The sequence below is a fragment of the Rana temporaria genome, chromosome 12 (assembly GCF_905171775.1).
Source record: "Rana temporaria chromosome 12, aRanTem1.1, whole genome shotgun sequence".
NCBI lineage: Eukaryota > Metazoa > Chordata > Amphibia > Anura > Ranidae > Rana > Rana temporaria.
Window position 1 is genome coordinate 23,960,812 of NC_053500.1, and position 122,200 is coordinate 24,083,011.

Below are 122,200 nucleotides of genomic sequence, written 5' to 3' on the forward strand. Positions count from 1 at the left end.
TGTGACGTCATTTTTTAGAACGGCGACGTGCATAGCGTCCATTCGTATTCCCGGACGTCTTACGCGAAAACAAAAACATTTTTAAATTCGACCCGGGAACGACGGCCATACTTTAACATGGCTCGACTAAAGTTAAGCCATGTTAAAGTAGGTGTAAATTTGTGACGGGGAAAAAATTACTAGCGATGACGTAACGACGGGAAAAACCTTTGTGGATCGCCGTAAATCCTCATTTGCATACCCAACGCTGGAATATGACGCAAACTCCCCCCAACGGCGGCCGAAGTATTGCATCCTAAGATTCCACGGTGTAAGTCAATTACACCTGTCGGATCTTAGGGCTATCTATGCGGAACTGATTCTATGAATCAGCCGCATAGATAGGACAGTATCTCCTCTGTGAATCTGGCCCCTTGTCTCTGAGGATTTGGGGTTCTGCTTGTTAAGTATAAAGCAATTGTATCCAGCAAAGAATCTGTACTGGCCACATTTGTCTGTGGGGAGCTCATTTGGAAGTAACCATTACAATTTGGCTGTGATCACCTGAAGGTAGCAAGAGTAGGGGATAGCTGGACAGGTTGAGGTAGCGAGTTCCTGAGGATGGGTGAGGCTCTGGAGAAATCCTGAAGACGAGCATGGGAGGAGGAGATGAAGGAGCTTGAGAGTAGGAGGTCTTGAGAAGAGGACGGTTTGGGTGATATTTGGAGACAAGATTGGTGATGTAGCTCGGGGCAGAGTTGTGAATGGCTTTGTATGTTGTGATTAGTATTTTGAATTTAATTCGCTGGGCGACTGGGAGCCAGGTTGCAGGAGAGGGTTGGCAGATACTAAGCGGTTAGTAAGGTGGATAAGTCTGGCAGCAGCATTCATGATAGACTGAAGAGGGGATAGCCTATGGAGAGGTAGGCCAATGAGAAGGGAGAAGGGAGTTGCAATAGTCAAGGCGAGAAATAAGGGAGTGAATGAGGAGTTTGGTGGTTTCATTTCTTAAAAAGGGGCGAATTTTAGAGATGTTACTGAGGCGAATTCTACAAACTTTTGACAATGATTGGATTTGAGGCTGAAATGACAAGTCAGAGTCTAGGATTACACCTAGTACCCTGGCGTGAGGGGAGAGACTGATGGTTGCATTGTTGATTTTGATGGAAAAGTCATGGAGGGGGGCACGGGCGGTGGGAATATTAATAGCTCAGTTTTAGGGAGATTTCGTTTAAGGAAGTGGTGCGACATTCATGCTAATATGTCAGTTAGTAAATTAGTAATGCGAGAGGAGACTGAAGGAGTGAGGTGAGGACTCGGAGTAGACAAGGTTTATATTTTAACATTATAACTGGAAGTGCCTAAACATGGGCCTAAGCGGCAGGATCACTAGGTATTATTTTATTGAAAGCTGCAGATTTGAAAAGATTAAAATGACTTTTGAAAAACATTAACATGTTAAAGCTTATATAATAGATATTATTGACTGGGTTTACATATTCTTTAACAATTCATTCTGACACTTTTTAATACAGTTTACTATAACTCACCCACGTCTCTGATTTATGTCAGGATAAGAAGAAGAGATGGCTTAAAACAAACAATTTCTGGAAATCATTTCTTCTCTCACATTTCACCATGTAGTATCTACAGAGGTCACAGAATGCCCCCCAACATATCTACCAGAACAAGCATTGATCTCCTAATTACCTACAGATATGAGATACCAACTGCTCCATTCAGCTGAATTGGGAAACCATCTTATGAATATGGGAAGCTCACAATTGGGTCAGTCTGCCCACTGAGAAAGTCTTTTACTACAGTTTCCCCTGAGCTAAGAGAGCAATGTTCCAGGATATTGGCCCACTGTGACTACATCACAGGTTTACAGAACACTTTTAGTCTGTCTACTATTAATAAAACAATTTGTACATCTGCAAACATAGACATGCATTGGGAAGAGGAGACCACAGTCCTTTAGCAAAGGCATGTCAACAGAGGTTTCCAACTTCATACCTTGTAATAAACACAGCTGCCAGTAAGTCAATGAATTCTCTGCTAAACATAAAACTGAACAAGTCTCCTCTCTTCTCTGAACTTAGAACATTCTAACTCAATATTAATACAGTTTAGGTTTAAAGGGAACCGATCAGCCATTTTTAACTTTTAAAATGTAAAACTCCTGCATGGTAAATAGCACCCTTTTGATCCATGCTTCCCTTTGCCACTAAAATATTGACTTCCACACCTTCAGTACTGATCCTCACCCCCAGAGCTCTGACCACCCTTGTGATCCAATACAATTGCAGTGACCTCTTTGGCCACTGAGGAGCACTCACTGGAGAGGGGGTGATAAGTGGGTGGGGTTTAGCTTCAAAGCTCCTACTTGGAAAGTGACAACAATATAAAAAAAAAATCTCTATGTTTTATATTATTACTTTGTAATGGTGCTCTGATGCAGGACAAACTTTCTGATAAGCAATTTTTAACTTAGTGTGGGGCAGCACATTCCCAGTAGAGGGATGTTTAATTATTATCACCTTACGCCCGGGACATGCAATTCCAGGCACTGGGCAAGAAGTTTTTTTTTACATTAAGCTGTACAGGGTTTAGAGCCGACGGTCCACTATCTTGAAGAAATAACCCGATTGGCTTACTAGCCGCTGGAACGCTTTTACAAGCAGCGGAGGGGAAAGTCTCTCCTCCCTCCACCGACACCCAATTGACCAGCTGGTGCTTCCTCCAGCTAAATATAGAGGCAGACAAAGACCAAAACCGCTCTGTCCGCCTCTATGATATAGGAAACAGGAAGCAATGAGCATACATCACTTGCTCTTGATATGATCAAATGCTTTTAGGGCAGAGGAGGTGAATAAGACTCCAGATCTCTCCATAAAGTGTACCTGTCACTGCTTATTGCTGTCAGCGTTTGGAGGTAGGAAAAAAAATCCTTCTGGTTTGCGTTTCGGATTGGAGCTTTCTGGCTTAAAAAAGCTAAACTTTCCTAAGGGAGCACTCCATTCCGGCAAGTTTCGGCACGATACGCCGGACCATTGCCAGACCTTCCTTGCACATGCTCTGCTGACGTCAGCAACTCCATGCAAGGTGAATATCTCCTAAATCGTACTTGCATATAGCAAAAAAAAAAGATACAATGCTCTCCCAAAAAGCAGCAGGCTGTGTGGATTCACCAAACTTTCACGCTGGTCAGCAATCTTGCGTGATGACAAATACCATTGGCTTCCGCTGCTGTCAATCAAACTCAGTTAGCCAATTGAGAAAGAGAGGGAGGGGCAGGGTTGAACTGCAGCTCTGTGTCTAAATGGATACATGGAGCTGCAGCTCAGCTCGGGTGCCCCCATAGCAAGCTGCTTGCTGTGAGGGAACTCAACAGGAGGGAGGGGCCAGGGGCTCCAGCCAGGGACCAGAGAAGAGGAGGATCCAGGCTGCTCTGTTCAAAACCACAGCACAGAGCAAGTAAGCATAACATGTTTGTTATTTTAATAGAAAAAAATAAATGAGACTTTACAATCACTTTAAGGCAAGATGATCCCAGAGTGAAGCCAACCCTACATGACAGCAGACAAAAGGAAACAAGGGAAAAGCGCCTCTAAGTGTAGTATGTAAAACAATCGATTGTGCATTTCAAATTGGAAACTCACGTGGAATAAAACTAAATAGGCTCAACTGTTTAGGTCATCTGCTCTGTGCCCATCAAGCTGTCAATGTAACAGCCACTGTATGAGGAGAGGGTGCCAGTAGGTACTGTCTGATCCGCGGTGGAACCAGCGAAGCAGCAGAGGAGGAAGTGAAGCTGGAATGCAGTGTGAGTCACTGTGGCAGCGGGATGACATCACTGTACAGCATATTTGAGTAGTTTCACTCATACGTTATTTATTACGGAAATTCGGCTTTATATGTATACCAATTTTAAGTGGTGTTTTTCTGTTATGAATTTTGTTTATTTTTGCCTTTGTGCTTATACTTTATACAAATTGCCAAAATTGATATAAAAAAAAACGTACCTGTTGAAAAAAAATAATCAAACACCGTGAACCTGGAGAGTTTTAAGAACAGTCTTTGGAAACCAACCAGCAAGCATTATGGCCCTAAAAATTTGAGAAGAAAACAAAATTGGAGAAAGTGCGAAACACCAATGAGATTAAAAAGAATTTGTTACTGAGATGAGTAGAATTAAGAATAACTTTCCAGGCAAGTCACCCTGGCATAGGATTGACTTTCCCTCCAAAGAACACAGTGTAAAATTACCTTACAATTACTAGCTTCTGGCATGTACAAAATAACAGATTAAATAACCGCAGTGCTACAATTTTCTTGTAATTTATAAGAAATTCTTCTAGCACTGAACTTATAAGTTATACTGTACAGTCATTGGCTGACGACTGCTTGTATTGCTGTACACTTGCCAATGAAAAAGTCCGGTGTTGACCTACAACCTTACCTACTGTCAGGGTATGTGCGGCTGCTTGTTTTTTTTATGACATTGAGCTGAAACAGTGACTTCTCCAAGGTTGAAAAAAAATAAAATCCACAAAAGGTGAAAGCAACTACCTCTGAAAATCAAGGAAAATGGTCCTGGAGGAGTTGTGGTTGAAGCAAACTACATAGTGTAATCTGGGTATTGGGGTGTCTTGTTCCCACAAAAAGCATAGCAGCGCATGACTTAATTTCCCATTGAATGTCTAAAACATAAAGGAATGTTTTTTTTCTTCATAACGATAAAGTACAAAAAACATAACTCAGGCACAAATATTTTTTTACATCACAATTATTGCACTGACATTTTCTCTGTACTAGATCAAAAACTTTATGTGCAAACATTGAATAAAAAGAGATGTTCGAGTTGAGGTCAGAATGCTCAGTACTGGTAAAAACAATGGGGGGGATGTTAGATCTTCTGTCACATCCAAAAATATAACCTCATGGCTGGTAATAATTACAGCTTTGCAAATAAAATTGGGCAATAAAATTTAGGTAATTATAATAATCATTCAACATGCTCAGTGACAACGGGATGAAAGTTTGTAATATTATATCTATTATATTACTAAACACAACAGGTTCTCTTAATTGCAACTTTATTGTTTTCCTGCACATATTGTTCTTCACAGAAGTGTTTAAAGGAAGGAATTCCATTTTTAGGGATCGGCTGGACATGTTATAAAGGGGCTTAATGAAAACCACTCCATTTGCTAACGGCACAGTCTGAAAGACACTGTCTCTGTGGGTGACGGCATCATAGGCACCATGGTTTGTCCAATAGCTCGACATTTGGGGCTCCTTGAAGTGTGTATCAAAGAAGCACGAAGTACCCAACCCTGTTCTCAGGCAAATGACCCCAGGAGCTTTCCCACAATGATTCATTGAATGTGGTGAAAGCATTGCTTTGTATGGAAGTTATTCTCCAACATGAAATGCTGAGCACATAATTAAATAATAATAATAGTCATTTGGTCTGTTTGGTGGGGTTCGGATACCATTATTGGCCCAATGGTAGGAAACTGTAAACACTGAAGACCCGAGACAGTGGTAGATGTTCCAACACAAACTGAATTATACAATGAAAGTGGCTGTGCTTTATTTTTCTTTATAGAACGTTTCAACTCGTTTACATCTAAGCAGGATGTAAAGAAAAGATGCAGCAATTTATTATACTTATTGTATGTCTAGGTACCTATGAGAAGGAAATGTCACCAGCACACCAGGATCTCCAAAATTGGGTCCAAAACTTTAATCACATAGTATCAAAAAATAAAAGCGACGTTTCGGAGCCAGGCAGGACCCCTTCATCACATGCCTGATGAAGGGGTCATGTGTGGCTTCGAAAACATCGCTTTTATTTTTTGATACTATGTGATTAAAGTTTTGGACCCAATTTTGGAGATCCTGGTGTGCTGGTTACACTTCCTTCTCATGATTGCAGTTGGTTCCAGCCATTGGTCATTTCAGCACCCAATCTAAGATACAGCCGTTTCTGCAGGAATGTGTGCGTTGGGAGTATTTCATTGGAGATGGGGGACCTTCTGGGGGCTCGTTCACACCAACTGCGTTGAGTTGTGTTGATCTACATAGATGAATAGGGCAAAATAGGATTTTCGCTATGTGCCCTGTTCACACCACAATGCTGCAGAGAGGTGCTGTGCATAAAAAATCAAACATGCTGCATTTGTACGTAGCTTAACTTACCACACCGCATGCCACTGCACCACCTCACAACTGTGTCATTTTGTGATGCTTCAATAAAGTTAGAGGGAAAAAAAAGGACATGGTGTGATGTACTGCAACAGTGCATCGCATCACCCCTTACTGTCCCTACACAATGGACATCAGCAATGTTTTACTGTGGGGGCTGGTGTGAATGAGGCCTAACTTACCAACACACTGGGATATTCATAAAGAATGTCTACAAAACTCTTTAGAATTCCCTTATGCCTCTGCATGACAAATGTTTGATGAAGGTGACAAATTCATGTACCTGTTGGAAGTACAGTCCATAAATTTGGGGCAAGCACCGCATCCTCAGTGCAACTGAGCTCTCTCCCCTGTAATTCTTTTTGAACATAGTGCAGCCATTGAACTATTAAGTACTACCTGAATTTGCTACATGGGTTGGTAAAGCTACCAAAACAGGTGGCAAGGCTTTTTGGATCTTTCGAAGGCTTTTTTTTAAAGTGGCCATTGTAGAAGAAAAGTGTTGATAGTATTTGACTGAATTCCCCCTATAACCCTCCCCTGTGTGTAGCAGCTCCACTCCTCAGGACCTCATACTGCAAGCTTATGAGTGGAAAGGAATTCCTAAAATGAAGGGAGGGCTGGAAACCTGTGACCTGGGAGGCAGATATAGCCAGTTGGCTCTTTCACTGAAGGGAAAAACTTCTGTGAGCTAAAGGAAGTGTACTAAAGTGTGCATGGTGCCACATTAATTGGTGGGCAGGTGAAAGGCTGATTTTCCTATGGCATGGTGAAAGGTGGCTTTTACATCTTACAGCATCAGCTTCCTTTGTAGCCCACGTAATTAGGTCCCATGTATCTCACAGCTGCATATCAAGTTGCTGCTGGAAGATTCCTTTCTCACAGACACTGGTTGTAGGTCTGACCAGGGAGCAGCTAACTATATAATGGCTCACATAGGTCACTGACTATGAGGCACTGGTATACCTGGGGGAAGGCCGTCTGCACTGCAGCCTGCATGTTCCCAACACTGTCTCTGCTTAGTGCCAGCAGCTTGGTCTCTGTTGTGACTAAGCAGCCTTGAAAAGGATATCCATATGCACGATGTGCAGGTTCTCGGTCACTGTAACCTGCAGTCTACAAAAAGGGAGGCAGCCTTTACGCAGGTATGGTTTACATAAAGCGAGGTAGTAGCACACATCTAAAAAATCAAGACATGGTTGCTAATGCTGCAGCTAAGCTGAGTCAGCACAATAAGAAAAAGAGATATGTCAGTGGTAAAGGGTGTTTCTCCCCATAATACCTGCTAATGGGCCTCAGGGCTCAGTCACAAATGCCAGTCAACACAAGGGCACATAAAAAACAGCTGTTTTCCATGTGCCCAGTTCACACTGCAACACAGCTGGGATGTGTGGTGAGATGTGGTAAATTGCAAACATTTTTAATGCAGCAATGTATTGTAGTGCACAGGAAGACACCGCATGTCACCGCAGGCAGTGCAGCTCAGCGTGCTGCTGCTCAGAGACTTGAATAAAATGCCACTTTCTGACACTTTAATAATGTTAAAGCAGAACTCCAGGCCAATTGTTGTTTTCCCCTTGCAGTGGGGCTGTGCCCGCACTGCACAGGTTAACTGTTCGCTTTGTTCTAGGGGAGAGGACAGTGGAGATCTACTTACCTGTCCCAATCCTTCCCACACAGGACTGGTCCGGCACCCCCGTGCTCCCCTGGTCTTGAAAATGGACTGTTCCTGGTGTCAGAATGGACAGTAACAGTACACCACTGAAATGTAAGGGAGTGTGTTTTTTTTGGAGGATTGACTCACCACTAGAAAAAAACAGGCAGTAGGCTGTGCCTGCAGTGCATGGGGAGAAAAAAAATGTTGCCCAAAGTTATGCTTAAAAAAAAAAAGAGATTCGAGCTCCAAAACAGTCAGGTGTGAATGGTGCCGCAATGTCTAAATGGTGAAGTATCTCCACTTCCCAACATATCTAAGGCCCCGTACACACGGTCGGTTTGGTCCGATGAGAATGAACCGAAGTTCATTTTCATCGGACCAAACCAACCGTGTGTATAGGCTATCGGTCTGTTTTCCTTCGGTCCAAAATTTTAAAACATGCTTCAAAACTGAACCGATGGACCGCTGCCAAATCGGACCAAACCGATGGTTAGTACAGAAAAGCATCGGTTCAAAACCCGTGCATGCTCAGCATCAAGTCGACGCATGCTTGGAAGCATTGAACTTCGTTTTATTCAGCACCTCGTGTGTTTGACGTCACCGCGTTCTGACCCGATCGGATTTTGGACTGACGGTGTGTACACATATCAGGTCGTACGGCCACTTCAGAGGTGAACCGATGAAAACGGTCCGTCGGATCATTCTCATCGGTTTTGTCCGACCGTGTGTACGGGGCCTTACTGGTAGTAGGGACAACATAAAGCAAGACCACATTATAGAGACCCAACTTGGAAGCCTTAAAATTCTTTGAAACACAAGAAGAAATCTATTCATTTAACATTTTTAGGTACAGGCAAAAAAGATTAGACAAGATGTTTAATGAAAAATGAAATCTGTTCTTCTGTAATCTAAGGGTGCCTTGTTTGACCCAGTGTAGTCATTATACAGAATTTAAACCTAGTACAAACAGCTGTCTATAAATTCAGAATTTCTACATACATGCTCAAAGATGTCAACAACCCAGCATGAAAAGAGGACAAAAAATGAGAATCATCTATTGTACATTATGTTTTTAATTATAATTCCTTTTTCATTTAGGACAGACCATTCGCTTGCTATATCTGGCAAAACACACAGGAGGGCTGCAAGATAGCACGGCACACTCAACAGACAACGTCCCAATGTGAAATGGCAGAAAACTTTTGCAGATTGTCAAAAGTTACAAATCCCTGATTGTGAATTGGCCTAATTCAGGTCAGTTCTTAAACTTGAAGAATTAATTCTGTCTTCTCTATTCATAATTCCGATGTTGTATAAATGAACTTTTTGTCAACTCAAGAGAATGAATATTACTTACAGTAACATAGTGTTCCAAGTAATATAAAATATAAGCATCAAAACAACTGTTTTATGTTATTTAAATAATTTTGAGTTTCAGAATGAATTTTAGTGAAACAGTAAATCACATCTATGTAAACTAAAGCTGCTTACAAATCTAAGCATATGTTAATGAGCTGTAGAGTAGACCTGAAAAATGAAGTGCATTGTGGGAATCCATCTTGTTGGGTGTCTAATGATATCAGGAGTAAGCCATAGCAGGACACTTTGTATATTTGTGCAGTAAGCACTGATATTGTGTATGGTAACAGGCCTCTTTTGTATACGTATATAAACATACTGTTTAAATTAGGCCCATCTCACAAATGGATCTCCAGCGGGCGGCAAGGCCTCCTGGGAAATGACACAATTTGCATATAGGATGGCAGCCCTCTGTGTGAAGTGCTATCTGATACGGGCGTTTCAAACACAAATAACGTGATGCAGGACACAAAACAGAGAATGGCTGCCGTGACTGTGTTTTGTCCCATAGATGAGAAAAGACATTATTTAGCCTTAATGCTAATGCTGGCGGTATAGGGAATTTGCATGCAAGACAGAATTGATCCTAAATAATTTCACCTCTGACCTCACCGAGTACCTTCAAGATCTGTAACGCATCACCCTTCTTGTACTGTATATTTTTTCCAGAACAAAGTTTACTGTTCGGTTTCAGAAAATAAAGTACCATGAAGTTAAAGTTCATGTTTGACCAAAAGAATTAAGGCAGATATCTTTCATTTGAATATATGCAATATCAAGCACATAGATCTCACCTCCAGAATATATGGGAGAGAGAGTGAGTGTGCCAAAGCAGAAAAATGGCGGCTCCATGGCTAATGTAGTTCTAATGGAGAGGGTTGCAGGACTGGCTTCACTGCCTAGTAAATCCCTGACTTGATTAAGCTTGCAAACAGTGAAGTCTGAATTTCCATCCTAAATAAATGTCAATGACAGGCTAGGTATGGATCATTCAGTTTTAAATTCTGGTGCTGGACTGTTGACTTTGTGCCCTACAGTAAGGTAAGTATTAGAGCAATATTTGAGACAATATGTTAATGTCTGGGGTTGTAAACCTTAGGAAGAAGGTTAAAGACCGAGTTAGAGTTGGGGATAGGTTTTCTTAACAGTTGGGTTAAGGTTTAAGGTCGGAGGGAAGGAAAGTTAAAGGTGCTAGTATTAGGGAAACCTAAAGCAGTACAGATGGTACTACATCCCCTACTTATGCACACAAAGCTGTAGTGGGCATGATACTTTTGGAATGGGCAACTGGTCACCAACATGGATTCAGGGCTTTGACTTGGACTAAATAGGATTATGTGGTTCCTACAGAGGCAAGGTGGAGTCAGAATAAGTAAAATGATCATTATATATTAAGTAGGTTACCTTTGCTTAGCATGTGTGTAGTAGACTCATAACCCGGAAAACCTTAAGCACTGTTTAATTGTGCTGTGTTGCTAAGCTTGCTAAGTGAACTTTCTGCTTGTGTGTCCACTCTCAGAGCATGGACAGTGCAGGTTCCTGGAAATATCCTGGCAATGTGCTATATATGTGATCTATCTTTCTGATGTTTGACAGAGTGGCAGTTTTGCTTAATGTCACGTCGTATGCATTCTTGCTTCAGCCTAATAGATGCTTGGTGACAATAGAATTGCAAACTGCCACGTTTCTGAAGAGACCTCCTACAGAGCAATGAATAGAAGAGTCACAGTCATTTTGACATGTATCAATCTCACAATTGAAACACTTCAATGATAAGCGTCTTATTTTGGATTCCTGCGGGACCTTTGCTGTCCTGAATGCACTTATCTTCCAGGGGGCCCTTTGTCTTCTTGTCCTGCTACCAACCCTCCAGAGATTACAAGCCCAGCCAGGTCCTCTGTTTACTGCTCAATCTTTTTCTCTGACAGGCTGTGGTCAGCAAGATCAAGGCACAGCAAGAGATGGCACCTGCCAGCTGTCATCAAACATCCATACCTCTTGTTGTTTTCTAGGAACATTCCACCAAGGGCAACTACAGGCAACTAATAAAACCAGTCAGGGAATTGCCAATAGTTCTAGCTAACCTATACTAAGATGGCAGCCTAACTATTTTAGAGGAGCAGGATTGAAAAATAAAGGTATTTGGTCTTATAAACTCTGTTTGAGGCAAGGATCAATGTTTAGATTGATTGATACTTCCCATCAGCAAAGATCTTGTTTTACCTGAAGAAGTCACTAAGGAAAGCCTAGTATTTATTGTCCTTTTGGCCTACCCATTCACAATTACCTGCTGCAGCCATAGAGCCCTCTGTCCCCAGGATGTTCAAGAAAGCCCATCCCGATGGTTGGGTTTAGCCTTCTAAGGCTGAGTTCACACTGATGCGGCCACGGTTTCCAGTAGGGGGTCCGGTGCATTCCAGTTTACCAACTCAGGTACGAATTAGGTCTGAATTTTTTATTTATTTTTTCAATATCTTTTTATTAATTTTAAAAACAATGATACACAATACAAATACATCTACTTTCTCAATATCTATACAAATTATCCTATTCAACTGATAGGGAACCATGTTTTATAGTATATAGACTATTATCCCTCTCTTTCCACTTCATTCTTTCCTTTATAAGTTTGCCAGGATCTCTTTAATATTCCTTTATTTTTCATTCATTCACATAAACATTTAACTAAGAGAGAAAAAAAATAGGTCTGAATTCACACCTGAAAAGGAGCCAAAGACACACAGGACCCTTTTCCAATGTGGACTGCGGCTGCCTTAGAGCTGTGTGGACCGACTCCATTGAGAGCCGGTCACAGTCTCCTGTCATGCAAATTAGATGTGGGGAAATCCACATCCAATTTGCATAAGTGTGAACACAGCCTGAGGCACCGTACACACGAGGAGACATGTCCGATGAAATCGGTCCACGGACCGTTTTCATCGGACATGTCTCCTGGGATATTTTGGTCTGATGTGTGTACACACCATCAGACCAAAATCCCAGCGGACAGAGAACGCGGTGACGTGGCGGTGACGGTGACACGGCGACGTGCACAAACCAGGAAGTTCAATGCTTCCACACATGCGCCGAATCAATTCGACGCATGCACGGGATTTCGGTCCGCTGGTTAGACGTAATAACCAGCGGACATGTCCGATTAGGCGTAATAACCATCGGACATGTCCGACGGACATGTTTCCAGCGGACAAGTTTCTAAGCATGCTTAGAAACTTTTATCCGCTGGAAAACTGTCCGCTAGGCGGTACACACGGTCGGACATGTCCGCGGAAACTGGTCTGCGGACCAGTTTCAGCGGACATGTCCTCGTGTGTACGGGGCCTAAGGGTTCAAAAATTACTGGTCCTTCCACTTTTACTGTAACATGGCTCCAACAAGCCAGGCTAGTGCAACTGAAGATACCAGACAAACAAAGCAGAAAGAGGAAAACACAACGGTCTCTACAAACTGCTCTGGACCAAAGAGATGTAATTATATTTTACCAGTATATGTTATGTTTTTGCATATACTTGGAGTTCCTCTTAAAATAATATGTATATTAGCCAAGGTACCTAAACATCCTCACATGTGATGATTATTTAAATCTCTCTGGGATGTAATAAGCACTTCATTCTGGGTAATTGTTCTCGGAAATGGCTGTCTTCAACTGCAAGTTTAGCCACACTAACCACAGTATTTATGTTACATGGTGTTATAATTTATCACAAAGGTACTAGAATATTGTACGGCAACACAAAACAATTTATATTGGGTTATGTGTAACTGTGTTTTAATCACAAACATGTGTGTTGACTTTGGGATATCGCTCATGTCTACAAACACTGTGGTGTTACATGACTGCTGTAAAAGTATCTGGAGATAGATTGTGGAAGCTTTTTTTCTCATACCTCCGATTTCAACAGGTTTCATACTGTATTGAAAGTGTGGCTGGTCACTCTGCTGGTGGGTGACCCAGGAGCAGGACCATGTTTAGTGTAACGGAACCTACCTAGCTTTTATTTATACATGTGATAACCAGTCTGTGTCCCTTCAGATAAAGGAGAATGGGATATTGGGCAAGCTATGATTCTAAAAAGGGCAGTCAGAAACCAAAAGTCCATGGCATGGAAGCCAAAAACAAAAGTGTGATAAAGGGTACAATGTAACAGCCATGAGGGTTCAGGAGCTTTATCCTTCTGGGTGGTAGTCATGGTAGTGAATCCTGAAGAATATTAAGCGGCCTTTACACATGCAGATCATTGTGTCCAGTACTGCTTTTGGTGGCTCAATCTGCCACAGATTTGCCTATCCCTCTCCAGGACCCTTTGTTGATATCTGTTCTTCTATGCTTCCTTTTTAATGGTAGCAGCAGGTGTACAGACATGGTACTTCAAGCACACAGATCTTACCATCACAGCCCCTGACAAGCATAGGAATTAATTATATTTTGCTCTGCATGGCAGCATGCATTGCAACTTCACATTACACTCTTTTCCTCTGTGTGCCCGTATGATAAGGAGAATTAGGGTTTTATTTCTAGACTGAATTTGGGTACTGTCCTAGAGTCAAGTCTGGATGGCTACCTGTTGTATTTGGCTTTTGCCGCTTCAAATAAGAATGTACAATTGTGCACACAGAGTCCCAATAGAAGAAGGAACTACCCAAAATAAACAGAAATAAAATCATGGTATAAAAGAGGTTAAACTATTTTCTTCATGCTTTGGCAGCTGATTGCACGGCTGTGTTTTCCTTCTATTGGCATGCAAGGTACTGTATAATGGATTGTGCCATGCTTGCTCAGAAAGGGCTAGCTGCTAAGGTGGACCTTAACACTCTGCAAAATCAATCCTTTCCCATTAAAAACAGCTCCATCCAAAACGGAAAAAAGAAAATCCATTCTGTGTGGATGTCTGAGGGCTTGATTTTCCCCAGAATGAAATCAACTAAAGGTTCTTACAGGATGGTCCCTTTTACTTTGACTCATGTTTTATACTGTGTCATGATGGTGTTTTATACTTTGTTTTTTGTTTTGTTTTTATAAAGTTTGACTTTTGAATAAAAAAAATACATGCAAAGGAAAATGTATACGAACAGCGATTGCTGACTTATATTTTGAAGCCAAACTCCAGCCAACAATAACATCATAAAATGAATAACCCATTAAAATTCACAATAACCAAACAAGATTTGGCTGCAATGTTCACCTTTAATCCAGAGATTTTCTCGCAGTACTTTTTTCTTTCACTAAATGTCCTGATTGTCAGCATCATTCATGATGGTTCAAGTAGAAATCTTCTCACCAGTGATGTTAAGACCTCTTTACAGTGATGAACGTCCAGTCCTGCGAGGGTAATGGCTAGCATTGCTGTACATTAGGGTGACCAGATTTTTTAAATGAAATCCGGGGACATATTTTTATTTTACTAGTAATGACAGCAATCAGCAACTCTCTGCCCGTCGCCGCCGCCGGCCTCACAGCCTGTCAAGTCTTACTCTCTGGGCCCCAGCTACTACTGGGTGGAGAGCAGAAGAAGATCACTCTGCCTGGGAAGGCAAGGAGATAAGCAGGCAGGCGGCTTGGCGGGACTTGAGCCAAGGCAGAAGAACAGAGAGCAGAGCTGAATGGGCATGCACCCGAAACTGAAGAAATATTCCCTCCGCTCCGACCAGCACATGATCATCAGAAAGGGGAATAGATAATGTAAAAAAAAAATACACCCCCCAAGCTAGGAGGAGCTTTTTATTCTGCACTGTCTTTGAAATTGCCCGAGCCCCTGTTCAAATCCAATCCGTCGACAGACTTGGTCCGGGGACAGTGTCCCCAATCCGGGGACTGTTCCTGGAAACCGGAGATGTCTGGTCATCCTACTGTACACTGACCCTCCTAACATTGTTGAATTGAATCTAACTTACCGTATTTATCGGGGTATTGCGCGCTCCGGCGTATAGCACGCACCCCTAAAGTAGACCCGCATTCCTGTAAAAAAAAGATTTTAGTACTTACAGTTTTGGTGTCTTGCGCGGCGTCCATCGGCGGCCTCGTCGGGTCCGGCGTCGTCTGCGGCTTCGGTGGTGTCCTCCTCGTCGGGTCCGGCATATACCGAGCGCAGGACACTTGTGTATAGTCGGGCAGGCTCTGCTCCTCTCGCGGTCACGTCTTGTGCGTCCTGTACGTCCAGGACGTGACTGCGAGAGAACCCGAGCCTGCCCGACTATACACGAGTGTACTGCGCTCGGGAAAACTGCGCCGGCATATACCGAGCGCAGTACACTCGTGTATAGTCGGGCAGGCTCGGCTCCTCTCGCGGTCACGTCCTGTACGTCCAGGACGTGACTGCGAGAGAACCCGAGCCTGCCCGACTATACACGAGTGTACTGCGCTCGGTATATGCCGGCGCGGTAGTTCAAACTCTGCGCGGGAAGCGGGTATCGGCGTATATCGCGCACCAACGATTTTGCCCTGAAATTCAGGGCAAAAAAGTGCGCGGTATACGCCGATAAATACGGTAATTATTTAAAGTGCTGTGCAAACTGTTGGTACAATATACATCCTGTATAAGAATATTTAAAGAAGGTATCGACAGGCTCCTGCCCTCTCCTCCGTTATCAAAAGTCTATGCATAGTATTAACATAATGCAACACGTTCTCTGAACTGGGGGAGAGAATTCTGTCATTCATATGCCTCTCCTCCATTCACAGAATGTGTGCCATTCTGTGAAAATAATACACAGGCTTGTCAATAAGGGAGAGGACAGAAAGGGGTTAGTGGCTCTCGAGACCTTCTTTAATGCACTGCAATGTTAGATGGAAAACACTGGAAGTTCAGCACTATGTAGAGGACTGGACATCAGTGGAGTGAAGATTTCTACAGGAACCATCAGCCTGCAGGTACCACCAAAATAAACAATCAAGCGATGCCACAGTTGCTAATGACTAATGAACATGTAACTTGTTTATGAAATCAGATTGACCTACTTGTTTAAATGCTCATGAGTTCCCATTGAGAAATGAGTAATCCTTTTCCTGTCATAAAACATGGTTCAATGCAAAACCTCCAGCGTGTTCTTTCATACAACACGCCTTTCACCGTGCATATACAGAAGATTGCAGCACGTGGCGGTGGCATTCTAAAATATGACCTGGATAATGGTCACCACTCACTGATCTCTGTAAGGGATCTGCTCATCTGTGGTTACCTTTATCCAAACATAACTTGTTTAGTTAATGTTACTCATGTTTTCCCATGCTCTAACTTCTACATGGCCTTTAGCAAATCTCTGACCTTGGTGCCAATGACTTTGTATGTTACGCTAAACAAAAAAGTGACTCCATTTATCAACATATTCTGTCACAAGCTCCAAACAGTACATTCTCTGATCCCAGGAAAAAAACTGGCTGTATCTTTGATGCAATAAGTGAAGGTTAAAGTTGCTGCTCTTCTGTCTTACCTCCCCTTTCCTCCACATCTTCTTTACCCTTCCTCACCAGCGTTCATCTATCATCTGATAGAAATCTTTCACCTCTTTCTCATTTGGAATGTTCTGTGTTCTATAAGGCATGCACTGATGTCACCCTTTCCAAAAAAAAAAAAGCCTTTTCTCATCACAGAAGATATCTTATGACCTCTATTCTCTCTAGTCATAAAATACTTTCCTCCAGCCTTTGTTATGCAAGATATAGAGAGGACCCATAGATTCAAGCCATGTGATAGATTTCAGCAGTATGTTATAATATTGTGGAGACTCTCAGGTTGTGTGGGAGTTAAAGCAGTGGTCCACACAAAAATGGAAGCTCCAGAATCACAATCACTTTTCAGGAGGAAGGGGACAGACAGGTATTTGCACCCACTTCCGAGCATAGTTCCCTGCATTATTAGATGAAAGATATAACACCTACATGTCATAAAAAAATAAAAACAATACTTTTTCTCCTTCAGCCACTGTGTGGTAATTTTGCTGTGTGCTTTGGGTCATTGTCATGTTGGAAGGTAAACCTTCTTCCCATTGACAACTTTCTCGCAGCATATTTTCCTCAAGAATTTTCTTCTATCCTGACAAGTGCCCCAGTTCCTACTGCAGAGAAACGTCTCCATAACAGGATATTACCCCCTTCATGCTTTACTGTAGGAATGGTGTAGTTTTGATGGTGAGCTGTATTGGATTTCCACCAGATATTGTTTATTGTTGAGGTCAAAAAATAAAATTTTAGTCTCATCTGTCCATAACACCTTTTTCCATGTGGCTTCAGAATTTACTTGTTCCGTGTTTAAGGTGGTCAGATGACACCTTGTGCCTTCACAACCACTTTACCTGAACTTGAGCAGTTCTGTAAAGAAGAGTTGGCAAATATTGCAAAGTTAGTAGTGACATATCCCAACAGACTAAAGGCTGTAATTAAAGCAAAAGGTAGACCAACAAAATGCTGACATATGGGGGTGATCCTTTTTCCAACTCTGCGATTCTATTTTTGTTTTTTCTGCCATGTTGGTGTTATATCTTTCACTTGGATGTTATAAGTTGCAATAGTAAATACAGCTGGACAAAACAAAAACTGTGTCTGTCTTCCTTTCAAGCTTCAAAGCAACTAATGTGATTTTATAGGGGGTGATTCTTTTCTATACCCACTGTACATACAGTACATTTTGTCTATAAAGCAAAAACAAGGAAGTGTTCTGTTCAAAGGCATCTTAAATACATACGTTCCAATCCAAACACTTATCACCCACCTATCTATGGAAGACACAGACATGATCTGTTACTACATGTGTCATGTCCTGAGGTCTGCAGAGTTAGGATGAAAATTGTAGTGGGTCTTGGTGGTCAGAGGACACATTGAAGTTACATTTGTCTGCCTTCTTAACTCTTTATTTTGGCCAAAACACAGAAATTTTCTAGCAATTCCAACTACAAGGTACGGTGTATGGTGAAGAATGTGTCTATGTGACGCATGAAAAGGAGGTCTGGATTGTTCAGAAACCACTGAATATCTTTGTGTATGGTTACCATAACTAATTCTCCCTCTCTCATTAATAACACCAGTAAAGAATTTTTTAATCATGCGTTATTTCCTCCTTAACCCCGCTAATTGGTCTTCCACTAGCCAAACTGGCCCCACTTTAATCCATCTCAAATATAGAACTAGCTGCCAGTTTCTTAAAAAATACAATCCAAAATTCTTTCTCATTGTTAAACCTTCTTATTGCTCTTTGATGTGCTGTGACCTACGACCCTTATGTCCGGCTCCCACCCCATTTCCTAAGAGTTCTCCCATGCTACACCTACAGTCTGGAATGTAATGCTTCAGACGCTCAGACTTTTACGCTACCCTCCAAAGGTTTGCACCAGACTCTTTGGGTATGTTTATTCTATTTACTTAGCACCTTGCTATCATAGCCATTAGTTTGGCATTAGATAACCCCATCCCATAGCACCCTCACCAGCTCTCTTCATTTTTTTTTCTGGCTGGCTTCCTTGTATACTGAACCTCATATACCGTATAAAGATGTCTGAAAGAAAAACTGCATGGACCCATTAAAGTGGTGCCTACTTTCCAAAAAGGGCTAATTTGGGGGATAACTGTACTATCCTAAATAATATACACTGATATGGATTATTTTCACCAAAGAAATGTAGCAGAATACATTTGGCCTAAATTTATGAAGAAAGATTATTTATTTGCAAACTGTTATTACAGTTTGCAAAATGTTCTGTGGGCCAAATCCTCAGCCAGCGGGCGTAACGTAATTTTTCCTATTTAAGTTACACCGCCGCAAAATTTCTACCTAAGTGCCCGATCCACAAAGCACTTACCTAGAAATTTTGAGCGGTGTAACTTAAATCCGGCCGGCGCAAGGCGTTCCTCTTCTCCAGGGGGCGATTCCCAATTAAATGAGGCGCGTTCCCGCGCCGGCCGTACTGCGCATGACGTCATTTTCCCGACGTGCATAGCGCAAAATTACGTTACGTCGGGCTTTGTGGATTGCGACGGGACAATAAAGTTGCGTCGGGTAAAAAAAAAAGATACGGCGCCAAAAAAAAAATTTCAATTAAAAAAAAAATCGCGTCGCTAGCAAGAAAGGTCTGTTTTTACAAGGTGTAAACAGTTTACACTTTGTAAAAGCAGCCCTAATTTTGCGTTTGTAAAATAAAACTTACGGACAAAAAACGAAGCGTAAAAGCTTCCATAGTTAGGACCAGGGATACGACGGAGTAACAGCAGTTACTCCGTCATATCTCTTTTGAGGATTAGGCCCTGTATTTTTTCATTTACTTAGCAAAAAATGTAAAACCCAGTGGCAATTAAATACCACTGAAAGAAAGCTCCATTTGTGTGAAAAAAAATGCTAAACATTTTATATGGGTACAGTACTTCATGACTGCGCAATTGTCATTCAAAGTGTGACAGCGCTGAAAATTGGCATAGGCAGGAAGGGGGTAAATGTGCCCGGTATCGAATAAGTGGACCTTCCATCTCTGTTTCTAACTATATATCCTTTGCCAAAGGATAAAGAGTACTTTACATGTGGGAGAGACTCAACACGGATCATGATCTGGCATTAACTATATCTCTGATACTAATATGTAACTGCCTTTGAAGGTAAACTATCTACCTGCTTCATATGTACTGATTATTTATCAATGTGCTCTCATACTGCTTCATTCTCTGTATCTAAGTTTATATACTTGTATTTTTAAAGTGGTTATAAAGGAAAACGGTTTGTTACCTTAATGCACTCTCTGAATTAGACAGCACCCCCCAGCCCCCTCTTCCTTAAACACTTACCTGAGTCCTATATCGATCCAGCAATCTGCCTGTCTGCAGCCCTTGTCTCCTTTCTCCTCAGACGTAAGCAGTGCAAGCCATTGGCTCCTGATGCTGCTAGTCCAATCATGTCAGGAGGGAGCAGGGGCAGAGCCAAGTGGCACTGTGTGTGTCTATACACACACACAGCCCAGCTGGGGGGGGGTCCACATATCTGCCCCCATATCAAGCCGCTTGCTATGGTGGCAGACAAAGAAGAGGAGGAACAGACAGCACCAGCAGGGACCCGACAAGAGGAGGTTTGGGGATACTCTCTGCAATACTTTATGCATGTGTGCATAAGGCTCTAAGTGTATCTTAACCCAAGAACAAGAATGGAATATACATCAGCTCCAGCGTAGCTTCTCCTTTCGGCCAATCTTCTTGCGATGCATACTAGCACATTATGCCACTGCCTTGCAGGTTTTGTTTTGTTTTTTGAAACATCTGCAGTTCACAACCACTTTAAGGTTTAAGTGTGTACTTTCAGTGCACCATGTCAACATAGCACTTCCACTCATCCTCCACTAGAGGGAAGCAAGTCAATTGTTTTGTTTTTAAAAACAACTCATTCTGTCATGTGTATCTTCTTATTCTTAAATTTCTCTAAATAATTAAATAATGTACAGTATTTGTTTTTATTTTAAAAAGCAAATGTAGGATACTGATTGAAAATGAAGATCCATCAAACATGCTGTAATAAAAGTGAAAGAAATGCTAGACTGTGATTCTGCATAAAGTAAAACCTTGGTTTGAGAGTAACTTGGTTTGAGAGCGTTTTTCAAGACAAGCAAAATGTTTTAATAAATGTTGCCTTGGTATACAAGCGATGTCTTGATAAAAGAGTAGGGTCATGTAACAACTCAGTATAAAAAAGAAGAGAGGAGCCTCTAAGTGTAGCAATATGGTTACATTTAATGAAGGTACAACATTTAGCAACCTATTGCTACACTTAGAGGTGCCTCAATGTTTCCAGACATTACAGAGAGAAACAATGGCAAACAGGTAAAGAAGTGCTTCCCATTGGTCTATGAATGAATTGCATCTTGGAAAACTTTTAAAAAGACTCATGAGAGAAGTCATCCCAGTGTGTATGTAATGTGTATGATAACATCACTAGGTTTTATTTTAGCTGTGATTAGGGTTGCCACCTGTCTGGGATTCACCCGGACAATCTGGGTTTTGAATCATGTGTCTGGGTTTCAGGCTCCCCAAGTAACAAAGATAGTCACACACAAATCTGTTGCCGTACGAGAGCTGTGGGCAGCTGTCTGGGAGCTTTACGTGTGGTCCTTTGATTCTTCCCTCTTCTGTACAGAATTGGGCCCTGTATTCAAGATTATCCAGAACTCTGAAAAACATTCTTATCCTATAATGAACACCTCTGATGGCCAGCAGATTTGCTATGACCAACTGTGGACGATCATATGCCGCATACACACGATCATTTTTCGGCATGTAAAGAAAGGTTTTTCAGCATCTAGAAAAAAAATAGTTTTTTCCAACTTCATCATTAAAACGACGTTGCCCACACACGATCGTTTTAAAAAAATGCTCTAGTAAAGGGTGGTCACGTACAACACGTACGACGGCACTATAAAGGGGAAGTTCCATGCGGATGACGCCACTCCTGGGGCTGCTTTAGCTGATTTTGTGTTAGTAAAAGACGATTCGCGCTTTTCTGTCTGTTACAGCGTGATGAATGTGTTTACTCCATTACGAACACTAGTTTTACCAGAACGAGCGCTCTCGTCTCATAACTTGCTTCTGAGCATGCGCGGGTTTTTAACGTCATTTTAGCCCACACATGATAATTTTTTACAACCCGTAAAACGACAAAGTTTAAAACGTCGTTAAAAAATGCAGCATGTTCGAATTTTTTTTGCTAGAACCCGAAAAATGATGTGAAGCCCACACAAGATCATTTTAAATGACATTTTTTTAAAACGTTGTTTTTTTCATGCCGAAAAATGATCGTGTGTACGCGGCATTACTATTTGATTATCAGAAGTGTGCACTGATCTGTGGATCCTGAACTCTCCTATGGCCACTCTTATCACAGAGCAAGGAAAAACCTTCACAAATGTCCACACAGCTCCAGTAACTATCAAACAGTAAGAAATAAGGGCCAAATCCACAAAGATCCGGCGTAACTTATTTTTTTCCATTTAAGTTACACTGCCTTAAAATTTCTACCTAAGTGCCCGATCCACAAAGCACTTACCTAGAAATTTTGGGCTGTGTAACCTAAATTCCGCCGGCGCAAGGCGTTCCTATTTTCATGGGGGCGATTCCCATTTAAATTAGGCGCGCTTCCGCGCCGGCCGTACTGCGCATGCTCGTGACGTCATTTTCCCGACGTGCATAGCACGAAATTACGTTACGCCGAGCTTTGTGGATTTCGACGGGTCAATAAAGTTGCGTCGGGAAAAAAAAAAGATACGGCGGGAAAAAAAAATTTTAAAATTAAAAAAAAATCGCGTCGCTGGATAGAAAGATCTGCTTTTACATGGTGTACTAACTTTACACCTTGTAAAAGCAGCCCTAATTTTGCGTATGCAAACTAAAACTTACGGAGAAAAAACGAAGCTGAAAAGCTTCGTGGATCTCCGTAAGTGCTAATTTGCATACCCGAGGCGGCATTTCGACATAAAATGCCCCCAGCGGCGGATGCGGTACTGCATCCTAAGATCCGGCAGTGTAAGTCCCTTACACATGCCGGATCTTCTGCCTAACTATGGAAAACGGATTCTGTGGATCAGTTCCATAGTTAGGAACAGGGATACGACGGCGTAACAGCAGTTACGCCGTCGTATCCCTTTTGTGGATTTGGCCCTAAGTCATTAGGCTACAATATTACTTACTTTCACACACACATATTTTAGAGTTGCTAAATGACTTAAAAAAAAAATATATATACTTTTTATGATTATTATATAATCACACAATTTTTCTCAAAATAACAAAAAGCAAGGAATGGAAGTGTGCCCGAGACACAAGACTGATGATATTTTAACAGGTTTCCTTCCTATTTTCTGTTACTCTGAAGCAGATTATAAATTGTGTGATCAATTTAAAATAGTATGTGTGCAATATGCTTTCTATTCAGGTAACACTTATTTAAAGAAAATAAAAGCTCCATTTATACAAGCTAGGCATTGAATAAAATATTCTAACTACACAATCAGGTCCATAAATATTGGGGCATCGACACAATTCTAATCTTTTTGGCTCTATACACCACCACAATAGATTTGAAATGAAACAAACAAGATGGGCTTTAACTGCAGACTTTCAGCTTTAATTTGAGGGTATTTACATTCAAATGAGGTGAACGGTGTAGGAATAGTTTGTATATGTGTTTCCCACAATTGGCTGCTCAGCTGTTCCATGGCCAGGTGTGTGTTATTCCCTCATTATACCATTTACAAGGATCAGAAAAAAGGTCCAGAGTTCATTTCAAGTGTGCTATTTGCATTTGGAATCTGTTGCTGTCAACTCTCAATATGAGATCCAAAGAGCTGTCACTATCAGTGAAGCAAGCCATCATAAGGCTGAAAAAACAAAACAAACCCATCAGAGAGACAGCAAAAACATTAGGTGTGGCCAAATCAACTGTTTGGAACATCCTTAAAAAGAAAGAACGCATCGGTGAGACCCGGAAGACCACGGAAAACAACAAGAACACTCTTCAGGAGGTAGGTGTATGTGTGTCAAAGTCAACAATCAAGAGAAGACTTCACCAGAGTGAATACAGAGGGTTCACCACAAGATGTAAACCATTGGTGAGCCTCAAAAACAGGTTAGGGTTTGCCAAACAACATCTAAAAAAGCCTTCACAGTTCTGGAATAACATCATATGGACAGATGAGACCAAGATCAACTTGTACCAGAGTGATGGGAAGAGAAGAGTATGGAGAAGGAAAGGAACTGCTCATGATCCAAAGCATACCACCTCATCAGTGAAGCATGGTGGTGGTAGTGTCATGGCATGGGCATGTATGGCTGCCAATGGAACTGGTTCTCTTGTATTTATTGATGACGTGACTGCTGAAAGAAGTGTAATGTTATGCAATGGCCAAGTCAATCACCTGACCTGAATCCAATTGAGCATGCATTTCACTTGCTGAAGACAAACCTGAAGGGAAAATGCCCCAAGAACAAGCAGGAACTGAAGACAGTTGCAGGAGAGGCCTGGCAGAGCATCACCGGGGATGAAACCCAGCGTCTGGTGATGTCATTGCGTTCCACACTTCAGGCTGTAATTGACTGCAAAGGATTTGCAACCAGGTATTAAAAAGTCAAAGTTTGATTCATGATTGTTAATCTGTCCCATTACTTTTGGTCCCTTAAAAAGCGGGAGGCACATATACAAACTGTTGTAATTCCTACACCGTTCACCTGATTTGGATGTAGATACCCTCAAATTAAAGCTGAACGTCTGCAGTTAAAGCATATCTTGTTTGTTCCATTTCAAATCCATTGTGGTGGTGTAGAGCCAAAAATATTAGAATTGTGTCGATGCCCCAATATTTATGGACCTGACTGTAGTTAGAAATACCTAAATCTGTCATTATATTAGTATTATAATGTCATTCTCTGCTCAATGAGTATGTAATTAGTACTCACTGAGAGAGGGGAGGCCAGCACAACCAGAGATCGGCTACCAAAGCACAGACTATTAAGCAGACAAGCAGGGAGGGGAGAGGGAGAGACTGACTACACAGCGGGATGACGGATTCATGTGAACTGACCACCGTATCAGGGATCAGCAGCCAAGATTACCGTGGTCAGCACACCTAGGGGGACACAGCAGAAGAACTAGGCTGTTTATGGATTTTATTATTATTATTGCTACTACAGCAGTAACTTTTATTAGCATAGCCTTGCTCCCTTGTAGTGTACTGACTATACCAGACTTTCTCAACCTTTTCAACATGGGGACCCCTTAAAATAACAGGATTTTTTTGTTTGTTTTAGGGTTACAATCGTTTTAACATAAAGTATGCCTAAATCAATGGACAGACAGCAGGAGAGTTGTTAGTATAGGTTAGCTTTTTCCAACTAGGGTGCCGTGGAACTCTAGGGTTCATTTGGAGGTTGCTAGGGGTTCCTAGATAAAAAAAACAATTTCTACCTACAGAAAAGTAACCAATAACACCAATGATCTTTTTAGCTATCTGTAAGGGGGGCATTATTCCCAATGACCACAAAAATAAGGAACATTTTTCTCTTTGACCATCATGCTAATGTACTGGGAGATCTAGGTATAGTTATCATCAGCAGGGGTTCCCTGAGACTGGAAAGTTATTTTGGGGGGTCCCCATGTTGAAAAGATTGAGAAAATCTTGTATAGTCAGTACACTACAAGGGATCAAAGCTATGCTGAGAAAAGTTACAGCTGTAGTAGCAATAATAATAATATTAATAATAGCAACTATCAGCTGTCTTATAATTTTGGAGCAGAAACTCTGGGATCTTTAATTGCATTAGACATGCACTCTTTAACTGATAGTAACGTTTTTTTTTTCTTAATTAACAAACATGTTATAGTTGCCTGCTCTGTGCAATTGTTTTACCTTACCCAAACCAGGCTGTGTGTATCTATTGACACACACACAAACACAGTGCATCATGGTTCTGCCCCCTGCTTCCTCCTCACAGGCTTTGACTGACAGCATCAGGAAACAATGGCTCCTGTTTCTGCCTCAGTCCCTGTGAAGTGTGAGAGAGAGCAAAGCTGATGGTGTCTGGCACAGCTCTGGATCAAGATCTAGCTCAGGTAAGTCTTTAGGGGGGAGCTGTACATAAAAGTGTTTTCACCTTAATGCAGAGGATGTGTTAAGGTAAACCTGTAGCCTTTACAACCACTTTAATTTTAATCTGTAGCAGTTCAGAGGGCAATGGATCTGCACTGATAGGACCCTGAGGTCCAGCTTCAGGCCTTCAATACTGGAAGCTTCACAGTTTAGTTTTTCGTAACAGCCTTCTTACTGGAGCCCCTCACCTACCCGAGGCCCAAGAGCAGCCAAGTGGGCTGCCGAAAGCTATAGTTAAATTACTGGATCATGAGCATAGCTACACATAAGGGGCCATATTCTTATAGATCTCCGGCGGCGTAACGTATGTCCTTTACGTTACTCCGCCGCAAGTTTAACTGGCAAGTGCCTGATTCCCAAACCACTTATCTGTAAACTTGCGGCGGCGTAGCGTAAAGTCCACCTGCGCAAGCACTCCTAATTCAAATGATCCTGGTAGGGGGCGTGGATCATTTAAATTAGGCGTGCTCCTGCGCCGATCATAATGCACATGCTCCGTCGGGTAAATTACCCGACGTGCATTGCGCTAAATGACGTCTCACGGACGTCATTTGTTTTGACGGTAACGTAAATGGCGTCCATCGCCATTCACGGACGACTTACGCAAACGACGTTAAATTTTCAAATTTTGACGCGGGAACGACGGCCATACTTAACATTGAGTACGCCACCTAGGGGGCATGTTTATCTTTACGCCGCGTATCGCTTACGGAAACGACGTCAAATCACTACGACGGGCAAGCGTACGTTAGAGTATCGGCGTGACTAGTCATTTGCATATTCTACACTGACCGCAAATGAAACGCCACCTAGCGGTCAGCGTAGATATTGCAGCCTAAGATACAACGGCGCTGGCCGTCGTATCTTAGGCATGTTTAAGTGTATCTCAGTTTGAGAATACACTTAAATATAGGACGGCCTTAGAATCGGACTTACGTCGGCGTATCTGCTGATACGCCGGCGTAATTCTTTGAGAATATGGCCCAGAGTTCACATATTTGTACTGCACTTTTTGCTGCTTCCCTGAAGTTTAAGGCTGGGTTCACACTATTCACCACATCCAATTTGCATAGCAGGAAGTTGTGACCAGCTGGTTCACACATCTCCCAAGCGGCCGCAGTGTGAATTGCTCAGGAGCCCTGTGCGTCTTTTGGTCCCCTTTAGGTCTGAATTCAGCCCAAAATCCGTGCTGAAATTGGACCTGAAACGGTGAATGGAGAAGCACGGGACTCCTGCTGTGAGCCACTGCGTTCTCCAGTGTGAACCCAGCCTAAAGGATAAGTTCATCTTTGTAAAAGAAAAAAAAAATGCACATCTTTTTTGCAGGTAAAGGAATATGCATTTATTTTATTTTTTTAAAAGGATCCCTCCAAAACATTGCACCCAAGAGCAGCAGTTCACGGGTGCAATGCAGGGCTCTTGCAGACTGTCATACAGGCAGGCAGATGCACACTGACAGGAAGCATCGATGAACTACCACAGTGCTCAACAGCACCCTTGTAATACATTGAGAACTACAAGCCGACAGCCGCAAAGGCTGTTTGTACTTGTAGCTCTCACATTCACAAAAACTGAGTGGAGCTAAGCATGGCCACATTTCTTTTTAGGCCCTTTTCACATGGACGGATAGAATGGTGCTTTTAGCTGCAGATATTACCGCAGCTAGAAGCACACAGTGCTTTCCTATGACACCATTCACACACTACGGTTAATGTGAGCGAGCGACCCCCCTCCTTAGCCGTGCCAGGCCGCATGCCCTCAACATGGGGGGGTAGATGCTTTGGGGCAGGGGGGCACCCTGTGACCCCCCCACCCGAAAGCACCTGTCCCTATGTTGATGAGGACAGGGCCTCTTCCCGACAACCCTGGCCGTTGGTTGTCGGGGTCTGCGGGAGGGGAGATTATCGTAATCCGGGAGCCCCTTTAATAAGGGGGTCCCCAGATGCCGGCCCCCCACCTTAGGTGAATGAGTATGGGGTACATCGTACCCCTACCCATTTACCTGGCGGGAAAAAAAATGTGAAAAAACACACTACACAGGGTTTTTAAAGTAATTTATTAGTCAGCTCGGGGGGCCCCCCTCTCTTCTTTAGCTATTTTACGAGGGGGGGCATGCTTCTTTGAGGTCTTCTGCCGGGACCCCCTGGTCTTCACCGCCATCTGGTTCTCTTCTGCTGGGGGGGGCTGCTTTCTTCTTTAGCTCTTTTATGAGCGGCCCCCTCCCGGGCTTCTTCAACATCTTCTGCGCAGGGGGGGGGGTTCCGGTCTTCACCGCCGTCTGGTTCGCTTCCGCCGGGTGGGTTCCGGTCTTCACCGCCGCCTGGTTCTCTTCCGCCAGGGGGCCCCCTCTCTTCTTTAGCTCTTTTACGAGGGGGTTGCCCAGGCTTCTATCGCCTTCTTCTTCGATGTTGACACGTCACTTCCTCCCGCTGTAATGCCGTGTGCGCAGCTCGCACTGATTTATACAGGCCTCTTATGACGTCACAGTCCCATCATGCTCCGCGTGCATGAAGACGTCGAAGAAGCCCGGGAGGGGGCCGCTCGTAAAAGAGCTAAAGAAGAAAGCACCCCCCCCCGGCGGAAGAGAACCAGACGCAGGTGAAAACCGAGACCCCCGGCAGAAGACCTAGAAGAAGCAGGGCCCCCCTCGTTAAAGAAGAGAGGGGTGCCCCCCGAGCTGATTAATAAACTTTAAAAACCCTGTGTACTGTGTTTTTTAACATTTTTTTTTCCCGCCAGGTGAATACCCCATTCTCATTAACCTAGGGTGGGGGGCCGGCATCTGGGGATCCCCTTATTAAAGGGGGCTCCCGGATTCTGATAATCTCCCCTCCTGCAGACCCCGACAAGCAATGGCCAGGGTTGTCGGGAAGAGGCCCTGTCCTCATCAACATGGGGACAGGTGCTTTGGGGTGGGGGGGGGTACAGGGCGCCCCCCCTGCCCCAAAGCACCTACCCCCCATGTTGAGGGCATTCGGCCTGGCACGGTTAAGGAGGGGGGCGCTCGCTCGTCCCCACCCCCTTTTCTGACCGGCCGGGCTGCTGCTCGGATATGGGTCTGGTATGGATTTTGGGGAACCCCACGCCATTTTTTCGGCGTACGGGGGTTCCCCTTAAAATCCATAGCAGACCCAAGGGCCTGGTATGCTCCTGTAGGGGGAACCCATGCCTGTTTTTTATTTGAAATTTGGCATGGAGTTCCCCCCTTAAAGATTCATACCAGACACAGTGCTTGGTATTGGCAGGGATCCAAGTCGGATCCCCATTCAATATCGTGCCGTGGCTAAACGCAACCGCAGCTAAAAGCACTGTACAAATGCAGCTGATCGCTGTACCTGGAGTCTTGAATTCCAGCAAAACATAAATACAGCCGTCCGTGTGAAAGGGGCCTTACATTTTGACAGTGAGTGCAGGGAGAAGATCTCCTGCTTGCTGTCACAATGAGGATTGGGAGGGGGGGTGCAGGGGCTGCTGAAACAGTACAATGTTACACCCTGAATATGGTTGTAACATGTTACGAAAGGTGAACTTTTAGGCCTTCGCTATAAAAAAAAAATCTTCAGAGTACCCAATAAACTTTTAGGCCTTTTGTAGCTTAAATCATGTGGCTAGGGGTATCAACATCCACCAGCTTGTTTTCTAATTATTTTTCCTGTAACACTCATTAAAGGTGCCCATTATGTCATCTGATGTCTATGTGCACCTTGATTCTGCAGTTACCGTGCGGCATGTTTACTCTGCATTGACCAAAATCTGTTACCATTGGCTCCAAGCAGTCCTAAAACAAGCATGGCAAAAGTGGGTGTGGCTTGTCAAATCTTATATTAAAGGAGAAGTGTGGGAATAGAAATAATAAACATTTACCCTCTATGCTGCAGCATCGGTCTGATGCAGCAGCTGTCCTCCGCCGGCCCAAAGCCCAAGATCACATGACCACCGATTCTCAGTTCTTAGTCTTCCCAGAGCAGAGCGTGGTGACTGCAACCCGGAAGCCACGGGTGAATTAGCTGTACCAAGGTATGTACAGCATACAAAAAAACATAATAGGCATAATTGTATTGTAATGTGGGGGGCAAATGTAATACTAGAACGTCGTTTTTAGGGTGAACCTCCCCTTTAAGAAGTTAGGAAAAAACATTTAAAGTGGATGTAAACCCGATTCATGAAATTTGAGCTGGACACATATATTTGTAGTGTTTTGCTATCTCTCTTCAAAACACTATGCCCCGTAGCTCTCTCCCTCTCTCAACCTGATAACTCCTGGCAAGTTCTCCATCACATATGATAAAAGCAGCCTTTGTGTTGTGTTGGTGAGGATGCTAAAAATAGCTTAGCAGAGCCTTGAACATTCAAGGATCAGCTCTGAAAGTCTCTACCTATGAGAAAAGGGGGTGTGTGCCTTTCCTCCAATCAGCTGTCTTGGCTGTATGCCCAGACTTCACTGCAGTGCTGAACAGGAAGAGAACATTTTCTAACAGGATGTGCACTTTCTAAACAGTATATAAAGCTAAAGACAGCAGATATAAATGTAAAACTTATGTAGGGAGATTTGTTTCATCCATGTGTATCATCTGAGGCTGTTCACTTCACTGTATATTTGGAGGGTTTACATCCACTTTAACACTAACAGGGGTGCTTGTAATGGTCAGCTTTTATTCATTTATGTAAACTTTTCACCCCAAAAGGAAAAAACTGTTGTTGTAAGTGCTTAAAAACTGTTAACTGGCGTTCCGCTTTAATCTATTAATCAGGTCTATTTAAATGTGCTAGTGCATCTAAGGCAGGCAATACACTGTGGGAATTTCTTTCCTGCAACCATGGGTTGCAGGAAAGGAATTTTAACAATTCCACCATCAACACAGTCAGTGTTGACAGAGGAATCCCTCCTGCTGAGCAATTGTCTTCTTCCATCGGGGGAAAGACGTCACCACTGGGAGAAGACAGTGATTATTGCTAGAGGCTATAGCAGCCGCTTGTAATAATCGCAAATTAATTCGGCAGGCTAGTTGTACCCAAGTTGATCGATCAAGTTGGAACATTCAGCCTGCCCATTAAGGGTTTGAATCCTGGCCGGTGTTAAATTAAATCAATTTTGTTTATTCTGTTTACAGCTTAAGCGTGGCTTATTTAGCTCTTACTTACAGCAAAGCATGGTAAATGCAGGTCAGTTAAGAGAGCGGGGCAAAGTGTTTTTCAGGGCATCGCACTGCTTGGGTTTTTATTCAATTACATTTGAAGAGTCATGTGGTGACACGTCATTCATGTCACTGCACAGCAGCGCAGTGTTCAGCGGCGGTGCGTTCATAGTGGGCTCAGGAGCGCCGCCCCCTCTCTCCCCTGCGCCATCACTCAAGTGTACAATACATAGAGATTCATGCATGCATTGCATGAATCTCTATGTATTGTCACCACTGCTGCCCACTATTCAGATGACCAGCCCCCTGGTGAGCGCCGGCCAACTGAATAACAGCAGTTTGTTGGTGTTTGGAAGTGCCTATCAGAGCCAGCGGTGATGGGCACAGTGGTGACAATTGATGGGCACAGTGGAGACAATTGATGGGCACAGTGGAGACAATTGATGGCACCGTGGCTGTGTTTGATGGCATGGCACAGTGGCTGCGTTTGATGGCATGGCACAGTGGCGACAATTGATGGCACAGTGGCGACAATTGATGGCATGGCTCAGTGGCGACAATTGATGGCACAGTGGCGACAATTGATGACACAGTGGCGACAATTGATGGCACAGTGGGGACAATTGATGGCCACAGTGGCTGCGTTTGATGGGCACAGTGAGGCTGCAATTGATGTTTTTTTTTTTTGCGCCTCCCCAAAAATTTTGAGCACCAGCCGCCACTGGCAGTGTTTTACATTGTGCAGTGACAAGTAGTGCAATCCAATGCAGTGTGGAAAAATGCAAATGTGTTACATTACAGTACTGTACTGCACCACACATCACACCAGTACTACAGGGCACATAGAAAACAGTTATAAGCACTATAAAAAGTACTGAACTAAAAATCACCACAAAACACACATTAAATGGGAAGTGTGGACTTAAAAAAATAAAAAAACTGACACACATAGGGCTAGATTCAGACAGCCCGGCGTATTTTTCTGCTGGCGTAACGTATCTCAGATACGTTACGCCGTCGTAACTTAGGGCGCAAGTTCCGTATTCATAAAGAAATTGCGCCGTTCGTGAAAGAATCCCAGTGCGCATGCTCGAAATTACGCCGCAAATCGTCAATGCTTTAGACGTGAACGTAACTTACGTACAGCCCTATTCGCGAACGACTTACGCAAACGACGTAAAATTTTCAAAATTCGACGCGGGAACGACGTCCATACTTAACATTGCATACGCCTCATAGAAGCAGGAGTAACGTTACGCCGGAAAAAGCCTTACGCAAACGACGTAAAAAAATCCGCCGAGCGCACGTACGTTTCTGAATCGGCGTATACAGCTCATTTGCATATTCTACGCTGAAATCGACGGAAGCGCCACCTAGCGGCCAGCGTAAATATGCACCCTAAGATATGACGGTGTAGGAGACTTACGCCGCTCGTATCTTAGCCTAATTTAAGCGTATCTGGTTTCCAGAATACGCTTAAATTTACGACGGCGTAGATTCAGAGTTACGCCGGCGTATCTACTGATACGCCGGCGTAACTCTCTATGAATCTAGCCCTTAGTATACTCACCTCCATGCTGCAGTGTCCCATATTGATTCTAAAGCCTGGTACACACGATTGGATTTTCTGTGGACAAAGCGATTTTCTGTGGACCAGGGTAAAGACCAAGAACTGAGCAATCACATAACCACTAATTGCTCAGCTCTTGGTCTGCTCAGAGCAGTGACTGTCAGTGAGATCTCTCTGCTCTGCCCCTCCAGTGATCACTGGAGCACTGAACAGGGGAGGGGTTGGGAACAGCTGGTTCTTGCTCTCAGTGGTGCAGTGGGAGGTGGAACAAGCTGCCGATCAAAGAACCGGGTTGATTCAGACAATATTGTCAGGATCCTTCCAGAGCCTGGAATGACTCTGCCACGTCAGATAGTTGCTGGCCATAACCCGCTATTAGCTGACTCAGCAAAAATAACCGCACTCCTTTGACCCTCAAGAGAAGCAGGACAACAAGCTTTGGCAATACTTCTCTTTTAACCACTTAAGCCCCGGACCAATATGCAGCCTAAAGACCCAAGGTGTTTTTACAGTTCGGGACTGCGTCGCTTTAACAGACAATTGCGCGGTCGTGCGACGTGGCTCCCAAACAAAATTGGCGTCCTTTTTCCCCCCACAAATAGAGCTTTCTTTTGGTGGTATTTGATCACATCTGCGGTTTTTAGTTTTTGCGCTATAAACAAAAATAGAGCGACAATTTTGAAAAAAATTCAATATTTTTTACTTTTTGCTGTAATAAATATCCCCCAAAAACATATATAAAAACATTTTTTTTCCTCAGTTTAGGCCGATACGTATTCTTCTACCTATTTTTAGTAAAAAAAATCGCAATAAGCGTTTATCGATTGGTTTGCGCAAAATTTATAGCGTTTACAAAATAGGGGATAGTTTTATTGCATTTTTATAAATTTTTTTTTTTTTACTACTAATGGCGGCGATCAGCAATTTTTTTCGTGACTGCGACATTATGGCGGACACTTCGGACAATTTTGACACATTTTTGGGACCATTGTCATTTTCACAGCAAAAAATGCATTTAAATTGCATTCTTTATTGTGAAAATGACAGTTGCAGTTTGGGAGTTAACCACAGGGGGCGCTGTAGGAGTTAGGGTGCACCTAGTATGTGTTTACAACTGTAGGGGGGTGTGGCTGTAGGAATGACGTCATCGATCGTGTCTTCCCTATAAAGGGAATGACGCGATCGATGCGCCGACACAGTGAAGCACGGGGAAGCCGTGTTTACACACGGCTCTCCCCGTTCTTCAGCTCCGGGGAGCGATCGCGACGGAGCGGCTATAAACAAATAGCCGCGCCGTGGTCCCGGATCGCTCCCCGAGCGGACCCGACCTCCGCATGTAGCGGGGGGGGTCCCGATCGGACCCCCCACCCGCTAATAGGCGAGGACGTACATGTACGCCCATGTGCCTGTACGTGCCATATTGTGGACGTATATGTACATGCGGGGGTCGGGAACTGGTTAAAGGCTAGTTTATTTACATGTTTATGGGCCAGATTCACGAAAAATTACGGCGGCGTAACGTATGTTTTCATCGTAAGTGCTTGATTCACAAAGCACTTGCGTGTAAACTTGCGGCGGCGTAGCGTAAAGCAGTTCGGCGCAAGCCCGCCTAATTCAAATGGGGCGGGGACCATTTAAATTAGGCGCGTTCCCGCGCCGGACGTACTGCGCATGCTCCGTTTTGAAATTTCCCGCAGTGCTTTGCGCGAAATGACGTCGCCCGACGTAATGTTTTGAACGGCGACGTGCGTTACGTACTTTCGTATTCCCAGACGACTTACGCAAAAAAAAAAAAATTGAAATTCGACGCGGGAACGACGGCCATACTTTACATACATACATACATACATGGGCTGTCTAATGTTACACCACCTAAATAGCAGCCGTAACTTTGCGACGCGAAAAGCCGACTAGCGACGACGTAAGAGAATGCAATGAACGCACGTACCTTCGTGGATCGCCGTAAACAGCTAATTAGCATACCCGACACGGAAAACGACGCGATCTCCACCCAGCGGCCGCCGAAGTATTGCATCCTAAGATCCGAAGGCGTACGAAGCCGTACGCTTGTCAGATCTTAGCCAAATGCCGTTGTATCTTTGTTTGTAAATCACAAATAAAGATACGACGCGGCAAATTTGAAAGTACGCCGGAGTATCAGCAGATACTCCGGCGTACTTCTTCTGTGAATCTGGCCCTATGTGTTTATCTTACAGCAGAACTATACTCACCCAGGCTCTAGTGATGCAGCGTCCCCGAGATCCCCTGCCCAGCCGCTAGCATTTTCAGGCGGCCGGCTACCGGGTCTTAAACGCTGGCCTCTTCCATTGGCCGGGTGGGGGTGACGTCACTCCCGTGCATGCTCGGGAGTTCATTCAGATTCAGCATTGCATTAAAATTCCTGCCTGTTCGCCCTTTTTTACATTTTGGCCTCTTTAATGTAACTTTACACATTTTTTCCATGCTGAGTCACTGACCTACAACAAACATACAGGTTAAAAAAAAAAAGTGAAGTTAAAGCTTCTTTCATGGTTTGCATACTTGTTGCAGGTCAGTGAAACTAATGAAGCCCTTGGATCAGAATGACAGCCAGGCAAGGAGAAGGAGAGGACAAGTAGTACAACAATTTCCATACTTTTTGAATACAGCTTTCCTTTTACAAACATCTGTGCTTCACAGCTAAAAGGGGACAGCTGTGGAGGAAAAGGAGGCAGAGGTACCTGGGACCAAAGGAGGGACTGTCTCTGAAAAGGAGGGACATGTGGGTGTGAGTGCAGTATGTAGTGAGTGGGTGAAAGAGTATAGGATGAGGTGTACACTTTGGAAGTATGAATGAACAGCCAGCGTGCATTATAATAGTCTGCAGGATCCTACAAGTCTCCACCTCTCCCTAAGTTTAACCTATAACTGCCAAGCTCCATTAAATCTAACAACACACTGTGGACAGGCTGCCTTCAGGAACACATTAGTATGTGATCAGACAGAGCACAGCGTTCCCCAGCAACAGCAGCCCCTGTGTTACACCAGCCAGGGAACAGAGCCTTCTCATCACAGCTACAGGATCCAAAACTTCTCCCGAGGAGCCCCGTCTTCTCCTGGAGGGATGGCTCATCCATGGTACTGCGCTCTGGGATGCTTTCTGGGTAAGCCATTTCTTTTATACTTTTTATGCAACTCTGGTGATCTGTGCAGAAAAATAATTACAGCTGGTGCCTAACATCTGCCACTAAAAGCATTGTTCACCTAGCTGCCACATAGGACTGACTGGCGCCTGAATGCTGCAGCTTGTCACCAAGTCTGTGAATGGAATAACCTACACATTGGAAAATCGTTTTTTCCAGGAACATCTTGCTCCTGAAACTTTGTACCAAACCTAGTAACTCATCCCATCTCATCGACAACTTTTATGTTCTCCTAAAAAAACTATTTAAAAAAAATGAATGAATTGAAGAAAGTTGAGATAACTGAACTGTGCAAATGTGATGACTTGACTTTGTTGCAAAATTCTTCAGCTCACCTAAATGTCCTCATGCAGATTCGCTCCGTCGTTGCAATTTATGCAGATTATAAATCCAGACAATCAAAACTCACAAACTGCATGATACCTGCCTGCACATAATCAGCAGAAACACTTATTTTTATGTTTTCATAAGGCATAACAAAGGTCATAAGAAAAGTACCATTCATATTAGTACAATACAATGAAAATAATAAAATACAAAAAAGAAGTTATAACTATGTTTCTCTCATGAAGAATATAAAACCAAATGTAAGGAGTATTCCTTAGTGTGACATTTCCGTCATCATAACAATTTAGTGATGTTATTCTAGCTATGATTATTATTATTATTTGGAATTATTATTATTTGGATAGCTACCAATAATAACAATCATATATAATCAAGATAGGAGAATATAAAAGGTAATATTTAGTTATGGGGAAAATGGAAGAAGATAGCGTTTTCTCGATATAGTGGGTCAAAATATCCTAAAATAGTTAAAGTGGAGGTTCACCCAAAAAAAAAAAAAATTTTAACATTAGATTGAGGCTAATTTTGTGAAACAGAATCGGGTGGTTTTTTTTAAATCAATGCAGTACTTACCGTTTTAGAGATAGATGTTCTCCGCGTCTTCCGGGTATTGGCTGCGGGACTGGGCATTCCTATTTGATCGACAGCCTTCCGACGGTCGCATACAGCGCGTCACAAGTTCCCGAAAGTAGCCGAACGTCGGTGCGCAGGCGCGGTATAGAGCCGCACGGATGTTCGGCAACTCGTGACGCGCTGTATGCGACCGTCGGAAGGCTGTCGATCAAATAGGAACGCCCAGTCCCGAAGACCATACCCGGAAGCCACGGAGAACATCTATCTCTAAAACGGTAAGTACTGCATTTATTTAAAAAAAAAACATCCGATTCTGCTTCCCGTAATTAGCCTCAATCTAATGTTAAAAAAATGTTTTTGGGTGAACCCCCGCTTTAAGAAAAATTAATGAACTATTCCAGGGCCAAGCTAATTGGCTTGGCGTTATCTGGAGATTAAGTTATATTCCTCAGATGACCCTTGGGAAAACACATATTTTAATTGGAATTAAACTCTTAAATGTGGTGGCTGCATTTGTTTTCCTTTTTTTTTTAGCTTATTTTCAATTTGTTTTCACCTGTTGGTCCAGCCAGTAACACACTTCCTGTCCTAGGGTGTCATAGGGTGTCACCACTTTAGGACAGCAGCATTGTCACTCTGGGGAAAGGGGATTGTCAGATGCACTAGGAGATTTGGGGTTCTTTCATGGGGTGCTGCTCCACTCTGTTCTGCAAGCAGATCCCAGGGAATTGGGGATGAACGGGAAGGATGTCAGTTTTGTGCCCATTCAATTTGTGACATCCTCATATTGACAGCCCACTAAGATTAACTTGTATTGCCTCTATAGGCAGGTAAATGTAAACGGACTTCTGGCTACATCTGATCCATCATATTTAGGTCTGGAAAGACAGAAAAGCCACAGTCAATTACATCTACTAATTGGGAAATAGTGATTCAGATCCTACTTCTATTCACCAAAATCACCAGGATTCAGTTTTTTTCACCAGTTTAGTAGATAGAGCAAAGATAATAGCACCTTATTTATCATTCCTTTTGTGATGATACAGAGCACACCTTACCAATCTCATCTGGCAACAATGATTATAGCACCTAATATCCCATAAACGCACGCGGGCTCTATTCACACTTCTGTACCAACAGTAATACATGGTAGGGTGCTTGTGCATGCATTTGTGTATATTACTTGTATTATATACAATAGAACCTTGAATTGTGAGCATAATCTGTTCCAGAAGTATGCTTGTAATCCAAAGCACTTTCCCCATAAGAAATAATGGAAACTCAGATGATTTGTTCCACAACCATTTATTCATTTATTCATAAGTCCTTCAGTTTATAGTTCATATAAAAAGATTATAGCAATGTGATAGGATGTGTAACCATAAAATGTCCATCTACCAATAGAAGCCTCCACAAGGGGATCAGAAGCCGAATCCAGCAGGAGCTACAGAGTGTACAAGAGAAGAGAGGCGCCTCTAAATGTAGTAATATGGTTACATTTCATGAAGGTACAACATTTAGCAACTCACATGGTTGATGATTAAAGGAGGCAGATCTAACATAGACCATCCTCCGCCCTGCTGGCTCTCACCGCTGTCGGTCTGCAATTGTGACCAGGAAGACTACCCTGCAGTAGAGCAATTGAACCGCTCGTGGAGTGCAGAGTGGCATGAGGAGCTTTACCCCGGATGCCTGCATACTTAGATGTGCCTGTTTTAATTATCAACCATGTGAGTTGCTAAATGTTGTACCTTCATTAAATGTAACCATAGTGCTATACTTAGAGGCGCCTCTCTTCTCTTTTATACTCAGTTGTGACATGACGCTACTTAAAATGTATTTAAAAAGTTTGCTTGTCTTGCAAAACGCTCTCAAACCAAGGTTTAACTGTATTTTGTATGTACATGGGGAGGAGACTTAAAATTCCATAACATAGAGTAGCAGGCATTAAAACCGCACAAAATGGTTGGTTACCATTCTTTTCTATGGCAAGAATCAACACTGCCACACAAAACGTACTGTGAGTCTGTGATGGTGCAATGCAATAACCTAGACTGGCTCCATTTAAGATAATGTTTTGGAATACCTGCAGGTTTCCCTTGGTATGAAAATGCTTTACACCATGAATCACCACAGAGATATGGTGCCCTTCACCAGTTAAAAAGAGCTGCAGTAGTAAATATAAATCTGTATTTTTTTTCAGTGATGAAAATTCACCAGTGTATTGGATAATATATATTTGGCTGAAAACCAGTTAGGACTCAAATTTTGTTTGTAACAAACACTGCAAAGGCAGGCCATACATTAGGCAATTTGCGTCCCTTAAACCCCACGTGGAGGGAAAGAAAATTACTTGATTCCCCATCAACACAGTGAGTGCGGATGGGGGAATCCCTCCTGCTCCCTATTGTGTTCTGCTGGCGGGGAGCCTTCCCCACCGTCAGAATAAAATGATCACTGCTAGCAGTTATAGCTGCCGGCCATAAAACCCTGACAGGCCAGGACCCTGCAATGTCCTCCTGTTGTGTCCGCGGGCTGTGGACTCCACTCGATGTACTGTGTGCCAGGCTCAGTTCCCTGCGAGCGTCGTGACGCACAGGGACGGACCCTGGCACCAAATTCAAAAAGTGCAAAAAACAAAACACATACAGTACACTTATAATCTTACAGATTACATTACTGTATCAAGTAATTTCACCTCCCTTTTATCCCTAGTGCTTTGTTCAGTGCCCTGCATGCAGTTTTATATTATAAAATACTGTTCTTTCTGTCTGGAAACTTAAGATTGTTCATGGCAACCAAAAAGTTTTGTTCTGCAACTGAGCAAATTTCAGTGTTTTTGATTTGATTGCATTATTGAATAAATGTTATTATTATATTAGTATTTGTTATAATTATTTATAGTTATTTATTATATTATAATTTATGATTTCGTGTTTCAAACTTTATCATACCCGGGATGTCTACTAGACTCTTGTTTGGACAGATTTAAGTGATTTATTCCTAAAGTCTACAGGCCTACAATCTAAAACGCCAAATTTCCATGCAAAACAACTGTACCGCTTTGAGATCCAAAAATCTGACATAATCATACCGCCAGGGAGGCGGGAAAAAAAATGTGTATGAATTTTAAGTAGTAAGGAATTGAAATATAGGAATGTTATTTTTATAATGTGTATCTGCCTATACTTTTATATATATATATATATATATATATATATATATATAAAAAACATTTATAAAAAAATAAGCTGATTGGCTACCATGCACAGCTGCACCAGATTTTCCACTCTCCAGTTTTAGTAAGTTAACCCCAGTGTCACTAGTAAAGTAAGTAATGGGAAACTTCCTCAAGGGAACAGAAACAGTTGTAAAAACTTGACAGAGATTCTAACCTGTATTTAATATATTTTTGGAAAAAAATAAAATACATTTTCTATACACGTTCCCACTGGAGAGATCTCAGATTTCAATGATTACTATTTCTGGGACAGAAGGTGACCCAAATTGTCCCCAGACAAAAATACTGGAGTTCTAAACCTATCCCACTCCAACAAACATAACCTGCATTTTTTTTACAGAGTACCTAGATCATTTACATTAATTCCATCCCTGAAGGACTATACAAACCAATGCCCATACAAACTCAATACATTACAACACAGTAAAGCCAGTTTTGGAGGATGCCCATTAGCCTACTGGTATTCTTTTGGGTTTGGTGCGGGAAACCATGCCTGTGCAGGGAGACACTATAAAACTCCATTCCTGGGGCTAATCATGTCAGCCTAGGGTTGAATCGAATAATCACTGCTACCTCAAAGATCTTTTCCACAGGCTATAGTACGTAGCATTCAAGTCGCAATTGGTTATTTTTAAGAAGCAGGCTAGCCCAGGTGGGCATAGCAGAAGAGATTCAGTGGATGCTGCTCGAATCTTGGAAGATATCCTTGAATTCTACGTACAATAGCGTCATTGGTTTCGACGTTAACGTAAATTACGTCCGGCCGTATTCGCGAACGACTTACGCAAACGACGTAAAGAATTCCAAACTCGGCGCGGGAACGACGCCCATACTTAACATAGGATACGCCGCACTTATCCCTGCTATAGCAGGGGTAACTTTCCGCCGGAAAAAGCCGAACGCAAACGACGTAAAAAAAAAGCGACGGGCGGTCGTTCGTTTCTGAATTGGCGTAAATGCTCATTTGCATATTCGACGCGTAAAAGATATGGAAGTGCCACCTAGCGGCCGGCCTGGAATTGCAGCCTAAGATCCGACGGTGTAAGTCACTTACACCTGTCGGATCTTAGGCATATCTATGCGTAACTGATTCTATGAATTAGTCGCATAGATACGACCGGCCGGCCTTAGAGATACGACGGCGTATCAGGAGATACACCGGCGTATCAGGAGATACACCGTCGTATCTCCTATCTGAATCTGGCCCAACGAGTTCTCAGGAAAGGTAAATTACAGTAAGTATGCTAACAATGTTTTTGTACTGTGTTTTAAATGTTCAAATCACCTATACAGTATACAGAGTGGTTACATAGGAGTTAGAAAAACACTCTCTGCAAATTGACAATCACAACAAGGAAAGGAAAGCCAACATCTTTCATGACCCTTCTCGCAGCGTGCGATGTGTTGTCTGTCAATCAGCATCAAATGCTAGAAAGGCACCGCCACGTTCTGTCAGAATGATAGGCGGCTGAGAATCTGCCAATTAGCTGCTGTCTATTTCTAAAGCAAGGAAGGGACCGTGATAAGTAGTTACATTCAGTCATGTAAATTGATCATTTTACGTCAATATCTGTCTGTTCCTTTGTCCTTTGTTTGTGTAAAATGTACGGAATGCTTGGTACGTTGAAGGGCCATCACATATCTCCCAACTTTCCGAGGTGGGATGGATTACAAAAATGAAGGTATAAATCCACCAATTCTTTTTTTTTATTGTTAGAATTCCTTACTAAAGGGTGGGTGAGAAATTTGGTGTAAAATAGTCAGTTGGTAGTTAAACAACACAGTTATGTATAGAGGTCCATATATCAGATCAAGAGGGACAATGGAGGAGGGAAGACAGACCCAAGGATCTGCTTTCAAAAACGAGACAGGAGCTATAAAGTGAAGGAGACAGAAGCGCAGGCCGATAATTCAAATCACATGAAGCAGGCCAATACAATACCTGAAAGAATCTGCAATCGCACTGACCATTGCACATGCATGTTATCAGGACATGCATTTTATCAGGAATGATATTAAAGTAGAACTCCAATCCCCTCAATGGTTTTTCAGTGACAAGACAGGAAGTGAGGCGAAATCTTCCCAATGGGGCCACAAAAAAAGCAATAAAAGTCTAAACCAAAAAAGAAAAAAGAAAAATTAATCGAAAAGAAAACTAAAGTTTTGAGTGGAGTTTCACTTTCAGAGACACAGAAAAGGAATTATTAGTGACAAGAAGTAAGATATATTTGTGCTAAAGAAAGGTATTAGGAGAATGTATATATGGATCGGTGAGCTTTATTCCATCTAGCACTTTGTACTTTAGTAACACACACCTAGGTATTTGCACAATATCACAATGTCCGTTTTTTTCCACAGCTTTAAATTGATTTTTTTTTAGTTTCAGATAGAATAGGGAAAGGTTAGATTCGGTCAAGTTTTTATTGCTGTAATCATATCAGGGAAAACAGTCCTCATTTCCAGTGTGATTACAAGAACAGGAGGTTTAACCACTTCAATACCGGGCACTTATACCCCCTTCCTTCCCAGACCAATTTTCAGCGCTCTCACAATTTGAATGACAATTGCTACACTGTACCCAAACAACATATTTATTACATTTTTCACACAAATAGCGCTTTCTTTTGGAGGTATTTAATCACCACTGGCTGTTTTTATTTTTTGCCACATAAGTGAAAAAAGAAAAATTTGAAAAAATAAACTTTTTTTTTTTTGCACATAAGTCATTTTTATTATTTGGTCTTTGTGAAAGTTATAGAGTCTACGTGCTATGGTGCTTGTAGACTCACACCTGATGTACTAATGGCCCATCTCATCTCTTGAGGCCCTGAAATGTCAGGAAAGTACAATTACCTCCCAAATGACACCTTTTTGAAAAGTAGACAATCCAAGGTATTTAGTAAGAGGCATGGTGAGTTTTTGTAATTTTTTCCCTCAAATTTAAGACATTTTTATTTTATCAATTTTTTTAACACACGATTGTCAGAATAACAAGTTTTTTTTCTCACACACAGTAAATGCATACTTCCAATTACACCCCAAAATACATTCTGCTACTCCTCCTGAATATGGCGATACCCCATGTGTGAGACTTTTACACAGTCTGGCCACATACAGAAGCCCAACATACAGGGAGCACCATCAGGCGTTCTAGGATCATAAATGAGACATAACATTTCCTAATGAGCACCAGAACATTGGAATTACCCACAAAATTACCCTGTTTTGGAAAGCAAACAACGTATATTCTATGAGGCATAATGAGTCTTTTGAACGGTTAATTTTGTTCCACAAGTCTTCGGAAAACTTGGAAAGAAAATGAAAACATTTTTTTTTTTTTTTACACAAAGTTGTCAATATATATGATATTTCTAACACATAGCATGTACATAGCAAAAATGACCCCCCAAAAAACATTATGCTACTTGTCCTGAGTATGACGATACCACATGTGTGAGAATTTTACACAGCCTGACCACATACAGAGGCCCAACATGCAGGGAGCACCATTAGGCATTCTAAGAGCATAAATTACACATCTAATTTCATTCCTACCTATTAAACTTTTGAAGGCCCTGGACCAGAACAATGGAATTACCCACAAAATGACACCATTTTGGAAAGAAAACACCCCAACGTATATTCTATGAGGCATGGGCTGCAAATAGGTACTCAGATGGGCTGCAGATAGGTACTCGGGTACTCAGATGGGCTGGTGACAGGTACTTGGTTATTCTGATGGGCTGGTGACAGGTACTCGGGTACTCTGATGGGCAGGAGACAGATACTCGGGGACTCTGAAGGGCTGGTGGCAGGTACTCTGGTAATCTGATGGGCTGCAGATAGGTACTTAGGTACTCTGCTGATCTGGTGACAGGTACTTGGGTACTCGGATGGGCTGGTGACAGGTACTCAGGTACTCGGGCTGGTGACAGGTACTCTGATGGGCTGGTGACAGGTACGCAGGTACTCAGATGGGCTGTTGACAGGTACACAGATGGGCTGGTTTCAGGTCCTCTTTATTACTGGGGGGGGGGGAATTAGTGTGTTTGGTGTGTACTGTAAGCAGTAAGGAGCTGTTACTGCAATCTCCTCCTCACACACAATCGGTGTGAGGAAGGGAACCCGGTAACACCTCGCTACAGCCGGTCACATGGTAAAGAGCCAATTTCATTTTACCTGGTAAACCCAGGTTATAAAACTACCACATTTAAAAAGAGATGTCAAGTTTGGTCCCCCCCGCCCCAAGCCTAATGGTCATGGAGACTGTCTAGTGCATTCATGGTCCAAGAGTGAGGACACAGAGATGGGAGAGAGTGGGGAACATTTTTAAGAGATTTGGGGCTATCAGCTCTCCCCAGCAGATGTAGAAAGCAATGTACACTCATAATTGTAGTTGAATTTTGAAATCATAATAGGTTTAATTGTGTAATATTTTTCAAAGTTGGTTTCAGGACGGGGTGAAGGTAGTGGATGAGTTTAGGCAGAACATGGAGTTCGAGCATCTGTCAGGAAAAATAATTTTAGGATAAGAGAATATGGTCTGGCTCTTTATACTAAAGAAGCCAGGTTGACTGCTAGATTAAATAGATTCTAATTAAAGAAGTGGCTGAAGAAACAAAGCATTTCACACACACCTATCACAGGTAATAAATGTGCACAATCATGTAAAGTTCAGATAATGTGGTCTTCATCTGATTAACCCCTTCACGCCACCGGTACACAAATATGCATTCGTGGCTTGAAGGGGTTATACCGAGGTGATGCCAATGGTGGCAATTTTTTAAAAAATAACAGTATTCAGAAATGCAGATTTTGGCGATCTGCATACTTTTAAGTGCAAAGAAGGGATTTGGGGTCTTTTAGAACCCCCAATCCCTCAATAAAGACTACCTGTCACCACTTTATTACTGTCACAAGGGATGTTTACATTCCCTGTGACAGCAATAAAAGTGATCAATGTTAAAAAAAGAAAAAAAAAATTGAAAGCGCTCCCGTCCCCTTGAGCTTGTGCAGCAAAGAAAACGCATACGTAAGTCCCGCCCACAAATGTAAACGGTGTTCAAATCACACATGTGAGTGTAATCATTTTAGCAAAAGACCTCCTCTGTAACTCTAACCTGGTAACCGTTATTATTTTTTTAAAGCGTCGCCTGTAGTTTTTCGCCATTCCATGAGTGTGCGCAATTTCAAAGCATAACATGTTGGGTATCTTTTTACTCAGCCTAACATCATCTTTTACCTTATACAAAAAAATTGGGCTAACTTTACTGTTTTTTTTTTTTTATTCATGAAAGTGTATTTTTCCCCAAAAATTTTGTTTGAAAGACCGCTGAGCAAATACCATGTGACATAAAACATTTTCAAAGATCGCCATTTTATCTTCTAAATACAGATTTGAACTTGTAAGCAACAAATGTCAATAGGCTTAGGCATGAAAGGGTTAAAAGATGAAATCGGACCTACCTGTTGTCCAGAATTTCCTGGCAGACAGCACTGCTTCCTGTGTAAAGTCACCTTGTGCCCACCTTGAGGCCCACTCAACTTCTGGAAAAAAAAAGAGAGAGGTCATTACTTAGATGCCACTAATTCCTAGTAAACTTTACCCCTTTTGAGACTATGGGTCCACTTTCAAAATGTCTGCCTCCGCAATAAAATGTAATCCGAAAACATAGATATCATGAAATACTGAAATAAGTTATCTGGGCGTGAATGACAATTATAAAGACAATGTGACATCTTAAAAGGAGTCTGCCCAAAGGGGGATGAAAAGCGACCCTCTGTGCCCTCCCAATGAGTGTGATTTGCCTCCCTAAGTAAAATCCAGCCTTCAGATTTCAAATAGGAGCAGATATGTCAAGGAAGTTACTGATAGGATTTACAAACCTAACAAGTTTGATTAAAAATGCCTTTCATTCAGCAAAGAATATGCTACAGCTTTTGGAGGAGCCACTGCAATAGTAAATTCAATGTATGGCAGAACAGCAAAAAAAAAAACAGCTTATGCATTTTGGGGGCAAGAAAACACCTCTTTTTTATTGAATACAATAAAGCCAGTTACTCTTTAACATCCATTGCTACAATTCTTTATTGGTTAATATAAAAGTGACAAGCTAAAGACTTACTCATTGCTACTCAAATGCATTAGCATGTTATAGCTGTACCATGTACACAATAAAGAATTGTTGAAATGGATGTTACTGAGTGTCGCGCTTTAAGCTGGAACCTTGGGGGGATTTTACAAAAAAGACAAATAATTAAAGAAAGTGTAAAGCGGGGGGGAGTGGCATTATAAGGGTGGAACTCCTAGCACCTGATCAAAATTAAAACAATATCCATAACTGTACTCTACCACTGATAATATTAAAGAGTTGAATAGTACAAAATATCTACCAAGTTAATGTGTAACTATAGGCAAAACTTTTTTTTTTTGTTTTTTTTTCATTTTGGATGGGGAAAGAAGGGTTTTTCACCCCTGTCAATTTTTTTTCCATCTGTGTAGCATTGAGAAGATTTCCCTTCACTTCCTGTTCCATGGCCAAAAGAGGAGAAATCCCTTCAAACTGAGGGAATCTAGGTGTGTCACCAGGGCCACCAGAACTAGTGTCCCATTGGAAGATTTCCCCTCTATTAGTGTTATAATGTCAACCCAAAATTTGGCATTTCCTTGTTTACTTTCACGTTTGATGATAAGGGTAAACAGGACAAATAGAGAGGACGAATCTCCCTAACGGGGACACAGACAGCAGGGGTTCTAATCCCTCTCCACTCCAGACACATCTCCGCTGACATCCCCCTGCCCATACAAGTCAATGGGTGGCCCGCTCAGATCCGCCAATCGTGTGAAAAGGGCCTTAACGTTTTCCTTCGATAGTTAGAGCTTCCAAAACTATGGTTATGGGAGTAGGAGATTCGATTTACCAAGATATAACACATTTGTAACTTCATAAAAGGATCAGTCATTTTACTCATGTGTCTGTAATTTTCAGCTGTCATCGATAAAAAATAACATTGCCTCTTTGGTCATAGGCTAAACATACAACAAAGCAATTTAGACCAGAAGGAATGGAGCAGATGAGTCAGTGACAAGTAGAGAACTAAGGGCCAGATTCACGTACAAGAGCGCCGGTGTAACGTAACCCGTTTACGATACACCGCCGCAAGTTTCCAGTTTTAGTGCCCGATCCACAAAGCACTTACCTGGAAACTTGCGGCGGTGTATCGCAAATACGTCCGGCGCAAGGCAGGCCAATTCAAATGGGTGTGTGGGAATTTAAATAAGGCTCGCTCCCGCGCCGGACCTACTGCGCATGCTCCGTTTCGCAATCCCCGTCGTGCTTTGCGCGCAGTAACGTAATTTTTTCGAACGGCGACGCGCGTAGCGTAATTCCGTATTCCCGGACGACTTACGCAAACGACGTTCATTTTTAAAATTCGACGCGGGAACGACGGCCATACTTTAGACAGCAATACGTTTGCTGACTAAAGTTAGGGCACCCAAAACGACGACTAACTTTGCGACGGGAAACTAGACTAGCGGCGACGTAGCAAACGCGAAAATCCATCGTGGATCGCCGAAACTCCTAATTTGCATACCCGACGCTGGTTTACGACGCAAACTCCCCCCAGCGGCGGCCGCGGTACTGCATCCTAAGATCCGACAGTGTAAAACAATTACACCTGTCGGATCTTATGGATATCTATGCGTAAATGATTCTATGAATCAGTCGCATAGATAGAAACAGAGATACGACGGCGTATCAGGAGATACGCCGTCGTATCCCTTTTGTGAATCTGGCCCCATGTTCCTATCGAATGGACAAGCTTCATTTATGAAAATATTGGTTTGGTCACAAAACAGCAAATCATGCCAGTGAAATGCAAAAGAAAATCAGCTAAAGACCAAGCAACAGTATTGAAAGAGCCCAATATACGATATAAGTCATTATTACTGCCTTAATGAAAGTTTTACGTTGTCAGTGAATGAATAGTCCTCATTTGTGTGACTGGCGATGCAGTAAAAAAAATGGCCGCCCCCACAGTGAAGAGGCGAATACATCCATGGTCATGTAACAAAGCTGTTTGTTATTGTGTATTGTGGATAATTAATTGCTCGGAAGAGATGGAAGATTCATTAAGGGAGATTAGAGGTCTCTCAGTGAAAAGTAGCAGCTGTTCAGAACATTTGCTCATATTTTGGCACCGCGGTGTGTTTTTGTGGTTTATAGCAGAAATAAACACAAATTGATGAATCCGCCGATAGGATTTACTGGGCATATTTCTTACTTGATTAATCTTGCATTGTTTTTGCAATTTCAGTCTGTCATTCCAGAAGCTTGACTCTGTGTTACATGTAATGTAAATAACTACAAATAGTCTGTGATCTAAATAAAGTGTTACTATTCTGGCACTTAGGAACGGGATAAAAAGTTAAATATACAAAAGGCAGAAACACAAATTAACAAAGAAACCCCACACTATAATGTATACTGTGCTCTTGGCACGAGTGATACAACAATCATTTATAAGGGACCTTTCACTTTTTAGCTGACATAAGGCACCAAAAGAGGAGGAATAGCGGGAGAGCTATGAGAGGGACTCTGCAAATTAGGTTTACTACTTTATTTGCACAAGCTTTGCTAGGAGTTCATCAGCTCACTTCTTGGTATATTAATATCTTCTTGAGGTTTGTTATCTTCACTGTAGCCCAAATGGCATCAGCATAAAAATAAATATAAATGATCAGTGAACAATAACAGTAATGGTGCAAATCATATAACTACACAGGTTCCTCTTAATGTGATGAAATACACTATAAGTAATGGTGCAAAAAATTTTTTCAGGTAACTGTGCTAAGTGACACTCCTATATTGGTGATAAACAGTCCATCAACAGAGTTTGAAAAATATTAGCAAAAAATATAAGTAAAATTTCAAAAGTCCAAGAAAGCAAAAGTGCAAGTGTAGGTCCGCAATATGGAGTGAGAGGAAAATGGGTATCCAGTGATCCTTTTAGGGTAAGTAAGGATGTCCCCTTACCTTACTGCTGTAAGGTAACAGCATATAGATCCAACCACATTAGATGGTTCACTCGATGGGCTCTGATCCAACAACGGCAGGTCCTCCTTGGGGTTCTCGTCCCAGATTGGTCAGTTTCTCGCCCCAAAGAAATAAAGCATCGATGGTGTGATACCGTTTTAAAAATTTTAATTCTAATTCTATTCTATTTAATTCTAGAATTAAAATTTTTAAAACGGTATCACACCATCGATGCTTTATTTCTTTGGGGCGAGAAACTGACCAATCTGGGACGAGAACCCCAAGGAGGACCTGCCGTTGTTGGATCAGAGCCCATCGAGTGAACCATCTAATGTGGTTGGATCTATATGCTGTTACCTTACAGCAGTAAGGTAAGGGGACATCCTTACTTACCCTAAAAGGATCACTGGATACCCATTTTCCTCTCACTCCATATTGCGGACCTACACTTGCACTTTTGCTTTCTTGGACTTTTGAAATTTTACTTATATTTTTTGCTAATATTTTTCAAACTCTGTTGATGGACTGTTTATCACCAATATAGGAGTGTCACTTAGCACAGTTACCTGAAAAAATTTTTTGCACCATTACTTATAGTGTATTTCATCACATTAAGAGGAACCTGTGTAGTTATATGATTTGCACCATTACTGTTATTGTTCACTGATCATTTATATTTATTTTTATGCTGATGCCATTTGGGCTATATTGCTCCTCATTTCAATTACACCTACTTTCATTCCCCTCCCCCACCTGTTTATTCACTTATCCATTCACCACTGATTAGCGCAGCACTACCCTCCCCATTTTCAATTGCTTATGGTTTGATACACCTTCCAGTGCCGCAGCTGTACCTCCACTTCTCATCACTTTCATTTCCCCTCCCCCTTTCTTCCCCTCTCTGTTTCCCCTCCTTTGATAAGCGCGGTAATATCCATTTTTCCACTATCTTCACTGTACTTATTATACAGATATAAGAATAAACAGCATGTAAATGCTACCTACAAGGACCTACTTTAAATATCAGCGATATAGGCCTCATTCACACACGCATAACTATTTCACAACATAAAATAAAGAGATACCAGCTGCTACAGTGTAAGAGATCGCTTCGCTGGAGGCTCAGGGACACCCAGCAGATGTGTACAAGTGCCCGAAGCTAGCGATCACTGCAGCCCACTAGCACCCTCCATGCTAACACACTCTAACCAGGGCTGATGTCCCTCTCGCTCACCCCTTTTTCCGGCCCTGCAGGCAATGAACCGAACACTGTGTTGTACAGTACATCCGGAAAGTATTCACAGCGCTTCACTTTTTCTACTTTTTTTGTTATGTTACAGCTAGGGTTGTCCCGATACCACTTTTTTGAGACCGAGTACAAGTACCGATACTTTTTTTCAAGTACTCGCCGATACCGATTACCGATACTTTTTATTTTTAATGTCATGTGACAGTGGCAGTGTTTTTCTTTCTTTTTTTTACAGTGATTTTTATTTTTTATTTTAGGGGGGGGGGAGTGGATTGTCAGTGTTTTTTTTTTTACATTTTATTTTTATTTATTTTTTTAAATATTTATTGCAATTTTTTTATTTTATTTTAATCAGCCCTGTTGGGGGTCTTTGGAGAGATATCAGGGGTCTTAACAGACCTCTGACATCTCCCCTTTAAGACAGAGAAAGGGACTAAGGACACAGATTCCCCAGTCCCTTTCTCTGCAGCCTCAGATGAAATGAATGGAGGGAAGCTCCTCTCCATTCATAAACTGAAGCATCGTAAACACTGACTCTGTTCATTCTGAAAAGGTAGGAGCCGGGTTTAGCGGCTCCTACCTCCGCTCTCCGTCCTGACAGATTGAAGGGGGAGAGTGGCACGGAGCGGGGGGAGAGAAGACGGGCACGGAGCGGGGGGAGAGAAGACGGGCACAGAGCGGGGGGAGAGAAAAGACGGGCACGGAGCGGGGAGAGAGAAGACGGGCACGGAGCGGGGGGAGAGAAAACGGGCACAGAGCGGGGGGAGAGAAGACGGGCACGGAGCAGGGGGGGGGGATGGGCACAGAGCGGGGGGAGAGAAAACGGGCACGGAGCGGGAGGAGAGAAGACGAGCATGGGGGAAAGATGGGCACGGAGCACGGGGGAAAGACGAGCACGGAGCATGGGGAAAGACAGCACGGGGAGAAGACTTGCAACTCCCCTACCTGCCCAGGTATCGGGTGAGGCATCGGAGCATTTCCCCCGAGTACAAGTACTCAGGGAAATGCTTGGTATCGGTACCGATACTAGTATCGGTATTGGGACATCCCTAGTTACAGCCTTATTCCAAAATGGATTAAATTCTTTATATTCCTCAAAATTCTACAAACAATACCCCATAACGACAATGTAAAAGGCAGTTTGTTTGAAATCTTTGCAAATTTAATTTAAAAGAAAATGAAAAAAAGAAAATCCCAGGAACATGTAGCGCCTGGTTACTTTCAGAACCGGTGCTATTGAAATTTAGAGGGGGTCAGAGAGTTAAGTGACATTTGGAGCTTCTGTCCTAGCTTGGCTTTGCTGTGGACTCATACTGTTGTTCCTGGGGTGCAGTTCCACCCCAGGTCCGCAGGTGGCAGCAGTAGAGTCAAGGGATGGATACTTTTCCCCAGCAGCCTATCAGGAGGAGGCTTCCTCGCTGTGCATGCTGGGGAGGGGTATTTATGGGGCAGACGCCATCTTCCTGGGTCTTCTCCTTGTGTGGCGCCCACCTTCAGGGTAGCCATCCCACGGCACCCGGCAAAAGGCCTTCCGGGCCGGGGGGAACGTGCTACGCAGAGATCCTGGCTTCGGGACCACATTGGCCCGGAGCGTTTGATATTCCGCTTGGGACTCAGTAATCGACTGGGTCCCCACCTAAAGAGGTCCTGGGCTGTCCGTCCTGTTGGAGAAAGCTGTTTGGTGGAGAGTCTGCCTGAGGAGTGCCAAGAAAGGCTGGTGTTCCAATAGGGGCCTGACCATTCATCGGGGACCAGGGGAACCGGACACTGAGAGGCTGGATGTTGGTCGCCTATCAGTCGGTAACCAAATCTAAACTACCTGAAGGAGATCCAGGTGTTAAGTCCAGTCAAGAGGACATCGGACCACTATTTTCTGCAACCATTGGGAGGATCTGTGGCAGAGACTTAGCCACAAGTTCGAGTGTCATTCTGGCTGCCAGGCTTGTGAGAGAGGCCTGTCCAGGTGCGCTATACCCATTCCGGCTGGAGTGGCGAAGTGAAAGTTTGCCGTTAAAAAAAACAGTACTGTTTCCTTTTACCTACATCTGAATCTGTATACTTCATCTCTGCTATTCTTCTATTCTTCACCAAGTTCAACTGTTTTACCTTGTTGGGTAAATAAAAGCACAAGAAAAAGACACCTGCTGTGTGGACATTCCATTACTATGGCTCTCATCAACTACCCTAGACAGCAGTACAACTTTCATCCTACTTTGCTCTGTGACTTCAGTCCTACATTGGTCCTACATTGGTCCTACATCCATCCACTTTCATGAACAGGATACTACTTTGATCCGACTTTGTGATAGTCTGACTTGTTCTTTGACCAATCAAAACAATTCCAGAGTGTGATAAATTCCATTTTCACATGTCATGCGACATGAGCTCCCAATGCCAGAGCGTTTGTCGGACAAGTGTAAACCCGGCCTTATAGTTCTTTTTTCAATATTGCAGATTTGCACTATAGAACGTGTTCCATGGGAAACCATGTTAAATGGACTGTAGGACAAATCTGCAAAATGCAAAAAGCACTAAAAACGCATAGGTGTGAATCAGGCCTTATGGTTAGTGATGCACTGAAATTTTGGGCACCAAAAATTATCAAACAAAAATCGGATTTTTAGCATTGTACCGAAAAAAAAAGAAGATGCCAATAATGGCTGCCGAAAACGCCCACGATTTTGCTGCGATTTTACCGTACTTATGGTGTGTTTTTCATAGGTCATGTGATTTAAAAAATGCATCAAAGACGCAAAACTGGTGCATTTTTGATGCCTTCTTGCTGCATTTTCAATGCATTTCAATGGGGAGGTGCAGAAAGCGGGAGTTTTAACACTGCTTCAAAAAGGTGCCGATAATTGGCGACAATAAATTCATATTCATTTAAACTCATGATATTTATTAAAAAGTCAAATATAATACAATTAATCATAAAAAATATATATTTTCTTTAAACCGTCAATTTCAGTTTCGGCCAAATGCATCCTGAATTTTTTGTTTCGCCACCAGAATTTTTTAACAAATTAAACTTTTATTCAAAATGAATGATCACATGTCAGTTTTGGCACCATAATTTTCATTTCAAATTATGGTGCATTATGAAAAAATGCACCTAAACTATCCAATATAATCGATGTCTATGGCAAAGTGCATGTAACCAACACAAAATCCCCAGGTACACTGTGCTGCACTCTCGCTGTGGGAAAACCACACTGCATCAGTGTGAAAGCGCCCATAGAGTACCTTTAGGGTCGGTTCACATTGGAATGTGGGCGTTTTTGCCGTGTTCCTGTGCAGTTCTGTTTTGCCGCCCGTGCAATTTAGTGTGAAAACGCCCTTAATGGGCCAACATCTATCAGCTTACAGAATTCCCAAAACATGCAAAAGTTATTCTGGTAAAAAGCTAATTTCCCACATATTTTTATCAGAGACCTGCGCAGCCTTTGGTCATTACTATCATCAAGGAGAATTTATTGATCTCATTTTATAAGGAGGGTGAGAAAACATCAGGTTATACAGTCATGGCCAATAATATTGGCACCCCTTCATTTCTGTCAGATAATTCACTGCATAGGAACTGTAAGATCTCTGGAAATAAATGTGTAACCTTGAGGCCTCGTACACGTGACCGAGGAACTCGACGGGCGAAACACATCGTTTTGCTCGTCGAGTTCCTTGTTAGGCTGTCGAGGAACTCGACGTGCCAATTTTCTCCATTCCCGTCGAGGAAATAGAGAACATGCTCTCTTTTTGGCTCATCGAGTTCCTCGACAGTTTCCTCGAAAAATGTACACACGACCGGTTTCCTCTGCAAAAAAAAAAAAAAACAGCAAGTTTCTTGCTGGTTTTTGCCGAGAAACTCGGTCGTGTGTACGAGGCCTGAGATTGTTCATTCTTTTCCACAATTTTTATTTTCAAATCCTCAGACAATTCTTTGCTGCTCTTCCCATTCTCCATGTGACACAGAGAGACACACAACAGAAAGGTTGGGTCAATTTTTCACTATTTTAACTGATTGTCGGTGTGATTTCTATATTGTCAGAACCTGTTAATTGATAGAGGTGAGTTTAATTACAAATTACAGGAGCATCACAAACTTGGAATGGAATTTTGAAATGGTGCCAATAATGGGGTCAAATCAATTTTTGGAGTTTTCCTTGTAATGTGTCAGATTTGACTTCTTGCTTCTTCACTATTTTTGTGTCATATCAATACAAAACAAAAGAAATAAACATTTATAACTGAAACAGTTTTCTGGGCGAAGTGGTGCATTATCTGACAGAAATGCAGGGGTGACAATATTTTTGGCTGTGACTTTAAGTCATCTTTTATCGGAACTGTATGCAGGAGGCTACACAGATCTTAACAATGTGGAAGGAGCTAGTACAAATGCATGGTTTTATTCTACGTCACATTGCACAACATTTGGCAAGAAAAAAGTTTTTTTATCCAAAAACCCTAATTATATATCTGATGTTATTATGCAACCTGAAACAGAAAGATCAGATGTAATCTGACTGGATACTGAGGACAATACAAATGTGTTCTTTTCACTATAATTAAACTTTCAGTGACATGTGCCAGAATACTGGAGATAAAGGGCCCTCTGATTCCTTCTGCATTGAATTGTATTGTAACTGTACCGTTTGCCCCAACGTTGCAAAGCGCTGCACAAACTGTTGGCGCCATATAAATCCTGTACAATAACAATAATAATAATTATTTTAAAGTGGCAACATTCATAGGAAATCTAGCACTGAAGCACTGATTGTGTAAAAATACATTCAAAGTCACAACTTCTTTTTAGCTTTTAGAGTTGAAAATATGTTTATTGGTAATTTAACATAACAAACAGAAAAAAGAAAATCAACATGAGGTGTTACAATCTGCATACAGTCACAAATATGATTGGGGGAAGAGTCAGCCAAATGGCTATCGCCCTTCTTGTTAGCTTTTAGATGTGTTTTAGTGTTCTCATTAAGCCCCCGGTTCACCTAGATGCGGTATAGTAAACGCAGCAAATCCTGAGCGTTTCCCGAACTACACTGAAATCACACTCTGTCCATGCGATCTGCCACCAGTATCAATATTAAATGAAAGATACCCCAAAATGCAGTGTGATTGCAAGAACTGGCACGCATGGGTGTTCACATCCATGCGATCTGAAATCGGTGTGGCGATCCAAAGTCCCATTGCAGAGATTTCCCTTCACTTCCTGTCCCATAGCCAAACAAGAAGTAAAGAGAAATCCCTGCAAATTATAGAAATTCCTTGGGGACCCCAAGTCACCAGAACTAGTGTTCTCATTGGAAGATTTCCTCTCTATTACTCTATGGTAACCAAGACAAACAGAGAGGGTGAATCTCCTTACCAGGAGCACAGATAGCAATACAAACTGGCAGGGGCTTTAATCCCTCTACACTCTATTCAAAACTAAAAAAAAAGTTTTGCCTTTAGTTATACTTTAAAAGAAAACACGTTTATTATTCACACAACAGAGTTTACAGAACTGTAGTTTCATATAAAAGTAAAGACTCACATTTCTTATTAGAGCATTAAGAGATTCAGCTTATCAATTTTTAAATACTATTTTAATAAAAAGAATAGAAAAAAGGGTGCAAGAATTTTTTTATTTTTTACAAAACAGACAATAAGCAATAGTAAAATAAATGTAATAGAAAGTGGAAGATACATAAAGTAGTACTAAAGCCTAGCATATTTAATCAAAAACACACCAAAGGTGCACAAATAGTTTATTTTTATGATTTTGCATCCCCTACTTCCTACATTACTTCTCCGAAGTTCTGGATGGGGAGCGCACTCTCAAGAGTCAGCTGATCTACTCCTCAGGAATACATGTCCCAGGATTTATTACACATTGCATGTGTGCTCCCTTGTTGAAAAATCTAATGTCTGAGGACGGTGAAACCATGCCTGTGTGTGTCAAGAGTGCGTACGGATGGGTTGCTCCGGCAGGGCTCCGTAGAAGCCTGCTAGGTAAAGGACACACCTACAAACAGGCAGTGATTTGGGGACCAACCAAACAAGGAAGCAAGACACTTTAAAAGAAGACTATAGGGTTTATATATTAAAGCAAAAAAATTGGGAAAATTCCCTTGCAAAGTGCAACTTACTTGCAAAGTGAACAGCCTATTATCTTTTTTTTTTAACAAAAAACAGCCTATTATATTTAGTAAATCAATTGCTAAGCGTCTAATATAAATATAGACCTCCTCTGCTGATATGTTGAAAAAAAAGGGGCTCTTACTGTATATCACTTTAGCCACTTGTGCCCAATTCCAGCCCCTGTGATTTCCACTCCCCCTGTGATTTGCTCACCTGTGACTCCAAGTGGGAGTCTGTCAACACATTCCAGCCAATGATTAATGGCCGGGACCTGCTGATCAGCTGTGTCCAATCACAACATAGAGCACTGTGTTGATAAACAACACAGGGCTTTATACACAGGGAATGATTGCTTTGGTTCCTTTCTCTGCAGAGCAGAGAAAAGAAACAAATTGATGTGTAGCAGGCAGTACACACATTAACACATTATTAGGCACATAATTAACCCCTTGATTGCTCCTAGATGTTAACCCCCTCCCAGCCAGTGTCATTAGTACAGTGACAGTGTATATTATTAGCACTGATCACTGTATTGGTGTCACTGGAGTGGCAGTTAGTCAGTTCCCACAAAGTGTCAGTTAGTGTCAGATTGTCCGTCACTCTATTACAGTCCCACTATAAGTCGATGATTTCCGCCATTACTTCTATAAAAATAAATAAATAACTGAGTAAATAAAGATTGCAGACTATATCCCAGAGTTTGTATACACTATAACTTTCACACAGGCCAATAAATATACATGTATTTTTAATTTTTTTCCCAAGGATATGTAGAAGAATACATATTGCCTTTATTTAATAAAGAAATTAGATTTAAAAAAATAATAAAAATTTTCATTTTTTTTATTGGATGTGTTTTAGAGCAGAAAGTAAAAAATATATATATATATCTTTTTTTTTTTTTTTTTTTCAAAACTTTATTTGTTTATATAATAAAAAAAGCCCAGTGTTGATCAAATACCACCAAAAGAAAGTTCTATTTGTGTGGAAAAAAAACGTTATTTGGGTACAGCGTTGCATGGCCACACAATTGCCAGTTAAAGTAGCGCAGTGCCAAATAGCAGAATATAGCCTGGGCAAGGGGGTAAAAGTGGTTAAAGCAGGACAAAAGTCAAAAATACTTAGCTCTGTTTCAACAGTTTGATGCCCACAATGTCCCTTGCCAGTGCCGGCATCTTCTTCCTGGTTTCTTCCAGATGCTGGTCTTTAGCTGTCCTGATTCGCTGGCACGAGATGACGTCACTCATATACACAGGAGTCACTCACCTGGGCACACTGGCACTGTGCTGAAAATTTAAACTAAGGGCGCATGCGAAAATGCTCAGATTTTCCTTAAAGGGGTTGTAAAGGTACAATTTTTTTTCCTAAATAGCTTCCTTTACCTTAGTGCAGTCCTCCTTCACTTACCTCATCCTTCCATTTTGCTCTTAAATGCCCTTATTTCTTCTGAGAAATCCTCACTTCCTGTTCTTCTGTCTGTAACTCCACACAGTAATGCAAGGCTTTCTCCCTGGTGTGGAGTGTCATGCTTGCCCCCTCCCTTGGACTACAGGAGAGTCAGGACGCCCACTAACACACAGCTCCTTTCTCTATCTGCAACGTAGGGAGCGTCCTGACTCTCCTGTAGTCCAAGGGAGGGGGTGAGCACGACACTCCACACCAGGGAGAAAGCCTTGCATTACTGTGTGGAATTACAGACAGAAGAACAGGAAGTGAGGATTTCTCAGAAGAAATAAGGACATTAAAAAGCAAAATCGAAGGATGAGGTAAGTGAAGGAGGACTGCACTAAGGTAAAGGAAGCTATTTAGGAAAAAAAAAATTGTACCTTTACAACCCCTTTAAACACAAAAGCAATATTTCCTATATGGGATAGACTGGTGTTACTTGCTGACTAAGGTTGACCTTTCACATCATTACACATAATGATCAATAGTGGATGATTTGTCTGTTGCGCAATGGAATAATACCCTGTAGGTTAGTGATACGGCATTCTACACAGCAGATTCCTCAAGAATCAGGCCTTTTTTCTATGTTAGCAACAAATGTTTCTTTACCAAACACAAAATAATTAGCTTTAAACTGTTTTAATGAAAATCTGTCTCCATGTGTTTTAAAGGCGGAAAAAGAAACACTTTTTTTATATAATTACATTTTTTTCTTGTATATTTTATTCCAGAAAATAACAGTGACCTGTTTTTGTACCCGAACTGATGCCAATGTGGTCTGGACCGCAAAGTCTTTTAAACTGCTGGGACATGTAATAGAAGCTTTTTGTGAAAATCTATCATCAACATTTTGGATAATCATATTTATGTTTAAACAAAGTCTTGAAGCCGTAACATTCTATACATTTCACTGTATCATCATCTTTGAAATAATGATCTCCACATGGTCATTTCACAAGTCCTATTTTCTGTCAGTAAACACACATACACACATATATATATATTATATATATATATATATATATATATATATATATATATATATATATATATATACACACAGTGGGGGAAAGCAATAATTTGATCCTGGGCACATTTTGTAAGTTTACCCACTTACAAAGAAATGAAGGGTCTATCATTTTTATCATAGGTGTATTTTAAATTGTTATACTCACCTGCTCTGTGTAATGGTTTTGCACAGAGCAGCCCAGATCCTCCACTTCTGGGGTCCCTCACTGATGCTTCTGGCTCCTCCTGCCTTCAGAGTGCCTCAATAGCAAGCTGTAAAGTATAGTATAGTGCGCCCGCTATAGCAAGGTAAAAATACTTCTGCATTTAGAACCACTCACTTCCTGTCCAGGACTACATGTCCCATGAGGCATTGCTCCTCACAATTTCACATTCACAAATTCTCAGGTACTTAGTGACATGTATGGATGGTGTACTGCACTGTATTTCCTGATATGTAAACAAATAATGCATACTATATGCAGGCCAACTAATCAACTGGACGATTAATCGATTATTATAGATTATTTTCATAATCGATTAGTTGTCGATTAATCGATAAGTTGTTTCGGCCCTACTTGGTGGTATGTTTTAGGTCATTGTCATGCTGGAAGACCCATCCACGACCCATCTTTAATGTTGTGGCTGAGGAAAGAAGGTTCTCATCCAACAGTTTACAATACATGACCCCGTCCATTAGCCCCTCAATGCGGCAAACTCGGACTGTACCTTTAGCAGAGAAACAGACCCAAATCATCATGGTTCCACCTCTTCCTCCAAACATGGTGAGTTAATGTCAAAGAGCTAAATTTTGGTCTCATCTGACCACAGCACTTTCACCATTTCCTTCTCTGAATCATTTAGATGTTAATTGGCATGACCTTGGCATGTGCCTTCTTGAGGAGGGGGATTCACCGTGTTTGGAGGAAGAAAAATGCTGTATTTTCTTGTGGTGCACCAAATAGAATGGTACCGAAACTGAAAATAAGGACGCATTTGGCCGAAACCGAGAATGACAGTTATTTTTATATATAATTGTATTCAATTTTACTTTTTAATTAATATCATGAATTTAAATGAATATGGATTTATTATCGGCCATTATCGGCACCTTTAGTGCAAGAAAAGTGCATTCCTTATGCATGTCTTGACACTGGTCCGTTGTGGTGTTAAAAATCTTGCTTGCTGCATTTTTGGTCAGCTAAAAAAAGAATGCATCAATAACACCATTAAACAATGATGTTAAAAAAATTATGCAGTTTTTGAGTCACGTGACCTATGAAGAACACACACAGTAAAATCATGACAAAATCGTGTGCATTTTCGGTGGCATTATCGACACCTTTTTCTCAATCGGTACCATTTTTGGCCGATATGCTCTCTAACATATCTCTAGTATTTTCTACTTTCTAGTAAAAAAACATATCTAATAAAAAAAAAAAATCGAATTTCTTCATACATTCAGGCCAAAATTTATTCTGCTACATGTCTTTGGTAAAAACACATCCCAATAAGTGTATAATATGGTTTGTGTGAAAGTTATAGCATATACAAACTATGGTATCCAGTATTATACTGGAATTCACGCTATAGTGTGACTGTGATAGTGTGACGAGCAATCTGGAGTTAACAGACACTATCTACCAGGGACGCTAAAGCCCTGTACACACGATCAGTCTAAACCGATGAAAACTGACTGAAGGTCCGTTTCATCGGTCCAAACCGACCATGTGTGGGCCCCATCGGTCAGTTATCTTTCGGTCCAAAAAAATAGAACTTGCTTCAAAATTGAACCGATGGACGCCTGACCGATAGGTCAAAACCGATGGTTAGTACGCAAAAGCATCGGTAAAGACCCGCGCATGCTCAGAATCAAGTCGACGCATGCTTGGAAGCATTGAACTTAATTTTTCTCTGCACGTCGTTGTGTTTTACGTCACCGCGTTGGACTCAATCGTTTTTTTAACTGATGGTGTGTAGGCACATCAGACCATCAGTCAGCCTTCGGACCGTTCTCTTCGGGTGGAATGATCGTGTGTACACAGCCTAACTGACTGACACTGATAATGGTGATCAGTGCGCTGCTAATGTGTTCAGGTTTGGCTTGATGAAAAGGTGGTGGCAACCCTAGTTAGCAGCCATAAGGGAATGGTATGAAATTAGGGCATAGCCCTTGACTTGGGCTGGCCATAGAAGTGTTGTTTTTTTAACAGATTCTTCTATTCACACAAGCAAGGTGAATGGAGGAATCCCTCTCGCTGGGACATCACCAGGACCCTGCACTGTCCGAGTATACTGAGGCGGCTGTTACTGAACAGGATAAATTATGATCGTCTATGGCCAGCTTTAGGACGCACATTTTAGGAATTGAAATAGTATTTGAACCAGCTAACGGAGTGGTTATAAAGATATCATTATGTTCGAGGTTCATTTTACAGTCACTGACCGGGTTCAGCTATGCAGATTAGGCACTACTCTAACATCACTCTGACCTGTAAAATCTGCATGCTTGTTCTGGGTCAGTGACAACCTAACATTCGCAGAGAGGAATCAGCAATAGCATATTATTTTTTAGTCCTTAATAGAGAAAACCCAATGTGAAATCATTCAGTTTACTGCTAATGCTGTGAAGGAGACATTAGATCTGTGCAAAACGTCCAGCCAATTTACTGTTTATCTGAGTTTTATTTGGTGCATTGCTTCCAGACTTAGCAGTCTTTCCACAGTATGCCAGGCAGGAATGGACCTAAAGTCTTAAATAAACATCACCCTTTCACAGCACCCTCGCTGTTCTCTAACCTAAATGAATAAAAAAACATTTTGCTGTAAGTATTGGTGTCAGATGCACGAACAGGTAGATTTCTGAGCACTAAGGCTTCCCTATGAGCCTATATGACTTTGCTGTAGGTGCGGTCCACCCTCCTCACTATTTATAGATGGAAACAGGATAAGAACAGGCCATGGCATGCTTCTATCCTGATAGCTTCTCTTTAACCATCTCTGTACCTCCGTATTGTAAGAAAACAGTGGGGAGATAGACAGGAATTTCTGGAGTGCCATTTATACTGTAAATGATGCTTCAGAAAATATTTGGGCGGCCAGTGCACCTGTGATCTTATCTGTCATTGGACATTACTGATGTACATCAGAGTGGCTCTGTACCTTGTGATCGCTGTGAATCACAGCAATCACAAATGTAAAAACAAACATTCAGCCCATTCACAACAGAAGGAGCGACCCATCCTCCATTGTTGGTATAATGAATGTTTGTATATACAGCACACAGGAGGATCATCAGATCAGAACATTACTGATATACATTAGTGTGGCTCTGTACCTTGTGATCACTGTGAATCACAGCTATCACAAGTGTAAACACTAGTGGTGTTTACAAACATTCAGTCCACTCACAACAGAAGCAGCTACCCTTCCTCCACTGTTAACCACTATTTTAGTCGCCTAAAATATGACTAAAACAATTCAGATGACTAAAATACAACTAAAACTAAAATGGTATTTTAGTCAAAAGACTATGATTAAAACTAAATCGAAATCAATATATTTTAGTTGACTAAAATCTAATGAGTTTAGTTAAATTGTAACTACTGTAGTTAACCTCCCTAGCGGTATGATTATTTCAGAAAAAAGGTGCTGAAAGCGGTACCATTATTTGCAAGGAAATTTGGCTTTTTTTTACTGTAGGCCTGTAATTCTTAGGAATAAATCACTTAAATTTGTCCAAACAAGAGTCTAGTAGGCATCCCGGGAATTAATTTTTTTTAAAAACAAAATTATAAATTATAATATAATAAATAATTATAACAAATAATAATATAATTATAATAAAAATGATTCAATAATGTAATCAACTCAAAATCACTGAAATTTGCTCAGTTGCAGAATTGTTGCTGTGATTACTTTTATTTTTTTATGACGAATTTCCCCACAAATCGCTATCGCACAATTCTGCAAGTGATTATAATTTATTATCGCTGTTTTCTAGCTGCTCTAAAACCATTTTTGACATAAAGGGACACTTTTGTTTGCTATGGACAATCTACAGTTTGCAGGCAGAACCGTTTTTATTATATAAAAGTACATGTAGGGCACTGGGCAGACCACTAGGGACAAGGGGGATGTGTATTTTTTACATACAGTACTGTAATCTATAAGATTACAGTATACTGTATGTATTGTGTTTGCTTACCTTTTTGAATTTGGCGCCGTTCTCCGTCCCCGTGCGTCGTAACGTCGCAGGGAACGGAGATCGGCGGCACACAGAGGCACTGTGTGAATCGAGCGAGGTCCCGCTCGCTCACACAGCGCGGTGGCCTCGCTGGATCCAGGGACAAGGTAAGTAAACCAAGCCTGTGGATTCTGCGAGGCGAGCCCGAGTCTGACTCGGGGTTACCGATCGCAGCACAAAAATGTAACCCCGAGTCAGACTCGAGAATACTGCCAGGGGGGTTAAAGAAGAACTGCTCACATAATTTTTAATAAAAACACAACATATTTGCCACTCTGAAGCTTCCCTTCAAACACGCTTTAACTTTCAGGCAAACCAATCACTATTTGGATTCTTTTTCATCAAAAACATGTAGCAGTATACATTTTGGCCCAAATTTATAAAGACCTTTTTTTTTATTGGATATAACAGATAGTAGAAAATAAAAAAATAAAAAATGTTTAACATTTCTGTCTTTTTTTGTTAATTTCGCAAACAATAAAAAAAACAGAGGTGATCAAATACCACCAATAGAAAGCTCTATTTGTGGGGGGAAAAAGGGAATTTTGTCTAGGTACAGCGCCGTACGACCGCGGAATTGTCAGTTAAAGCAACGCAGTGCCGTATCGCAAAAAATGACCTGGTCGGGAAGGGGGTTAACTCTTCCAGAGCTGAAGTGGTTAAAGGAATTAAAGGTAAATGTAAGGAAACACAAATTTTTGGTCTTTAGAAAGCATCGTCGGCCTCAAAAATTAAATCTTTTTTGGCTACACTGTAGCATGACTAAGTAGTTGTCAGTAAAATAACACTAAATACTGAAAAATGTCTTGGTAATGAAGGGGTATATATAGGCGATTACTCAAGTGGTTAAAGGTTTCAAACAAAGCACACTTATCCCTTGTGCCCTCCACTGCCTCAGGAGGTAGCCTCGTGGAACACTGTGGGAAGCTACTTTGCAGGTGTGGCTGGTGCATGGAAGATCTACAGCAAACAAACCCCACAACTGCAATCTAAATATTCATCTGGGAGAGGGTAGGGGGGAAGGTTAGCACAGTGTTGGTGCTGGGAAGCAAAAAAAAATTATATTATTACCGTATTTGCCGGTGTATAAGGCGACCGGGCGTATAAGACGACCCCCTAATTTTACAGTTTTTTACGATTTTTTGCCTGTACTCACCGTATAAGACGACCCCCCCTTCCGAGACTTCCGACGCTTCATATTTCTTCCTTCTGGAGCCATATTCTTCTTCCTTCTTGCTGGAGCTGGAGCCAATCACAGCGAGCGATGTATTTTATTAATGAATACAAAGCCTGCTTGGATTGGCAGAGGCTGTAACATCATCAGCCCACGCCTCTCTGACTCTCAAAGCCAATCTGAGCAGGCTACTGTATGTAGCCTGCTCGGATTGGCAGAGGTTGGTACTCCATTACGAGCAGGCTCTGTATTCATTTGAATACATCGCTCACCGGGATTGGCTAAGCGGTATATACTGTATGTAGCCAAAGCTACATACAGTATTACCGTACATCCAGCAGGCATCCAAGCTGCTGACTTGGCGTATAAAACGACCCCTGCTTTTTGTCCAGTTTTTTTAAGTGTAAAAGGTAGTCTTATACGCCAGCAAATACAGTATTTTAAAAGTGTACTTATCCTTTAAAACTCAGCTCCCCTGGAAGCAAGGTATAGGGATACCCCCTGCAAGGTATAGTTTTGTAATATAGTCGCACAGAATTTTGGGGGGTTATTCCCATTTTCCACAATATACCCTCTGGTGACCCACAGACACTTATAAATATGGAACCCCATATACATATAGCAACAAAAAGGCTGGAGATACAGCTCATTGGACATTAATAAACAATGTGGGATGGGAGAAATAGCTTTCATTTTTGCTAGGAGACTTAATACAGCTGCCGATCCGTATCTGTAGGCCGAGTCTCAGATCTTCCATGTCAAAATAAATGATGTGCTCATCTGGGATTGCTCTTCACACATTTACTCCAAGCAAAATACTGTAGAAGCAAAACATAGGGTGGAGAATCCATGCATGTGCATTTTTTATGGAGCGTGAACCCAATAATTCCACTGTGTCCAGCGTCAGCTGGAATGGCGCCCCCCTCCTGTCACATGACCCGGACACATCAATACTGAGACCCAGGAGCATTGTGTGGCTGGTGATTGGTTTGTTGATCGTTCGCCGCTGATCTGCCTCCAAATGCCCATCACATCTTTCACTGTAGCACCCTGTGCATGCTGGTGTGGGTGGCATTGGGAATTTTCTATGTCTCAATGTGAAATCCAGCAATCATCAACAACCACACCCTTTATAATATGGCAATGTTACAGGCACGCCCTACCAACTGTCCTGAAAATGTCAAAGTATTGATTTCATAGATAATGAGCCAATGGTTATATATAATCAGTTATACACACACAATGCATGCTTAGTTTGTGCAAATTAAGGGCCAGATTCACAAAAGAGATACCACGGCGTATCTCCTGATACGCCGTTGTATCTCTGAGATACGATTGTCGTATCTATGCGCCTGATTCATAGAATCAGGTTACGCATAGATAGCCCTAAGATCCGACAGGTGTAAGTGACTTACACCGTCGGATCTTAGGCTGCAATTCTAGGCCGGCCGCTAGGTGGCGATTCCATTGCGGTCGGCGTAGAATATGCAAATGACTAGTTACGCCGATTCACGAACGTACGCTTTACCCGTTGCTGTAAATTTACGTTGTTTCCGTAGATATACGCCGCATAAAACTAAAGCTGCCCTCTAGGTGGTCTAGCCAATGTTAAGTATGGCCGTCGTTCCCGCGTCGAAATTTGAAATTTCACGTCGTTTGCGTAAGTCGTCCGTGAATGGCGCTGGACGCCATTTACGTTAACGTCGAAACCAATGACGTCCTTGCGACGTCATTTAGCGCAATGCACGTCGGGAAATTTTAGGGACGGAGCATGCGCAGTACGTTCGGCGCGGGAACGCGCCTAATTTAAATGGTCCCCGCCCCATTTGAATTAGGCGGGCTTGCGCCGGGCGGATTTACGCTACGCCGCCGCAAGTTTACAGGTAAGTGCTTTGTGAATCAAGCACTTACGCTGTAAACTTGCGGTGGTGTAACGTAAATGGGATACGTTACGCCGCCGCAGCGTAACGCATTTCTATGTGAATCTGGCCCTACGTTTTTGAACTACAAATCCTAAATGTAATCTTTTAACGTGCACAATATATACAGTATAATGTGAATCTGCAGCATTAGTGACCAACTAGATAATGCAGGTAAACCTAGACAGACCAAGCAATCCATTTTCATCTTTAAAAGATGAACAATAAATAAGGTAGCCAGGTGCAAACAATCTGGTCTCACCGTCGTCACCGGCATCCCCTCCTCCTGCATCTATGTTACAGATACACATTTCTCTTCTGCACTGCGCGTTACAGACTTTTCCCTACATTGTATGTTGAAACATACTGTACCTTCTTACTGTACATCTGTGACATATTGTTCTTCTGCCCTCTAAATCCAGCCCAGAAGCACATTTGTGAGTTTAGGCACTGATGTTGGATGAGAAGGCCTGGCTCACAGTCTCCGCTCTATTTCATTCCAAGGGTGTTCTATCAGGTTAAGGTCAGGACTCTGTGCAGGCCAGTCAAGTTCCTCCACCCCAAATTCGCTCATCCATGTCTTTATGGGCCTTGCTTTGTGCACTGGTCCAAATCATTTGGTGGAGGAGGGAGTATGGTGTGGGGTAGTTTTTTGGCCCCTTAGTTCCAGTGAAGGGAAATCTTAAGGAGTGAGCATACCAAGACATTTTGGGCAATTTAATACTGCCAACTTTGTGGGAACAGTTTGGGGGCAGCCCCTTCCTGTTCCAAGATGACTGTGCACCAGTGCACAAAGCAAGGTCCATAAAGACATGGATGAGAGAGTTTGGGGTGGAGGAACTTGACTGGCCTGCACAAACTTCTGACCTCAACCCGATAGAACACCTTTAGGATGAATTATAGCGGAGACTGCGAGCCAGGCCTTCTCATCCAACATCAGTGCTTTACCTCACAAATACGCTTCTGGAAGAATGGTCAAACATTCCCATAGACACACTCCTAAACCTTGTGGACAGCCTTCCCAGAAGAGTTGAAGCTGTTATAGCTGCAAACCCTCAACTCAATATTGAACCCTACAGACAAAGACTGGGATGCTATTAAACGTTATGTGCGTGTAAAGGCAGGAGTCCCAATACTTTTGACAATACTGGGGTAGATTCATAAAAACTTACGACGGGCGTATCAGTAGATATGCTGTCGTGAGTCCGAATCCCCGCCGTCTTATATTTAAGCGTATTCTCAAACTGAGATACGCTTAAATATTGCTAAGATACGACCGGCGTAAGTCTTCTACGCCGTCGTATCTTAACTGCATATTTACGCTGGCCGCTAGGGGCATGTACGCTGATTTACACCTAGAGGGCCAGATTCAGATAGGTCAGCGGATCTTTAGAATCTGATTTACGTTACGCCGCTGCAAGTTTTTGAGGCAAGTGCTTTATTCAGAAAACACTTGCCTCTAAAGTTGCGGTGGCGTATCGTAAATCCCCGGCGGAATTCAAATTCCGCGGCTAGGGGGCGTGTAAAATTTAAATCAGGCGCGTCCCCGCGCCGAACGAACTGTGCATGCGCAGTCCGCTAAATTTCCCAGCGTGCATTGCTTCAAATGACGTCGCTAGGACGTCGTTGGTTTCGACGTGAACGTAAATTACGTCCATCCGTATTCGCGAACGACTTACGCAAACAACGTAAAAAATTCAAAATTCGACCCGGGAACAATGGCCATACTTAACATAGGATACGCCGCATATAGCAGGGGTAACTATACGCCAGAAAAAGCCGAACGCAAACGATGTAAAAAAAAAAGCGCCGGGCGGTCGTTCATTTCTGAATCGGCGTAACTCCTCATTTGCATATTCCTTGCGTATACAAACGGAAGCGCCACCTAGCGGCCAGCGTGAGATTGCAGCCTAAGATCCGACGGTGTAAGTCACTTACACCTGTCGAATCTTAGGGAGATCTATGCGTAACCTGATTCTATGAATCAGGCGCATAGATCCGACCGACGGAACTCAGAGATACAACGGCGTATCAGGAGAAACGCCGTCATATCTCTATCTGAATCTGCCCCAGAATATGTAAATATTCTCCCATCTCCTTCCAGGTTATTTTCGTGTTTCCGATCGATCATACGTGGTGTTTGTCGACCGATTTTTAGTGGCCGCATACCGTACAGATTTAAACAATTGTCGTTCGCTTGGCTATCGTCCAAGCAAAGATTTCGCGTTTGTCCCTTTGGATATTGTTGGACGAACTGTCGTGATCGGCTGTGGAAAGCTGTGTACTATCATCCGATTATGTGATCGTAGTATTAGAAGTAGTCAGTGGCAGGTTTAATTCTGTTGTAGTTCTACTTTAGAGCAGCAGAGGGAGCAATTTATTAATCAAACAGCTCTTATAATAATATATAATTTATTATTGATTAGTAATATATTTATGTCACTGCTCTTGTTAGCATTGCCTTGTTGTGCAGTATATCTGATAAATACCCTCCACTGTGTCACAGATGTGCATTGTTTTCTGTTCTGTGTTGGAATATTACCCGTCTCCTGAACATCATGTTACATGTATGACTTCCATTTGCACTTACATCAATCAGCCACAACTTTATGACCACTGACAGGTTAAGTGAATATCATTGATAATCTTGTTACAATGTCATGTGAAAGTCGGTGGGTTATAGTAGGAAGCAAGTGAACATGTTGTCCCTGAAGTTGATTTGTTGAAAGCAGAAAAAATAGGCATCACAGTTTGTTGTGTATGGGGCTGTGTAGCCGTAGACCAGTCAGGGTGCCCACGCTGACCCGTGTCCACAGCCAAAGGGGCCTACAATGGGCACGTAAGCATCAGAACTGGACCACGGAGCAATGGAAGAAGGTCCCCCTGCCCTGTGTCACAGAAAATCTGTCCCCTTCCCTGTGTCACATACAATCTGTCTCCCTGCCCTGTGTCACAATCTGTCCCCCTGTCCTGTATCACAGACAATCTGTACCCCTGCCTTCTGTCACAGACAATCTGCCCCCTGCCCTGTGTCACAGACAATCGGCCCCCCTGCCCTGTGTCACAGACAATCTGCCCCCTGCCCTGTGTCACAGACAATCTGTCCCCTGCCCTGTGTCACAGACAATCTGTCGCCCTGCCCTGTGTCACAGACAATCTGTCCCCTGCCCTGTGTCACAGACAATCGGTCCCCCTGCCCTGTGTCACAGACAATCTGCCCCCTGCCTTCTGTCACAGATAATCTGTCCCCTGCCCTGTGTCACAGACAATCTGTCCCCCTGCCTTCTGTCACAGACAATCTACCTCCTGCCCTGTGTCACAATCTGTCCCCCTGCCCTGTGTCACAGACAATCTGTCCCCCTGCCCTGTGTCACAGACAATCTGCCTCCTGCCCTGTGTCACAGACAATCTGTCCCCCTGCCCTGTGTCACAGACAATCTACCTCCTGCCCTGTGTCACAATCTGTCCCCCTGCCCTGTGTCACAGACAATCTGTCCCCCTGCCCTGTGTCACACACAATCTGTCCCCCTGCCCTGTGTCACAGACAATCTGTCCCCTGCCCTGTGTCACAGACAATCTGTCCCCCTGCCTTGTGTCACAGACAATCTCTCCCCCTGCCTTGTGTCACAGACAAACCTACCCCCTGCACTGTCATAGATGATACTTCCCCCTACCCTGTGTCACAGTCAGCTCCTTCTCTTGCATAGACTGCCCTTTGGTCCATGCCTCCTGAACCTTCCCTTTGCAGTGTTCACTTCATACAATAAGACAGCTTTGCAAGGGTCCCCAATTCACTACCAGCGGTATGCTTGGGCACCATTTAGCTACATGACTCAGAGACAGTAAAAGCACCCCCTAAATACGCGGTCACACCACCACAGCCCGGCACATCCAGTAACATACGTATTCTCTTCCTTCCGCAACTGAGCAAGACTGGAAATATGTGATCTGAAATATGAATTTTACACAATCCTAAACCCACAGAACTTGCCTGAATGAAAAAGAAAACAAAAACAGGCAGAGCTCAGAAGGGGCCCCGTGGGGCCAGACCGGACTGTTTTGCTAAGCTCAGCTCTGTTATGTTTTCGATTAATTCCCTGGGAAGGAAGGCATTAGGTTCTGTCTGGCGATGATCTCCTAACCTCATTCCGGGGATGATAGTGTTTGACTTCGGGATATGATCTCATGTTTTGCCAGTTCGCTGCAAATGAGATTTATATTCATGTTCATATATTAGAATTGCACTCTGCGATTAAGGATCTTTTTTTTTTTTCTCTCTTTCCATGTTCGTGACATGAGCCAGAAGGTTTCAGAACTACAAATAAGTCGGGGCCCCTGGTTTCCAAACCGGTAACGCAGATAAACATTCTGAGTTATAACATAGTATCTGTAGCATGGATTGATAATGTTATCTCTGCATCAGAGGGCTTTAGGAAAAGGTTTAGGTGAAGTTTCTCTCTGGACTATATTAAATGTTTGGTAACAGTACAACATTTAAAGGGGGTTTCCACTTTTCTGGTCAAAAACTGGGTCTGGATTTTAGATTTCTCAGTGTTAAAAAAAAACCATTCCACTTCAAAGAAACTATGGGGTGCTTGTCAATTTGTTGTCTACATTGAAACACGTGCATAAATAAGTGCGTTAGATAATGCGTAAAATGACTCACCGGACACCAAGCCCTAACCCACAATTCTCTAGGCCCCAGCCATCGCCAGAAGGAAACCCGCTCATCTGCACACTGGACTAAGGAGTGTACTGGAACATACATGCCAGTGTTTCCAAACTCAGTGGAAGAAATTCCATAATTTCTAGGGAGTCTCCTGTACTTGCAAATCTGCTCATTAGCGGTGAAGGAAAATTACATTACCTCTGCTTCATAATATAATGACATCCAAAGGTTGTGCCATCCGCTGGCACTAAATACAGTGACACTTTCACAAATATGGAATAAATAATAGTGACTGCGCTGTGTGGGTGGGGAGGGGTAAAATCAAAAAGAGAAAGTCCCACCAATTAGGCGGGGTGATCACTACAAGCAATATCCAATCTGAACTGTGGGGATGGGTGATCTGAGAAATCTTAACAGTGTACAAAAGATAAATTTATATCAAAAACAGAAACACAGAAATAAAATAAAATAACACAATATTATAGATATATGTCCAAGATTGGTACCGCAAGACCAAATAGTTTGTGATCCCATAAAATTATGAAGTGCAAAAAGTCCAATAGGATAAAATACAGGTGAAAGTCTCACATCCAGAAGAAGGGTTAGAGAGTGCAGTTCTCAATATGCTGTGAACAATGATATAGTGAAGAACCAAAAATCCGGTGTTTTGAAAAAAGACAAACTTCGGTGCACACACCTCTAGTGGTATAGGATGCTCACCTCAAGGCCATAGCATGGACAGCCTAGATACCACTTAAAATATATTCAAAGGTCCAGCAGGATTGTTGTCTAGATGTAATCTCCACATTAGATGGTCATATTGGAAGAAAAAGAAAAAGAGACAAACATAGCGTAGTACTGAAAAGATAATTTGGGAAATAATGAATCACATGCGCATGCCCTCACATGGAGGCCGTGAGCAGTGGGCCTATCTCCAACGAACAGCGAGTTTGTGCGATCCAATCAGTAATGTTGATTGTATACTAATCCTCTCTCTTTAATCTCCACCTTAGCGTCCGTGGATACTGGCACACAGAATGCTCAGCGGGTGTAGATGGACAAAGAGAGAAGAAGGCACATAGTACAGCTCCGCTTAAAAAGTTTTTAATGTAAAAGAATATATAAAACTCACATTTCAGATGTCAGGACGTTTCCAAACAAAACGAGCGGCGAGCTCGTATCTCTCCCGTCAGGGTGTGTGAGGTCTAGTGCTTCCTGTCCCTACGCGTGGTGTCACGTGACGTGACGCCACGTGAGCAGTGCTCCTTTGAATGGACATTGTCCATACACACAGGGATCGAATTGTCCCCACCCCCGCTCTTTCCTCGTTGACTCACTGGCTGTGATTGACAGCAGCAGGAGCCAATGGCTCCTGCTGCTGTGTGAGCCAATGAGGAGGGAGAGCCGCCACTCTCATGCACATCGCTGGATCAAGATGGGGCTCAGGTAAGTATATGGGGAGCTTTACCCAAAAGGTTTTTACCTTAAAGCGGTGTTCCAGCCAAAATAAATCATTAAAAGCCAGCAGCTACACATACTGCAGCTGCTGGCTTTTAATAATAGGACACTTACCTGTCCTAGTGTCCCTCGATGTCGGCACCACAGCTGATGTTTCCATCAGCTGTCGGGTGCTGCCGCCGCCATTGCGGCTAAGGGAACCCGGCAGTGTAGCCTTTTGGCTTCACGTCGGAAACCCTACTGCGCATGCACGAGCTCCCGCTCCCCTCTCCTATTGGCCCAGCGGCCGGGGGAGGAGGAGGGAGCCCCGAGAAAACCCCTGCCCATTGGCTGAGATACCTCATATACCCATAATCTGACTTTGTATTGCCCTTCTCGTATCTAACCATCAGGTACCCGGCCACCTAGCAGCAGAAGAGAAAAGTGCAGCAATGCTTGACTTAGGGAGAAATCAATTGATCCCTAACTAATTAGCCAAGGTAGCTACTCCTGGCAGGTAAATTTAGGAGCAACCCTGCCTAAACACTAGGGTGCTACATCTGTAAGTGATGACTGTGGTATAAAAGATTCCATTAAACAATTATATAGATCTTTGTAAGGTTAACTTTTTCAGCACCTTTACTAATTTTCCCTCAGCTAAACACAGCCTGCTGTTTTCCTTCCTGTCAGTATATACAGCTCAGTAACGCCATGCCATGAGAACAGATGTTTTACTTTCTAGTGTCCCTTCTGGTTCTGTTTACTGACGGCAAAAAAGCTTTACATCAATATTAAAAAAAAAACAGCTGGAGTGGAGTGGAGTGGAAAATCAGAGACATTCTGTCATTTACAGCAAAGGGTGGTCTAGGCATTGTGAAGTATATTTAATTTGGTGGTGTTCAATAAATAAAGCAGCTAAGATAGTTGCTGGGCCACTTCACGTTACTAAGCGTGACTCCAAAACAGTCACATTTAACGGGTCGCCCCACCCAGTGCTGGTGTTCTGCATTTGGTCTAAATCACCATCTGACATCTCTCATCTTTTGCTGGAACACCCTCCTTATTCCTTTACCTCAGCTCTAGCCATGAAATATCATTCCTCTCGCAGCAGTAAGCACAAGTGCGATCAGTGGTGCAATCCTCCTGCAATCTCCATTATGTGAAGGAACGCAACAAGGACACATATTCACAAACAGATTTGAAATGGCCAGGTCAGGCTGTTGATGCTGGGACCTCAGATCTCTACGACAAACAGCCAGAAATAAACATATCAATCGGACGGGTGACTCCACCTGCCATGAGCTAAGTACTTTATGGTAAAGGGATTATTTACTGTAAAATAAGATCAAATAACACTATCTGCTCTCTATTGAAAATTGAAAAGTTACTCCACACTGCGGCCTGCATTTTATGTTTCTTTTCTTCATGAATTACAGTATAGTATATAGCCTGTGGTGCTTTACTTCACTTTGCTTATTGTCACGTTCAGGGGTCTGGTTTGGAGACCAATCAGCCGGATAAGTACAGAGAAGCAGGTCACCCTGGTGGATGACGTGGGCTCATCTGAGGTGCGGGGTCCAAGTACTAACTGGTATTTACCAGAGCTCATTATGGTGGAGATGGGTATTGCTGCATGTTAATATCAGGTCGCGGTCCTCAGGATTGCCCCACCAGGAGGTGAGAAAGTTGGGGTCCAGTAGCAGATCTAGCAGGTAGGGATCATGCAGAAGTGTAGTCAGTAAACAAGCCAAATGTCGGTAACAAATGGTTTCGGGCTGGGATCAAGCAGAAGCGTAGTCAAGGAATAAGCCAAAGGTCGTTAAGCTACTGCTAGGAGAAAGCATAATAATCAGGCAAACAGAAAGTGTAAAGGCGTGGCTTAAATAGGAAGTTCATGGGAGGAGCAAAGAGTTCAAGTCAAGATCATTCAAAGAATTGTCCAAGGAGCTGTCCAGCATCCCAGGCGGCTCAGCAAGAAGAGACACCCCCTAACACAGCAGAGGTTGCCGGTTCAGACCTGAGTGCTGACACCTTCATTTTGTACACATAATTTCATGATTGGAGGAGTGTTGATACAAAGTAAGGCAGTCCAAAACAGGATCAGTAATACGGACTGCTGGAGTTACCTCAACTGGACTGTAATTGCCAGTCATACACATTGCAGTCCACAGGAAAGAATTTGTTTCTTCCACACATCAGATTTAAAAGAGAAAATACAACTACTGAGTATATTTTGTGCTTTTTAGCATCACAGCCATGTGTCTAGGACAGGGGTGCCCAAAGAGTGGCACAGGGGCCACATGTGACCCGTGGAGCCCTCTGATGTGGCCCGCGACCTCCTTCTCTGAGATGGAATAAAATAGAATAGAATACTGTTATTAAAGGTACGTTTATTACTAAAATCACAGTATATATGGGCATATCAGTGGTTACTGGTCTGCTTTCAAACTGATACACAGGTGCAGAGTAGTGCATCTGTGGGTTACCTGCACTGAGCCATAGACTTCTATTACCTGCGAGTTTTAAGTGCTGAGAGTGGAGTGGGCTCTTTAGAGCCGAGTGGGCTGCCATCCACCCGCTCCGCTCATTGTGGCACACGACCGGTTACCAAGTCGCTTAAGTGGCCCCTGCTCTTCAAAAGGTTGGGCACCCCTGGTCTAGGATAAACAGTTTGGTTACTCAGTGATTGCAAATAGAACAACAAATTATTAGAGGATTGCTTATGACAATAAAGGTGCCAACCAGAACCATCAGACACTGGCCCAGATTCAAGAAGCACTTGCGCCCGTGCAACCATAGGTTGCGCGGCGCAAGTGCTTACTTGCTCCGGTGTAACGAGTGCTCCTGATTCAGGAACCTCGTTACACCGACTGCAGCCTAGGATATGACAGACATAAGCCTCCTTATGCCTTCATATCTCAGGCTGCATTCTTGCGTTGGCCGCTAGGGGGCGCGGCCATTGTGATCGGCGTATAGTATGCAAATTGCATACTACCACCGATTCACAAAAGTTGCGCGGGCCCTGCGCACGCAAGGTACGGAGTTTCCGCACGGCGACTTTAGCGCAAGGTTGCTCCTGCTGTAACAGGGGCAACCAATGCTAATGTATAGCTGCGCTTCCCGCTCGTGAAATTTAAATTTCACGTCGTTTACGTAAGTGATTCGTGAATGGCGCTGGACGCCATTCACGTTCACTTAGAAGCAAATGACGTCCTTGCGACGTCATTTGCCGCAATGCACGTCGGGAAAGTTTCCCGACGGAGCATGCGCTGTTCGCTCGGCACGGGAGCGCGCCTAATTTAAATGATTCCCGCCCCCGGCGGGATCATTTACATTAGGCAGCCTTACGCCCGGCTATTTAGCATATCGCCCGCGCAATTTACAGAGCTACTGCTCCGTGAATCGCGGGCATTTCAAAATATTTGCGTGGGCGCAGAGCAAACATCGTTGCCCTTTGCCCACGCAAATATTGCACGGATCTACCTGAATCTGGGCCATTAAGTTTAATTGCTGCACTCCATGCCATCATGAAGAATAGCAGAACAATACAGGACTCTTAATGCTGTATTGACTGAGCTGAATTATAAAAGATTTATTTTTATGACTTTAAAATAAGAACAGATGGTAATTGTATATAACAGCCCCAGATACGGAATTTTTTTGGAGTGTGTTCTCAACATTGCAAGCATTTTAATGGACCTGCCATTTATGCTGTTTAATGATTTGAAGACCAGACAGCAGATTGCTAATGTTTTATTTCACTGAATATATGCATGATCATTTCTCCTATCCACATAAAATCACACAATTAATGACTGACTGCATTCCTAAAATACATAATTATTTGCAGATTCAATAGACCAACATTTCAATATTTAAAAGAATAAAAAAAAAAACACTTATAGCTGGATTCAGGAAGAAGTGCCTAACGTTAGGCAGGCGTAGCGTATCTCATATACGCTACGCCGCCGTAGTGGAATATCTTTAGGCCTGAAAACGCCTTACGTAAACGGCGTATCTTTACTGCGACGGGCAAGCGTACGTTCGTGAATAGGCGTATCTCGCAGATTTACGCATTCTAGGTGTAAATCAGCGTACACGCCCCTAGCGGCCGGCGTAAATAGACAGCTAAGATACGAAGGCGCCGGCGGTCGTATCTTAGCTAGATTTAAGTGTATCTCAATTTGAGAACAAAGTCTGACCAAAGTACTGCAGGAATCTTTTTCAGACTGGTACAACATACCATAGGCACCTGAGTGCCTATCAAGGATGTGTATCACTTGGAACCTGTGCTTTAAAAGCGGCTTTTCTTTTTCTTCTCCCTGGTACAACATACGCTTTGACTTTGGGAGCACATATGGCATGACGTTCACAAATCAATGATTCCCTATGAGAGCCGTCTTAACTGGTCCCAACACAAGTCAGTCCAACTTTAGAAAAGTTTCCTGAACTACTTTGGTCCGTTTTTCAGCTCATTCAATATCATTGAAGTCGGATCAAAGTCAGATCCTTGTGTCAGATAAGTTAAGACGGCTTTCATAGGGAAGCACTGACTTGTGACATGTGTTCCCAAAGTCTGTCGCATCAGTGTGAACCCGGCCTTAGCCAGCCTTACACAACATGGGGCCCTGGACATTTTTTCATTTTAAACTCTTTATTTACAATTTTGCAGACAGGTTAGAATAAAAATCCAACTGGATCCCTACATATCCAATATACTGCACAATGATCAGCCATAACATTATGACCACTGACAAACAAAGGGCTAGATTCAGGTAGCCCTGCGTAATATTGTGCGGGCGTAGCGTAAATGGCGTAGCGTAAATCTGCCAGCGTAAGCGCGCCAAATTCAAATTCTGAAGAGGTGGGCGTGTTTTATGTAAATAAAACATGACCCCACGTATTTGACGTTTTTTACGAACGGTGTTACGTACAGCCCTATTCGCGAACGACTTACGCAAACGACGTAAAAATGTCAAAATTCGACGCGGGAACGATATCTATACTTAACATTGTTTACGCCTTATATAGCAGGGGTAACCTTACGCCGGAAAAAGCCTAACGTAAATGACGCAAAAAAATGCGCCGGGCGTACGTCAATTTGTGAATCGGCGTATCTACCTAATTAGCATATTCCTCACATAAATCGACGGAAGCGCCACCTAGCGGCCAGCGTAAAATTGCAACTAAGATACGATGGCGTAAGAGACTTACGCCGGTCGGATCTTAGTCAAATCTATGCGTAACTGATTCTAAGAATCAGGCGCATAGATACGACGCCGCAACTCAGAGATACGACGGCGTATCTGGAGATACGCCGTCGTATCTTGTACCTGAATCTAGCCCAAAGTGAATAACACTGATTATATTGTTACAATGACACCTGAGGCTGGGTTCACACTATTGGAAATTGGATTGCGGGTTCCCCACATCCCGGTGCAGATTTTGACCGGCTTTCTATAGAGCCGGTTCACATATCTCCGCAGCAGGTCCGAATCGTTTTGCTGAAAAACTTTTTTGGTCCCTTTCAGGTCCTTTTCAGCCCAAAATTCGGGCTGAAATTGGACTGTAAACGGTGAACCAGGACGCAGTGGGCCCCTGCTGTGAGACAGATGCGGGGATGGTGTGAACCCAGCCTTAAAGCGGAGCTCCACCCTAAAGTGGAACTCACGCTGATCGAAACCTTCCCCCCCTCCGGTGTCACATTTGACACCTTTCAGGGGGGAGGGGGGTGCAGATACCTGTCTAAAGACAGGTTTTTGCACCCACTTCCGGCCACAACAGTCTCGGGCAGACTGCGGGCATGACGTCACCTCCCGCTGCCCCCCGTTGTGTGCTGAGAACACTCGGCTCCCAGTACACAGCGGGAGCCAATCGGCAGACGCAGCGTGACTCGCCGTAGGGAACCGGCCAGTGAAGCCGGAGCGCTTCACTTCCTGGTTCCCTCACCATGGATTGCGGGGGGAGCAGCTGCGGACGGCGCTGGACTCCAGGACAGGTAAGTGTCCTAAGTGTCCTAATATTAAAAGTCAGCAGCTGCAGTATTTGTAGCTGCTGGCTTTAAAAAAAAAAAAAATCATGGCACATCTGCTTTAAAGTGGGTGGGATATATTAGGCAGGAAGTAAACATGTTGCCCCTGAATTTATGTTGAAAGCAGCAGAAATGGGCACGTGTTTAATGATTTCAGCAACTTTGACCAGAGAGGGCACACACTGTTATAAGAGGGGCTTCTGATGCAGACTGAATTCATGTTCAAAATTATTAATGGCTCAAGTTTATTTGGAATTTTAGCTTTGTTTTAAGGCCAATTCACACTATATGTGGTGACAGATACTGCATTGTAAAACGTCCATCACTGCAGGGACACACAGGAAACAATTGTCCCATTCACAGTGTAACGCACCCTAGCATAACCAAGGAGCACACAGACCCGAATTGCACTGCAATGTCAGGCAGAGCAGCACATCCTGCCCCCCAACGTTGCAGTGTACAATTTCTACACTGATTATATTGTTACAATGACACCTGATGCACAAAGGAGCAGTGCAATGCGAATAATCGTGCATCATACTGCCCCCTATCGCAGAGGCAACGCAGAGCGGCTGGAGCAGTGAGTTGCTTTGGCTGCTCTGCGATTTCACAGAGGGGCAGTGTGAATTGGCCCTTACTATAGTTTGTTCTCTTTTGTTCTGAATCACTGCATTATGGTTACAAAAAGCTTCAAGTAAAATGTATTCATTCATTGAAATGTTATTTATTCATTTATAAATCAGATTTTTTTTCTGCTCTGTGAATATTTGTAAAATATACGTTATGGTCCTTGTACTGAAAAGTTTGGAGACCCCTGGATTAGCATTTCATCCTCCCATTTCATGAATTCCTCATCTAATGCCTTGTACACACGATAGGAATTTCTGATGAAAAAAGTCTGATGGAATTTTTTCATCAGAAATTCCTATCGTGTGTGAGGCCCAAAGGATTTTTTTCTGTTGGATTTTGGAAACAGAACATGTTTGATTTTTTTCTGATGAAAAAAAAATCCTATGGGAAATTCAGATTGTCTGTGTAGAACTCCGACGGAGAAAAACCCACGCATGCTCAGAATCAAGTCGACGCATGCTCGGAAGCATTGAACTTCAGTGTTTTACGTCAGCGCGTTTTGGACGGTCGGAATTTAGTCTGACAGTGTGTATGCAAGACTGATGGAAGACAGCTTGAACAGAATTCTGACAGAAAATTCCATCAGATTTTAGCCCATAGGAAATTCCTATCGTGTGTACAGGGCATAAGATGTACATGCATATAAAAGAAAACGTGGCATTTCTTAATTTGTTGCTGGCAGAGAAAAGTCTGTTGTGATGAAGAGTCTGATGTTGTGATGAAAACCAAGCCCTTCCAGGAGTGTCAGATGACCGCTCCCTCGCTGTGCCCAGTGGTTCCTCCTGCCAAACCCATGTCAGTACAGGACACAGGCAGGAGAAACCACGGAGCGCAGCGTGGGATCTGGAGGCTGACATTTCCAGAAGTGAGTGTTTCGGAAAAGACCTTAACCCAGTGATTATTCAGGAAGGAGGGGGCACATTTCCATAGATCAGCTCAATATAAACCCATCTTACACATTCTAATTTTTTTACTTACCTCGTTAAGCAAGATATACTAAACCCCCCCCGGGTCCATCACCAGAGCTGTTCCTGGGTGCAGGGAACACTGATTGTGGTCTAAAGGGGTCCTGGAGGAGGGGAGATTGTCACATTTATCAGCTCTGTGAAAAGAATACAAAACGTTTTGTGAATGGATGAGATGGAAAGCGAGCAACTCCAACGCCATCACTGTATGAGAGATGGAAATGTAAGCTTCAGCATCGGAAGCTCTGCACTTACACAAGTGACGGGATAAATGAAACTAATGCCTGCTGCACCCAATGAGATGATCAGACGAAATTATCGTAATGTCTTTTTTTTTTTTTTTTTGCATGCTAGTCTCCTTATCGAAAATGAAGAGGTTACTAAAGCTACGACACATCTCGTACAACAGAATAAAAGTTCGGAAGTGATGTCATGTGTTGCATTGTATTTATATTGTATTTTCGGACTGAAAATCATACAATCTGGTATCATTCGAGAACGTTTTCGCGCTTGTCACTTCGGATAATTTCAGATGAAATTCAACCACAGTAACGGGAAAATTCGAAGGAGCAAAACGAAAAACCTTTCTCAAATTTTTGCACAGTGTATGTGGTTTTCGTTCAGAAATTACATTTATTTTACCACTTGCCGACCGCCTAACTGTAAATGGTAGTCATTGTTTTAAATACCAGGGTTTTGGTAGCAGCTAGTTGCCATAACCCCACTATCTTTTTTTTGTTTTGCTTTCAGATAAAAGTGGTCTTAGCGGTCAACTTGCCGCAAAATCACTTTTACGGGCAGCGGGAGAGTCTCTCTGCAGTCGTCTCCAAGCTTACCGGAGCCGTCGGTAAGCCCGTAGCCGATCCTTCTGATGCCTGGGCAGGAAGCCTAGTGAGGGCAAGATGGCCCCCACTCGGCTCTGTGCCCTTGGAGGACCGGAGCGATGTCTGACTTTACTTCCGCCTCTCAGGCTTCAAGGGCTCATTTTCTTTTTTGTTAAAAATAAAGTAAAGTATTTTGCTTTTAAAGGTAAATTAGAGATCTGGGGTCTTTTTGACCCCAGATCTCTCCATAAAGAGGACCTGTCATGCTTATTTCTATTACAAGGGATGTTTACAATCCTTGTATTAGTAATAAAAGTGATAAAAAAATAAAAATAAAAGAATCCTGTAAAAATAGAAAGTAAACTTAATAAGAAAAAATCCCTTCAATTTTGCGATACAGCACTGCGCTACTTTAGCTGACACTTGCACGGTTGTGCGACGTTGTACCCAAATAAAATGTACCGTATTTATCGGCGTATACCACGCACTTTTTTGCCCTGAAAATTAGGGCAAAATCGTGGGTGCGCGATATACGCCGATACCCGCGCTTTGTTCGAACCACTGCGCCGACATATACCGGGCGCAGTACACTCGGGTATAGTCGGGCAGGCTCGGCTCCTCTCGCGGTCACGTCCTGTGCGTCCTGTACGTCCTTTACGCGAGAGGAGCCGAGCCCGCCTGACTATACCCGAGTGTACTCCGCTCTGTATATGTCGGCGCAGTGGTTCGAAGTGGGGATGGCCGCAGAAGGACGCCGGACCGGACGAGGCCGGCGATGGACGCGCTGGATGACGGGCAGGACACGATGGACGACATGAAAGACACCGACGAGGGGCATCCAAACTGTAAGTATTTTTTTTTTTGCAGGAAAATATTCAATCTTGAAAAAAAAATTAAAACATTTTTTTCTACTATAAAACACACCAAAAATGCAAAAAAAATTACCTGGTCATGAAGGGAGGGTACATTTTGTTCCTCCGCTTAGGCCGATATACAGTATATTCTTCTACATATTTTTGGTAAAAAAAAATAGCAATAAGCGCATATTGATTGGTTTGCGCAAAAGTTATAGCGTCTACAAAATAGGGGATAGATTTGTGGCATTTTTATTATAATTTTTTTTTTTTTTTATTAATAATAATGGTGTTGATCATAGACTTTTTTGGGACCATAGACATTTATACAGAGATCAGAGCTAAAAATAGCCACTGATTACTGTATAAATGTCACTGGTAGGGAAGGGGTTAACACTAGGGGGCGATCAAGGGGTTAAATGTGTTACCTATGGAGTGATTCTAAAGCAGGCAATACACAATCGACTCTCGAACAAATTTTATTTTCAAAATCAGAAAGTTCGTTTTTTTTTGTGATCCGATGACGCCACCATTGATTTTCAAAATTCGGCCGACCAAACCTTCATCTTGCTACAGAAAAGAATTTTCGCTGCCGGGAATATTCTTTTCTCTCCGGGAATTTTCTTTTCTTGCACATGCGCTTTTTTTTCTATTACATTTCTCGCACGATTCTCCCATCATTAATTAGAAAATCGTATGCTTTTCAAAAAATTTCCAACATGTCCGATTCCTCAAATCTGATTGCCGCACGTAAGGCCCCTTTCACATTGGGAAGTTTTTCATGCGGTACAGCGCTAAAAATAGCGCTGCTATACCGCATGAAAAATCATGCCCTGTACTCTTCAATGTGAAAGCCCGAAGGCTTTCACATTGAAGCAATGCGCTAGCAGGAGCGCTCCAAAAGTCCTGCTAGCCGCATCTTTACCGCGGTATAGGAGCGGTGTGTTCACCGCTATACCGCGCCTTCCCATTGAAATCAATGGGAAAGCGTGGTAATACCGCCGCAACACGGGCGGTATTAACCCTTTTTCGGCCGCTAGCGGGGGTTAAAACCTCACCGCTAGCGCCCGAATATCGCGGTAAACACGATGGTATAGCCGCGCTACAAGTAGCGCGGCTATACCGTCACCGCGGGTCCGCGCCTCAGTGTGAAACCGGCCTAAATCGCCTGTTGCTGCAGCCCACTAACGGTGCAAAATTCGTACGAAAATTCTTTTGAAAGTCGAACCGTGTATGGCTGGCTTAAAGTGGAGGTTCACCCAAAAACTCAATTTTTAACATTAGATTGAGGCTCATTTTGGGAAGCAGAATCGGGTGTTTTTTTTTTAAATCAATGCAGTACTTACCGTTTTAGAGAGCGATCTTCTCCGCCGCTTCCGGGTATGGGCTGCGGGACTGGGCGTTCCTATTTGATTGACGGTCGCATCGTCACGATTTTCCGAAAGTAGCCGAACGTTGGTGCACAGGTGCCGTATAGAGCCGCACCGACGTTCGGCTTCTTTCGGCTACTCGTGACGCGATGTATGCGACCGTCGGAAGCCTGTCAATCAAATAGGAACGCCCAGTCCCGAAGACCATACCCGGAAGCGGCGGAGAAGATCTCTCTCTAAAACGGTAAGTACTGCTTCGATTTAAAAAAAAACACCCGATTCCCCTTCACAAAATGAGCATCAATCTAATGTTAAAAAAAAAAATTCGGGTGAACTCCCGCTTTAACTGTGGGGGGGATGTGGCTGACTAGAGGAGAGAGATTGTTGTTACTACTTTGTATGAACACACGATCTGTCTCCTCTCCCCTGACAGAACCGGGATTTGTGCGTTTACACAAGCAGATCCCGGTTCTCGCTGTATCAAGCGATCGCGGGTTGCCCGGCTGCGGCATTGGTTCCAGGCACACGCTGCAGGCGGCGCCCAGGGGAGCCAACCAGCCGCAGTATAGCAGCGGCTGCTGGTTGGGAAGTGGTTAAAAGCAAGCAGAATTTTCAAACGACATTCGTCCATTCATCAAATGGACAAAGAATTTTCGTACAAATTTTCATACGAATATTCTCGTCTGGAAAATCAAGGTTTTTGGCCCTCCCAAGAGCGATCCGCAGTGAGTTGGTTTTCAGAGGGCATTTGACAGGCTGTGAGGAGTTATGTCGCCTCTTCACCACCCGTTTTAACCCCTAAAAAACCCACACCGCAATGAATGAGGTTGTGGGGAAGTTGCGACACGTCCCCATTCACTTGAATTGGTCACGTTTGGTCGCTGTGTGCGACAGGGGGGGGGGGGGGTGGATAGTTTTTGTGCATGTATAAGGGCTGCATTCACACTATCACGTTACGTGAACTTTGCGGTTTTGCGTACTTTCGTGAAACGTGGCAAAAAAAAAGCGTGATGTCTTCCTTATCTGAGGGTGAATGAAGAAAAGGTGTCCCTCATAGAAGCAGGCTGCCAGTGAAAGCTGAGGTAGGGGCTTCAAAGGTTAGTTCACCTTTAATTATATATATATATATATATATATATATATATATATATATATATATATATATATATATATATATATATATATTTACCTATATATATATAGATAGATAGATAGATATCTATCTATATAGATATATATGTAAAAACAAAACAAAATGGCGAACTGACAGGTGACCATAAAGGACAAGTAAGTTCCCTCCTTTCCCCAATTACACCCCCTCAGGTGTGTCACTCAACAGCTCCTCACCTCAGCCGCCTTCCCCGCTCCTCACACACATACAGCTGCGCGGGAAGCCTGCCTAACTTGGTTTCTGAATTTCTGACCTATGAGGAATGAGCAGCAGTCACTGCTGCTTCTTGATTGGCCAGCTAAGGAACGCGCTGGTGGGTCTTTGTTGCGCTCGCCGCTGCGGTGCTGCTCACTGATTGGTTGAGACGCGGGAGGGCGCCGTCCTCTCGTCAGTGTAATAATACGTGTGCAGCCGCTTTGCCGCTAGGTGGCGCTGTGCGCGATGTGTGCAGCAATGTCCGAGCACATTCTGTATCTATGGAGACAGCAATCCCGTATAAATCAAACCTCCGGCCACTAGAGGGAGGATAAAGAGCTATCATTCAGGCTGGAAGTGTCTGCACAACGGCACCCATTTTAGGAGGGATTATAAGCAAAGCTATAATTATAGCTTCATTATGTTGTCCAAAAGTCATTTGTCTACTAAAACAACATCATTTTGCCTTTATTTATCACTTCAGCCCCAGAAGGTTTTACCCCCTTCCTGACCAGAGCACTTTTTACAATTTGGCACTACGTCACTTTAATTGGTAATTGCGCGGTCATGCAATGCTCTACCCAAACAAAATTTGCGTATTTTTCCCCCCACAAATAGAGCTTTCTTTTGGTGCTATTTGATCACCTCTGCAATTTTTTTATTTTTCCGCTATACGCAAAAAACGACCGATAATTTAGAATTTTTTTTTTTTTTTACTTTTTGCTATAATAAATATCCCAGTATCAGTTTAGCGCAATATATATTCATCTACGTATTTTTGGTAAGAATATATAGATTGGTTTGCTCAAAAGCTATAGTGTCTACAAACTATGGGAAAGATTTATGGCATTTTCATGTTTTTTTTTTTTACTAATAATGGCGGTGATCGGCGATCTGCTCGTCCCCGACATCCTCTTCGCAGCTCAGCCTGGCCGTTGATTGGCTACACTGGATGGATTGAAAGCAGCGCAGCCATAGGCTCGCGCTGCTGTCAATCACATCCAATGACGCGGCGCGCCGGAGGCGGGTCCGAGTGATACAGTGAGCGGCAATACCCGCCGGCTGTATCACGGGAGCGCACCTGCAAGAACTTAACACCATGCAAGCTCTCTCGCATTAAGGTGTTGAGTCTTTGCAGGGGGGAGCCGAGACAGCCGCCGAGGGACCCCAGGAGACCAGGTTCGGGGCCACTCTGTGCAAAACGAGCTGCATAGTGGAGGTAAGTATAACATGTTTGTTTTTTAAATAACTTTACTGATCCTTTAACCACTTAACCCCCGGACCATATTGCTGGTCAAAGACCAGGCCACTTTTTACGATTCTGCACTGCGTCGCTTTAACTGACTATTGCGCGATCGTGCGACGTGACTCCCAAACAAAATTGGCGTCCTTTTTTTCCCACAAATAGAGCTTTCTTTTGTTGGTATTTGATCAGCTCTGCGGTTTTTTGTTTTTGCACTATAGACAAAAATAGAGCGCCAATTTTGAAAAAAATGAATATTTTTTACTTTTTGCTATAATAAATATCCCCCAAAAATATATAAAAAAAACAATTTATTTTCTCAGTTTAGGCCGATACGTATTTGTCTACATATTTTTAAGAAAAAAAAATCGCAATAAGCGTTTATTGATTGGTTTGCGCAAAAGTTATAGTGTTTACAAAATAGGGGATAGTTTAATGGCATTTTTCTTAATATTTTTTTTTTACTAGTAATGGCGGCAATCAGCGATTTTTTTCGGTACTGCAACATTATGGCGGACACTTCGGACACTTTTGACATATTTTTGGGACCACTGGCATTTTTATAGCGATCAGTGCTATAAAAATGCATTGATTACTATAAAAATGCCACTGGCAGTGAAGAGGTTAACACTAGGGGGGTAAGGAAGGGGTTAATCATGTTCCCTCTCTGTGTTCTAACTGAAGGGGGGGGTGGACTGACATGGGGAAATGACAAATCGCTGTTTATACATTGTATGAATAGACAATAGGTCATTTCCCCCCCTGACAGGACCGGGAGCTGTGTTTACACACACAGCTCCCGGTTCTTGCTCTGTAACGAGCGATCGCGGGTGCCCGGCGGTGATCGCTACATCCGGGCACGCGGGGGGCGTGCGTGCGCGCCTCTGGCGGCGCGTGCGCGCCCCTATTGGCTGCTGGGAGAAGAGAGGTATAGCTACGTGCTCTCGGCCAGCAGAGCCGACCTGCGTCGGCAAGCAGTTAAACTGGATGGACTGTTGTCTTTATTCAACCTTACCAACTACGTAACTATGTAATTTGTATAATTTTAATAGCGGTGTACATTACTATATGTATATTGCTAGGCACCTATAAATTCCTATTTCTGCTGTATTCTTGTGTTTAAAGTTGCAGGGATGTTGGTGCTCTTCTGAGTCTTTCCGGCAGCATATATTTCTGTGAGTCTACAGATTACGAAATGTCATCCATGCCATAAACATAAATGGGAATCTGCTGACCTGTGTGCTTCAAACGCCCATAAAATGCAAGAAATAACACCAGAACCCTAAAGCTCAAACTACACCTGCCATTTAATGAGATTTTGAGTCCTATGAGCCGAAATTGACAAGTGATTGCGGAGCACCTGATGCTTTCCTTCACATTTTTATGTTTTTTCTCTGTAGATAGCTTTTTGATGGCAATTACTTCTTTATGAGAACATTTGATTGCCATTATTTCCGGAGTTCAGCTGAACTGTAACATCTAGAACAACGTTTCTCAACCAGTGTGCCGCGGCACACTGGTGTGCCGTGAAGAGTCCCCAGGTGTGCCGCGGCAAAATGACCCCCAATATGTCAGCTATGGCAGCTATCTGATGTCACAACTACTTCTAGCCACTTGGTTAATATTCGTTATTACAGCGGTGCCGGTCCGCTGTGTAAAGCTCAATTGCCACTGCAACAGGCACTCGGGAAGCTGTGCTGGCTGTGCGGGCCTCCCGAAAGCGTCTTGCCAACCGAGTACGTCATCGGTTGCTATGGGAGGGTCGGGCGCACTCACGCACTGCTATGTGTGACGTGTGAGCCGCGGCAGCTAGAGGACTCTGGCTGGCGCGCTTTTCCCTGAGGGGAAGAAGAACGCAAGTAAAGTGGAGGTGGAAGAACAGTGAGGAGACACGGGTACAGTATTTTCTGTCTATTTACTGTCATTTTCAATGTGAAACATGTTTAATAGTTTTATTGCAGGCTGCAGGCATTGTTTATAAAAAAAAAAGAAACTACATTACACCTGTTGGCACTTTCACATTGTCTCATTTCATTGCAGGCATGGTGATTTTTTTTTTAAATGTTATATTTTATACATGGGCTATATGGGTTATTATTGATAATGATAACTGTATACTTCAATACTGCAGTTTGGCCACAGTGCAGGTGTAACGCAGTGTACCTGCGGTTTTCATGTGGTTTCTCAGACTTCTATTATGTCCCTCATTTTTGGTGTGCTTTCAGAAAATGTACCAAAAATGTACTACATAATAGAAGTTTATGAGAAACCACATGAAAACCGCAGGTACACTGCGCTACACCTGCACTGTGGCCAAACTGCAGTATTGAAGTATACAGTTATCATTATCAATATTAACCCACATAGCCCATGTATATTATATTAAAACATTTTTTAAAAGGCACAGTGAAAAGAAAAAAAAGTTTAATAAGACAATATATTTTTTTTTAAGCACCCTCCCCATCCCTACGCAAGTGGATACGCACACGCATATGTAAACAGTATTCACAACACACATGTGAGGTATCACCGCACATTAGAGCAAGTGCAATAATACTAGTGCTAGACATTCTCTTTAGCTCTAAACATGTAACCTGTAAAGGTTTTTTTAAAGCGTTGCTTATGGAGATTTTTTTTATACATTTTTGGTTTGGTGTGCCTTGAGATTCTGACAGATTTTAAAGGGTGCCTTGGTAAAAAAAAGGTTGAAAAACACTGATCTAGAAGATGCATACATCCTTCTATCCGGCTTCGTTGCCTACAATTGATCAAAGCCAGATGTATAGGTGAAGCGATAATTGTGACAGTGTCACATCTAGTTCAGCGGATGCCCATGTCAGGTGACTCACGTACGGGTACACATGTTTCATCTCTTATGCACAATCCCCTGGATTATACACATCTGTATTTATTAAACCTGTGAGGTAAGTGATGGAGCCTAGGCCCTGGTACTCATAGCGACAGTAAATTAGACTAGGCCAGTGATGGCGAACCTTTTTGAGCCCGAGTGCCCAAACTCCAACACAAAACCTAATTTTTTTTTGAAGTGCCAACACTGCAATTAAACATGAATACCAAGGTTTTCGTTTAGAAAAATCAACTCGTACACTTGTCCAAACTAATTAACAGCTTTTGTTTTAAAAGAAAAACACAATAACAGAGCTTTCTATTAAACATTTTTTTTTTATTGAAAAAGATTCTCAACAACTGTACTTGTGCATGTATTTTTGGATAAGGATACATTTGCAGATCGCTGGTAAAGATGCCTTTGCTGATCGCTGGTAAGGATGCCTTTGCTAGGCATTTTCAAAGATGGCTTTGCTGGGCATTTCCAAAGATGGCTTTGCTGGGCATTTTCAAAGATGACTTTGCTGGGCATTTTCAAAGATGACTTTGCTGGCCATTTTCAAAGATGACTTTGCTGGGCATTTTCAAAGATGACTTTGCTGGGCATTTTCAAAGATGACTTTGCTGGGCATTTCCAAAGATGGCTTTGCTGGGCATTTCCAAAGATGGCTTTGCTGGGCATTTCCAAAGATGGCTTTGCTGGGCATTTCCAAAGATGGCTTTGCTGGGCATTTCCAAAGATGGCTTTGCTGGGCATTTCCAAAGATGGCTTTGCTGGGCATTTCCAATGATGGCTTTGCTGGGCATTTCCAAAGATGGCTTTGCTGGGCATTTCCAAAGATGGCTTTGCTGGGCATTATTAAAGATGCCTTGGTAAGGCATCTTTAAAGATGCCATTGCTGGGCATTTTTAAAGATGCCTTGTCTGGGCATTGGTAAAGATTGGTAAAGATGCCTTGGCTGGGCATTAGATGCCTTGGCTGGGCATTGGTAAAGATGCATTTGCTTACACAAGGGATAGAGATCTACAATGCTGTGATGGGTACAGGCACAGTATACTTTGCATAGCTAAAAGACATTATTGAACATAAGCAGAGGATGAGTCTAATGATCTATTGCTGGGCATTATTAAAGATGCCTTGGCTGGGCATTGGTAAAGATGCCTTAGCTGGGCATTGGTAAAGATGCCTTGCCTGGGCATTATTAAAGATGCCATGACTGGGCATTTTTAAAGATGCCTTGGCTGGGCATTGGTAAAGATGCCTTGCCTGGGCATTATTAAAGATGCCATTGCTGGGCATTTTTAAAGATGCCTTGGCTGGGCATTGGTAAAGATGCCTTGCCTGGGCATTATTAAAGATGCCATTGCTGGGCATTTTTAAAGATGCCTTGGCTGGGCATTGGTAAAGATGCCTTGCCTGGGCATTATTAAAGATGCCATTGCTGGGCATTTTTAAAGATGCCTTGGCTGGGCATTGGTAAAGATGCCTTGCCTGGGCATTATTAAAGATGCCATTGCTGGGCATTTTTAAAGATGCCTTGGCTGGGCATTGGTAAAGATGCCTTGTCTGGGCATTGGTAAAGATGCCTTGGCTGGGCATTGGTAAAGATGCAATGACACATTTTTGTTTTTTTCATTTTAGCCCTTTGGATTCTTCTTTGCAATTCTTGTAGATTAGAATCTACAGCAGCTTCCAGACCCAGCAGAGCAGTGGGCATTTTTAAAGATACCTTGGCTGGGCATTTTTAAAGATGCCTTGGCTGGGCATTGGTAAAGATGCCTTAGCTGGGCATTGGTAAAGATGCCTTGCCTGGGCATTATTAAAGATGCCATGACTGGGCATTTTTAAAGATGCCTTGGCTGGGCATTGGTAAAGATGCCTTGCCTGGGCATTATTAAAGATGCCATTGCTGGGCATTTTTAAAGATGCCTTGGCTGGGCATTGGTAAAGATGCCTTGCCTGGGCATTATTAAAGATGCCATTGCTGGGCATTTTTAAAGATGCCTTGGCTGGGCATTGGTAAAGATGCCTTGCCTGGGCATTATTAAAGATGCCATTGCTGGGCATTTTTAAAGATGCCTTGGCTGGGCATTGGTAAAGATGCCTTGCCTGGGCATTATTAAAGATGCCATTGCTGGGCATTTTTAAAGATGCCTTGGCTGGGCATTGGTAAAGATGCCTTGTCTGGGCATTGGTAAAGATGCCTTGGCTGGGCATTGGTAAAGATGCAATGACACATTTTTGTTTTTTTCATTTTAGCCCTTTGGATTCTTCTTTGCAATTCTTGTAGATTAGAATCTACAGCAGCTTCCAGACCCAGCAGAGCAGTGGGCATTTTTAAAGATACCTTGGCTGGGCATTTTTAAAGATGCCTTGGCTGGGCATTGGTAAAGATGCCTTGCCTGGGCATTATTAAAGATGCCATTGCTGGGCATTTTTAAAGATGCCTTGGCTGGGCATTGGTAAAGATGCCTTGCCTGGGCATTATTAAAGATGCCATTGCTGGGCATTTTTAAAGATGCCTTGGCTGGGCATTGGTAAAGATGCCTTGCCTGGGCATTATTAAAGATGCCATTGCTGGGCATTTTTAAAGATGCCTTGGCTGGGCATTGGTAAAGATGCCTTGCCTGGGCATTATTAAAGATGCCATTGCTGGGCATTTTTAAAGATGCCTTGGCTGGGCATTGGTAAAGATGCCTTGCCTGGGCATTATTAAAGATGCCATTGCTGGGCATTTTTAAAGATGCCTTGGCTGGGCATTGGTAAAGATGCCTTGCCTGGGCATTATTAAAGATGCCATTGCTGGGCATTTTTAAAGATGCCTTGGCTGGGCGTTGATAAAGATTTGGGATGCTTTTGCACAATTAATGTGATTTTTGCTGTTGTATGCATGCTGATAACTTGTCAAACCTTGGCTCATACTCCGTTAGTTTGAGAGCAACACATACAGCACTCAAATCATCTGTTAGTCTATTTCTGGCATCACATTTGATATAATTCAATGCTGAAAACAGCTGCTCACAAGCATAGGATGACCCAAACAAAGTAAGGAAAGCAATCCCAAGTGTTTTCATTGCCTTAAAATTATTTGGCAGAGAATTCCACACTTTAAGTATTTCATTTTCTGAACTAGCAACTGTGCTGTCTTTGGTCATCCCTTCACACTCCATCTTTTCAAGAGTGGCACGCAGGTCAGAGAATTTATTTTTCCAGATAGAGCTTTCTTGAAATTCCAGTAGCTCCATTTCCAAATTTTCTAAATCTAACCAGTGTAAGCAGGAAAGATCAAGTTCTTCAAATTTGGCTTTATCTGGAGAAGTAAGAAAACTCAGGGTTGTTTCCATCTTACGGAACTGTACAAATCTGTTGCCAAAATTCTCCTTTGCAACTACTATAATGCTAGAAAATTCTTTGTAGATTTCTTGATGGTTTGGATTGTCTGTAAATGTTGTAGAATTTTCCAAATGCATTTTTAGATTGGGAAAATATTTCAGCTGCCCACTTTCAAGGTCTCTTTCAAAAACCTGCAGTTTTCTCTCAAATGTTCTGATATCACAAAACATTCTTTCTGCCGTTTTCCCTAAACCTTGCAGTTTTTTGTTCAGGACATTAAAGTGTATTGTAAAATCAGTAAAAAACATGAGATTGGTGAGCCAGGTCATATCAGTGAGCTGTGGATATTCCTGCCCCTTGTCATTCATAAACAGCCTAATTTCATCCAAACAGGCTACAAATCTCTCCAAGACCCGTCCTCTGCTTAGCCATCGTACATTATTGTACATAAGTAAAGTATTATACTGTGCCTGTACCTCATCAAGAAGTGCTTGAAACTGTCGAAAATTAAGAGCACGAGCCATGATGTAATTCACCATTTTTGTGACATCCTTGAGGATATCGTCTAATATTTTGCTGCTTTCCTTGGCACAAAGAGCTTCTTGATGTATAATACAATGAAATTGAATGACTGGGTGCTTTGCTTCTTTGACAAAAAACTGTATGAAACCAGATGTTACCCCCACCATGGAAGGTGCCCCGTCACTAGTAACTGAAACCACTTTTTCTGGCCTTATGTCTTGTGAGACAAAAGCCTCCATCACAGCATTGTAGATATCTATCCCTTGTGTTCTTCCAGGCAAAGACAACAGTTTCATGAGCTCCTCTCTCATGGTGTCACCAACAGCATAACGCAAAATTACTGCTAGCCTTGCATGATTATTTATGTCTGTGCTTTCATCCAAGCACATGGAGTAACAGGCTGCCTTTTGTAAGTCAGTGGTGAGCTGCTGACTAACATCACTTGCCATACGCAGGACTCTATCTTTAACAGTATTTCTGCTAAGTGGCATTTCAGAGATTCGTTGCTTAATTTTGTCCTTGTTTGGAAATTCATGAAAAAGGGAATTACTCACAGCCAACATGGCCGTTTTGATAAAATCGCCATCAGAGAGGGGCTTTCCATGTTTTGCTATGCACAGTGAAATTTCAAAGCTGGCATTTGCCAGATAATTTGTTTTAGAAAGATAGTTGCAAAAACTACGATACTGGCAGTGATATCTCTTCAATTTCCCATCAAGAAACTCTTTTCTTTCAGCTACACCAAGTTCGGCAACACTTTTGTGGTTGGTATCAAAATGACGTTTGACACTAGATGTGCGAGATACCACACTTTCACTACACAGAACACATAACGCTTTCCCATTGCGTTCAATCACTCCAAATGACTGTGTCCAGGTCTCTTGGAATGATCTTCCACTATCTGTTTTTAATTTTGCTTTTTTTGATGTACTCATTTTTGGTTGTTCATGTCTACAAAAAACACAAAATGTATAAAATAAGGATGGATGAAGCACCCAATACAAATCTATCCCTACCTACCTATACCAAAAATATTATTGCAACATTTCACAAAAAAGGTAGAACAACTCACGGTTTTGTAGACAGATATACATCGTCCAATATCCTGTGAAACAAGAAGTCGCGCTGTGCCGCTGCTGACACCGCTATGCTGGGTCTGGAAGCTGCTGTAGATTCTGAATTGCAAAGAAGAATCCCAAAGAGAGGGCTGTAATGAAAAAAAAAATATGTTTTCATTGTTGTCCATAGGGACACAGGAAACTACCATAGCCCGGGGGCCAGATGTGACCCTTAGCAACTTACGTTTCTGTAATGTAGACAGATATAAGCTCAAATCGTCCAATGTCCTGTGAAACAACAAGGCGTGCTGTGCCGCTGCTGACACCGCTCTGCTGGGTCTGAAAGCTGCTGTACATTCTACAAGATTTGCAAAGTAGAATCCCGGAGAGAGGGCTGTAATGAAAAAAAAAATATGTTTTCATTGTTGTCCATAGGGACACAGGAAACTACCGTAGCCCGGGGGCCAGATGTGACCCTTAGCAACTTACTTTTTTTAATGTAGACAGATATAAGCTCAAATCGTCCAATGTCCTGTGAAACAAGAAGTCGCGCTGTGCCGCTGCTGACACCGCTCTGCTGGGTCTGGAAGCTGCTGTAGATTCTACAAGAATTGCAAAGAAGAATCCAAAGGGCTAAAATGAAAAAAAAAAAAAAGTGTGTCATTGTTGTCCATAGGCCAGGACACAGGCCCAATAACAGCAATGATGGGGGTTATATGTTTGCAAATGACACCTATGCCCAATAACAGCAAACATATTACCTCCCTCATTGCTGTTTTTGGGCCTAGGTGTCATTTGCAAACATATTACCCCCCTCATTGCTGTTATTGGGCCTAGGTGTCATTTGCAAACATATTACCCCCCTCATTTGCAATGAGGGGGGTAATATGTTTGCAAAGGACACCTAGACCCAATAACAGCAATGAGGGGGGTAATATGTTTGCAAATGACACCTAGGCCCAATAACAGCAAACATATTACCCCCCTCATTGCTGTTATTGGGCCTGGGTGTCATTTGCAAACATATTACCCCCCTCATTGCTTTTATTGGGCCTAGGTGTCATTTGCAAACATATTACCCCCCTCATTGCTTTTATTGGGCCTAGGTGTCCTTTGCAAACATATTACTCCCCTCATTGCTGTTATTGGGCCTGGGTGTCATTTGCAAACATATTACCCCCCTCATTGCTTTTATTGGGCCTAGGTGTCCTTTGCAAACATATTACCCCCCTCATTGCTGTTATTGGGCCTGGGTGTCATTTGCAAACATATTACCCCCCTCATTGCTTTTATTGGGCCTAGGTGTCCTTTGCAAACATATTACCCCCCTCATTGCAAATGACACCTATGCCCAATAACAGCAATGAGGGAGGTAATATGTTTGCAAATGACACCTATGCCCAATAACAGCAAACATATTACCTCCCTCATTGCTGTTTTTGGGCCTAGGTGTCATTTGCAAACATATTACCTCCCTCATTGCTGTTTTTGGGCCTAGGTGTCATTTGCAAACATATTACCTCCCTCATTGCTGTTATTGGGCATAGGTGTCATTTGCAATGAGGGGGGTAATATGTTTGCAAAGGACAACTAGACCCAATAACAGCAATGAGGGGGGTAATATGTTTGCAGAACAAAGTTTCCCAAGTCAGTCAGCAACTGTCAGAACACCCACCAGCGAGATTAGCTAAAGTAATTGTTCAGCAAAATTTTACATTTTAGATTGGGTGATGTTAGCAGGGCAACCCATAAAACGACCCAGGTATCCCATGTCTAAATAGTATTCGAGTAATAAGTATTCTTACCTTTGTCTGCAGCTGAATCAAACTGCGCAATGAAGAAGATGGCTTCACGAGTCTTGCAGCTCTTTCCCGCCGTGCGTCTTCTCCTCATGCTCCCAGTCACGCCCAGCAGCACGTCAGGCAGTGGATGATCTGAGAGCTCTCATTGGGTAGCAAGCTAACACGTGACCTCCGGGCGCTCATTCTAAGTTACGCCCACTCGGACACGTCACCGCTAGCACAGGGTAGTGTGGGAAATGTAGTTTCTAGTTGCGGTTGACGATTTAATTTTTTTTTCTTTGACATTTCTGCATTGTCACCGCGTGCCCACCAAAACAGCTTGCCGTGCCGGGAGCGGCACGCGTGCCACGCGTTCGCCATCACTGGACTAGGCTGTCCCTCCTCGCCTTCCCGTCTGCTGCAGAAACAAACCACGCGCACAATCTGCTTTCTATCCAGCCTGGACAAGGAAACGCCGTGTGTGGATTATCAACTCTACAATGAATGGAGTCAGATGATAGCGGCAGGAATAAAAGTAAAGGGAAGGTCCAGATTAGCTGCAGAGCCATGGTCTTATCTGCAAAATGGTTCCATGTGCTTCAGCTATTAAAGGGCCATTGGACACTTTTTATGAGAACAATCATGTTTTTTGTAAAGGTTCGTGCAAACATGCGTAAGACTCGCGTCAAATGCAGAATGATTTTTTGTTGCCCTAAAGTGATATTAACTTCCATCAGAGTTGCTTATGATTAGCTTTTGAGTTAACAGAGCTGCTTTTTCATTTACCTTTACGCTGGCCACTAGGGGCGCTTCCGTTGTTTTCGGCGTAGATTATGCAAATGACCTAGATACGCTGATTCACAAACGTACGTAAGCCCGGCGCAATTTTATTACGTTGTTTACGTTAGGCTTTTTCGGCGTAAGGTTACTCCTGCTACTAGGAGGTGCAGCCAATGTTAACCACTTCCCGCCCGGCCTATGGCCGATTTACGTCCGGGAAGTGGTTATGAAATCCTGACAGGACGTTCTAGAACGTCCTGCAGGATTTCATGCCGCGCGCGCCCGTGGGGGCGCGCATCGCGGCGATCGGTGATGCGGGGTGTCAGTCTGACACCCTGCATCTCCGATCTCGGTAAAGAGCCTCCGGCGGAGACTCTTTACCACGTGATCAGCCGTGTCCAATCACGGCTGATCACGATGTAAACAGGAAGAGCCGCCGATGGCTCTTCCTCACTCGCGTCTGACAGACGCGAGTAGAGGATAGCCGATCTGCGGCTCTCCTGACAGGGGGGGTTAGCGCTGATTGTTTATCAGCGCAGCCCCCCCTCGGATCGCCACACTGGACCACCAGGGATGCCCACCCTGGAGCACCAGGGTGGGCAAAAAAAAAAAAAAAGCCCAAAAAAAAAAAAAAAAGTCAAAAAAAACAAAAAAAAAAACCATAAAGAAAAAAGATGCCAGTCAGTGCCCACAAATGGGCACTGACTGGCAACAATCAGTGCTGCCACCCCAGTGTCCATCAGCGCCACCCCAGTGTCCATCAGCGCCACCCCAGTGTCCATCAGCGCCACCCCAGTGTCCATCAGTGCCACCCCACAGTGCCCATCCATGCCCAGTGCCCACCTAGCAGTGCCCATCTGTGCCACCCATAAGTGCCCATCTGTGCCGCCCATGAGTGCCCATCTGTGCCGCCTATGAGTGCCCAGTGCCGCCCATGAGTGCCCATCAGTGCCGCCTACGTGTGCCCATCAGTGCCGCCTACGTGTGCTCATCAGTGCCGCCTACGTGTGCCCATCAGTGCCGCCTATGTGTGCCCATCAGTGCCGCCTATGTGTGCCCATCAGTGTCGCATACCAGCGCCGCCAATCAGTGCCACCTCATCTGTGCCCGTCAGTACTACCTCATCGATGTCCATCAGTGCCATCTCATCGGTGCCCATTAGTGCCGCCATATCAGTGCCCGTAATTGAAAGAGAAAACTTATTTACAAAAAAATTAACAGAAAAAAATAAAAACGTAATTTTTTTTCCAAATTTTCAGCCTTTTTTTAGTTGTTGCGCAAAAAAAAAAAATCGCAGAGGTGATCAAATACCACCAAAAGAAAGCTCTATTTGTGGGGAAAAAAGGACGCCAATTTTGTTTGGGTACAGTGTAGCATGACCGCGCAATTGCCATTCAAAGTGCGACAGTGCTGAAAGCTGAAAATTGGCTTGGGCGGGAAGCTGCGTAAGTACCTGGTATGGAAGTGGTTAAGTATGGATGTCGTTCCCGCTTCGAAATTTGAATTTTTTATGCCGTTTGCGTAAGTCGTTCGCGAATAGGGCTGGACGTAATTTACGTTCACGTCGAAACCAATACGTCGTTGCGGCGTACTTGGGAGCAATGCACACTGGGATATGTACACGGACGGCGCATGCGCCGTTCGTACAAAACGTCAATCACGTCAGGTCATCATAGATTAACATAAAACACGCCCCCCCTTCCACATTTGAATTACGCGCACTTACGCCGGCCCCATTTACGCTACGCCGCCGCAACTTACGGAGAAAGTGCTTTGTGAATACTGCACTTGCTCCTGTAAGTTGCGGCGGCGTAGCATAAATACGATACGCTGCGCCGCCGTAACTATGCGCGCCCCTACCTGAATCTAGCCCAACATTTTTAAGGGGGGCGCAAGCAAAACCATCAATTGCAGCCACTGTGCCCATCAAACGCAGCCACTGTGCCCGTCAAACGCAGCCACTGTGCCTGTCAAACGCAGCCACTGTGCCCATCAAATGCAGCCACTGTGCCCATCAAATGCAGCCACTGTGCCCGTCAAACGCAGCCACTGTGCCTGTCAAACGCAGCCACTGTGCCTGTCAAACGCAGCCACTGTGCCCTTCAAACGCAGCCACTGTGCCCATCAAATGCAGCCACTGTGCCCATCAATCGCAGCCACTGTGCCATAAAACGCAGCCATCAATTGCTGCCAGTGTGCCCATCAATTGCTGCCAGTGTGCCCATCAATTGCTGCCAGTGTGCCCATCAAGGGGTACCAGAACATAACACATATTATGCCAGGCAGAACAATGCCCATGTATGAATTTTAAACATATAATTAGTTATTGGCCTTGAATTCTGCTTTAACTTCGGAATAACAAGGAGACCAGGTTGAGAAGCCTCATTTCTGCAACCCTTATAACACGTGGCCAAGAAAGCTGACCGCAGCTGAGAATGCTGTGACCTAATACAATAATAACAAATTTAAGTGATTTTAATTTTTGGATTAGCTGCTAGAAAGACAAGGGTATCAAAATAACAGAAAACCACAGGACTGTTCCAGCCAAGCAGTTGTCTCCCAGCATGTCGAGCTCTGATCCGAGATTCAGGAGAACCTTTACAGCCAAATCTGAACTCGAAAAACCAATAACTCAGATGAAAACAGAATATGCGAACAGTCAGGGTCTCCTATCATGTACTGTACAACCAGACGAACAAGGAGTCAAAAAACCTTTCCATATTCAATATGGGCGCTTGTTGTTCCTGTCTCCTTTGGTATCAAAAGAGATGAGTCTTGATCTTTCTCCTGAACGTCAAGTGGTTCTCCTCCAACCGAATGCTGGTTGGTAAAGCGTTCCATAGTCTAGGCCCTTGGACCACGAATCTCCTTTCTCCTTTGGACTTGTATCTGGCTTTGGGTATCTGGAGGAGATTTTGATTGGTGGATCGCAGAACGCGATTGGGATTATGAGCTTTTATTTTTTCGCATGGATCAGAAGGATCAGCCAAGTTGCCACAGCAATAACCAGAGGCTCCAACAGTTGAAAGAGCTCATTATCGCCCCCTTGGTTTGTTAGGTCTAAACTGCCCCATCTTTGCCCAAGAGTTGTCCTGATTGTCTGAGAATCAGTGGCATTGGGACATTTATGGTCACCCAATGTGTTCAGCTTATGACCAACTTCGGTTTGAGATGTTATGACTTAAGACAATAGGATTCACTCAGCTATACTTATCAAATGGTAAAATCATTTGAAGTAATGCAGTGTCTATTAGTGCATGGGAACATGTATGTCTGCATGTGCTTATTGATGGCTTTTTATGGAAGTGAACTTGTGTTTTCAGTTTAATGGCCCTTTAAGTGGAGCTGTAAACCACTACATGACATGTCTTTATGGCTGCCATTTGACAGCTCCTGTGATGTCATGGTCTGTACAATATAAGCCTGTTACCCTTGTCTGGAGGCTTGGAGACAGGATGGCACCCTGTTAAACCATGCGGAGACACCCTAATCCTTTCTGAATCTCCAGGAGCAAAATGCTGCCTTATCACACGGGAGCAAGACTGTTCCAGAAAGACATGAATCATGAATCATTCAACCCGCAATGACCTTCTGCATACTGTTCTATGAATATCATTTATCAGATGTGCACAGGGTCCTTGATTTACAGGGACGGTCCTTGAATGTAAAGCCTTGTCCCTAAAAATATCATATTCATTGTTGTAACAAATGCATACAGAGCCTTGAAAAAGTATTCATACCCCTTAGTATTTTCCAAATTTTGTCATGTTGTAACCAAAAACTGGGAAAACTTATTGACTCCAGTATAAGCCTAGGGTGGGAAATGCAGCAGCTACTGTAAGTGGAAAAGAGAGTCAACAATGCCCATCTGCAGCCTCACTGTGCCCATTTGCAGCCTCACTGTGCCCACCTGTCTCATTAGTGCCCATCTGCAGCCCCACTCTGCCCACCTGTCTCATCAGTGCCCATCTGCAGCCTGTACCTTTGATCTCCCGTTTTGTCATGCAACTGCAGTCGGCGGTGTTCTGTCCAAAAGTTCCAACTTATCAAATTCTCCAACCGGGTGTACTGCGCATACGCGAGCGCATCCACTAGAATGTCTTTCTGCTGCACGTCGTCAACACATCAAATACACCAACTCCACTAGCTGCCGCACCGTGCCTGCATGGCCTTCGTTTAGCGCACGATAATCCCCTATTACACACCAAGAAAGACGTTCTTGTGGACGCGCTCGCTTGGCTTTAGGATTTTACAAATGCAGCAATTTAGAAATCAGATGAAAGGTTTAGCACTGGGAAACACTTTCTGATAGATAAAAAGTGCATTTTATATACATCTATATAGATCAGACCAAAATGAGGGACACATGAGGAGGAATGAGGGACATTGCTCCAAATCAGGGACAGTTGGCAGGGCCATTTTTAAAGGAACGGCAAAAGGGGAAGCTGCCCTGGGCCCTGTCATTGTTGTGGGGTCCAACGCAGCTGCCTCATACTTGCCAAATATCCCAGTTAAAATTCCCTTGTCCCTTGAAGTTTTAGTCCTGTGCTGTGTCCTGATATCTCAGTGTGAAGTGCTACTACTAATGGTGCCCAGCTCTACCCTATTGTGTACAGATGACTCACCGACAGACCCTGTGTTTACATGTAAATAACTGTCATTCATATGTAAATAGCGGCAGCATTCATATGTAAATAGCTTAGGCAAGCAGCATTCATATGTAAATAAAGGCAGCATTCGTATGTATATCATGCCCCTCTGCAATGAAGAGATGATGTGCTGTAGCTTCTAGCAACCAATCAGTAAGCAGTAATACTGAACAGTGATCTCTAGAAACCAATCAACAAGAAGAAATCATGTGCTGTAACCTCTAGCAACTAATCAGTGAGCCGTAATATGTGCTGTAACCTCTAGAAACCAGTCAAGAAGTGGTAATGATATGCTGTAACCTCTGGCAACCAATCACAATCACTGCCTGATCTAATACAGTAAACTGATGTTTATTGTATCAGATCAGGTGAAGGGCAAAATTGCATGGGGGGGGGGGGGTGCCCTGGGCAAGAAGAACATTCCTCTTTGTGATGCTGTTTTTTAGAAGATCCTGGGGATTACATGGAATTGACAAATGCTCTTTCTGTCCCTTTCACAGCTCTGGTCTATGGAGATAAGCTATGGGATGTTCCCGTTCCTCCTGAGCAGTTTCTTACCTCTGGAAAGCTGAACCAAGAGCCTCAATGTCAATACCAACTGCGCCACCTACAGGATGGAGCCCGTATATCCGCTGTCTTGCCTCCTAACATAGAAGGTCACTGGATCTCCACAGGGTGAGAAAATGAAAAGCTCCTTTTACTGAAAACTAACCAACAAGGATGTTTCCCTCATACATCACAGTCAGCAGGAATAATTCAACAAATCAGTAAACAGATTGCCACATAATGAACTAAGAATCACAGACTGCTTTAGATCTTTCTAGACCAATAGACTCCCAACTGTGGCCAGTGGGCCGGATGTGGCTCTTTGCTTGCTTTTATCCAACCCTTGGGATATTATTCCCCCCATTGTCAGCAACAGTGGGGTAAAGTTCCTGCCACTGACACTGACAATGGGGTACTAGTCCTCTCACTGACACCAACTATGGCACACTGTTCCTCCCATTGATACCATTAATGGGGCACTCACTATTCATCCCACTGACATCAATACTGGGGTACATATCCTCCCACTAATACTAACAATGGGGCACTATTCCTCCCACTGACACCAATAATGGGACAGTATTCCTCCCACTGACACCAACAATGGGGCACTATTAATCCCACTGACACCAATGATGGGACACTATTCTTCCCACTGACACCAACTATGGCACACTGTTCCTCCCATTGATACCAACAATAGGGCACTATTCCTCCCACTGACACTATCAATGAGCCACTATTCTTCCCACTGACACCAATACTGGGGCACTATTCCTCCCACTAATACTGACAGGGCACTATTCCGCCAACTGAAATCAATAATGGGACTCTATTTCTCCCACTGACACCGACAATGGGACACTATTCCTCCCGCTGACACTAATGATGGGACACTATTCCTCCCACTTTCACCAACAATAGCACACTATTCCTTCCAATGATATCAAGGATGGGGCAATAATGGGACTCTATTTCTCCCACTGACACCAACAATGGGACACTATTCCTCCCGCTGACACGAATGATGGGACACTATTCCTCCCACTTTCACCAACAATAGCACACTATTTCTTCCAATGTTATCAAGGATGGGGCAATAATGGGACTCTATTTCTCCCACTGACACCGACAATGGGACACTATTCCTCCCGCTGACACGAATGACGGGACACTATTCCTCCAACTAAAACCAATAATGGGACTCTATTCCTCCCGCTGACACCAACAATGGGACACTATTCCTCCCACTGACACCAACAATGGGACACTATTCCTCACACTGACACCAACAATGGGACACTATTCCCCCCACTTTCACCAACAATAGCACACTATTTCTTCCAATGATATCAAGAATGGGGCAATAATGGGACTCTATTTCTCCCACTGACACCAACAATGGGACACTATTCCTCCCACTGACACCAACAATGGGACACTATTCCTCCCACTGACACCAACAATAGCACACTATTTCTTCCAATGATATCAAGAATGGGGCAATAATGGGACTCTATTTCTCCCACTGACACCGACAATGGGACACTATTCCCCCCGCTGACACTAATGACGGGACACTATTCCTCCAACTAAAACCAATAATGGGCCTCTTATCCTCCCGCTGACACCGACAATGGGACACTATTCCTCCCACTGACACTAATGATGGGACACTATTCCTCCCACTTTCACCAACAATAGCACACTATTCCTTCCAATGATATCAAGGATGGGGCACGACTACTCCCCCTAATGGCAATCATGGGGAATTGTTTAATCCCACAGACACCAGGACATTTTCCTCCCATTGGCCACAGTCCGCCCCCCCCCCCCCTGTAATCTTTGTAGGGCAGTAAACTGCCCCTTTGTTTAGAAATATTTCTAACCTTTTAGGAATGATTTGGTGAAGGTCCTTTTCTGTAGTGTTCAGGAACTTGAGTGGTCTGCACTTAGCTCTGACTTCAACCCAACTGAATATCTATGATGAATTGGAACGCTAATTGTGAGTCGGGTCTTTTCAGCCATGATTAACGATTGACCTCATAAATGCTCTTTCGTTGCATGGGTACAAATTCCCACAATACACTCCAAAATCTTGTAAAAAGCATTTTCAGAAGAATAGAGGTTGTTTGAGCCACAAAGGAGAGTGGGTGGGGGGAAGGGCAATTCTTTACAAATGGCCGTGGTTTTGGAATGGAATGCCCAAAAAAGCCCATATATGATGGTCAAGTGTACGCAATCCCTTGGCAATATAGGATATGTATAATGCAAGTTCCTATAAAAAAATAAAAAAATAAAACAAGACAGTGTAAGTTATACATAAAGTTATTGCTGTTTTTTTATTTTTTTATTTACTTATTACAGATGTGAAGTGCGACCAGGCCCAGAATTCCTTACAAGGTCCTACACCTTCTATCCTAGTCGTTTGTTCAAGGCTCTCCAGTTCTACTACACAGACCCCCATTGTCATCACCCTTCCTACTCTCTGGTGATCAAGGGAAAACTGCGTCTACGCCAAGCATCCTGGATTACAAGGGGGGCTACCGAATCCGAATACCACTTGCAGAAAGTGGGGATTGTATTTTACAGCCAGGAAGCCATGAGTGACATCAGGGCCCAGATGAACAGGACTTGCTCTGGCTTTTTATCCACCGGGCGAACATGGGCACCAGGGAGGGTATACGAGCTTCTCAGTGCTAAGGCGGGCAGAGACTGCACTGCTGCCATCACCTTCTCTATGCATGAGTTAAGTCTAGTAAGATTGGAGAAGCAATACAATGGACAACAAGGGGGAGGACTAGTGGAGAAGCTGTTTCTGGGAGACACTCATACTGATCGATCAGAAAGGGCACACTACCGGCCAAATGGATACCAGCAGGCACTACAGAGCGCTTTGGTAAGTTGACAACAGTGGGCTTCTTTATTTATAAATGTATTTAAAGTGGAGTTTCCATCCCAAATTTTTTTTTTCATTATTGTGCTCATTAGACCTAAAAAAGTAAAAAAAAAATATATATATATATATATATATATTTTTTTACTTATCTGGAAATGCCTGTTGCTATGCGGTCCCACAAAATCTGCCTTTGAAACCACCTAGGATTCTGACATCATCTCCCTCTAATGCTCCTGGGAAATGTGTGTCATCATTTCCCAGGATGCAGTGCGCTGTCCAATTATCACTCCCCATCCAAGACTTCCAGGAAGTAAGTGCTTGTGGTCTTCACAATGCCCACAAGCAAAATGACAACGGTGTAGATATAGTTTTATAAACTATCTTTTTTTAATATCTATGCAGATCAGCGGTGGATTGTAAAATAGTAAGTGACCGGATTTATATTATAAAAACGCAGGATGAAAGGACATACATTTAAAAAATGCTAATTGTGGTTGGAACTCCGCTTTAATTTTTTTTTTGTAGCCAGGGCCATAGACAAGGGGGTACCACCAGTCCTGTACGGGAGGCCCAGGCAGCTGGGTGAATTGGATGTGGGCAGGAAGGTTGACCGGCGAGGTGGGGGGCAATTACTAGAACTGATGCTCTGTATGCCTCTCTCCACAGCAGCTGAAAGCCGGCTTCTTCTCCTCTTCCTGCTGCTTGCTTTCAAGTGCTGCAGAGAAAGCCATGCAGGGGATCAGTCCCAGTAATTCCCCCCTCCCGCCGCACGCATCACCATCACTGCTGTCGGTGTCCCCTGAAGAGATTTCACACCACTTCCTGTTTTGGCTTTCGGAAAAACATTAATGTCTGGTGTTTCGTCAGATTCGGCGACCCGTCAGAATTGGTAACGGTAGTGAAATTTTGTCGCTGCCATCTTGCTACACCCCGCACTCATCCATAGTAAGGATACACTGAGAGAGGGGGAAGGCGGACATGTTGTTACCCCCACCGGCCTTTTGCATCTTACACGTATTTTTAACAGGAAAGTCATATAGGGCCCGATTCAGATACAATTGTGAATCTTTAGGCGGGCGTAGCGTATCTCCTATATGCTACGCCGCCGTAACTTTGAGAGGCAAGTATGGTATTCAGAAAGATTATGCGCCCGAGTTACGGCGGTGTAGCGTATAAGGGCCGGCGTAAGCCCGCCTAATTCAAATATGGAAGATGTGGGAGTGTTTTATGTAAATTAAGTGTGACCCCATGTAAATTACGTTTCTAACGAACGGCGCATGCGCCGTCCGTGAACGTATCCCAGTGCGCATGCTCCTAATTACGCTGCAAATAGGCAATGCTTTCGACGTGAACGTAACTTACGCAAAGCCCTATTCGCTACGAGTAAGCATCACAGGATGCGAAACATGTCAGCTCTTTTTTCCTAATCCACTTCTTGGTTGACTGCATGAATTTTGGCTGTTTTTTCCATTAGAATTTTTGTTGTTTTTTTATGTTTTTAATAAAGACATCGTTTTTTGAGGAGTGCGGCGATCCAGGATTTTTCTTTCATCTCAAAGCCCTATTCGCGAACGACTTACGCAAGCGACGCAAAATTTGACGCTGGCCCGAAGTCCATACTTAACATTGGCTACGCCTCATAGAGGCAGGGGTAACGTTACGCCGAAAAAAGCCTTACGTAAACGACGTAAAAAAAATGCGCCGGACTGACGTACGTTTCTGAATCGGCGTATCTACCTAATTTACATATTCTACGCGTAAATCTCCGGAAGCGACACCTAGCGGCCAGCGTAAATATGCAACTAAGATACGACGGCGTAAGAGACTTACGTCAGTCGTATCTTAGCCAAATTTCGGCGTATCTTGCTTTCTGAATACAGAAAGAAGATACGCCGGCGCATCCTAGAATTTACGCGGCGTATCAATAGATACGCCGACGTAAACTCTTTCTGAATCCGGGCCATAGAATATAGTCATATACAGTACTTAGAACTCCGTGTAACTGGTTAGATGTTGAATTTTAAAAGCAGTGAACTTCTGTCAGATTAGCAAACCTGTGAGATGAGAAGGCTCACCGCTGCTTTTAAAATTCAAAATCATACCAGTCAGACGGAGTTGTAAGTACTGGATTTCAGTATATAAACCTACTTTACTGTTAAATACAAGTGTAAAATGCAAAATGGGTGTAACAACATGTCAGCTTTCCCCCATCTCTGTGTATTCTTACTATGGAGTAAAGTAAAGATATTTGCCAGCACACCATGGAACAATGTAAATAGCGTCCAAGCGGATGATTTATTGTATGAACACAACACAAAGAAAGTGTAACGTTTCATGGCCACGCATGGCCCCTTCGTCAGGCATGTGATAATTCTTACTTTGGAGGAGTGCGGGGTGTAGCAAGATGGCGGCGACGGAACATCACTTCCGTTACCAATTCTGACGGTTGCCATATGTGACAAAACATCTGCTATAGGGGCTGCACATTAATATGACCTTTCTTAAGGCCAGATCAGCACAACTTGCCCAACATTCTGAATGCTGCCTGTTTCACATCTGCTTCTGCTTGTATAAGAGCACTGTGAACAGCAAGCTGTTTACAAAGATTTACATTTGAAGAGCATTTTGTGAAGCTTTTAAAGTACCATTCAGCCCCAGTTTCTAAATTTAAAACTCACATATCCCAATGGGAGTGCTGATTGACACTTTAAACAAGCTAATTATTTACAGCTTGCTGAAGCCTGCTACCGTGTTTCCCCGAAAATAAGCCCGGGTCTTATATTAATTATGCCAACAAAAGACACAGTAGGGCTTATTTTCAGGGTAGGTCTTATTTTTGGGGAAACAGGGTAGCAGCTTGTTTAAAGTGGCAATCAGTTTCCAAACAGGATCTGAAGGCTTATGCCTTGTACACACGATCGGAATTTCAGATGGAAAAAGTCAGACTGAATTTTTTCATCGGATATTCCGACCGTGTGCCCCGACTGTATGCAAGACAGCTTGAATGAAATTCCATCAGAAAAATCCGTCGGAGTTTATCCCAACGGAAATTCCGATCGTGTGTAAGGGGCATTAGAGACAGCTTGCTGACAGCTTTATAAAAGCCTGCTGTTCAAACTACTCTTATATAAGCTGAAGCTCATGTGAAACGGGCCTCATGCCTCGTACACACAATCGCAATTTCCGACAAGAAAACCGCGTTTTTATTTTCAGCAGAAAAACGGCTGAAACTTGTCTTGCATACACGCAGTCACACTAATATTTGACAAAATTCCGAACGTCAAGAACGCAGTGACGTACAACATGTACTACGAGCCGAGATCAATGAAGTTCAATAGACAGTTCGGCTCTTCTGCTTGATTCTGAGCATGTACGTTTTTTTTTTTTTTTTTCGCGTTGTAATTGCATACAGACGATCGCGATAGAAATTTTTTCTGTCACGAAAATTGAGATCCTACTCTCAATCTTTTCTTGGCTGGAATTCTCATGCCGTGTACAGACGGTCGTTTTTTGTGATGAAAAAAATTCATTTTCAAAAACGACGTAGCATACACACCATCGTTTTTTTCCAAAAGCTCTAGCAAAGCGCGGTTACGTTCAGCACGTACGACGGCACTCCGAGCATCCGCGGGTTTAAAAACGTTGTTTTAAACGTCGTTTTAGCCTACACGCGGTCATTTTTTGATGACACAAAAAATGACGTTTTGAAAAACGACCAAAAAAAAATTGAAGCATGCTTCAATTTTTTTTTGGTCGTTTTTCACAAGACATAAAACGACGTTTTCCCCACACATGGTCATTTTAATTGACGTTTTTAAAAACGTCGTTTTTTTTCATCACATAAAGTGATGGTGTGTACGCGGCATTACAGAAAAAGTGTGATGGAGCATACACACGGTTAGAATTCACGACAAAAAGCTCACATCGCACTTTTCTCTTCGGGAATCGTGATCGTGTGTCAAGGCATAAGGCTTTAAAGCGGAGTTCCGGCCACAATTTCACTTTTTAAATATAAATACCCCTGTAATACACAAGCTTAATGTATTCTAGTAAAGTTAGTCTGTAAACTAAGGTCCGTTTTGTTAGGCTGTTACAGCATTTAGACACGTTATAAAATAGAAATTGACTAGGGCCATCTTAAGTGTGGGCATCATGAAGCCAGACTGTATGACTTCCTGGATTTCAGCCTTGCAAATCTCGCACATGCTCAGTGCTGCACAAGCAGTGTCAGATCAGGTTTCAGCACCTGTGCTGTCCAAGTCACATGATTGTTTGAGACTGGGGAGTGCACATACTCCTGGAAAGTTACACCCACTACATTCCCAGGAGTCTGTGCGGTGTAGGTTAGGAAGCATTAAGCACCTAGGTGCAGGAAGTGGGAAGATTAACTATTCTGCAAAGCAACAACACTTTGAAGGCATCTAAAAAAAAAAAAAAAATTCGTAAAGGACTAATGACATTTTTTTAAAACTACTGATGTAATGTTATATTTATGGGTGGAACTCCACTTTAAGGGAAGCCCAGGCCAGCCGGTGGTCCCAGGCACATGGGGGAATCAGATGTGGGCAGGAAGAGGGACTGGTGAGGTGGGGGGCAATTACTGGAACTGTTTACTTACACTTGTGTTCTATTTGCAGCACCATGTTCACCCATGTCACGTCTGTGGGATAATATACAACGCCAATGAGCACCAACCACCTGTCTTGCCTCGCACTCCACAGCCTCCGGCCCACCTTCAAGGCGAATGGGTTAGCAGCCAATGTGAAGTGCGTCCTAACGTACTCTTCCTCACTCGTTACCTGATGTTCCATGCGGATAACCGCTCTTGGGAAGGATTATACTACCACTACGCCGACCCTCTCTGCAAGCAGCCGACTTTCACTCTTCGTGCCGCTGGTTACTACACCAAAGGCGTCCGCTCTGAGCGTGTGAAGGGTGGCACCGAGTTGGTGTTTACAGTGAACCAAGTTTGGGTTAAACCACTAAACCAGGTCATCTTACAGATGCTGAACATGTCTCGGCCCAGGAGCTGTGGTGTGGCCGATTCGTGGGCCATAGGGGAGGAGCAAGATATTTCAGCCACCAGAGGTTGTACCACCCTGGGCATCAGCCTCCCCCACACTGAATACGAGTTATTTAAAATCGAACAGGACAGCCATAGCCGTCTCCTTCTTTACATGGGTGAAAGGCCTACAGACGGGTCCAGTCCATCGACTCCCCAAAAAAGGCCAACGTCATACCAGCCTTCACTCATCCAGTGTTCTGGTGCGCTCACAGAGCCCTTGAAGCAAAGGTTACTTACAGACAATGCATCGAGCCTTGCAGCTTTGCCTAGGCCTCATCCTTGGGCCTTGCTCTCAATGTTTATTGTATTACATATTTTAAGACAGAACTGATTCATTGCGTCTGTTTTGTCAGGTGCAGTTCTCTGACATACCAGGACACTCTCATCTTCCTCTAAGAAAGATAAAAATATGTTGAGGTTTTAGCTTTCCTTTTGTATTGTTTCAAGATAATGTACATAGTATTTTATCTAGCTAATGCACTTGCTGAAAAAGATATATATTTTTTTGTAAAAAGTCCAGGTGCTGAGGAGGTTTTCCTATGCCAAAGCCGGATGGTGTTTCAGAGACTGAACAGAAATGGCTTCCAACACACTCTTGAAGAGAACCTGTACCCTTCATTGGGAAGCCTTCCTTTGTATTGGGTGAACCCATGTGGACCCGCTGTCTGATTGACATTATAGCCAAGAAATTGGATGCATTCTTATGTATACAGCCTTGGTGCCAAATGGCTGCTGCCACCCTATGACTATACAGGTGCTCTTTAGACCAGTACTGTGCTGCTTCTGGATGGAATGACTGGTCTCGCTCATTGGGATTTCACCCATATGTGGACAGTGCACAGTACTCAAAAAATGGACCCATGATTGGTTTATAAAGGAGAATGTTTTACTTTCCATAAAACAGAATATTTTTTTTTTTTTACTTATGATGTAAAATATTTATTCTTGTGAAAGCTTCTTATAAAACTTATCTCATCTACCCTCTTGCTTATGTAGGTGCTTCACATACCAATGCCCCTTGCCTTACGTCAGGGGGTCTCCAAACTGTGGTCCTTTGCTAGCCTTTATCTGGCCCTTGGGGCACTATTCTTCCCACTGATACCCCGTTTCCCCGAAAATAAGCCCTACCCCGAAAATAAGACCTAGCGTTATTTTTGGGGATGGCTGCAATATAAGCCCTACCCCGAAAATAAACCCTAGTTAAAGTCGTCGTAAAAACATGTAATCCGTTTTGTAAAAAGATTATATAATGTGCAGTGTGTCTCCTTTTTGTAACTTTGTTTTGGAAAATACCTTACTTACAGTGCCGCTGGGCACTCACGTGACCGGCTGGAGATCTTCTCCTCTCCAAGGTCAGCGGTCCCTTCCTCTGCAGTGCTCAGAGTGGAGAAGAAGAGCTACGGCGGGTCACTATGCTGGCTATCATGCTTTAAAGGATCAGGATATATTTTTTTCTTTTTGGGGTTACAACCACTCTAAGATTGTCATGATGACATGACTGTATTTGAATAAATGTAGATTATTGTACATACCGTAAATAAATAAGACATCCCCTGAAAATAAGCCCTAGTGTGATTTTTGTAGCCAAAATTAATATAAGACCCGGTCTTATTTTCGGGGAAACACGGTATGAGTCAATATTTCTCCCACTGACACCAACAATGGGGCACTATATCTTCCACAGATACAATGATGGGATACTACTCCATTTCCTATTGACCACCAACCCTGGGGCCATATTTATTTTCACTGATGCTGGGCCATTGACATCTACTGCCCCTGCTGGGAACAATCCGGCCCTCCTAAGGCCTGCAAGACAATAAACTGGCCCTTTGTTTGAAAAGTTTGGAGACCCCCCTGCCTTACGTAAAACGAAATAGCAATGTTTAGTCTTTGCAAAAATGTATTTTAATAGGTTACCCAACCTTTACATAAATGTGCCCTCCCCATATATCATATTTTACTCAGCCAGGGACCTCCTCCTCCAGCACCTGCGGCCAAATGTTGGCTGTAGTCCTAGTCACTCGAGGACACCAGCTGCATCAAGGTAAGTAGAAGGGGGAGGCTGGGATGTAGAGGGATTCCCGTTGGGGCAAATTTTTGTAAAGGTGGAATTTTCTCAACTTTAATCCTGTCCCTCCAAATGTACACTTAAAGGAGTTGTAAATGAAAACATTTTTTTGCCTAAAATTAATGTCTGCAAGGTAGACAGACAGAATAGTGTGAGACCGCGTACACACGGTCGATCCAAACCGATGAGAATGGTCCGATGGACCGTTTTCATTGGTTCACCGCTGAAGTGGTCTGATGTGCGTACACACCATCAGTTCAAAAACTGATCGGGTCAGAACGCGGTGACGTAAAACACAGGACGTGCTGAAAAAAACGAAGTTCAATGCTTCCAAGCATGCGTCGACTTGATTCTGAGCATGCGCGGGTTTTGAACCGATGCTTTTGTGTACTAACCATCGGTTTGGACCTATCGGGCAGCAGTCCATCGGTTCGATTTTAAAGCAAGTTCTAAAATTTTTGACCGATGGGCCGTACACACGGTCGTTTTGGACCGATGAAACTGAACTTCAGTCCGTTTTCATCGGTTTGGACCGACCGTGTGTACACGGCCTAATGATTCTGATAAAAAACGAGTAAAATACCTATTAAATTCCTTCATCTATATCACCTCCGGCATTCTAGTTTCTGTTCTCTCATTCACTTCCTGGTTTGCATCGTTCGTTCATGTAAGAATTACATTTCCCAGTATGAATTGCGGCACGCCCAGTAATTCACACCTCCATGAAGTCTCTAACACGTAGAGAGCGTCCTGCCGCACAGATGTAGTTCCCAGGAGGGGGTGAGCACGTTACTGACCACCGCAGTAAAGCCTCCCATCACGGTGGTCAGTAAAATCAGACAAGCATGAAGTGAACAGAACAGAGAAGAAATAGAGCAACTTCTGAGCAAAAACGAACAATGTGGAAGTGAAAAGCGGAATGTCTGCAGGTAAAGGATGCCTATTATGGAAAAAAAAAATTCCTTTACAACCCCTTTAACCATGCACAGCACTCATTTAAAAAAAAACGTGCACCAGTCCCAGGGCATGTGCCACACAGCACTGGCAACTTTTATGAGGACCTGCAGTATGCTGGCCTGGCAATTTGACAGAAGAACAAGAACATCCTGCACTGTAGTGTCATGTACAAAAGCCAATGGACCCAATTACTTTGACAGCAAAGATGCGCTAGACCAGTGATCATCAACCCCGTCCTCAGGGCCCACTAACAGGTCAGGTTTGAAAGATAACTGAAATACATCACAGGTGATAAAATTTGCTGCTCAGTGATTGCCGTATTCAAGTCTGCATCTCCCCAAGGTAATGCATAAAACCTGGCCTGTTAGTGGGCCCTAAAGACAGGGTTGATGACCACTGCGCTAGACCACCATGCTTTGCTGCCCTCTTAACCCTCATGCAAATGTACTATAAAAGAGAGGGTGCAGCAGCCTAGTGCATCAACGTTGTAAACCATTTATTAATTAAAAAAAAAAAAATGATACTCAAACATGTGTATGTAAAGCTCATCAATATTTTCCAAAACCAGAGACATCAAATACGCTGCACATACTCTCTTTTGCGGGAGGATACCTTTCTATTCTAGCTCATGCGTTTTAAAGGGAGTCCCCTCTTCATCAGAGCCCTCTGATGAAGAAGGAACTCCCCTTGAAACACGTCAGTCAGAATATTATTATTATTATTATTATTATACAGGATTTATATAGCGCCAACAGTTTACGCAGCGCTTTACAACATCAAGGAAGACATTATAGTTACAGTACAATTTAATACAGGAATGATCAGAGGGCCCTGCTCGTTAGAGCTTACAATCTAGAAGGGAGGGTGAAGTGGAACAGAGGGTAGTAGATGTGGGGGGTGATCAGGTGGGCAAAGTTAAAATACAGTTGTTAGATGTGGGTAGGATAGGCTTCTCTGAAGAGGAGGGTTTTCAGGGATCCTCGAAAAGCTGAAAGAGAAGGAGATAGACGGATAGTTTGGGGTAAGGAGTTCCATAGGCTTGGAGAGGCTCTGGAAAAGTCCGGTAGACTATATAATATATCTGAGTGGTGTTGTCTTCCCATGAATGAGTATGTGCAACAGATCTGATGTCTGGTTTTGGGATTTATTTATGAACATGTGATTGTGAGTATAACATTTGTCTTCATTTTATTAACCACTTGACCTACAAAAGATTTTACTCCCTTCATGACCAAGGCTTTTTTTTTTTTATTCGACACTGTGCTACTTTATCTGATAATTGTGCGGCCATGCAATGCTGTACGCAAATGAGATTTATGTAATTTATTTTTAACACAAACGCAGATTTAATTTAGTGGTACTGTATTTGATCACCACTGTTTTTTTTTTACTATATAAAAAAAAAACTGAAAATTCGGATATAAAACAAATCCAATAAAAAAAAAATAGAATTTTATAAATTTAGGCCAAAATGTATTCTGCTACGTCTTCTGTAAAAAATAAATCATGCATTTTTTTAGCACGTTTTCAGTTTTGCAGAAACACACTGCAGTCCATTTAACATGGTTTGCTATGGATGTAGTTCACATCTGTGCATTTTCTGGAAGCGGGCCAGGGACTTTTTTTTTTTTTCCCCCATAGACTTCAATGAATCAAAAACGTGTATTGAACAACGCAAAATGCACCTGGCATATGCAAACATAGGTGTGAACCAGGCCTAACTGTATATTGAGTGGTTTTCTTCAAGGTTATAGTGTCTACAAATGATGGTGTATACAGTATACTGGATTTTTAATTTTTACTAGTAATGGCAGTGATCGACTTAAAGTGGGTGATAGTGCGGCGGGCACATGCCCGGATTTCCCACAAGGCCACTGAGGTCAGGCCTTGGGGTGGCAGGGCGACAAGGGGCGGCAGTGGCATGGATTCCTCCGACGCCCGTAACATACAGTTAAGGGCGGTAAGTTATGGGGGAATCCGCTCGCTCGTTAACAAGTGATTGCGGCGATGTCGCCGAAATCACTTGTAAAATGTGTGCTCCCGTCCGTCCGAAGAAAAACAATAAGAAAATTATACAAAAAAAAAAAAAAGTAAGCGACAAGCTACAAATAAATAAAAATACAAAAAGTGATAAAAAAGTAAAAAAAAAATATTTGAACTAATCGTGCCGCCCCTGCCATCCGGTTGCCATTCTCTATTGATTTGGGGAGGGCGGGGGTAGTTCGGTTGGTGGGGAGGGTGTGCATTGCGGAACCTGGCCTTGGGGCGTCAGGGAGAGCAAATCCGGCCCTGGCTGGCAATCTGACACAGTGTGGAAACAGACTTCACCAGGGACACTAATCAGTGCAAATACTATACACGGACACTGTACTAGTTACACTGGCTGGGAAGGGATTAACATCTAGGGGCAATCAAGTGTTTACTATGTGCCTAACAATGTGTAATGTGCTGCTCAGTGAGAAAAATCAGCTCTGTGTACAGAGCCCTGTGTTGTTCATAAGCACAGGGCTATGACCTGCGACTCGTTAAGCCGCTCAGTAGGCCCTGGCCATAAACCATTGTCTGGGACCTGCTGACCTCCATTTCCTGGAGACTGGTGTACGTTTATAAACCAGTTCCGTACTGGGGACAAAGGTATACTGGGAGGGACAACCATTGCTAATACACAGAACTGAACCGGCAGTCAAAACAGACACCTGGGCACCGCAGATTACATCAGGCGAGCCGATCTCTCCTTATAATGCACAAAACGGGGTGCCAATTCGAGATCTAACTCACCGTCTCGGGAGCTGTAGATTTAGGCTTGGTTCAAACTGCAGCGATTCGGACCTTGGACCCCATTATTGCTGTCATTGGAAGAAATATGCCCCATCGTTGGTGTCATTGGGGGGGAATAGTGCCCCACCATTGATGTCATTGGGGGGGAATAGTGCCCCATCTTTTGTGTAATTGAAAGGAATTGTGGCCATTAAGATTACAAAAGGTCCTGACTTCAGTGAAGAAAAAAAATAATGCCCCACGGTTCGTCTCAGTGGGAGTAATTGTCCCTCATCATTTGTGTCACTGGGAGGAATTGTGCCCCATCCTTGGCGTCACTGGGAAGAATTGTGCCCCGCCCTTGGCGTCACTGGGAGGAATTGTGCCCCGTCCTTGGCGTCACTGGGAGGAATTGTGCCCCGTCCTTGGCGTCACTGGGAGGAATTGTGCCCCGTCCTTGGCGTCACTGGGAGGAATTGTGCCCCGTCCTTGGCGTCACTGGGAGGAATTGTGCCCCGTCCTTGGCGTCACTGGGAGGAATTGTGCCCCGTCCTTGGCGTCACTGGGAGGAATTGTGCCCCGTCCTTGGCGTCACTGGGAGGAATTGTGCCTCGTCCTTGGCGTCACTGGGAGGAATTGTGCCCCGCCCTTGGCGTCACTGGGAGGAATTGTGCCCCGCCCTTGGCGTCACTGGACCCCATTATTGCTGTCATTGGGGGGAATAGTGCGCCATCTTTTGTTTAATTGGGAGGAATTCATTGGTGTGAGTGGGGAGGAATTATGTCCCATTGTTTGCATCAATGGATGAAACGGTGCCCCAAGGGCTGCATAAAAGCAAGCAAAGGGCTGCAGTTTGGAGACCCCAGACCTAAAGTATAACTATATAAAGAAATATTAGCACCATACAGAAGATACAGCACCGCATCCTAAGCTTTGCAATATCCATTGCACAGATTTCAAAAGTTGGTGCACATGGAAGTGAGAAAGAGCAGGGGCCATCCAAAAGGTCATCCTCTGTACTTGCATTTGTATGGACATGAAATAAAAACGAATACTGCAATGCTAAAGATATAGGGGTTTATTTACTAAAGGCAAATCCACTTTGCACTGAAAGTGCACTTGGAAGTGCAGTCGCTGTAGATCCGAGGGGGACAAGCAAGGAAAATAAAAAACAGCATTTTGCTGGTACATGAGTGGATGATAAAATCAGCAGAGCTTCCCCTCATCTTCCCCCTCAGCTCTACAGCAACTGCACTTCCAAGTGCATTTGTAGTGCAAAGTGGATTTGCCTTTAGTAAATCAACCCCTTAGTGTTATATCCTATTGCTTGCGTTTGGCGCTTTATTGAAGAGCAGAGGCAAGCCCACAGAGAAGAAACAGCACACTGACTTCCAATTGAGTTATTTTATGGGCTTGGCTGCCATTTTCGGCCCTTTTGAAAGTGGTAGTTTCCTGGCTGCTATACTGACCCCCCCCCCTCCAGCTTGAATACTCAGTCACTGACCTAGAACAAGTATACAGACAGAACTTTCTTGTTCCGGGTCAGCAACTTAAAAGTACTAAAGTTCATGTGTCAGCAGAACAGCCAGGCACTTACAATTTTCGGAAGGGACTCTGCAATAGCCTGTACTTATCCCATGCCAGGATCACATTACCCGGCCTAAAACATTTCTAAGATACATTGCTGAAATGGAGCACCTTGTAGTATCTGCATAACTGGTCTTCAAATCTGTCCCTGGGGATCCTCAAACCAGGCTGTACCATAGGGTGTTGGATTTAGTCACTCTTTACCAAATACCCAAACCTCAGGGGCAGGGCTTAGCACAGGGGGGAGGGGCTTAATTATGACATGGGCAAAAGTCAAGCCTAGGCCTAAGATCCAAGGATCATCGGCAGCGACACAGGAATTAACCAAAAGAATAGCAGAGGTGCTTATAGTCACTACACTTTATCACTGTTACCAGCTTTTAGAGCCAGGTCAAGTTCAATTTCAACGCAGCTTCATGTTAAAGTGTTACTAAACCCAGGAGCCTGCATGCACTATATCTTGTCTCCCACAGAACATGGAAATGCAATTATTTTAGTAAATATAAACTGCTAAATACCTTTTTTCACCAGCAGTTATAGCAGTCTTGTGACTTGTACCAGTGTCTGGTTAAAGCTTGTAGGAGTTTTAATTTGTCCCTGATTGTCCTATCAGGCTACAGGACTCCTGACCCTCTGTCTAGACCAGTGGTCATCAACCCTGTCCTCAGGGCCCACCAACAGGCCAGATTTTATGTATTACCTTGGGGAGATGCGGACTAGAATACAGCAAACACTGAGCAGCAAATGATATCACCTGTGATGTATTTCAGTTATCTTGCAGAACTGGCCTGTAAGTGGGCCCTGAGGACAGTTAATGACCACTGGTCTAGACAGTGCTGATTGGCCCTCTGCTGATCACATGCACTCTCCATTACAAAAAAAAAAAAAAACACTCTCTAGCAATACACACCAAACTGAGCATGTGCAGAGTGCCCCTAAGGCTCTGTTGTATCAGGAGATGGACTGGAGTCATTGGAAGGAGGGGGAGGATCGGAGTCATTGGAAGGAGGGGGAGGATCGGAGTCATTGGAAGGAGGGGGAGGATCAGAGTCATTGGAAGGAGGGGGAGGATCAGAGTCATTGGAAGGAGGGGGAGGATCAGAGTCATTGGAAGGAGGGGGAGGATCAGAGTCATTGGAAGGAGGGGGAGGATCAGAGTCATTGGAAGGAGGGGGAGGATCAGAGTCATTGGAAGGAGGGGGAGGATCAGAGTCATTGGAAGGAGGGGGAGGATCAGAGTCATTGGAAGGAGGGGGAGGATCAGAGTCATTGGAAGGAGGGGGAGGATCAGAGTCATTGGAAGGAGGGGGAGGATCAGAGTCATTGGAAGGAGGGGGAGGATCAGAGTCATTGGAAGGAGGGGGAGGATCAGAGTCATTGGAAGGAGGGGGAGGATCAGAGTCATTGGAAGGAGGGGGAGGATCAGAGTCATTGGAAGGAGGGGGAGGATCAGAGTCATTGGAAGGAGGGGGGAGGATCAGAGTCATTGGAAGGAGGGGGAGGATCAGAGTCATTGGAAGGAGGGGGAGGATCAGAGTCATTGGAAGGAGGGGGAGGATCAGAGTCATTGGAAGGAGGGGGAGGATCAGAGTCATTGGAAGGAGGGGGAGGATCAGAGTCATTGGAAGGAGGGGGAGGATCAGAGTCATTGGAAGGAGGGGGAGGATCAGAGTCATTGGAAGGAGGGGGAGGATCAGAGTCATTGGAAGGAGGGGGAGGATCAGAGTCATTGGAAGGAGGGGGAGGATCAGAGTCATTGGGGGGAGGATCAGAGTCATTGGAAGGAGGGGGAGGATCAGAGTCATTGGAAGGAGGGGGAGGATCAGAGTCATTGGAAGGAGGGGGAGGATCAGAGTCATTGGAAGGAGGGGGAGGATCAGAGTCATTGGAAGGAGGGGGAGGATCAGAGTCATTGGAAGGAGGGGGAGGATCAGAGTCATTGGAAGGAGGGGGAGGATCAGAGTCATTGGAAGGAGGGGAAGGATCAGAGTCATTGGAAGGAGGGGGAGGATCAGAGTCATTGGAAGGAGGGGGAGGATCAGAGTCATTGGAAGGAGGGGAGGATCCGAGAAGACAGGATCAAACAGCCTTCATACACAGAGGATTAACCCCTTAGGTTCATCAGCGAGTATAACAAGCATGCTTTACTGCATATAAACTACTGTTGTGGGTTTAATAACACTTTAAAACAGGGGTCTCAAACTGGCGGCCCCTCCCGCTATGGCGAAACTACAAGTCCCATCACGCCTCTGCCTGTGGGAGTCATGCTTGTAACTCTCAGCCTTGCAATGCCTCACGGGACTTGTAGTTTCACAACAGCCAGAGGGCCGCCAGTTTGAGACCCCTGCATTAGGCTCGATTCACACCTATGCATGTTGCTTTTGAGTGTTTGCTGCGTTTTTCGGACACACGTGTTAACTGCGATTTTACCGCAATTTGCGGTTGTTGATAATTTTTTTTTTTTTAGCCGCCAATTACATTTTTTTTTTACATTTCCTTTAACAACCAGCTATAAACAGGTTTAAAATAAAACCACGCAAACCGCAAATCACGCAGTACTTGCGTTTTGGATGCGGGTCCATTGAATTCTATTACATGCAAAATTCTGCTTTTTGCGGGGAAAAAAGTCCCCGACCCTTTCCAAAAATGCAGAGGCACAAAAAAAAGCATTGATGTGAACATCTTCCATAGCAAACTATGTTAAAATGTCCCTGCATTCCTGCAAAATGCATCAAAAAACGCATTAGTGTGAATGGAGCCTTAATTTTTGTTTTGCTGGCAAAACTGCATTTCAGGATAAAAAAAAAAAAAAAAGACCAGAGAGAAACAAAAAAAAAAAAAAAAATCAGAGATATTTTTGAAAGATTTAATTTACAGCAGGGACTCCTAACGGGGGTTGGTTATATAACTGTTTCCCAATAATTATATTTTTTTTTCAATTTTTTGTTTAACTGTAGATATAAAATGGTAAAGTCTGATGTTTAACAAGACCCAAGAGATCATTTCCAGGACAGCTGAATATTTTTTTTTTTTTTAAGTTTTCACACACATATGGAACACACAAAGAAAAAAAAAACCCCCAACAGATCTAGACGATGAAATCCAAGGTGTATATTGAGGTGTGTGTGTCATACATCCACACACATACATATATGTGTTTATCCACATCAACACCTAAACAATAAAGTCCAAAGATATAGTTAGCGTTCACAATGGAGCTTTAGGTGGAATTAAAAAGGGGGCTGTGAAAGAACGCAGATTCCTTCCAACACTGAACGTTCGTAAACTGCCAAGTGTAAATGGAGGGGGAGGCAGAAACCGATTTATTTATTTATTTCTGTACAGTTTTTTTTTTGCCCCACACACAGCATTATACTGCATTTTGCTCAAATGCTCTCATGTACAACCCAACACAAAATGAACAAGCAGCATGTAATCTGATCCTATGAGCACTACAGTCTAGCATACATACTACTGGCTGGCCTATGTGCCCCTTACTTTTACATTTCAATCTGGCACATTGTATACTTCCAGAATGCAAAGTTGGGGTGACCCAGTGATCTACAAGTATGTAGAGCTGTGAAAAACGCCCAAAAAAACACGACGAGCACTAATGAGGAAAAATAAAAACATCTGCTCGCCATAGCGTTAAGTCTTAACCTTAAGGCCTCGTGCACACTGGACATTAAAGGGGTTGTAAAGGTAATTTTTTTCCCTAAATAGCTTCCTTTACCTTAGTGCAGTCCTCCTTCACTTTCCTCATCCTTCCATTTTCCTTTTAAATGTCCTTATTTCTTCTGAGAAATCCTCACTTCCTGTTCTTCTGTCTGTAACTCCACACAGTAATGCGAGTCTTTTTCCCTGGTGTGGAGTGTCGTGCTCGCCCCCTCCCTTGGATTACAGGAGAGTCAGGACGCCCACTAACACACAGCTCCTTTCTCTAGCTGCAACGTAGAGAGCATCCTAACTCTCCTGTAGTCCAAGGGAGGGGGTGAGCACAACACTCCACACCAGGGAGAAAGCCTCACATTACTGTGTGGAGTTACAGACAGAAGAACAGGAAGTGAGGATTTCTCAGAAGAAATGAGGACATTTATAAGCAAAATGGAAGGATGAGGTAAGTGAAGGAGGACTGCATTAAGAAAAAGGAAGCCATTTAGGGGGGGAAAAAAAAAAAAATTGTACCTTTACAACCCCTTTAAAATAACGGTATTAACCCTTTTTCGTCCGCTAGCGGGGGTTAAAACCGCACCCCTAGCGGCCGAATACCACCGCAATTCCGTGGCAATTTCCAACGGTATGGCGTCTCTAAAAATAGCGGCGGTTTACCGCTACCGCCCGTCCCAGTGTGAAAGGGGCCTTAAAGCCTCGTACACATGATAGGTTAACCAGAGGACAACGGTCTGAAGGACCGTCGTCTTAGGTTAACCGATGAAGCCGACTGATGGTCCGTCACACGTACACACCATAGGTTAAATAACCGATCGTGTCAGAACGCGGTGACGTAAAACACAACGACGTGCTGAAAAAAACGAAGTTCAATGCTTCCAAGCATGCGTCGATTTGATTCTGAGCATGCGTGGATTTTTAACCGATGGTTGTGCCTACTAACGATCGGTTTTGACCTATCGTTTAGGAATCCATAGGTTAATTTTAAAGCAAGTTGGCTTTTTTCAACCTATGGTCAAATAACCTATGGGGCCCACACACGATCGGTTTTGACTGATGAAAACTGTCCTTCAGACCGTTGTCCTCTGGTTAACCTATCGTGTGTACGAGGCTTTAGAGTATACTGTTGGTGCTTTAAGAAATACTTATTGGAGCCTAAATTCTTACACGACCCATAACCGGCCTGTTTCTGTGACTTTAAAATGCACCGTGGCAGTCAAGCAACCCGCAAATGTGGGCATCCACCATCGACTGCCTATTGGCAGCATGGGCGCCCATCAACCTAAATTAAGAGTTTATCTCAAGTGAAATACTCGGAATAAAATACTCGCTATGGGGCAGGCGTCGGCCGGCTTAATTCATTCGTCGCCCTTAAACCCTCGGTAGACGTTTAAGCTCCCAGCTGCGCCCACCATGATTTAGGCGAAAAGAGATACTCATATGTTCGCCGTTCTGGACCCTCCGAGGGCAGGACTGGTAAACCCAGCACTATTTTGTAGTGAATATATTTTTCATTGCTACTTCTACTTCACTTAGCCAGACAGTATTGACGGACGGGAGGAAAGGGAAGCAGAGCCAGGATCTCAAGCACTGCGAAAAAAACAAGCAAAAAAAAACCCGCCACGGGATAAGACAAACTAACATCTGCCCAATCTCAAGACTTTTTTTTTTTTTTAGATGGACTAGCCTTTATATTAGGGCTGCACGATTCTGGTCAAAATGAGAATCGCGATTCCTTTGCTTAGACTAAAGATCACGATTCTCTCACGATTCTCAAAAATTAATTGCCAGAAACCCCCCCCCCCAAATAAATAAACCTGTGATTTATTTGAAAATACATAAAAAACAGACCAGTGATAAGTCTATAATGTTACGACGTAAAAAATTCAAAACTTGGCGCGGGAACGACGGCCATACTTAACATAGAATACGCCGCACTTACCCCTGCTATAGCAGGGGTAACTTTCCGCCGGAAAAAGCCGAACGCAAACGACGTAAAAAAAAAGGGCCGGGTGGTCGTTCGTTTCTGAATCGGCGTAAATGCTCATTTGCATATCCGACGCGTAAAAGATATGGAAGCGCCACCTAGCGGCCGGCCTGGAATTGCAGCCTAAGATCCGACGGTGTAAGTCTGTTACACCTGTCGGATCTTAGGCATATCTATGCGTAACCTGATTCTATGAATCAGGCGCATAGATACGACGGCGTA

The 122,200-nt window shown here is 43.3% G+C and overlaps 1 protein-coding gene across 1 annotated transcript; it reads left to right on the plus strand.

Annotated features, from left to right (window-relative positions):
- The first annotated feature begins 35,237 nt into the window (after positions 1-35,237).
- On the plus strand, positions 35,238-109,979 carry APCDD1L (APC down-regulated 1 like). The gene is made up of 4 exons (XM_040331557.1): positions 35,238-35,673; positions 100,941-101,115; positions 103,354-103,885; positions 108,523-109,979. Exons 1-4 carry the CDS (start codon positions 35,634-35,636, stop codon positions 109,279-109,281), a joined length of 1,506 nt encoding a protein of 501 aa, XP_040187491.1. The 5' UTR covers positions 35,238-35,633; the 3' UTR covers positions 109,282-109,979.
- Positions 109,980-122,200: the final 12,221 nt, after the last annotated feature.

Bases quoted from the DNA above. Each gene is read 5' to 3' on its own strand.
- APCDD1L (XM_040331557.1), top strand. From the start codon at position 35,634: ATGGCTCATCCATGGTACTGCGCTCTGGGATGCTTTCTGG. The intron at 101,116-103,353 runs GTGAGAAAATGA...TACTTATTACAG, and splicing joins GGTCACTGGATCTCCACAGG to ATGTGAAGTGCGACCAGGCC. The intron at 103,886-108,522 runs GTAAGTTGACAA...TTCTATTTGCAG, and splicing joins AGGCACTACAGAGCGCTTTG to CACCATGTTCACCCATGTCA.